The 141,009-nt window shown below is 42.9% G+C and overlaps 9 protein-coding genes across 20 annotated transcripts in view; 4 read left to right on the forward strand and 5 right to left on the reverse strand.

The window, feature by feature from the left end:
• Window positions 1–8,005: 8,005 nt before the first annotated feature.
• pfkfb3 (6-phosphofructo-2-kinase/fructose-2,6-biphosphatase 3) lies at window positions 8,006–16,206 on the reverse strand. 2 transcript variants are annotated; one of them, XM_070853635.1, is made up of 14 exons: window positions 16,023–16,206; window positions 14,151–14,282; window positions 13,923–14,019; window positions 13,754–13,820; window positions 13,591–13,665; window positions 13,427–13,483; window positions 13,196–13,320; window positions 12,830–13,037; window positions 11,960–12,106; window positions 11,771–11,875; window positions 11,401–11,658; window positions 11,092–11,280; window positions 10,772–10,794; window positions 8,006–9,373 (listed from the first exon to the last, which is right to left on the reverse strand). In XM_070853635.1, the coding sequence occupies exons 1-14, from the start codon at window positions 16,099–16,101 to the stop codon at window positions 9,367–9,369; spliced, it is 1,569 nt and encodes a 522-aa protein (XP_070709736.1). In that variant the 5' UTR covers window positions 16,102–16,206; the 3' UTR covers window positions 8,006–9,366. The 2 variants fall into 2 exon arrangements, with proteins under 2 accessions (XP_070709736.1, XP_070709735.1); XM_070853634.1 differs by lacking the exon at window positions 10,772–10,794.
• A 5,154-nt stretch (window positions 16,207–21,360) lies between these two features.
• On the reverse strand, window positions 21,361–30,416 carry rbm17 (RNA binding motif protein 17). Of its 6 annotated transcripts, none has more exons than XM_070854080.1 (14): window positions 30,303–30,416; window positions 29,839–29,988; window positions 29,528–29,644; window positions 29,167–29,333; window positions 28,969–29,081; window positions 28,046–28,096; window positions 27,522–27,660; window positions 27,102–27,253; window positions 26,696–26,746; window positions 25,091–25,167; window positions 24,831–24,929; window positions 24,673–24,745; window positions 21,596–21,693; window positions 21,361–21,507 (listed from the first exon to the last, which is right to left on the reverse strand). In XM_070854080.1, the coding sequence occupies exons 2-14, from the start codon at window positions 29,959–29,961 to the stop codon at window positions 21,463–21,465; spliced, it is 1,305 nt and encodes a 434-aa protein (XP_070710181.1). In that variant the 5' UTR covers window positions 29,962–29,988; window positions 30,303–30,416; the 3' UTR covers window positions 21,361–21,462. The 6 variants fall into 6 exon arrangements, with proteins under 6 accessions (XP_070710181.1, XP_070710180.1, XP_070710183.1 ...); XM_070854079.1 differs by having other exon boundaries at window positions 29,167–29,336; XM_070854082.1 differs by having other exon boundaries at window positions 21,361–21,693.
• A 439-nt stretch (window positions 30,417–30,855) lies between these two features.
• Window positions 30,856–39,203, forward strand: il15ra (interleukin 15 receptor subunit alpha). 2 transcript variants are annotated; one of them, XM_070854147.1, is made up of 8 exons: window positions 30,856–30,908; window positions 32,440–32,640; window positions 34,803–34,850; window positions 35,123–35,170; window positions 36,309–36,437; window positions 37,955–38,098; window positions 38,245–38,332; window positions 38,848–39,203. In XM_070854147.1, exons 1-8 carry the CDS (start codon window positions 30,863–30,865, stop codon window positions 38,930–38,932), a joined length of 789 nt encoding a protein of 262 aa, XP_070710248.1. In that variant the 5' UTR covers window positions 30,856–30,862; the 3' UTR covers window positions 38,933–39,203. The 2 variants fall into 2 exon arrangements, with proteins under 2 accessions (XP_070710248.1, XP_070710249.1); XM_070854148.1 differs by lacking the exon at window positions 36,309–36,437.
• Window positions 39,204–42,103: 2,900 nt separating this feature from the next.
• Window positions 42,104–52,012, reverse strand: fbxo18 (F-box DNA helicase 1). 3 transcript variants are annotated; one of them, XM_070853670.1, is made up of 22 exons: window positions 51,938–52,012; window positions 51,734–51,793; window positions 51,086–51,238; window positions 50,337–50,950; window positions 49,926–50,074; window positions 49,463–49,610; window positions 49,153–49,364; window positions 48,995–49,069; window positions 48,592–48,683; window positions 48,225–48,393; window positions 47,864–48,083; window positions 47,673–47,760; window positions 47,483–47,578; window positions 47,258–47,394; window positions 47,030–47,126; window positions 46,747–46,913; window positions 46,226–46,322; window positions 45,951–46,145; window positions 45,232–45,357; window positions 44,919–45,025; window positions 42,690–42,824; window positions 42,104–42,596 (listed from the first exon to the last, which is right to left on the reverse strand). In XM_070853670.1, the coding sequence occupies exons 2-22, from the start codon at window positions 51,750–51,752 to the stop codon at window positions 42,435–42,437; spliced, it is 3,258 nt and encodes a 1,085-aa protein (XP_070709771.1). In that variant the 5' UTR covers window positions 51,753–51,793; window positions 51,938–52,012; the 3' UTR covers window positions 42,104–42,434. The 3 variants fall into 3 exon arrangements, with proteins under 3 accessions (XP_070709771.1, XP_070709772.1, XP_070709770.1); XM_070853671.1 differs by lacking the exon at window positions 51,938–52,012 and having other exon boundaries at window positions 49,153–49,334; window positions 51,734–51,808; XM_070853669.1 differs by lacking the exon at window positions 51,938–52,012 and having other exon boundaries at window positions 51,734–51,808.
• Window positions 52,013–53,750: 1,738 nt separating this feature from the next.
• nudt5 (nudix (nucleoside diphosphate linked moiety X)-type motif 5) lies at window positions 53,751–58,961 on the reverse strand. The gene is made up of 9 exons (XM_070853766.1): window positions 58,877–58,961; window positions 57,841–57,908; window positions 57,175–57,227; window positions 56,990–57,097; window positions 56,770–56,865; window positions 56,136–56,237; window positions 55,060–55,068; window positions 54,926–54,979; window positions 53,751–54,487 (listed from the first exon to the last, which is right to left on the reverse strand). The coding sequence occupies exons 1-9, from the start codon at window positions 58,931–58,933 to the stop codon at window positions 54,378–54,380; spliced, it is 657 nt and encodes a 218-aa protein (XP_070709867.1). The 5' UTR covers window positions 58,934–58,961; the 3' UTR covers window positions 53,751–54,377.
• Window positions 58,962–59,983: 1,022 nt separating this feature from the next.
• cdc123 (cell division cycle 123 homolog (S. cerevisiae)) lies at window positions 59,984–66,003 on the forward strand. Its single transcript, XM_070853714.1, has 13 exons — window positions 59,984–60,066; window positions 60,321–60,392; window positions 60,691–60,754; window positions 61,461–61,493; window positions 61,719–61,814; window positions 62,054–62,160; window positions 62,585–62,636; window positions 62,893–62,968; window positions 63,242–63,364; window positions 63,661–63,689; window positions 63,786–63,890; window positions 63,984–64,121; window positions 65,065–66,003. The coding sequence occupies exons 1-13, from the start codon at window positions 59,993–59,995 to the stop codon at window positions 65,131–65,133; spliced, it is 1,038 nt and encodes a 345-aa protein (XP_070709815.1). The 5' UTR covers window positions 59,984–59,992; the 3' UTR covers window positions 65,134–66,003.
• Window positions 66,004–69,738: 3,735 nt separating this feature from the next.
• On the forward strand, window positions 69,739–120,971 carry camk1da (calcium/calmodulin-dependent protein kinase 1Da). The gene is made up of 11 exons (XM_070853758.1): window positions 69,739–69,839; window positions 95,016–95,147; window positions 98,729–98,803; window positions 109,602–109,740; window positions 110,079–110,205; window positions 115,155–115,230; window positions 118,399–118,511; window positions 119,249–119,327; window positions 119,420–119,507; window positions 119,979–120,246; window positions 120,810–120,971. The coding sequence occupies exons 1-11, from the start codon at window positions 69,742–69,744 to the stop codon at window positions 120,932–120,934; spliced, it is 1,320 nt and encodes a 439-aa protein (XP_070709859.1). The 5' UTR covers window positions 69,739–69,741; the 3' UTR covers window positions 120,935–120,971.
• A 10,112-nt stretch (window positions 120,972–131,083) lies between these two features.
• ccdc3a (coiled-coil domain containing 3a) lies at window positions 131,084–137,443 on the reverse strand. The gene is made up of 3 exons (XM_070854121.1): window positions 137,046–137,443; window positions 136,409–136,586; window positions 131,084–131,432 (listed from the first exon to the last, which is right to left on the reverse strand). Exons 1-3 carry the CDS (start codon window positions 137,441–137,443, stop codon window positions 131,127–131,129), a joined length of 882 nt encoding a protein of 293 aa, XP_070710222.1. The 3' UTR covers window positions 131,084–131,126.
• Window positions 137,444–139,472: 2,029 nt separating this feature from the next.
• Window positions 139,473–141,009, forward strand: part of optn (optineurin) — a 6,937-nt gene continuing 5,400 nt past the window's right edge. For all 3 annotated transcript variants that reach the window (XM_070854057.1, XM_070854058.1, XM_070854059.1), the window contains exons 1-2: window positions 139,473–139,574; window positions 141,001–141,009. The exon at window positions 141,001–141,009 is cut by the window's right edge and continues 116 nt beyond it. In XM_070854057.1, the coding sequence (XP_070710158.1) occupies window positions 141,005–141,009 (5 nt within the window). In that variant the 5' untranslated portion in view covers window positions 139,473–139,574; window positions 141,001–141,004. The remainder of the gene's footprint in view (window positions 139,575–141,000) is intronic.

A 141,009-nucleotide genomic window follows, 5' to 3' on the forward strand; every position in this document is an offset into this window, starting at 1 on the left:
CGTGTTGGGTGGGGGGTCGGACAGAGAGAGAGAGAGTACTGATAATAGGAATATGACTAATAATGAGCAATATGATAACAGTGAAAAACATGAATAATAATAACAGCAACTAATATTATGGCGACTGATGATCCGCCGCCATGACTCATGGAAGTCATATTGTTTTATTAGCATTTTTATGTAACTAAGTGTGTTGAATGTATTTCGACATGATGTAAGACAAAGACGGCTGTAGCTCTGCCCTGTAAACGCTCATGTCCTGCCAGTACCGTCAGAATGGAGTGACTCCTCCATTAAGACACTCACAGCTTGAACCTGCTGCCTCTCTGCTGTTGCATAAGGTCATTAACTTAAAGCTCGAGGAGTAAACAGCGAGCCGTTGTTGGTACACAGAACAACCGGGTGGCACGATTGGCTCCATGGGTACTTTTGGAGCTGTGACATAAGCCGGCTCAGCTCAGTGCCAATCAGCCGCACCTCAATGTGCTCCTCAACCTCAGCTATGCAGCTTTAGAGGTTGGACTGGTTGAAATATTTGGCAGCTCCTGGATCAGGAAATGTTAAATTCCTCTCTAACAATACAGTTTAAGTTCTTAATTTAACACGTGTACAATAAGGTGTTCAGTTACACAGATGGTGGGTGACCGTCAGCGCTGTAGAAGGTCCACTTTTACCAGTATTTTGTGTCTTGGTCAGCTTGTAGTTTAGAAAATATCAGTTTCTACAATATCAGTCCAGTCCTGTAGTGACGGTGGGTTTGAGGCCTGCTTGCTCGCTGCCTGTACTCCAGAAGTGCACGTTTGAATTACTAATTCAATGTGTTTAAGTGTCATTTAAACAAAACTAGAATTAATCTCATGTGAAACTTTGAGGAGAAAGTGATTAGAACATTTGTGTGTGTGTGTGTTGGTCTGGTTTGGTTCAGTCTCCAGCTGTTATTGATCCATGTGGGTGAAAAGGGACTAATGTCACCAGTAAAACATAACAAGTAAGTAAAACAGGAGCAACGTAGCAGAAAATGTAGCAGAAAAGAAAAGAAGGGGGAAATGTCTTGAACCTGCACGTCATGTTATCTATGGACTTGGCCTCGACCTGCACTTTGCTGCTGGACTACAGTACACACACACACACACACACACACACACATTCAGATACAAACACAATAGCTGGAGGCCACTCAGAATCAATGAACTCTTGGTGCACTGAGGAAACGTCACCTCGTCCGTCTGGGTCAACAATGGAGGCAAATTCAATTCATTCCAATGTTTCTCTTGTGTCTGGGCTGAGTACACGGTGACTCCTGACACAAGCATTTACACTACTCACAAAAAGTCAGGGATATTCGGCTTTCAGGTGAAATTTCAGGATGAACCACCACCAATACATTTCCTGCTTCAGTTAGAATTGGTATTTAAACAGTCCTCCTCATCCTGCTGTTCACATTCTGACATCATGAGACCAAAACGACACCTAACAGTTGATCAGCAGCACCTCAACACTGGAGGCTTCAAACAGGAAGTCCTCAGACGGAGGTGTTCACTGAGCTTAGAGGGTCACAGAGTGTCATCAGGAGGTTGGAACAGTGATACAGAGACTGGAAGAGTCACAGAAAGGAGAGGAGTGGACGTCCTTTGGCCACGTCCCAATTTTACGTTTACCCTCCACTGTTGTTAGATTTTCTTTCAATAAATTGTTTAAGATGAAGAAACTACCAGTGCATGCTTCTACTTAAATGTCCTACTTTTATGATATAATATCACTGTAGCATTAACTTTTTACATTTTCCATAAATTTCACCTGAAAGTCGAATATCCCTAACTTTTTGTGAACCCTGTAGTTTACACTCCATAGTACTTTTTTCACATGATAGTTTCACCCTGACACCCAAACGAAAGCCCGGACCGGAGACACTTTAGAGTCTGTATCTGTGCCTCGTGGGTTTGGCCCCTGCACCTTTCAAGCAGGAAGTGTGTACCATTTCATACCATCAACGCAGGTTGTAATGTCTCTGTCTTTTGTTTTTAGAGCATCTCTGTCCAGGCTTACCAAGAGTGAGAAGAGTGTGGTACCTGAACACACAGACAGTCCTGAGAAGAGTTAAAAACTAACAGAATTATTCAAAGTATTTGCAGGTGGGGCGCTTTGAGTCCTCACTGCAGCAGCCTGTGTTTGAGTCCGGCCCATCGCTGCATGTCTCTGCCCAGAAATCAGAAAAATGCCAACACACACTTTAGTGAGTTTTACTCAGAATAATAAATAGTGTGTGTGTGTGTGTGTGTGTGCATAAGGAAACCCTGCATGTTTTCATCATCTCTTCTCAGAATTGTGACTTCAGAGAAAAGGAAATAGATGCATCAACATGTGGGTGTCTAATAGTTCCATCTGCTCTTACTTCCCTCCTCACTGCTGGCATTACTCTGCCGTGGTCTTTGTCGTGCTGAGACTACGTGCGTCTCCACACATCACTCTCTGCATTATTCATGGAGAAGGGAAAAGAAAAAAGAGGAGGAGAAGGATGGAGAGAGGGCTAAAGGGAGGAGGGGCGTGTTCAGGTGGACGTGACTTTGGTCACACCGAACCAACGAGCCTCTTGACTCCTCGTCTTTTTTCTCACCTTTCCTCTCCTCCTCTTTTCCTGTCCTCCTATTCTCCTCTTCCTCTCCCCCTCCTTTTCTTGCCTTGCCATCTAACCTTACCCATCTTCATTCCCGTCTCACCACCTCCTCTTCCTCCTCTCCTCTCTGTTGTAATGTTGGCGTGCCTGCAGCCCAGGACTATCCTATTACCCTGCCATCTCTAACCCATTAACTTGGCATGGATTTAGAAAGAGTCAGGACACCGATATAACAGGAAGTAAGCCGCTGTTGTCTGATAACGTCAAGAGGCGCTCTAGTCACCTTGGTGGAGATTTAGCTCTTTTTCAATCCAGCGTCTAATCTGGTGTCTGTTTGAGCCCAAAGGGAACGATGGATGTGTGCACTGCCGAGGTGGTTGACACCTGAATCTGACCTGGTTTAGATGAGATTAAGTGATGATCACTGCAGAAACACTGGCACAATGCAAGCGATGGTTTTACAGTGTGCCTGAGCTCCACTGCAGCTGGACGATGAAGGCCAGGAGAGTACTGAAAGGTCTGCATATAAAGGGGGGGGCAGGTAATCAGTCTTTAACCCCTTGTTGCCTGTTGTCGCGAATTCGCCTCAAACCTCTTCCGGTCTCGATGCAGCTGAGGTGGCCTCTGTATCCCACTAATGCCGGTTGATGCATCTTCTATATATACATTATATATACATAGATGCATGGATACATAAATAAATATATATATATTCTATGCATAAGTACATAGATATTTTATTATACTATTATTTTATTGTACTATTCTATGCTATGCTATATTCAAATTAACAATCTCCACTTAATTTAGCATCTGCTTGAATGCAAAAACACAAATCATTTATTTTTCTATATAATTATAAATAAATTCAGGCAGTAAGGGGTTAACTACTCATCATTCTTCCTAAAAACTCAAAGTTCCTGTTTCTACCACTTTCCATTACACCCAGTCCTCAAGATTCCTTGTAACCACAGCTTCCTGTTGTTGGTCTCCACTGCACGCTTTTCAATAACCACATCAAATTCTTCTGCAGAGATAGAAATGTGTAGCACCCCAGTACTCATACAAGCCAATATCCAATACAGTTGTTAATATGTTTGAGCACAGACACTAAACTTTAAGCGTATTCAGATAGAGACAAACTGCATGTATTTATTATTTTTGTTCGTTTACAGATTGTTTTTCTGCTGATATTAAAAACACATTGATATAACGTTACATTTCCTTTTGATGGAGTTGTTTTTATGTTGTATATTCATGCTCACACTATTTGCTTCACTGTAACTCCAACAGAAATGATTGAAATCCATAATCTTCCATTGCAACGTGATGCAAAACAAAAGGATGGATAACGACAGCAAGACTGTAGTGCGACACTAAGATCGGAGTCCATGGAGCTGTGCAGAAGATCACGTAAAAGGGTTTTCATTTCAGCGGCAGAGTAATCAGGGGGTAACACATGGTCTGTTTAATCTGCTCTGCTCCATTCACGGCCCGCTGAATGACTTATCCCGTCCATTCAGTGCAAAATCTCCCCTTTTAACGGCCTCCGCACAAAGAGAGAGGGATGAGCTTTCACTCCGCCGCACGAATAAAGGAGGTGATGCATTCTTTACAACACAGACACAGAACAAGGCTGACTTGAGCAGTGCACGTGTTGCATCTCCTAGTAACACACTGCTCCATATTGACATACGTAATAGACTCTCACACCTCGGGGACAAGAGCAGGGGCTTTCCAGAGGTTTCTGGATTTTCCCCCTGCAGTATTTCTTCTCTTTAAATGATGAGATGGAGCTGAACAAACATTACAGGGTTCACAAAAAGTTAGGGATATTCGACTTTCAGGTGAAATTTATGGAAAATGTAAAAAGTGAATGCTACAGTGATATTATATCATGAAAGTAGGGCATTTAAGTAGAAGCATGCACTGGTGATTTTATTCATCTTAAACAATTTATTGAAAGAAAATCTACCAACAGTGGTAGGTAAACCACAACAAAACATGTTCAGTGTCTCAATAAATTGGGATGTGGCCAAAGGACGTCCACTCCTCTCCTTTCTGTGACTCTTCCAGTCTCTGTATCACTGTTCCAACCTCCTGATGACACTCTGTGACCCTCTAAGCTCAGTGAACACCTCCGTCTGAGGACTTCCTGTTTGAAGCCTCCAGTGTTGAGGTGCTGCTGATCAACTGTTAGGTGTCGTCTTGGTCTCATGATGTCAGAATGTGAACAGCAGGATGAGGAGGACTGTTTAAATACCAATTCTAACTGAAGCAGGAAATGTATTGGTGGTGGTTCATCCTGAAATTTCACCTGAAAGCCGAATATCCCAAACTTTTAGTGAGTAGTGTAAATCATATTAACTTTCAGCTGTAATTTCACTTCGGCAACAAAACAAGACTGAATGTTAACAAAAGCCATTTTTAAAGACTAACCTGACTGCTTTGTTAATGTGGAGATCAAGTTTAAGTTCTGACAGACTCTTGGGACATATTAGGTTACTGGAGACTCTATACAGTAGTTGTTGTTCATATTTCGGTCTATTAAACGGGTTTTTCCGAGGTTTGAACCAGTAAACTTCCAGTCACACGCCGGACAGGAACGTGTGGGAATCAGACACGTTCATCTGACCGAGTGCAGAAGGCCGACAGTCATAAAGACATAAATGTGTTTTTACTGGCAGTGATGCATTTTCCACTGATCATGTGAATATAATAAACCATTCAGGATTTACGGGTGGATATTTTTACAATATTTATCAATTGAACTGTCAGTTTAGTCACATTAAGCTGGATGTTTCAACCTCCTACTGATACTTTTAGAGATTCTCTTCTTGCTTTTTTAGTTTTCAAGCACGCTTCATGCCACTCTTGGTGTTACGGCAAGAGGCATCTGTGGATCTTTTTTTTTTTTAATCAATTAATTTCTTTTGTTTTTAATCAACTGAGCTACTCACAAATGTTTCCATGTATCTCTTGGCAACTGTAGAAAGAACCCACGGGGCACAAGTGCCCATGGTTGTACTCATGAATGAGACTATTGTCGTGTCTGTATGGGTCAGAGAGTTTATGTTTGAGTGTGTGTGTGTGTGTGTGTGTGTGTGTGTTTATACTCTGTGTGTGAAGGGAACAAGTAGCCAAGATCACTTTGAGCTCATGGGACGGGGACACATGACCGGCTAATAAGGAAGAGCTCAGAGGAAGAGGAGGATGAGGAGGACAGGCCGCTGAGTCATGCTAAAGGAATGACAAAGACACCTGCTGACGGTGACTCAGGCTGTGAAAGTGTGTGTAGATGTTGGTAAACTGTCACCTAAACTCCTGTTTGGAGCAGGTGCCCACGTTGAAGAAAGGCTCTGAGTTTTGACTCGACTCCATTGGCCTACTGGGCCGCGCTCCATTACTCTCTGCGTGGTGTACCTTTAACCTGAGCGATTGGGAACGCACACAATCCTTCGTCAGCGCAGAATTAAGCGGCTATTTGTGGAGCTGCTGGCTTAGCGCTGCCTGCTAACACCAAGCCCATGAACTATTCATACGCCTGACACAGCAGCTCCTCTCTCCCACAGGGATTACACACACACACACACACACACACACACACACACACCACCATAACAATAACTACCAACACCAGACTGACCATGGTGAAGTCTACTTCAGGCTCACAACACAGTTAGTGAAACAAGAGGAGGTTAAAGGCCAGTAGAACTTAAAGAGCCTAATACAAAGTGCAGACAGAGTGTGTGATGCAAACTTGCATCAGTAAAGTGGCTCATTATAAATGACAACAGCATGCAAAGTTTGGATGCAAAGTAGGTTTTAGAGTTTCAGTCATGCTGTGAGTCTGTGTATGTGTGTGTGTGTGTGTGTGTGTGTGTGTGTGTGTGTGTGTGTGTGTGTGTGTGTGTGTGGAGGCGGAGCAGTGAGTGGTGGACCTGACTGCAGTCACATAACCAATCTGGCCACAGGAGGACCACCCTGAGCCAAGACAATCAGTCTGCCTGTGATTCAGACATCAGGAAATACCACATTCAGCTGGCAGATCCAGAGCGTCTGCGTGTGTGTGTGTGTGTGTGTGTGTGGAGAGGAAATAGCACTACACTGCACAGTATCCTGAATGGCATCTGGAATTTGAGGGGCAGTTTATGTCACTTAGCAGCAGGATTAACCCTCTGCTGTACTTTATACCCATATCAGTATTTACTTACAGCATTTATTCAGTATTAGAGTTTTCAGTACATAAAATACTTCTTCTACAGTTGGTGCAAGTTATTCCACAACAAATCATTGTACTGTGTGCTGTGATCTCAGTGTTTTTGGCTGGGACATCACACACAAACTAATTCTTAATCACTGTATTCAATCATTTCTATAAATGAGCAAATAGTGTATATTGAACTTATATATATATTTTACAGTTTTTCAAACTTGGTAGCTGTTGAGCCAAATGTTCACCTTCTGGAAAAAGCATTCACTAAGCAGGGAGCAGTAAAATATATCAGATCGTTTACTTATGCAAAGTGGTGAAAACGTCACACTCAAACTTTGTATTTCAGCATCAGGGGTGAGTTCAAATCAGCTGCTTCGCCTTTTAACATAAGAGTGTCTCAAAATGATCAAAACAACTATTTCAGACTTCTGCTTTTAGCTTTGTGTTTGTTTTTGTTTGTACTTTCAGGGAATCACACCAGATCAAAGTAGGTCCACTAAAAGTGCTTGTTTTCAAAGGCACCAGACTCCATTGACAAAAACAGTAATTTAACTCTAACTTTACACAAAATACTCAACTGTCCATTTAGGTTATAAAACTCATTAGGACAGTGAAGTTAAAACATTAATTTTACATATCGGCCATGTTTATCACATGAAAGCTGACTTCCAAATCACGTGTCCATACTTTGTCATTTGAAGACAGCACTGATGTCTGTGATGTGTTAATACCTGCACTGCTTTTGTAACATCCACCTGTTGTCTATACTGTTTATCCTTAAGGGATAAAACCCACACAGAGAAAGGTTCAAGGTTCAAACTGCAAACCTGCCAGCCACACACGTCTCTGTATTTTAGTCTCTACCACAGAAATTGAACGTATCACCACTAGAGTTCAGGAACCTCATTCTGCTGGATAGAGAGAACTCTTATCATCCACGCTTGACGCAACTTCACAGCAACATCCTGCCAGCAGCAGCCAGTCACAGTTAGCTTGATAAACAGAATGTGACTCACACTGTGTGAGTCAGGCAGCTTGTGAATGGGTGAGATAGTGAGGGAAGGGGAGTGGGTGCACGCTGTGAGCACTGCAGATAAGCTCCATATATGGAAACACAAAGGCTGGGCAGAATAGTAATGTTGGACAATGAGAAAAAGGAAACAACACACACTGTATAGTTTCCTGAAGTTAATTTATTGGTCCAGCAGATGCAAAATCAACTGTACAACACACTGTCCTCTCATGCATAGTCCTCTGATTAAAACAAAGTGCCTCTTGCTCCAAGCAGTCATCCAAAACTACAGAAAAATAAATAAAGAATATAATAAAACTGTTTTTACAAAAAACAAATTTCAAGTATCTCAAGCAAACAAGTTTCACTGAGAGGTTCTTTCCCGACAGATCGTGCTCTGCATTCAGCCCCGACACATTAGTACAAAAACATCTTCATTAAAACACCCCCAGAGACTCTCCCATCCATCTCCAGTTATACTGTATGTACACTAACATTTACAAAGATATTATTAACAGCACGCGTTGTTATAACAAAAATATAGGTGCTTACATTTGTGCGTAGCAGACAACGACAGCAAAAAGGAGAATAAACTTAAAATTAAGTTTCTTGTCAGGAGAGGTGGGCGTGGGCTGGAGCGCTGGAACTAAACGCAATGAAAAACAAAATATTCAAACAACATTCAAAATATTCAAACGATATGTGGAGTTATTAGGTGAAATGCGGCGCCTCTCCTCCAGCGGTCGCTTCCAGAGACACGGCAAGAGGAGCGGCGTCAGGCTTGCAAAACAAGCACTACAGGCACTCTACGGCTTCATTACTGTGAAGTAACGTGACGACACCAACACATAGTGACAGAGAAACCCAGATTTTATCCCCACTGTGCAAAATAATCGCTAATTCTGTGGCGTGTCAGCATATAAAGGAGTCGATTCAATCATGACGCTCCTCTTTTGCACTCCCGTTGGAAAACATGACAAACACCAGTGCTTCCAGAGTTTACAGTGTAAATTAAATATTACATCCTTCTTCATGGACAGTGCAGCCAGAGGTTGGAAAAAAAAAAAACAGGTGAGCTGAAAGTTTTCTCCCAGCATGAAGGTCTTTGGTCTCTCCAAAATAACAAACCAGAAGAAGCTGGTTTCCCCCGAGAGACGTCTGAACTGTGAGACACAACAGGAATGGCGGTCGATTTAAATGAGTCACAGTCAGTCCCAGAAAAACGCAGGTTCATGGGTGTCAAAGAGAAAATAAAAATGTCCGACAACAGCAAGACAGGGAGGATTTAAGAGTCTGACAGGGCAGCAGTTAAACAATCACGGCCCTTTTCGGACAGTAAAAAGGTGCAGAAACTGGTGACAAAGTGATTCAACATTTACCGAATTAAATCTGACAAACTGATGTTTCACATTATCGTATTCAGCAAGTCTTTGTCAGCGATTCACTCTCCGGCCTCTTGAGCCACATCGGTGCAGTTTCACTGGCAGGGCTGCAGGACGTCATGGCGACCAGATGAGTTTCTCCTCAAGTCCTGTAAACACACACAGAAAAAGAAAACAGTGTTAAGACTTCAGACGCCTTCTACATTGCAGAAACTATACAGGAGCCGGCTGCTTCTCTCATGTAGTGTAATCCCTAAACCACAGGTTACATCACCTGTGTGTTCTCAGGCCCTGACTTCCTCTATGGTATTTTTAGAGGGCAAGAAAACTCGCAAGGAGTTCATGAGTGTGTGAACGGGCTGCTGTGGCCAACTCTGTGTGTGTGTGTGTGTGTGTGTGTGTGTGTGTGTGTGAAGGCTTAATCCTCAGGTGATTATAAATGAGGCAGATAAGACCCTCACACACGGCCATCCAAGCTTTTCCGCTGCGCCAGCAACAACTAGCACAGACACCGACGCACTCGCCCTCAAGTAGTCGGTGAAGTTTACGAACACCTGCACGTTCATTCAACTGCCTGCTGGAGAAATGTTTGGTTTTTCTGTGCTAGGGAGCCAAAATCTAACAAGTGTGAACCATCCTTCTTGTCTGATGTTATTTCTACAGAGGGATCTTCTAAATATTATCACATATCCAATAATATTGCTAACCACTGTTCCACTGATCAGCACTAAACAAGCATCTACTGGGAGCTATCTTTAGCATGTTAGATAAAAAAAAAGCTTGGTTAGCTCCTCAAAAAGCTGCTGCGACATCTAGATAGTTAACTGTGTCACAGTAATCTGGTTTAGTCTGTCTGGCAGACAGTTATCTGAAGTCACCGCTGTCTAATGTGGCTGCAGGCTGAACTACGGAGCAACTGCGAAAGCCTCTACAGCGTGTTTACCTTTGAAAGACTAAGAGAGAAACCACTCGCAGATACTGGAGGACGGTTCGTCTTTAAGCAGGACAAGACGGGCCACAAATAAACCCAAACACGGAGACAAGAACAGGACAGTCAGCACGAATCACAGCAGCACATTGTGATGACGACAGCAGGCAGGAATCACAGGAATTTAAAGCGCGGAGGGAGAATTCCCTCTGAACAAATACAGTATGAAAGCTGTGTTTTTCTTCTCCCACATTCCAGGAAGCAGAGCTGCTGTTCTGCAGAAGTGAGTAAAGTCTGGGAGAGCACAGATTTACTGGAACTTTACTGATTTACTGAAGTATGTTGGAGTTATCATTGTAAATAATGAGATTCAGAGAGCCAGTCTAAGGTAAATAGAGAATGTGACTGTAAAAGAAGGTATAATATGCACATTTTTGAATGTGGATTGATATTTCTTTATGCTTTACAAATGAGATTTAAGTGTTACGTTGCTGCTTTCAGTTAAATCGTCTGGAAGTGCGGGAGGAGAAACAGCAGTGAACACAGCCAGAGAGCAGAGCGGTGACATGAAGAGAGCGAGACAGCCAGAGAGAGTGAAGTGAAGTGAGCCCATACTTACAGGCAAACTTTGCCCAGCCAGTGCTGTGAGGTGCAGAGGAGGAGAGGGCGGCAGAGGGAAAGAGGACGGGAAACAAGTGAGCGAACATACATGCAGTCTGTACAGAGGCAGTCAGAGAGGAAACAGATGAGGGACATGGTTTAGTGTCTCATGTCGTCCTAAATGCTCTTCAGAGGCTTTTCCATCCAGATACAACTCTCAAACCTCCTGCTATAAAAACCGTTTAGCAGCCATGAGACGTCAGCAAAGCCGGATCAGTTGAATCATAGAAGCAATTAAATATAGAATTCTTGAAGCGTGTTTGTTTATGAGGAACCAACCTGTCCGGCGAGGGCCAGCGGGAGGTGTGAGGGGCTGCAGAGTGCCAGCGAGGCCACAGAGGGAGGCAGCTCCTGGATCGGGGCCTCGTCCAGGTCGTCGATGCGAGGCTTCTTGATGTTTGACTCGGGGCTGGTCAGAGGAGTCACGCTGTTCCTCCTGATCAAGGTGCCAGGACCCCTCTTCACCTCCTGCAGGGTGGGACATACCAAACACACCTGAGCTGGATTCACTGCTTTCCGTTTCCTGTTGTAGTGAACTGTGACCCACAGCGGTCGGCTACACAGGATGTGACTCAGCTCAAACGTTACCTCCGGTCTGTCTCTGTGGGTGTTCACGGCCTCCACATTCAGATAGATGGACTCCACTTTGCACCCATAGGCGACCGGGGTGAGCTTCAGCACTGTGTGGAGGGGACACTTCAGGTAGGGCATCTCGTCTGCGCTCTTATCCAGGAAGTAGGCCAGCAGGCAGCGCATGACGGCCTGGTGGCAGATGACCAGGACGTTCTCTTGCCTCTCCAGCTCCATGATGACCGGCTCCACCCGCTGGACCAGGTCCTGGTAGGACTGCAATCAGGAGAGGGGGGGGGCTATTTATTGCTGTATTATCATTTAATTGTAGATATTTATCAAATATTAAAGCTTAGGTTTGTTAAATGTGGTTGTAGAGTGTGTGTACCTCTCCAGCAGGGTAGCGATAGTAGAACTTGTCTTCATCCCTCAACGCAAACTCTTCGGGGAATTTCTCCTTCACCTCGTCGTACGTCATCTCTTCACACACTCCCTGAAAAGAGCACATCCAAAGTGTGATACTTCAGTCTGGGAACGACCGGTGTATCTGAGCAGTGTGTGCTGGAGCGTCACTCACGGCGTCTATCTCGTTGAGAGCCTTCCACTGTTCGTAGGGGACTCCCAGGTGCTCGGCCGTCTGGATGCTGCTGCACAGCTGGCTGGTCCAAACCTTCAGGTCCTTCAGCTGCTGCTCCTCCACAAACCGAGCCAGAGCGGCCGAAAACTGCAGCAGGAGGGGAGCAGTGTTCAACTCCTGGCATTCATCCATTATGATACTTAAAATGTTGTTATCTTGTTAAAGGATAACTCCGGTGTTTTTAAACGTGGGTTTGAAATGACTGGTACATTTTGTTCCACTAGATCGCTTTAGCCGGGCAGAGCTGCAGTGGCTGTAATATAATCCTTTGTGGCAAATGCTCCAGATCAAAGTGTATTAACTCAAAGTACTTGTTTTTACCACTAACAGGCTCAGATTGTTATTCTAAGTGTCTGACAACCTGTTAGATCTTTTTTGTTTAACCAGAAATAGCTGTTATATCGCTCTGTTAAATGTCACCAGACTTCATTGACAAAAACAATAATTTTACTTTGGAGTTGTAGGTCTACCACTGTCTGAATCAGTTTCTTTTTTTGTGTTACTGTGTGACTTAAGTGTTAGCTCAGACCCAACACACAGTAAAGGTAACACACAATAACACAAACAATCTAATTAACCTGCTAACCTACCCTAGCAGTGGACCAGCCACTCCCAAGTTCTGCTAGGTAAAATTACTGCCTTTGTCAATGGAGTTTGGTGTGTTTGAATAATGTTCATTGCCTGTTCTCAGTTTTTCTACCTACCAATCATTTCAAACCCAAGATCTTTAAAAACAGGGCCGCTGTTTTAAAATTCCAGTCTTCTCCTTTAACCTCGTACTTTGAAGGTTCTGTCTACGGCTGTTCATACCTGTCTGCCCCGTGGCGACAGGCCCGCGTCACCGCCCAGCCGCCCCACCAGGTTGTCGGTGTTCTCTCCGTGCCGACACAGGTAGATGGTCCGGGGCTGGACGTGGATGTTCATCAGGTAGTAGACGATCTTACTCTGGATGTGATCCTGAATCCGGTTGACCAGGAAACGCCGGCCCACGTCTATCACCTTGATGAAGGAGAGGTCCCTGGAGGAGGAGGAGGAGGAGGAGGAGGAGGAGGAGGAGGAGGAGGAGGAGGAGGAGGAGGAGGAGGAGGAGGGCACACAGGATTAGAGATGACAGATTCATGTGGGTTTGTATTGGAAACTGCAGTTTGTCTGACAAGATGGATGCTGATCGGTTACCTGTCGTGCTGATCGGGGTCCAGAGGCTGGTAGCTGGTTTTGTAGCACTCAATCCTCCTCTGGAAATCCAACATCGCGTCAGTCTTGTTGCAGTCCCGGTAGTCTGGGCACGACACCTTCACTTCCTGCACGAGGAGGGAATGTTGTCAGATGGCAAAAACCACGTCTGATGCTAGAGAGTTAGAAATATTTAGCGTCAGGACACATTGCTGTGTCGTGTTTGTGACTCACCATGATGTTCGACGCAATGACGCTGGGGTCGTCGCACACGGACTCGATGAAAAAGATCTACAAGCACAAAGACAAAGTTAAAAGTCGCTGCCTTGACGATGATGATGTTGATGATGATGATGATGATGCACGTTGACTCTTCTGGTCGCCACAGCAACACTCACCTTGAAGCCATTCTCAGTGCCAAACTTGAGGATCATCTCTCGCCTCTCTCTTGTCGTGTTTGTGGCGTCGAAGACCTGACGGAGACACGACGCGGCTTTGTAAGACGACGGCTTCTCATTTAAAGGGTTTGGAAAAGCGGGTGATGCATGATGGGAAACTCACCGCTACTTGGCCTCCCTCGTCCTGCAAATAGGACTTCACATCCCTCAAGGCTGCTAAGGCACATTGCCTGAAGAGCAAAGAGACAGCGGAGAAGTTCATATCACGTCACTGTGTGTGTGTGTGTGTGTGTGTGTGTGTGTGTGTGTGTGTGTGTGTGTGTGGGACTTACTGTCTGATTTTTACAGCACACTCATTATCAGGCTTAAAGAAGTCGTAGGAGCTGTAGTTCCTCACCGCCTCCCTGCGGTACTCCCCCACGTTGAAGACTACAACAGGCAAACAGAGGAAGAAGCACCGAGCATGAACAGCATGTCCCAGAGGTAGAAACCTGAGCGAACACTGTGTCGCTGATAAGCTACTGAACAAACTGTGTGTGTGTGTGTGTGTGTGTGTGTACCTTTGGTGGGCATGCCGATCCAGTTGAGGTAGCGGGTGAGTTTCTTGGACATGTACGTCTTTCCTCGAGCCGGGAGGCCAACCATCACGATGACGGTGGGCGGGTTGGCGAGATGGGGGGGGGCACCAGCCGCTGCAGAGAAGGATGGGGGGGGGGTAGGTAGGTCGTGAAAACAGTTCCTGTTTACAAGCATCTCTATCTTGACTGAGCAACTTGTGCTCTGCAACCTGAGAGGCTCATTAAGGGAAGAGCTTGCTAAAGAACTCACTGTAGAAAGCTGTTGTTACTGTGCTCTGATGATTAGCATTGATACACCACTTCATGTGCCATGAAACCCTGTCAAAAACAGCTTTTTAACAGTGAAATGAGCCTTTTTCTGCTGTTTTGTAAAGTTTTGTTTAGTTCAAAGTTTCTGGAAACAATCAGTGGTGTTTTTGGTTTGGATTTTTACAGCACACGAAGCTCTGTTTTAAAACTGAGGAAGGTTTTACAGCTTTTTGCAACGTACAAAGTGGCGTTTAATATTACTTGCTGTAATAAAAACAGCATCCTGACAGTTTGCTGCTATTTACAGTGGAGATATTTGTCATTCTCTGCTTACAAATAACGCCAAGAGCTGCAAACTGCCTGAACTTCTTCATGAAAGCAGCTATAGTCTCCGTTTCTCTCCATGCCGACCCACTCCCAGCCAGCACATGGCCGTCTGCTGCCGCCAGACTCGCCTTTTACTTCCACCTCACTGCACACTGACCCACTTCTGCACGCTCTGAACCGGCTTGCACGAGCCGGGGTGAGGTCGTTTTCAAACGGGAGATTTTATATCATGTGATGTGCTGCTGCAGGCTACTCTGGATCCACACAGTGGATCAAAGTGGGCAGATGATTCTGCATCAAGAAGATGTTCTGTCCCCCCAGTACAGCATCCCATCACATCCTACACCTGACAAATGTCTCAGCTCAGTCTCCTCACTGATCAGCAAACCACAACATCGCCATCATTACACAGTGAGCAGCAGCAGAGGCTGAAGTGACGAGCTGGTAGGATACTCTGTCTGAACGAAACACTTTCAGCTGTAGCATTAAACATTAAGCACTGAAAAAGATTATGAGGCAAAGTCTCATTCAAAAACACAGCAGAGAGCTTCATCAGTGATCTCTACTCTTGGCTCTTTAGGGGGTTGAAGGCAGAAATGAGACTATGGCAAGCTGAGAGTACCAAATCTCATCATTTACATACTTTTACATAAAAGCTGCTGATTGTTCACTGCGCTCTCCACAAGCCTGGTTTGGGCTCTTAAAAGCCTATTAAACACTTCTTTCCTCTATTGTAGCATCTACCTTCTTTCTTTTGTACAGCCACTACGTTTACAGTTTTTAGCATTTATCACTTTTTTATTTGAAAAACATCTATCTCTTTATTTTCCTGCATTCATTTTATCTATTTTAATCTCTTAAAATTGCCCTTTAATGTCTTTATATGCACCTGAGATGTATTTTGTCAGGCAAAGATGCTGAAGTCATGCTTCATTAATATCAATATTAATAATAATAATGTAATTGCATGAGGTTTATAATTACACACAGTATAAACCAGTTTGAACGCTGCTGCTTAAATCGTTTTATGTTTTGTTTTGATTTGCTTTTTTTTTTAACAAATAGTATAAATTGATATTTTGCCTCTTTCCGCTTGCCGTACAGTGGCGCCGCGCTCACGTTCCGATCGCGTCACCCACCTTGGTTACCCGGCACCCTGGTAACCATGGTGACAACAGCGGGCTCCGATGAGCAGAAGCGAAAAGAGCCGCCGGACAAAATGGAGGCTAAAAGTGTCGCACCGACACCGTCAGGTAACAAAGCTCACAGGGGGGTTACCTCTGCGGGGCGCCGGCTTGTCATCCTTGGTGGGAATCCAGATCTTTTGGATCCTGTTCTGGGTCAGCTCCCTGGGCATTCCTCCGGGGACAACCGAGCTGCTTAGATCCCGGTGGAAAGAAGACGACAACGGGCACAAAAAAACACCAAAGGAGCCGGTGGCTGTCTGAGCAGGAGCCTCGTCCGAGCCGAGCTGAACTGAGCTGAACTGAGCTGTTCTGAGCTGTTCTGAGCGTCTACAGAGCGCGAAGAGCCGGAGCTGAAGTGCCGGTCTGCGGCACACATCCGCTATTTAACCCCGCCCGGCTGACCGGGAGGCAACGTGACTGCAGTGACGAAACACACACACACACACACACACACACACACACACACAGCAGCGCCTCACTGTGGTAGTCAAACCCCGGTAATAATAATAATAATAGTAATAGTAGTAATAATAATAATAATAATAGTAATAGTAATAATAATAATAATAATAATAATAATACCTCCTATAGTCTACAACACAGTGAGCTCTATTAGAGTTCAATGCAGTAGTTCGTTCCTATTTAAATGAGTCATTCTTTTTAAATTCTCATTTATTACACACGTATTTTATTAGTAGTAAGAGCAGCAGTGATTTATATTCAGTTTATATCATGTTTTCATTCATTAGTGCGCTGATTGAGGCTATTCTAATGTGATTTGAGGCTACTTGTTGTTTGCTTTTAATACGGTATGAATACGGTCAGAAGTGGCCGCAGCTGTGTTTTTATTTCTAATGCGAACAAACAAAAAAAAAAACAGTTCAGCTAATAATGATGCTTGAAACCAGAGTGATTTTGTGAGTTTTGTCCTGCTTCAGGCTCGTGCCGCCTGCCAGCTGCTTCAACATGAGCTGATGCAACCTGCAGGAGACGTGCAGGGCTTCACATCACCTCCCTCCGCTTCCTCACACTGGGCTGTCCCCTTTGAGTCACAACGGCGAAGATTTATATATAAAGTGATGTGGTATAAACATTAAAAAGCCCGCATTGACCCAACATGTGTCATTTGTACTGAAAATAATTTGAAATTCAGGAGAACCAGACTCCCTTGATAAATTCTATTAAAATAAGATCAGGATTAGACACTGAATATACAGTCCAGAGTGTTTGATTGACGAAGGAGGGACCTGGAGAGCTTTTATAAACTGAAATTAAATACACTCCAACTTCCCAGTAATGCTTATAGAGAGTGGATCTTACAAATAATGATAATAGATTAATGCTAAAATGTCATTATTTCATCACACATCTAAACCAACTTAATTCTGATGTTTTTCATTTGCAGTGTTGTGTGTGGTTTTCTACAGCGTCTGGGCAGAGACTAAATATAACGACTTACTCAGTTTGTGCTGGTTTACAGTTTCAGTCTGACTCCTGTGACAGCGGGCAGCAAATGGAGAGTTCAGATAAGCAGATACACACACACACACACACACACACACACACACACACACACACACACCATCTCACCACACTATATTCTTGCAGTATTTTCCAAATGCAACACAAGATATCAAACCTTAAAAGCTTTTTGACATTCAGTGATTTGCTAATGACTTAAAGTGCATCTGTGGTGCTCATTACTGACTTCACCATAACCTCATTCTGTGTACAATTGCAGTTTTTTTCTTTTTATTATTTGTAACCTCTTTTCATAAAGTGCTATCCTCATTAAATTCACAGTGACTTGCATACTTTTTTTTGCCTACAGCAGCGGTACAGTGTTTCCTACAGTTCACTGTAACCTGAATCGAGGCTGCACTGTGAAAAATATGTAATTCAAAACACATTCGCAACTACTGTTAACTTTTTTACAGTGTACAGAACTTCCTTAATTGCCCCACTTTGTACTTTCAAAACCCTCTGAACTCTCTCCAGCCTCCAAAAAAAATAAATCTTCATGGCATGTCTTCTATAAGGGGAGCTGCTCCACGACAGGAAGTCAAAATTTACAGAGTATATAACAACTGTAGCACAGTCAGCATGACTAGGCTGATTTCCAATAATGAATTAGCTGCAATGATTCTGATAAAAAAAAAAGTATACTAATAATTTTATTTATAGAGTACATTTCAAAACATAGTGTCAAAGTGCTTCACAAATAATACAATAAACCCCCATAACAAAAGGAACTCAAACTGCAAAAAAGAATAGAACATTAAAATACAATAGCAAAGTAAACTACAGAAGTTACTGCAGAAAAGCAAATCTACAAAAATGAATCAAAACAGGGTTATGTGATCTGCCTTTTTTGATCCAGTTAACAGTCTGGCTGCAGCATTTAGCATAATTTGAAGATGTACGTATGCCTGTACTGTTTAGGCAGGCAAAAAGCAAATTACAGTAATAAATTCTTAAGAAAATTAATGCATGTGTAACTTTGTCCAAGGCAGAGAAATTATCTGATTTTGAAAGTTGATAAAAACAGGAATGAGCTACCCTGCTGACGTGCTGATCGAAAGCTCGGTTGGTCTCTTTTTTTTTTAATCAGACATCCACATTTAACATCCTTTAGACAGAAGTTAATGTTTTTTTACAGACATATAAAGTGGTGTGTCATCGGCATAGTGATAAATAGAAATAATATGATTGTGCATTAATCTGCCAAGTGGAAGAATGTAAACACAAAACAGAAGAGGTCCTAGGACAGAGCCTTGAGGTACTCCACAGCTCATAGGGGCAGTAAATGTGAAATTACCAAAATTATAAATTATTACAGTGACTATAAACTGTCTGTTTGATGATGGTAAGAGGTGACCCACTCGAGAGCGGAGTCTGCAACTCTCACAGTGTTTTACAAATATAATAAAAGTTCAAATTTATAAACTCAGACATCAACAAAAACAAAAACACAACTAATTAAACGACTAATTATCTACAAGATGGACTACCTACAGACTCTTCACTGCTGTTAAGGGAACATAAAAAAGGTTTATTATGTCAGTGGCCAGGCTTGTACTTTGAATACCCTCTGAACTCTCTCCAACCTTTCCCCAAAAACCTCATTCTGTCTGGCACTTAAACTGATATCCTGTTTATTTAGCAGCGTTTATTAATCAGAAGAGACAAACTCCTTCCTGCAGACCACCAGAACAAAGAGACAAAAAGGAGCTGCAGCAAAGTTGTGGTATTTATGTGCTGAACATCCTCCTCAAACATAAACTGATGAAGTAGGGTTAGAAAAAGAAAAGTAGTGTCGTAGAAGGTCGGGCTAGGATCTTTCTTTACGACCTGAAGGATTCAGACGTGGCACAGGCTGGACTGAAAGTGGACAAACTGTTGTGAAATCAAACTTGGTTTCTGTTCTGTTGTTTGTCCTGATAGTGAAACACTTTTTAAACTTTGCCTTAGAAAAAAAAAAAAAAAGAGTGCAAGAAAGATAAAGTTTATAGGAACACGGATCCAGTTTGTGGGTTTTTAGGGGATAAGATTACGACCTTCCTTTAACTTACTGTAACACTCTTATTTTTACTGGAGAGACTGACGGAAGACAAACATGCCTGCTGAATGAAAGCTGCTGAAGGCCTTTGCGAGTCTGTCATGAGATTGCCGTGGCTTTTATTTTTCACATATGATGCAAATTCATCGAATAACAAAGAGGTAAAAGGATCAATTATTGCATGATTAAAACAAATAGAGAAAAGTGCAAAAAAGATTTTTAAAAATCTGTGTAGCAGTACCCCATTTATCATCTGTTATAAATATATAAATAAACATAATTATTCAGTCCTGATCCCAAACCTCTATCCTCTAAACCACCAAGAAAATAAGATCGTTTCATCTCAATTACTAAAAGATTTTCTCTTTACATGACAGATTATGCGGATCAAACACCAGATTTTGTTGAAAATAAGGCATTTATTCAAAGCAGTATGTTTTAGTCCAGGCGGTTTCCTTACCTTGAAAACACAACAGTTGAAATTAACATTTTCCAAACTTTCAAGGCTTATAAACCCTGTGTGACCCTTTGGAAGATCACTGAACATGAAAGTTAAAATGCTACTAATGCACCGAAGCATCAGCGATAATCTAATCTAATCTATAAGGATGTATCAGTCATGGGGGCCATTTTGTTTGCAAAACTGAGTATGAACATTTTGCTGCTTTTATTCAGGTGGAATTATGAATGCAGAACTTTTCCTTGGTTCTGGTTTCCAATACATCTTCGGCTGGATGTTGGCAGGAAAAACTAGACGCAGCATATCCAGGTCAACCTTCGTGTCCATACACAAACACAGTGACCCCCCTCAGCCACTTTAAGCCACACGTATCGTGATCTCTCGACCTCGTCTCAGGTCACACCCACTGGTATTTAGGTCGGAGTTTAATAGGCCTCTGACGGCCAAACGGCATCACCCCGCTCCGCTGTGCACGCTCAGGACACGCTCGCATCATCAGTTTCACGCCTGGCCTCTGCAAATACAACCACAAGCCTGAGAGGAGCCATAACAAACCTGCTGCTGACCCTGAAAGTCTGCGTGCACGTGTTCGTTTGTCTGACACTCATTTAGCCTTTTTCTTTTGTTACTTCATTCAAAATCACATTAAGGACTTCAGCGTTTTTAGCTGTCTGTATTGTAGCCTGGCTGCAGCTTTTCAAACTAAAGGAATGCACCTTTAGCTGCACTCTTTCCCTTTTAAAATAGATGCATTTAAATTAGTACTAATAGATGAGAGATGTTTAACGACAATTCTACTACAAATCTTCTATGTGAGCTGGTCGTCCATATTCCCTCGTCCTTTATATCCTGCACCATGAATGAAGGAACAAAATCCTTCAGATGTCTCTCTTCTCGTTTCTGATTTTCTATCCAACCTGCTTCCCTGATCTGAATTAAAGCTGCTCCAGTGGGATCCTTCCTTCTGACGTATTTCACCGGACCCTCAGGGGCCCTTTTGGCGCACTTACATAAGTTCTGAATGAGGCTGGGGCTGCGTTAACCGTCCCAGTCCCCTTCCCATAATCCATCAGGGCTAAATTAAGACAAAGGGGCTCTGGGGATGCGTTAACACCACTGTGGAACCTGCGTTATGTCAGACACACTTCAGAGAGAAACTAGGCTTCTTGGATATTTGGAGCTGCTCTGTGATGAGGCGAGGGCAAGTTTTGTAGTCGGTTCATGATTTTGCTGGAAAGTGTTTATATCAGGAAGTAATATTTCACATTCTGGAGCGGAAAAACAAATGTAGGAAAGTCACCATGACTAGGCTGGTTTCTAATACTGAATAATTAGATTTACTGACTCCTGGAAAGAGCAAAAACACTTAATTTTGCATTGAATAATAACAAATGAATGAAGAAAACAGTGTAAGTGGACGTAGTTATACCCTTTATTTTGTCTTGACATAAAAGGTAGTCTTCATCACAGGAAAAAGAAACGAACAAAAAAAAAATAAAAATAACCAGTGAGCTACAAGATGGACTCATCACTACATACAGACTCTTCACCGTTGTTCTGGAAATATAAAAAAAGGTTTATTATGTACAAGTGGGGAGGTGATGTGTGTTCATTGTGTCTGCCGGTGCACAGGGGGACGTCAGACCTGCTCGCCGAGGTCCAAAACCCGAAACTTGTCCAGATTGTAGAAGCAGGCCTTGACGACTCGCCCGCCGAAATACCGTCCGTTCAGATCCACCACGGCTGCAGAGGAGAGGGAGACGGCTGAGGTCAGACTGTAACCGGCTGCACAGATAAACCTTTCAACAACAAGGTTGGTGCTGCCATATGAAAGGTACTTTGACAGTTGTTTACATCTTTTGGGTATGAAATAACTGGTAGGTACAAAAACTTGTGGAAATAGTCCAGTGGATCGTCTCTGCAGGCCGTGAACATGCTAGAACAGGTGTAATGTCATTTTTCAGGGCAGTTGCACCCAATCATAGGACACCCACATGCTTGTTTTAGCCACTGACGGGCTCAGATTGTTATTGGAAGTGTCTGAACAGAAAGGATCCCTACAGAGAGAGACCTGTAAGATCCTTTCTGATTAATCAAAAACAGCCGTTGTACTGTGCTATGTCAAACCCACCAGACTCCACTGACAAAAACAGTCATTTAACCTTGCTGAACACAGGAGTGACTGGTCTACTGCTGCCTCGATCAGTTAGTTTGTTCGGTGTTTTTAAGTGTTAGTTTGGATCCAGCACAATATTTGTGTAACACACAATAACACAAAGTCACACAGTAACACAAACAAACCAACTGCAGTCCAGCAATCACTGTGTAAAATTACTCTCTTTGTCAATGGAGTCTGGTGGCTGTGAACTGAGCGATACAATGGGTGTTTGTGGTCAAACAAAAAGGATCTTCCAGGTCTGTCTCTGTAGGGATCCTTGCTGTAATGTTGTCTGACACTTACAATAACAATCTCAGCCTGTCAGTGGCAACAACAAGCACTTTTAGTGGACATGTTTTGATCTGGTGCAACAGCCCCAAAGGATTACATTACAGCCATTACAGCTCGTTGCTGCTGGCTGAGATGATCTACTGGACCAACTCCAAAAGTTTTTCTACCTACCAGTCATTTTGAAAGATAAATAAAAATAGGACCCCAGTGACCGTGTCTCTCCTTCTAAGAAGAAATGATTTGATCTAAGTGGAACAAATTGTTGTGGGGAAACAGCTGAGTGATGCTAACAGTGATAGAAGCCCTACCAAGAAAAACAACTTTGCTCTGACTCTCACACTTCTGGGAGAAACACAAGATCAGTGTTGTTTGCCTGTGTGCGCCTACAGAGGCAACATACAGTAAATACTGTCCTAAAACACACACACACAGCGACACGCAGCATTCATTCTGTCCTGTCTGGCAGTGTTAACCTTATCAATGAAAGCAACCTCCTCTTGTTGCTGTGTTTGTGTGTCCCCATGCGTTTCCCCTGTAGGACACCTCTGATGGCCTCTGATGGCACATTTCCTGCCGTACAGCCTGTCGACATTGGCTGTACAAAACAAAGTGTGTTATGTCGCAGTGATTAGACTATCTCATCACACCCTGAATAACGTGTGTGTGTGTGTGTGTGTGTGTGTGTGTGTGTGGAGACAGCTCAGTGTACTCTTTGGGGGATATGCTTATTCGGGTCAGCTGAGGCCATCGATACCACTCTCAGAAATGTGAGCTAAATATGAAGCTGCAGCCTGGAGCTGGTGTACCAGTGTAAGTCAATGCATGTGGACAAGAAATAGAAGAAATTACATTGAACAAGCAAGAGCGTGCTAAGCTAAGCTAAGCTAGCTGGCTTGTGGCTGTAGCTCCATATTGAAGACATGAGCCGTGGTACCAATCTTCTCCTCTGACTGTCAACAGGAAAGCGAATAAGGCTATTTCCTCCCTCAACAGTTTGTAAGCAATCTCTGATCTGATGAAGGCAATTTGGAACAAAGTGCTTTTTGCAAACACGTCCAGAGAATTTTAAATGCTTCCAAGAGCAAAATCAGCCTCACTCACCACCAAATGTTACCCTGAGACCCAGACTGAACTTAAAGAGCTACTGTCAGTCCCTTGTTTGCCTGATTTGGATGCACTTGCAGCTTTTGGTCTTAATTGTTGTTTTACTTGTTGTTGTTTAATTTAATTCTTACTTTTTAATGGTTTAGTCATGTTTACTGACTGTTTTTATTAATGTGTCTATTTTAATGGTGTTTGTTGAGGTCTAATGTTTGCGGCACGTCTTCTGCGGTCACTCATGCGTTGTGCAGCACATTGTGTATGAATAAAGTTTTGCTTGCTCGCATTTGAAAGGTGTGTGTGTGTGTGTGGTTGCGGGCTGTGGCGCTGTCCGTAGTGCTGAACGGAGGTCACTTGTGTCCAGCAAAGCATTTTTCCCCGCTGGAAACACCCGTCGCTCGGTTTGTTTGATACAGAATATCTGTGCTAGTAAAAATGTGGGCACAAGGTAGAGCGCTGGCTCAGCGTTACTTTTCATGTTGATAATTTGGTCGTCATCTGTTACAGACATGGATACTCAGAGACCAGCAGTATTCATTTCTAAAGCTGTTCTACGTCCAGTCAGACATTCAGAAACCCCACAGAGGCCGAACGGATCGATCCTTTGTTTCATAAGAACATTTTCACGGCACTGCGAAGACGCTGCTGTGAGAACTTTCAACCTGAGACTTGGTACATTTCATGCAGGAAATCAGGTGTAACTGGGCTAAAGGTCGTGTGTGTGAGCAGCTGCCCTGTTGAGGTCACCTCTAACCTGTTGGGTGTGTGAACTCCGACCTAACTGCACTGGAAACACAAGAGAGCAATAAAGCGTTTCATCATCATGTGTAGAAACAGATCACACTGAGTGTTAAAACAAATCCTCACGACTGCAGCCCTCCGCATCGTTCTTTGAGAGTCTGTCCCGCTTTCCGGGAGCTGTGATGCAAGCGCCGCCCCGGCCGGTGCCGCAGGGAGACGGCGAGGTTGCTGGGCCACATATGATGTAACACCACAGGGAGTCTCACCTTGTTTCTGATCTGGGCCAACTCATTTAGATTGGGACACACTTTCACCCACATTATTAGAGCAGTTATACAATGGAAGGAAGAAAGTGATGCGATTACATAAAGTTGATCGCCCACCGGAAACGCTGCCGGTTTGTGTGGGTGAGACAACAAGGAGACACCGACCTTTGATGGCCGACTCCACCCTCTCAAACTCCAGAAATATTCGGACAGCTTCGTCGTCCATCACGTCCGCAATCTGAGAAGGAAAGCACAAAGTTTCAGTGATTTCCCCGTTTGATCAAGCTATGCTCTTTGACCTTCGTGACCCTCCTCTCTCTCACCTCAAAAATGACACATTTAACCACTTTGCCGTATTTCTCGCACTCTTCTTTGGTCTCTCCCTCCAGGTCTTCATCCACCTCTCCTGGGCCCACCATGTTCTACAAGGAAGCACAGACGTGAGGTCTACTTGTACGGGAAACCAGAAGATAATTATGTTTAATGCAACCACCGGCACCTCAAGTGGTTCACATACAAAGTTGAGGTTTTATAATTTTCTGTGTTTTTCTATCACATCGATCCACCAGCATTAAGAACGCACCCTCAGCAGGACCACTTTGGTCGGGTTTTTGAGGATCTCCGTGAGCGGGTTGGCCTCCGACTTCTTGGAAGAGTCCGCTGGTTGGACGGAAACAGAGACAGAGGTCACATCTGGTTTCTCCTCACGAGGACATTCACGGGCTGCTGGTGAGTTGGATGGAGCAACTGAAGCTGTGTAACAATGTGCTTTATTGGACTGAGCTTGACTCCGTATGCAAGATAAATGAAACAATTCAGAAAATCTCTTAGCTGATATAAAAAACACTGTTCTGTGTTTGCTAAGCTGGTGCGATAGCCACCTTTCCTCACTGTCTTCTGTCACATTTTAAAGCAGTGCTTCTATTGTGTTATACATGCTGCTGAGGATCTAAATGGGTCAACTCAAGTGCAGAAGCATTGTTGGTGTTCTTGGAGAACTGACTAAGCAGCAGAGGGATAAATATGTTGCACAAAGGAACACTGTGCATATTACATCTAAACTTTTCAGACAGTCCCAAATTAAACATCAACACTAGTGGTCGGGGGACAGTGGTCCCCAAAATGGGACTCAGGGGCCACAAAGGTGTCCTGGTTTCTTCTCCCATTTAATAGCGGGGAGAGAATTTAAACCTGAAGCCCTTTACAGTCTATACAGCTGTGATAACACAACTGGTACAAATGGAGCAGTGATGAGCTTAACTTCCACACATGATAACTAGTGGCTGAAACAAACACTGCAACCAGGAAGAAGCACAGGATCAAGTTTACTGTTTTCACTTCAAAGCCCACAAAGAAACCCACTCATCTTATTGACCCATTTCATCACTGGTTTGTGTTTGCTTCAGCGTTTTACCTCTGAGGTCGCAGTCAGTGCCGCTGATAAACAGCCTTTTGTCTAGTGAACACTAGTGAAAATAACTTCTGAAAGTGTAGATTCAAAGGTTTGACATTTAAGGAAATACGATTATTCAGTTTCCTACAGAGAGTTAGTATCAGTGTGACGCTTCAGCTAGCAGCCGGTTAGCTTAGCATGAAGACTGGAAACAGAGAAACTGATAGCCCTCTAATTATGGTACACTTTGGTTTTTGTCCAGATTAAACCAGAAAGATCCAACATGTTAATTAGTGAGCTTTGTGTGTGTTGGCAGGCAGACTTTGGGGTAGCTTTAGGCCTGATCCCTGTTTTCAGTCTTTCTGCTAAATTAAGCTAACAGGCCGCTTTATATCTAACAATCAGGTGTAAAAGTGGTGTCAATCTTCTCATTACCTCTCCGGCAGAAAGCCAATAATCATATTTCCACAAATGTTGAACTATTACTGCTCAACGAAATGAGCAAAGATCGCAGTGCTAGTCCACATTAAGTGTGGCATTCATCCAGCAGAAAACCATGCACAACTATTCTACTCATTGCCACGTCGTATCTTAATACAGAACTCTTTTGGATTTCCAGGTTTGGAACCCACTCAGATTAATGAGAAGCATCGCTGCCTTCAGTTCGGTAACGGTGAGTGCTAGTAGATAAACACGTGCATGGATGAAACACATGCAGGCACAAAATAAAATGTGATACAAGCAGGACGGTACACTGTGTGTAATGGGAGAGAGAAGATGGGAGTGGAGGCCAACCTGCAGAGCCTCCGCCTGAAGTCTCAGCAGCACCTGACTGGCTGGACCCTGCTGCTCAGTCACACACAAACACACACATCCACACACACACGCACAGTCACACGCAAAATGAAAAGGTACAAAGACGTGCACACAAAGTCACTGTAAAACATCTAACTTCACCTGGAGTCTCACCATGAAAAGTGTGGAGCAAAGATACACATGTTGAAAAGGCAAAAGTGAAACCAAACACAACAAACATGGAGCAGCAGCCTGTTCATGCAGCTGACGGGTAAAGATGACACGAAGGAGAGCAAAGCGAGAACTCACAAACATAGACAAAGAAGAACAATGTGTGGAATACATCATGACGGGAGAGCGTCTGCAGTAAAAAATGTCAAACCCCCCCTACAAAAGTAGGACTTACGTTTTTCTGCAGCGTCGCCGATGATGATCTTTCCTCCTCTCTTGCTGGTCTTCTCCACGGACAGCGCCGTGCTGAGGCCCTGCTCGTGCTTCCCCAGGCCCTGGCCTTCCTTAAAGCCGTACTTCTGCATGATCTTATGGGCCACCGTACCTCTATGGGAGTGCATGAGGTATAAAAAAAAAAAACCAAAGCACTGCACCACACTGTAACCTACCATCTCAGTTTTACACATTAGAACCATCACAATGCTGCCACAAAGAGACTGTAGAGCCTTTCAAGAAAAACTTATCAACTAATATTAATTTGGTTTTACCTAAACATAGAACTTCATTTATTAATTCCAGTGGAGGTAAATTTAAGCTAATGTACAAACTGCATTCATTTCTTGCTTGTGTGTGTGTGTGTGTGTGTCCCACCCACCCCATGTTGGCCAGGAAGGAGCTGGTTGGTCCAGGCGGTGAACGTGGCCTCTCTGCGTCTTCGTACATTGGTGGAGGGATGGCGGCCTTTGAGCCTCTGGCGGGACGAACTTCGTCCTCGTAGGAGAAGGACGCCGAGCCTAAAAAACACAGAAAAGCACGACCTCTGTTGACGTGTGCTTAGAGAGGCCAGACTGATGATGTGGACAACACTGCCCTCTGCTGGAGACACTGATGGTCATCAGCGTTTCACTCAGGACTGCAGATTACAGGCTCATTCTACAGTGTTCAACTCTTCCATGTTACTGAAAATACAAAAGCCTCATTTTTCTCCAACTAGTTAAACCCCGAGGATCATTTATCTGCCTGTTGTTTCATACAGGACTGCCATGACACTGCTTCTGTTCCTGTTTTGTATTAATGAAATAAGTCAGGGATTCACAACAGATGCTGTTGTTTTTCTGCTGCTGTATTCATTCTGTCAATGTTTAAATCCAGCACCACCTGACGTAGCACAGGACTTACCATCCCTGTCCACAAGCGAAGAAGGAGGGGCGATGGCTGCTCCACCCATACCTGGGAGAGAGAGAGAGAGACAGAGGTGAAGGTTAGTTTTTGATTTGGCTCAAACATGATGAACATGATGCAAAGCTGTTAAATTCAATGCATCAAATGAGTGGAGATCAGCAGTCCTGTGAAAAGCACCGTTTCTTTACATTGTGTTGACGTTCAAATTACAAAAAGAAAACAGACCTCCAGCGACGGCAGACCTCCAGATCCACAATGAAATATTGATTTAATTTGTTTTTTATAGTATATAAATGTATAGATATTAAAGAATAAACCGGACATTTGAGGTTGACATAATATCCCATAATTGTTGTGTGGTCGTTAAAAAGTAAAAGAAGGTTTAAAGAGGTGAGTCTGAATACCTGAATAGTAGAATTTCAGTCGCCTCACAAAACCTCTGTGATGTAACATAGAAGTTAATACAACATGTTGTAGAGTTTAGTGTAATTCACTGTTTAAGAGGTTAAGAGACTGTTTGTAACTCAGAGAGTCAAGATCAAGATGACAGCAACACGTGAAGCAGACAAGAAATCTGCCAAGTTTCCAATTTCTCTCAACTCGTAAACATTTCCACACAGCAGATTTATTACCAACATGGGGAGTACATGTCCTCATCATGTCCTGATGCACTTTGCTTTAATGCTACCAAAGTGTGGCTGACTGAATCCATACATCAGATCCAGATTGATGGATCGTCACACCCCGAATATCAGTGCTAGAAGTTCTACAAACCACCAGGTGTGACTGTGTTTAGTGAGTTCGAAGCCCAGAGGTTTCAAATCTTTTATGGCACAAAAAGAGAGAAAGACCTCATTTCGTCAGACTTCATCTTCCCATCACCACTAATCAGACACATCACTGTGGGGTGAAATACTCACTGCGTTTCCTCCGCTCTTTCTCGTACTCCTCGTCCTCATCTGAATCGCCCTCTGCTGCAGGGAAACGGGAGAAACCACTGGGAGCTCCACCGTCGTGCCGGTCTTTCCTCTTCCTGCAACACACCAAGTTCAGGATTTAAACTTCTTCTAGATTATTTTTTATCTCTTAGTGAGCGAAGTAAACAAGCACGGCAGTACTTTTCTCTTTCCTCGATCTCCTTCTGCCGCTCCTGCTCTCTCTGCCGCTGTCGCTCTTCTCTGTGTCGCTTCACCACCTTTTCGTAGTCGTTGGGGAACATCGGGTCGTACTCGTCTGCCAGCGGGATCAGCACGTCGCCGGACGAGAAGCCACTGGGCACGTTGTCCTGCTGAAGACACAAACACAGGGAAAGTTAACAACCTGAGTGAGATAGCTGCGTCTGTGGATGCCATCTGTTGAGCCACATTGGTGAGGGTATTTAAATTTATTTTTCTTTGCTGCAGCTGGAAACATTTTTGACATTTTGCTATCTTAAGACTTCATAGTCACTGATGACCATTTCCACAGGATAAGACAGACCTTGAGTCCAGCGGCAGCATGTGGAGGAGTGTCTATGATCTGTCTCTCATCACTGGAGCCTCCTCTCTTCAGATCAATGACCGGAGCCAAGACAGTGGTCTGCTTCATCCGCTGGGTCTACACACACACACAAACACAACAAAACCCCTGCATATGTGCACATGTGGTATAATGTTTCCTCACTGTACCTGTCTGGCATTCTGAATACATATTCATGTTAGCGTATTCACTGTATTTGCACCAGTATCTTCTCTGTGGCAGATCTGTTTCTCTCTCACAGTCTGCCACACATGCGTGTTGCATGTGCCTACCTTGGCCTGGGTCAGAGCCGCCTTCTTCACCTTCAGCTGGGACTGCAGCAGCTTGAAGTTCTTGGACCAGCCCTCGGTCTTGGTGTCACTGGCAGCCACACCGAGGTCATCGTACAGCGACATTGCTGCCTGTCAGCGCGCTTCTGTCTCCTGACACACAGAGACACATTACTTTAGATGTCAGCTTAACTGGAGCTCCACTTCGTAATGCAAACACCTGACTGGAAATTGGGGTTGTAACTGGGTGATTACACGCAACGACGTTGCTATAAATAAGTAGTATAACTTAAGGAAATGAAAAAAAGCTATTTTAAACCAGGAGAAACAGGCAAAGTAATTGATTTAGCTAACGTTAGCTAATGCTAACATGGCTACTTAGCTAGCTCAACTGCTGTTTCTAAGTGAAATTTTCTAGAAAAACTAAAAAAAAAAACACACATTACAGTAGCTTATTTTCAACTTACCCCTTTTAAAAATCCCTGCACATTAACTAAACGTATGTCCCTGTTTGATTAAGAAGCTGAGAGGCACATTTGATGTAGCATTAGCTTCTAGCTTTGCGAGGCGGAAGGCAGCAGCACAACAACACAAGTTAGCGCGACAGTCGACGACACTTTACGCTCTTGCGCCACCTGGCGGCGGGAGGACCGCGCCGTGACCCCAACAGGACGCCCCACAGCTCCGTGTTGCTGTATAATTAACCATGTGGGAATATTATGAGTATCTGCTCCACTTGAAGAAGAAACTACACGATGTGTAGCCCAGTGCGAGCCACGGGGAGCGTGTAGTCAAGCGTGTAGAACTACAAATATGGCGTGTGCAGACCACGTGATCCACAATCCAATCGCCTTTGCCAAGACGCTGGGCGGTGACAGCGGACTCTCAAAGTGAAAGTGAGGCTGGAGTGGAGCGGCAGAGGGACTCGGTGCGCGGAGGATGGTGGTGGTTTACCTGGAGAACGTGTTTTGAGCCTCCACAGAGCCGACAGATGGATCTGAGGTCGCTCGTGGTCTCAGTCTGCGTGATGACGTCCTGCCTGCTCGGACCTGTGCGCTGCAGCAGCAGCAGCGGTGAGTGCAACAGAGTCATGTGTTCCCATTAGGGACTGTTACTGCGCTCTGGCTACACACCTAACTAAGAGCAGACAGACAGACAGGTAGAGAAGGGGTGAGCATATAAATCCAGTGTCTTCAGGTGTGTGTCACTCATTATTTGATTTCTCTGACAGTCTCTAACCACTGTTGTACAGCGGAGCTTATTTCCTTCTTAGATGGTATCTTGTTACAAATAGAAGTTGTAGAAGTACAATAGTCAAATATTTGTCACACGATCATTTCTATTCTCCACGTGCATCGTTTTGCATTCATGAAGTATCCCAAAATGGTTTTAATTTAACATTTTCTCCAGAATGATGTGTGAAAGATGTGCGTGTAATTTGCCTCTTTAATCCCACAGTTTCACCTGCGTGTTTGCTCAATGCCACTTTGTTTACTCTTTATTTTATTTCAAACTGACCGATGTGAAGGACTTTAGACCAACTGGTGTATCTGAGGAGGCTTCTTTCATCCACAGTAGATGTTTTATGTTGAAATGAAGTTCTGCGCAATGAAGCTTTACTGTGAAATCTAAACCTGCAGATGCTAAAACATGTAGTTTTTTGGAAATAGAGTGAGAAAAGTTTCTTTTGTATGGCCAAAGTGATTCACAAGAGTAAAAATGAGACAATAAAAACAGTAATAAGAAGAAACAATAATCAAATATAAATAACAACGTAGCTATAATCTTGACTTTAATCCCCAGGATGAGTTACCTGTCCTTTCAATCATTACGTACTCACCCCTCAGGGCTAAAGGCCCGGGAGGGCAGGGCTTTTATTCTGAAATATTTTTATTACATGCTTCAACATAAAATACAGACTTTTTACATTCATATAAAAATGTCATGAAATTGCAGCACTGATGCAAAACAAAGAAAAAAGAGCTCTTCCTGTTTTAACCGATGGTGGTTCAGAGAAAATGGAGAATATTAATTGCAATAAATGTAAAATATAAGAAGTATTTAGAAGGAAAATAAAAAGCTTTGTTTGTCACTTGACCGTTTGTTAAATCTGAATCCTTTCACATGATTAATAAACGGCAGCTGTAATATTTGCTGCTTTGCCCTTAAAATCTAATTATTCTTCCTGATGGAGATCTATTTAATTAATAATTGTGTTTCTCTTTTTGGATAGAAGCCCAACAGAATTTATTTTGAAATAATCTCCCTGATTATAGCTTGTGTTTCCCCCACTCTGCCCTCAGGACCCAGACCTGAAAACTCACCGGCTTCTTTTAAAACGTCTCTCTAAACGTTCTTTAACCACGCGGCCTTTTCTGAAGCTCCTTATCGTCTTTACCTCATTTAATTTTATCCTTAATTTTCCCTAAAGCCACTGTGATGCTCTGACTGTGTTTCATGTGACGTTTGATCTCCCTTCTGTTTTATTTTGACCTTGTTTGTGAAGAACTCTGTAACTTTGGATTTGAAAGATGCTCTGAAAATAAAGCTCTTCTTCTTTTTCTTCTTTCTGCCATTTTGACACATGGATGTTTTCCCTTCCAGACAAAACCATTTGTCCGTGCCCAGAAATTCCTCCAAAGAACCTCACTTTACCTCCATCGCAGATCTGCTCCCAGACTGGTGCCACTTTCCGCTACACGTGTACAGCTGGCTATTTGAGGAAGGCGGGAACCTCAAACCTCATCACATGCAAGCAGACGGGCAGCGGCGTGCAGTGGACAGGGTGTTCGCTCCAGTGCATACGTAAGCTCTGTTTGTTCTCCCGTCACTCAGAGGCAGAGACCGACCCCAGTCCTGTTGTACCGTAGAGCAGCCGTCCTGCAAGACTCAGTCCTGTTTTCCTTGCAAACACTGAAGTCCGTCTTCCTGTGTTTGGGTTGCGTTACGGTGCAGACAGATGTTCAGTGCTTTCATAGACATCTGAAGGGACGTGCACATACATCTGTGTTTGTAGAACCGCTCCCTCTCCAAAGTCTCCCACCACGGGCCAGATTTTAGTCTGAAAACAGAGCCCAGAGGAGGTGCAGACGTCTAGTTTCTCTCAGACCAAATGAATTACAATATGCTGAAAGGTTATTATGGATTTTTTTGCCCAATAACACCAAAAGTAAACTGCCTCCTCCAGCTTTAACTCAAAGTGTGCATGCCAGCAGGGCTGCAGCACACGTGGTTTTATACTGTACGTGAGTGTGGCCCTGTTTAGTCCAAGCATGTAGTTGAGTTGTGCTTCAACAAAACTCTGGCACCGCAGAGCCACAAGTTTATTAGTAGAGCACATTTCAGTAAACCAAACAGTAGAAGCAGTGTGACCACACGCAGGAGAAAGGCTTTAAAAAAAAAAAAAAAGAAGATAGAAAATAGAAACAAGCTAAACTAGAAAATGTAAAAAAAATTAAGTGCTTTGAAATAGACAGTAGCTCATGTTACTCCACTTCTTGGCTTCCTGTGTGACAAAGAATCTAAGTGGTCTTAACCAAGCACACCCAGTGTTTCTCCTGTATAAGTGGCTCTGACACTGAATACACACTCTGCCGTGTAACGAAATGCAAAATGGACGCAGCTGTTATGAAACTCAACCAAACATCAGACAGGAGCGCTGAATCAGATCACTGTTGGCAGCTCCAGCAGGAAGGAGATCTCTGGGAAGCAGCTGTAAATACGTGGGTGGGAAACCTACTGCATGCTGCATAGCATCATAGTTTCTTCAGTGACACAGAATGAGGAAATGAGTTTCATTTTGAAGGGTTATAAATAGCTGGTAGGCACAAAGCGAGAGTAGGTGGCGAACATGCCACAGTGGCTGCAATGTAATCCTTTGGTGCATTTGCGCCCACTAAAAGTGCTTGTTTTTACCACTGACAGGCTCAGATTGAGCATCTGTACAGAGAGAGACCTGTGAGATACTTTTGGTTTAACCACAAACCACCAGTCTCTATTGAAAAAAACAGTAATTTTACATGAGAGTTGCTGGACTCTTGTTGTCTTGATCACTTACTTTATTTGTTTTATTATGTGACTTTGACCTTTTGAAGTGTTCATTCGGATCCAACGCAATATTTGTGTAAGACAATAACACACACAACCTAACCAGTTCAGGCAGTTGTAGACCAGCAACTCCTCTATAAAATCATTGCTTTTGTCTATGGAGTCTGGTATTGAAGAGGACGAAACAGTGGTTGTATCCAGTTAAACAAAAAGGATCTTCCAGGTCTCTCTCTGTAGGGATCCTTTCTGTAATGTTGTCAGACACTTAGAATAACAATCTGAGCCTGTCAGTGGTACTTTGATAAGAGAGGATTACATTGTTGTTCGCCTCCTGTTACCAGCTGCTACCAGAGACGATCTACTGGACCAATTCTAAAAGTCATTTAATCCTTTCATGCATAGAGGTCACTACAGTGTGCAGCTGTTTTCTTGTATATGCATGAGTTTTGATGGCATAGTTGCACATCAGCCGCTACAGTGAAGCTACTGCATCATCTCATACACTGAAACCAAGATGGCCGACAGACAGCCAGAAACACCAAGTTGCTCATTTTTTTTTCCTGTTCAAACCTTCTGTAAAAAGAGACCATGCATTTAAGAAAAATACGGGGACATCAAGTAACATCTAAGGAGTCATGCAATTGCTAAATCAGGAAATTATGATTAATCAACTGGACATGTAAATATATCTTTACAAAATTTGGGTTGAAAAAGTTCAAATCTTGTTTTTCAGCCTAAAGATGAATAAAAACACTCCTGACTGAGGTTTTCATAGTTCATGCATGAAAGGGTTAAAACACAAAATATGTCAAAATAAAACCCTGTTTTGAAAACACAGGAGTTTTTGGCATTCAAACAAAGTGCATGTGTAGCTCAGTCATGATGAACAAGCTGCTCAACCTGTTCTCTGTGTGTTCCAGCTGACCCACGGAGAACCCCAACACAGCCTCCGAGGAGAGCAACAGAGAGTAAGTGTATGTGTGTGTGTGCATGAGTCAGGGGGAGAAACGCTGTTGTCTTTAAACGATGTGTTTTAATTAGGTCATTCGTGACAAATCAGCGTGTGTGTGCAGAGAATATAAAAAGTGTTCAACGCACTACTGCACACACTCTACAGTTAAAACTTAATGCAAGAAGAACCTAAATGAAGAGGATGTGGTTGTCACACACTGGCAAACTGCAGGGAAACAGAGAGGTGTGTTTGTTCACGTCAATGACTGATAATGGTCTGATCTTGCAGAGGATCACACTGATGATCCCGTCGACTCCTTCGTTACCACCACAGTCAGTGAGTTCTGTGTTTGCATGACTTTTGAAAACAGGAATAAATACTGAAATCTGCGGAGCCCTGAAGTGACCACAGAGAGAAACATGTCTGAAGGCCTGATTTTACTATGTATATGTGTGTATGTATACACACACACACACTTTTCTTTATTTCACTCTATGGCCTCTCCAGTGCTCCCTGTAAACTAATACTAATGCACTAACACTGAATGAGTACTAATGATGAAGCTAACTACAGGTGTCCTGATCACCTCGTCAGTCAGACTAAGGCAAAGAGCTTTACATAAAAGGTTTAAAGCACTGGGACAAAATGCTTTAAGAAGAAACGTACTGTAAAAAGGACATTAAAATACAATAAATATACAATATATAAATGTTTAATATATTGTATAGAATTACAAGACTAGAGGCTACAGTGCAGGAGATGGAGGAAGTGTTTGACTTAATGAATGCTGATGATCCTCACTGGATTTAAAAGAGCTGAGAGCTGAAGAAGCGAACGCTCCAGGTTTAGTTTGGAGGCCTGGATGGTTCCCAGCAAAGCAGCAGGTCAGACATGTGTTCTGGCCCTAAACCACTCGGTGCTTCCTTAAACCAACAGTCTGTTGTTTTGAAGTCAGATCTGAGTGATTTGAGCTGAAGATAAACACATGGACACATTTTTCCAAGCCCTTTAATCCTCGGTTTATTCTTTAGGTGATCATAGTAACTGTCTTAACCCATAAGAACCATCTTCTCCTTTAAGTTAAAGTATGGGGGGGGGGTTATAAAACAGACTAAACACATTTCTGAACTTATTTTCTTGATACCACTCTGCCATCCTGTCGATCTACTGGACCAGTTCAATCGTTTTTATACCTTCTGATCATTTTGACCATGTAAAAACAGAGCCCAGGGTTAAGGATCCTTTAATGGGAGCAGATTTAGGAGCAGATTTAGTATCGTTAGCACGGTCAGGAGAAGCAGGAACAGCAGTTGTAACCGTCGTACTAATGTTAAACTAACTAACAAAACCTTGCATGTTTTTTTTTTTTTCCTCCATCTTTTATTAATTACGTGACATATTATGAGATTTTGTTGCACATTTGTGATAAATTGCTCTGTAGGAGTAAAAACATCCAAACATCTGGACTCTGCAGACTCTCTCTTATCAGCAGCAGCGTCCACCGGCCCTCAGACGACCCAGAGTTTAAGCCCCTCGGCCTCAGCCACCGCAGAAACGGAGCCGACCTCACCTGGTCTGCTGCTCCAGTCAGATAGCTCTCCGGGTAAACGGCTCACCGTCACACATGCATCAGGCGATGATTCAGGCGATTTCTGACTCTGTTTCATCTTCCTTCACTAGAGGACGGTTTGGTCGGTGCTTGTGTTGGACTATAGTCACACGGTGATGGCGCGTTAAAAGCTTTCCTTTAATTTTCTTTGTGATGACAGACTGACTGATGATATGAAATAAGATAAATCTGCATTTAAAAATCTGTGTTTTTAAACATGGGCCCTGTTTTTACATATTTTGGGTGACTGGTAGGTATAAAAACTTTTGGAACTGGTCCAGCAGATCGCCTCAGCTCATCAAAAACATCCTTTAAAAGTGCTTGTTTTTGCCACTGACAAACTCAGATTGTTATTCAAAGTATCTGATAGAACTAACCAGCAACAACTGTGGTGTTGTGTTACAGAAGCCCACCAGACTCCATTCACAAAAACACTAATTTTAGCTCACTCCTCACACACTGACTGTAACAGAAGTAGACTACCAGCAACTACCATGTAAAATTAGTGTTTTTGTGAATGGAGTCTGGTGGGCTTCTGTAACACAACACCACACCACAGTTGTTGCTGGTTAGTTCTATCAGATACTTTGAATAGCAATCTGAGTTTGTTAGTGGCAAAAACAAGCAAAGTATCTGATAGAACTAACCAGCAACAACTGTGGTGTTGTGTTACAGAAGCCCACCAGACTCCATTCATAAAAACACTAATTTTACATGGTAGTTGCTGGTCTACTTCTGTCACGGTCAGTTAGAGTGTGAGGAGTGAGCTTAAATTAGTGTTTTTGTGAATGGAGTCTGGTGTGTTTGTGGTTAAAATCCTTTCCATAATGCACTTAGAATAACAATCTGAGCCTGTCAGTGGCTAAAACAAGCACTTTTAGCGGACGTACTTTGATATTTATTTAAGGCTTGAAGGTTGTTTTACTTTACTTCAGGCCTGTGTAATGTGTAAACAATGTTAGAGGTATTTATACAGTAGAAACACAAGTGTAAATAATTTAGATTTTGCTGTATTTGGTTTAAAGATACCAGAGATGTGCTGGAGTTTAAAGCGAGAAGAGTGTCTGCACTGCAGCAAACCAGGAAGCTGAATCCAACATTAAGCTTTAATATACAAGATGGTTTCTGTACAGTTGAGGGCGTAAATATACCTGAATGGGATATTAGAAATAAAAAAAAAAAACTTAATTGAGTTAAGAAGGAAATAAAAATCATCCTTACATGATAACCTCTTAAAATATTTGCATTTTAATCAATAGAAATAAATGTGGCACATAATTAGAGTTATTTACTGTCTCTGAAACTCAGCAGAAATATTATTATTATTATTATTATTAGCGATAAAAGGCACTCTTGCTAAATGAAAGAAAAGGAACCTGGACGTAAAAAGATCTGATCACATGATCAATCAGCCTTTACTGTTTGTACGCCAGTTACTGCCAATGCCAAGCTGTTAGTCAGACTTTCTTGTTGGTCAATTATCCATTAACGCTCTGTCTTTGCTGGAGAAGTAAGACATGTGTGGGCAACCAAAAGACCAGAGGCAACAACTTCTACATCAACATCAACATCATCATCATCATCAACATCATCATCATCATCATCGTCTAAATCAGCCCCAGAGGCCCATGGGCCCTCACACAGCGGGAATGTTGGTAAGCTCTGGTCCCTCAGATACTTTCCTCATCTTCCCATATTGTGACTGTAATGATCGTGACAGTAAAATAGGTCCTCGTCCTGCTGCTGAATCTCTTTAGAGAAACATTTTATCCTGAGTATTTCTCTCTCTCTCTGTCATCAGGAGAACACGACCACACCAGAACAGCGCTGGCTGTGTTTTTTCCTTCGCTGGTGATCATCTGCGTTTTGATCGCCTCCTGCTACTGGTGGTGAGCAAGAAACAAGCATGGTAGCATGACAGAGATGTAAAGAGAGTCCAGTTTTATGGACTTTGAGCGAGGGATGGTTAAAAAGTTGACACACTTTCTAGTTTACAAGCCAACATTAGCTCAAGCTCATCACTTCTGCACTAGCTCCTGAAGATATAACCCTTCTGCGGTCCTTATTTGGGAAAGAATATGTACGCTAGACAACAGCAAGAGATAAAAAGCTTCTTGATTCTGTTTGAATTGGGCCATAAATCACATTTACAAGATCATTTTTTCATGCAGTTAGTGACAGTGTTGGCTCCATGCTGACTCTGACAGTTAGCTCTGACCCAGCTGGTCACTCCTCCTCTGGCTGACTCTGGTAAAGACGGAGCTAAAGTGAACAGTTAAAATGATCTCTGGTTAGAAAGACAAGAGGTTAGACTTCATGTTTACACCCACAAAATCAACATCTGAGTTTTGATGGACTCAGCAGCAGCATGAGACTAATTTCAGTGGTTATAATCTCACCACAGTTCCCGTCGCTCCCTCAAGAGAACAGAAACCAACACGGCAGAGCTGGCACCCATGAACCCTCCGCCACCGGGTCAGGCCCTCTAGAGGTTCGACCCTATGACCTGCAGCCGTCCCAGGGATCAATGGATCAGTGGATCGATGGATCGCCTCCATGCTGTGAAGAGCAGGCTGAGTGTGTGCCGCCCATCTGATGTGACGTGATTATTTCTTGTTTGCACATTCCCAAGAATTTGAATTTTTAATTTCCCTGAAGACCATGTGAGCATTTTCACCTGTTGCTACAACAGATGGTGCAATTTTAAAGGATGAATCCCTCCGACAAGTATTCTAAGTTAAAATCACAACCACTCCCATGTTCTGCAAGGTAAAATTACTGTTAGTGGTGATTAAACGGCCGTTTCTGGTTAAACAAAAAGGATCTTCCAGATCTATTTCTGTAGGGATCCTTTCTGTATTACTTTGATCTGGTTCAATTAATCATTTAGCCATAGTAGCTCAAATATACCGTCCACTCTCTACTCGATCAATTCCCAACGTTATTTGAGTTTTTGGAACATTTTGGACTGAGGTTTCAAAAAATACCAGTTTTATAGAGATTATAGAGCACTTTTTTTGTATCTTTGTGAGTTAATACACAGGAATATTATATATTATTATATTATTAGAAACACTGACACTGTAGATCAAAAGACAGAACTGTGGCATTCATAATTTTTGGAAGGTCAGCAGGCTAGCTAAGGGCTAATATGGTCAGTTTGTGTTTCTTCACTTCGTAATAGAGCTTCATAAAATCATCCCTTATCTTTTTTTACTGAGCTTGTGTGGCCTTACTGTCTAGCTGATGTTTGTTCAGCTGCTGTGCCTTAAAGAAATGTTCTCATCAGCTGTTGTAAAGTCAGTCGTGATGAGGAGTTTACAGCTGATTGGCAAGAGATACCTGGATCTTCCTAGTGGCAGAGAAAGGATCCCTGCAGAGACAACTGTTAAATGGTTCGGTTCAAAACAACCAGACTCCATTGACAAAAATAGTAATTTTACATGGAAAGTTGCTGGTCCACCGCTGTCTCGATCAGTTAGTTTGTTTGTGGTATTATGGTACTTTTACTTTATTGAGGCTGATAGATATTAATGATTACAAGAGTAATTAGTCATTTTTGCTCTTTTTATTTTAAAATGGGCAAAATCATGACCTTCTTTGTGAATGTAATTATATAAAATTAGTGAAAAATGAAGCATTAGATGGCAACTGAGGTACCAATACCACGAGGAAGATCCAGGTCCTGGCATATGTGTAAAAAAATATATATATATATATTAATGGTGTTAATTACAGAGTAAAAACTGTCTCTTGGTTGTTAAAACCAGGAAAATAAAAGAAGAAATGTCAAGAAATGGCGTTTTTCTGACACTCCCTGCGTTTAATGAAGTGTCCGTCAGTCTCCAGATCAAGTTGTTTGCTGATGATTAATTGTTTTATGACTGTCGTGCCTCAGCCCGTGCCTCACTTTCTTTGTTTTGGATGTTGCCTCACAGGAATATAAAAGCTGCCAATATATAACCTGGTAGCAACTCGTGGCTCAGAACAATCAGTATATAGTAGATATACTGTAGGTGCTGTATATCAAAGTATGTATTGTTGATCACTGTATCAAGATTCTTGAAATATGTATAATTTCCTGAGACATTTACGAGCTGATCAGTAGCTTTTAAAACGATCAACTGTGTTCATCAGTGTTGTTTTGTGTGCCGCTGTATGAACTTTACTTTCCATTTTCATGCAAATACCTCAGTGATGTATGGAGAGGCCCATTTCTGCCACTGTGATGCAGACAAAATACCATCCTGTAAATCATAATAATGTGAAACTTTCTGAAATTATGAGTTAGTATTTCAAAATAATTAGAAACTTTTTCAAAATAGTGACTTAGTATCTGTAAATATGAATATTGTTTCTCAAAAGTGACATTTAGAAACTCTTAAAATTACTTTGCATCTAAAAATAATGACTTTGATCATATTTTTTCTCCAAAATAGTGATTGATAGTATGTTGAAATTAGAAAATTGGAAACTCATCATAGTAAGAAACCTTAAAATGATGACTTAGTATCTTGATTAGAAATCTCAAAATAGATCTTAAAACATTGAAAAACTTTTAATAATCATTATTCGATAATGATGATCTCAAATGTTTCTCATTGTTTTGAGAGAACTTCTAATTACTTCTTAAATGATCTTTTTGCCCGTAACAGTGGTGGAAATTGGCTCCCATAGTTATAACAGAATGAAATATGCAGCCTTTTAAAGCACCCCTCTTGTTTTTATTTGTTAATCTCTACTGTCAATCCCTGTTTTTCTTTTTTAAATGAATGTTTTTTATCAATGAGGGACTTTTACAGCTGCTGGTAGTCAGCTTTTAAGTCAGAACTGTGTAGACTCATTATACAACACTGACATGTTTCCTCCTGTCCAGTTCAGTTGTTTTTCTTTGAAGTTGTCAGTCTTGCATAGCCTCTTGGACGTGTTTTTGTTTGCTCTCATTTTTGCACTGAAAGCTTTTGTGGTGTTTTGCCAACAAAGGAGACGCCGTTTGTCTCAAGAGGACGGAGCCGGCTGGAGGCAGCTGTTTGGCAAAACGCACAGAGCTCAGCGAGTCCAAGCATTGTTATCACTATGAAATCAACCGTTTGAGGAGGCCCCAACACGGCATGTCCACTGCCACAAAGCCAGAGCATTATTACCCTCATGAAAATCAGTTATTTCCCACACACACACACGCAAGTAACCAAAAGCATATTGGGTCGTTTAGACTATCAATAAACCAGTGTTATAAATGTGAGCGAGTCGGTGTCGGTCTGTGATGAATTTCCTCCCTTATTGCTGCACCAGCATGTGTTTTATCTTGTGGTTTTGGTTCCTGTGCAGCTTCTCTCATGTTCAGTACGTCGGTGTGATGCCTGCTTCATCTAAATGATAATTTTCTAACGCTGCTTCATGTGTTTTGTGCTTCATCTGCGACTGTTTGCCTGCTTCGATGCCCTCATGTCACATTTAGCTGCGTCATTAACGTCACGTCATTTCCTGCGTGGACATTTTAATCGTTTTATTTTTACCTTTTTGTTCTTTTATTTTAAGGGGACGTCTGATCAGGGACTAGCAATGTTCATTGATATTAACTCAGCCTGTTAAATTAATAATAGGTTTGATTTTAAAAAAAGACACTCAAATGTTTTGTTTTTCTGAGTAAAAGTCGACAAGTTGGTCAGTTTTTCTTTTTAATGCTCCTTTTCTGTCACACACACCAAACTGTGCTCTCCAGTTAAACCTCAGTTCTCTGCTGAAGGCCACTGGGAGCTAAAGGCTTCCTAAAGCTAAACGTTAATTGCCTCTCTAAAAGGGAATCCAATTCCCACGATCCTTCTCAGAAAAACGTCACTTATAAAAACAATACAAAAACACTCACATTGAAAAGTAGTTTTGTCTGATAATTAAACACACTTTCAGTCGTGTTCAGTCTCTTTCGGTGTCTCTGAGTGGCCGGCTTGAAGGTTGCTTTTCAAACACCGAGGGATTTAGGTCCAAGAAGGGTTAGAAAAGAGCCAGGAGCATCCCGTGGGGGACCGCCGGACGGAATCCCCGTGGGATTTCGGCCATCGAGAGCACGTCGTCCGTCATGAGGAAGACGGTCGGCCCGATGCGGGTCCACACACACCTCTCACACAGCGGGCCTTCAGCAGTCACACCGTCCGTCTGGACAGAGACACAAAACAAGACTTTAAAAAGTAACCGTGGCCTTTTTCTCCCAATAAAATCTTCACATAACGACGTGTTACATGTTCTTACACATCTCATCTTTTGTTTGCACATGATGAATGCAGAGCCGGGGGTGATGCAGTTGGGACAGTCCGTGACGCAGCACGGCAGGGGCTCGCCCTCCTTCACTAAGGCGCCGGGCATCTCCGATTTCAGGAAGTACTCCTGGGGAAGTGTGGTTATGTAGAGAGAGGACGATGTAGTTTATTGTACAAACCAGGAAATAAGATTTAGTTTAAAGAGATTTTAAACTGATCACAAGTGAGCAAGTATTCTGCTGCCCAACCTGAGGGGGAACATTTTGAATTCACGGTGCTCGACCCTGTGAATGTTAAAGAAAATGATGTAGCAGACGGGTGCTGCTGTTGATGAAGCAAATGTAACTCTGAACACTGAAAATCACTGCTTACACCTGCAACTTCAGCTGCACTCTGTTCGAGCAGTCCCGTCCTATCATGTGTATTAATAAATAGTTTTATTGTGTTTGGGAAAAGACGTTTTAAGGCTGAACGTGCTTCAGGACTACACGAGCCACAAGCAGATAAACTCCACAGTGTCTCTTCTGTTGTTTTCACGGCGGACGCTGGGTCACATCTCTGAACCCTTTGCTCTATGTAACACCTACATTTCTCGGAGCAAAGTGGGGATTATAGTGCCAACTTGGTTTAAGAGCCACAAAGGATGCGCAGGTTCTTCCCACACATCTGATTGGTTAGATTTAGAGTCAGTACGTAGTCCCGCCCTAAAACATACTCTGCTTTATCGTCTACTGTCCTCTAAATGGGACCACAGTTCACTAAGTGAACATCCTGCTGTGCTGAAGAAGACTGTAAACTAGCGACAGAGAGCAGAAACTCAGCAGGAAAATGTTCACTGAGGTAATTAAGTGAGAAGTTTTTGAATGCATCACTTTGGGCACCTGGAGATCATTTCCTGACATTTCACAGACAACTTCTTCTTCTTTCGTGTATCGTCATATGTCCAGCTCTGTCGTGCAGCCACGCCCTCGTCTCAGGTCCCTCCTCCGATGGTGGTCTATACAGGGGACAGGTGGTGGTGATGTGCTCCCCGCACTCGCACACTGCACCGTCTATCAGACCCTGGTGCGTAGGCGATTCAGCGGTGTCCATTGCCGGCGAGGTAGATCTTCAACTCCCTGTTGGCTTCCCTGTTGTTGAGGTGGTATGCTGCCACCACCGTTTTATCAGTGCTGAGCTGCAGGCGCCACCTACGAAAGTAGGCGGCCAAGATAACCATGTCCAGGTTGAGGCCCTCTTCCATCGCCTCCCACGTTTGTTGTCGCAGCATAATGGCCAGGTCGTCCACGTACCCGTATCTTCTGGATGTTAAACAGTATTACAGACAACAAGCTGCTATGACTGATCCAGAATGAACACGACATCAGTCACAGCGTCACGACTGACGGGGGCCCTTTAATAAGTCAGAGACATTGTTAATATCAATAGCACCACCTGTGCTTTTCCTACTGAGGAGCTATAAACCAGGACTAAAGTTCATTAGTCGCTGGGGCAGCGCCAACAAGTCGGTCTGTGTTCGAAGCCCGTGGTCCAGAGTGAAATGAAGAGGAAGTGAGGAGCTTAATAATTAATGCAGCGCTGCCTGGTGGTTTTACTTCCCTGCACTCTTCGGGTGCAGACAGCAGCCAGTCAGTCATTCATTTAATTTAATTTGTATGACAGCAACAGAAACAACAAAAGAGAAGCTCAGTCAGATTTGGCTCCAGTTTGGTTCATAACATCTGGCAGAGCACTTGGTCTGATCCAGGTTTAAGAATGCCATCTTGAAGACTAAACAGCGACTTAATGCTTCTGCTGTGGGAACAGCATTTTCCTAATTCATAGATATTTTTGAAGAAAATAACATTTCCCAAGGAATTCAAACAACAATTTGTTCTCAAGGAATTTGCACAATAAAACACATCTGGCTTTTAGTTCAGGCCCCTGTGAGGATGTGAAGCTGCTCCGCAAGGCCGGCGGTGATGAGACAACGTTTGTCTAGATCATGTCTGACGTCAATGTGTGATCTCACTTCTCTTTAACAAAACCAGAACGGCTCAGCAGGTCTGGACTCATCTTTATAACAACAGCTTTATTTAAAGGAGACGCTACTCATAGTCGCTGCGCTTGTCATTGTTTTCTAGCAACATCAGATATGACTGTGGCTGTGATTTGAATATGCAAACACGCATGAGGCTGCAGAAGCATGTATAAGGAGTGAGGGCACACGGTTAGATCTTACCCCGGCCATTGTGAGGATGTGGCGGATGTTCTTAGTGATGATCAGCGAGGTCTTGGCACGAGTCGCGGCCACATAGAGCAGGTTCCACTCATCGTCGGGGATATCATCTGAGCGGGGAAGACAAATATTCAAATATTAATCACATTTTATGCTGCCTTCAAAGACCACTGTGGATCAGACTCAGGTAGATGTCCTGGCCCGGTCGAACTGTCAAACAGACAGGCAACCCCAAACACAAGACTTAATAATTAGGCAGCAAATACAGTCTGGCAAAAACCTGCAATCTACGGAGGGTTTGTCCAAAGAAACGTACCGAACGAGAAGTTGGGACTGAAAAGCTGGTTGTGTCTCGAACAGGGAACCTTGGTGAAGTCATCGGAGACCACCACCGTGTCGAACTCCAGACCTTTGGCCTTGTGGACCGTCCCGACAATGAAGTCTGGAACAAAAGAGCGGACATCAGGATCACATTTTAACTGCCTGGAAAAAGGTTTATATCATATATATATATATCTTTTATATATATATATCAAACCTCAGAGTTAAGAGTTTTTCTTTTTTAAAATTAGATTTGAACTGTTCCTAAATGAACGTATGCGTCCAAACGTTCATTATATCCAAATTAAACTATAAAACAGCGGAACCAGAGAAAAGAGAGCTGTTAATATCGTCATTAAATACCATGAAAAGATCAAAACCCACAAATGAATTGATCATTTAGTCAAACCTGGTGTATCTCAATGTTCCTCCACAAGTAAAAAGCACATCAATGAGCCTTTAAGTAAATCACCTGTGGGAGTCGGCAGGTTTGGGGCTGAGAACAGGCACTTTTTCAACCCCCCCCCCGTGAGATTTGCCGACGGTAACAGAGGTGCAGAATGTCTGATGCTGCAGATTCGTGGTCATGGACGTCAAATTTAACGGCATATTTTGGGATTCGACATTGTACATTTACCTCCTTTCTTGATATTTAACATTTTATTTTGTGTCTGTCACGTGTTAAAGCACTAAAAAGTGCTTTTATTTACACACCTGCACTGTGATAGTCATCTTCATTGCACCTTTCCAGGCGCATCACCAGCTCGGGGATGCGACTCGTGTATTTCTCCACGATGTTGAGTTTGGCCTCCAGCTCCTTGTCCTCCGTCTGCTCCACGTACTTCTTCAGGGCCCAGAAGCCATTTGTGTTTTTCTTGGCGAAGCAGCGAATAAGAGTGTCCCTGATGACTGAAGGCAGAGCAAGTTCAACAAAATGTCAGAATTTAACTAACTCACAGGGTAAATGTGCGTTTTTGGATGAATCTCACATTTTGGTTGTCCGCCGGGCCTTTGGACTTCCTGTCCTGCCCCTTGCATCAGGTGCCAGAGGTCCAGGATCCTATTCAGGCCGATACTTTTGACGCCCTGAATGAAAAGGCAGATGTAAGGCCCTGGATTAACTAGTTAGCTTTGCATCAAGCTTTCCAATAGATAGAATACTGGTAACTCAAATCTTTATGCTAAAAGTTACAGATGTTGGACAAAAGCAGCAGCTCTTGAAGGAAAAAGTAACCAACTAACGGTAAAGAAACCCTGATATACACATTTTGAGAGTTAGATGAGAAGATGGGTGCCAATCTCATGTGTGTGTATTTCCCAATGTCAAACTATTCCTTTAAATAAGGTTTACAGGTCTGACAAGGAGGTATGTTTCCTCCACAGTGTCTCATTTATTGTTTCGTTTTTTGTGTTGTGCATAAAAATACAAAATATATTAAAATACAAATATAAAAATGTATTTACTGACTGACAAACATACACACACATAAACAATCACACACACACTCACTCCTACGAAGTGGATCCGGCAGAGTGGGTTGACGTCGGTGAGCCGTACTGCTTCGGTGAACACGCTGACGTTGCACCTCGACAAGATGGCCGTCGTCCCCTGGCAAGGACGGACACCCGTCCTGATGGCGGCTTCAACCTTCACAGCGGTCTCGTCACACACGCCGCCTACAGCGTGAACACAGACGAGCCAAGAAGCAGGAAAATATTCGATTATCATTCTTACATTTTAATAGAATCTCATTTTGTAGAAAGTCTTTCTAGGTAGGTGACACCGTACTTACCTTTTTGCTTTCCTCCCACCAGAATCTTCTGCACTCCTTTGCACACTTTAAGGATGGTGGCACCCACATAGGCGATTTCAGCACCAAACCGAAAACTCTGGACAAAAAAAAATCATTTTGTCATTCAAACAAAGAGCCTCCAAACAGGCACTGCACCGCTGTTTTATAATGAGAGTCATCAGGTGGAAGTAATCCCTCCGTTTACTGTGTGTGTGTGTGTGTGCGTACCTGTGTCAGGTAGTAGATGTGTGTGTGGTCGACTATTTGCAGGGCGTTGACGGCGCCTTTGAAGGTGTAGATCTGCTGATGAGGATCTCCAACCAGGATTTTCCCACAGCGCTGAGACAGCAGCACGTCCATGATGGCTGGGGGAGAGGAAAGTTACGCATAAAAGATTGAAATCATGCTTTTGCGCTATCGAGCAGGACTGAGCGACAGTTTAGGCGTCACTACCTGGAGTGCAGTCCTGCGCCTCATCGATGAAAATGGCGTCGTATTGGTCGGACAGCTGGGGCTTGGGGATTTGGAGCTGCCACAACTTGAGGTAACCTGAAAAGAAAAGGTTCTGTTGACCACTTTGTCCCTCCAACATTAAAGCAGGAACAATTTCATTCATTTCAACCATTAAAACAAAATGGCGTACCATCATGCGTCATGTGGTAAGCGTCTTTTTTTGTCTCACTGAGATCCTTCATCTTGTCCCAGATCATCCGTGCGTCACGGGCAAACAACTAGGATTTCACAATAAAAGAAACCGTTTAAATGTGACTTTGCAGTGCTCGTGCTCTTATTCTTTATTCACACTAAAAATAAAAAGGTCTGCAGTGTTCGTACCGGTCGTTCATATGGATCTATCGCCGTCTTCTCGCCATGCCTGTTCATGGTGGTGATGGGGACGTGTCTGAGGTCGATGACCGGATCCGCTGAACCCATGAACGTGTTGAGAGTCGTGGCCACCACTTTGGCTTTGACATAGCCGCCGCGGCCTTCGGGCAGAACACAGTTGATGGTGAATGGATTGAGGTTACAGGTCAGCTTCCGACGACTGTGGTACCTGAACAGTACGACATAGTTTTAAAATGGACCATATAAACATCAGGACACGAAGACAACATGAACCAAAGTTGAGGTTAATTCTACGGTTGCATTCAACACCCAAATCTTAATGCAAATGAAGGGAGGCTTTGGTTCTCACCTCCTCCCGACATCTTTGAAGGCCAATGAGTGGACAGTCTTGCAGTCCACGTTTCTGGGAAAGCGGCGCTGCGCCTCAGTGGCCACCGACTTGTTGAAGGCCACATACAGGAGGCGGAGGTGCGGCCGCTGCTCGGCGTACTTCACCAGCGTGGTCGTCTTCCCTGTACCTGTGGCAGAAAGACCGGGCCACTCAGTCTTATCATTATTATTCTTCATATTATTACTATTTTGCCACCCTAGGAAACCCATAATTTTCTGGTAACACACAACATATAAACTCTTTGGATCCCTCAGAAAGTCAAGAGGAGACTTGTCTAGAGAAAGTGCGCCCCCTTGGTGGTGTTTCTGCCATGGCGCCACTGTACCTGCAAAAGCTATGATCTTGACCACATGGTCTTCCTGGATGTCGTGGCTGAGGATGTGCTGCTGCTCACATGTGAGCTGAATCTGAGGCTGCCTATCAGAAACACACACACACACACACACACACACACACACACATATAGGGACAACAGTTAAATATCCAAAAGTCCAATTCCTGTTGGCTTAGTGTCACATGACCAGCATGAAGTGAGGGAGCTGTGTAAATACACTTGCCTGACCACAGAAACAAACAACTGTTTAACTGTTTACAGAAAGATTGGAGTTAGAATAAATGTTGTCTGGACCTCCTCCACCCTGCAGAGCCTTAAGTGGAGGCATCGTTATGAAGAATTAAGACAGGCTGCACTTATTTCTCATGCACATCAGTGACATCCATGTACTCACCCGCTCTGACCAGAGCTGACAGAAAAGGGACCGTTCTCCATCAGGTGAAGCACGTAGTAGATGTTGTAATGCAACCTGAAGAGGCCAAAAACAAAACAATCGTAAAGGCTGACTAGAATAATGTGGGAATTTAAAGCTCCAACGCTTGCAGCTCTTACCTGTTGCTGATCTGGATGTTGCTCCTCTTTATGGCGAGTAGCATCATGGCCATGTGGCAGAGGAACTCTGAGATGGCGATGTGCGACATGCAGCCGGTGAGCAGCGACACCAAGGCCTGCACGTCCCTGACACTCTCACTGAGGATCAGTATGACCGCCATGGCTGCGAACGGGTTGGGACCCTGCAGGTTGGACACGAGTGACGTGCAGATCTTCAGGTAAGTTCCACAGTGGTCACGTGCACAGTGTGAGCTCCATTTTCTCCACATTATTAGCAGAGGACCTGTGTATTTATGTGTGAAAGTCGTACCTCGATGCCGAGGTTAAAGTGCTTCTGAATATCAGGAATACGTAATCTGATGGAGGCCTTGGCCTGAGGAAAAAGACGATGTTTCTTCACACACTCCAGAACGTCCTCTGGCCTCACCCGCTCTCCGACGTTATGCTGGGCCATTAAACTGACCAAAACACACACACACAAACAATAATTAGCACAGGGAACAGTTACACATCTATGCATGCCACACTTTTGTCATCAGTAGTGTCATATAATCATATGTAGCCACTTTAAACTTCATCCTAAGCAGCTTTGTGTTGCTATAATTGTTTACCTCAGTCTGAACTTTTGCTTTGGAGGTTAATGATTAATGTTATCGGTTATCGGGTCAGTCAGAACAAAGAGATCCACATCAGAGCATGTCTGACACAAACAGACTCTTCTTCATGTATGTATTGTCACAGACATGTGCCTTACTGAGGAGATGCAGACTTACACAACAAGGTATCGTATGCTGTGCTGTGATGGCGGTTGTTTGTTGTTTGTTTGTATGATGCCGCTGGTCTTCAGGAGGGAGAGGATCTCCAGCACTGTAGCCCTCTCCTTCATCATGTAGCGGAAGTATTGTTTCTTGAAGGGGACAAACTGCACAACAGAAAACACTTAACATCCACAACAACTGCATTAGTTTGGTGAACTTCAATTTACATTACATTGAAAAGAACTGATATAACTAGACCGGTAACGTGCAACCTGGAGATAAACAACAATGTCCTTTTTTCATTTAAAAACCTGCTGAAGATCATTTACACAGCAAGTGCACACTGGTCCTGCTTTTGTTACGTCACTCCTAAGGTAATGGACCTTAACTACTGATAACTTAACACAACTCTGTGGTTTGTCTAACCTTGTTGTCCTGGATGATGTTTCTCCAGCGATGGCAGACGAGGCTCCCACTGCGGTAGAGGTCCTGGGCGGGGAGGAGGCACAGCACTTGCCTCAGCACCTCCTCTGGAAGGTCGTCTATGCAGCCCTGCGGCTGCAGCAGGTCCTTGCCGCTGCCCAGGAGCCCATAGTGGGCGTCAGGGAGGGGCTCCACCTCCTCTTCCTCGTTGTCTCTGTCAAGTTGGTCAAATTCATCATCGTCCCCAAACATCTCTGCTGTCATTCCCTCCAGATAATCCACAGTCCCCTGCAGCTGCTGCTTTGTCTCAGGTTCTGGCACCATTGTAGCAGCCAACCAAGTTACATTATCAACCACCTCCTCCTCCTCCTCCATTTCAGGTCCTGGTGCCACTGCAGCAGCTAACAAGCTGACATCATCATCCTCATCCTCCTCGTCGTCCACTTCATTCACAACCTTTGGCTCTTCTTTGGGACAAGGCTCTACATTGAGACCGTTTGTGTGTGCGGAGGAGCAGGGCTGGGAGGATTTGTGCGGACTGGAGCTGATGACTTTTGTCACAGAGAAGAAGTCGTGAATGTCCTTCTGTTTCCCAGCAGGACTTCCTGAGGCAGATGCTGATGGTATAAGGAGTAAGAAAGAAGTCTGACATTAATTTCTACGCCTTCCTACCAAAGAATTGTGTGCAATAGATACCAGACTGCTATGAATGTTCTTCCAAATCTGAAAACAGACAGTTTACAGCAAATTACCACATTTCCGTCGCTTGGTGGGTGTCCTAGGGTAAAGGCCCTGGTTGGGGTTGCGGTTGACATTTTGGGGCTGGGTGAGGGCACTGGTTCCATCTGCACTGCGACCCAGTTCACGACACTCCGTTGCACTCAGGTGCCTCCTTTTAACCTTCCCTGGGAAACCACACAACAGTCAGTCAGCACAACACAACCCAATGCATCAGATTGGTCCTCACGCAGTGTCAGCCACTCTGTAGCTTTCATATCCATCTGTTCAGTCTCTAAAGTGCTATTCACTACCATCATATCCTTTGATAAGATGCTGGTTCCTCTCTCTTTACTCAACATGTGTGAAATTTTACTCAACTGCAAGCCTGTAAATATCTCACATATGGATATTAGTGGAGTTTAGAGTCATGTAATGGTCCAAATGTAAAACCAGAGGCATTCACACTCTGACAAGAACAGTGTTCTGGAGAAAAGCCTGTGAAACTGGGTGAAACTTCTGTGTCTGACCCAGTCTAAACGCATGACTCATAAATGACTACATACATAACGTTACGTTAGCTAGCTAGTAAAAGTATGTGCTAGTTAGTTGCTCTCATCTTCACCTGTTTGACTCCTGCGCCATCTTTAGCTACTCGCCTTACCTGGTTATGTTTAACTCACCTTTCACAGCCTCCTCCATCTTCGTGTCCAGCGCATCCGTCTTCTGGTAGGTTAACAAAGCTACAAAAGGTAACACCAAGGATTCAGAACTTAGTTAAATACTAACATGGAGTCAGAAAACTAAGTATTGATGCTGTTAGCTTGTGCAAAAACGCAGACTCGAACCGTCAACGCTTGGGCTAAACAGGAGTAGTGTTAGCTAACCAACGGCTGTTGCTAGCTTATTTATACTCGTTTTAACGCTATTTTCCGCTCGTGTTTGCAGCCTTCATTCTGCCCTAAAACTCAAGTGAGCTGTCGCCGCTAATGTCAACAAACTAACCGACTCAAACATCGACTTCTTTCTCTGTTTTTGCCGTCGTGAAAACTCTTCACCACTTCTTCGGCTCTAATAGTTTGTGTTGGTGAAGGAGCCACCTGATTGGTCGGCTCTGCTTCTTCTTCTTCTTCTGTGGCTTCAATTGGCGGTTGGGGAAACTCGCTTAAGAGCGCATTAGCGCCGCCAGCGGGACTGTAGTGTAGCACACAGGCGGAAAACAACAGTAAGAAGTTGTTTAGTATTAAAGTTTCTTTCATGAGTAAAGTGGCATTTAAATTTATTACAGCCAACAATAATTATGAAGCTTAAAAATAAAGGAAATTTAAGGACACTCTCCCACTTTGCTAATTTTTTATCTTTTTTTGTTGCATGGTTATAGACCTAGGAGTTTATCTTTTCTCCATGGAGTAAAATCACATATCAAATCAAAGCTTTGACACTTAAAAAGCTATTTGTCGCAGCCCTTGACACAGAAACACAGATTCAGGTGAGGCAGGCAAAGGTAGCATCACATTTATTCATTGGTCAGTAATTTCTAGTTGTTATAAGCACGTCATCAATGTCCAGTTAATTGCACCATAACGAGGTTGGAGGCACAGCATGGAATATTTCCTATTCATCAGTTAGTTTCTCTATCACTACAGTACCTCTGTTGTTCATTACATTGGAAATATGAGAGAAATACACCCCCCCCCCCTTCTTCTTATTGTGTTAACGCTGTTGTTAATAAACCAATTAAATACTCCATTATCACAGTACATGTGTTATTTTGTGATTAATGGCATGTCTATGTCCTCTAAAGCGAGTGACTGTCTTTCCAAAAAAAACAACAACACAAAAAAAAACTAAATCAAGCATCCTTGATCAGTAACAGTCAGTTTTGAACAGAAAGGGTGATTTTTTTTTATCCACATTAAAAGATAATTCCTGTATATTTAAACCTGGGCCCTATTTTTACATGTTTTGGGTTTGAAATGACTGGAAGGTACAAAAACTTTTGTTCCAGTAAAGTAGAGCAGATCACCTCCACTGGCAGCTGAGAACGGGCAGTGAACAGGCTGTAATGTAGTGCTTAAGGAACAATTGTGCCCAATGAAAGTACGTCCACTAAAAAGTACTTGTTTTGCCACTGACAGGCTCAGATTGTAATTCGAAGTGTCTGACAACATTACAGAAAGAATCCCTACAGAAACAGACCTGTAAGCTCCTTTTTATTTGACAATAACAGCCGCTTTATCGTGCAATTCAAACTCACCAGACTCCATTGACAAAAACAGCAATTTTACTTTGCAAAATACAGTAGTGGCCGGCCACATCAGTTAGCTTGTTTGTGTTACTCTGTTGCAGGAATACTGTGTTGGACTCAATCTAACCTTATAAAACACCAAAATCACACAATAACACAAACAAACTAAATGTTCAAGACAGTGGTAGACCAGCAACTCCTCCTGTTAAATTACCATTTTTGTCAATGAAGTCTGGTGGCTTTGAACCAAATACTATAAAGGCTGTTTCTGGTTTAACGAAAAGGATCTTACAGGTCTTTCTCTGTAGGGATCCTTTCTGTAACATTGTCAGACACTGATTAATAATCTGAGCCAAAAATGAGCACTTTTAGTGGATGTACTTCGATCCAGTACAAGACTATATTGCAGCCATTACGTTCGTACTGGACCAATACCAACAGTTTGTGTACCTAGCAGCCATTTCTCCCAAAATGTGTAAAAAAAAAAAAAAAAAGAAAATACTGGAATTATCCTTTAAGCAGGCAGAACAGTATGTTAGCACATGTAAAGGAATGTTTTACAATCACTAAATTACAACAAATTCATCTCGTCAAACTACACGTAATCTCATAAAATCCTGGAAATGACTTTTTGTCACTTAAGGCACACCAGACTAAAGCCTGAAACACAGTCTGCAATAAGAGCGCCAACATTGGCCACCAGAGTATGTTTGAGGTCTTGAAGTGTTCGGTAGCACCTCGACACCGAGCACAAAACACGGTCTGCTACAAAATAGGGCTCCTTCATAGGTTCAGTTCCTAAATCCAACACTTTGATTCCAAGATTTCTGTGTCTGGTGTGATTTAAACACTCGGCTGTGTTGCATCTTCTAACTGCTGCGTTGCTCTATGGATGGTCACTGCACTTCATAGAAACAAATGTTAAAACATGAAGTTAAATGGGGTCTAGAACCACAAAGCAACAACAACTTTTCATACAGTTTCTTAATACAATTTGACAATCCTTTCCAAAATGAATTTTTCCAGCCCTGCGTAGGAGCCCTTGGTAACAGCAAAGACTCGTCCTGAACCTTTAGTCTTCACTGCTTCAGGACGGGGAGCTCCCTCGGCTTGAAGAAGGCCTGCACCATCCCCATGGCAAAGATGTACACTTTGGCGTCCACCACGATTTTTTCTTTCTTCAGCAGCTCTAAGCGAGATAAAACAAGCCAAGACGGTCAAAATAAAGGCTGTTGACCTAGAGGACACTCAGCTTGATGTATCCTTTAAGTCTGAAGAGCTTAAAAATCTGAATACTTTACACTGTTGCCTGCCTGCTATTACATGTTGGATGCCACTTCATTTCTTACAGTTAAATAAGGACACAGGAATCTTCAGTTTCTAAGACTATTAGCTAAAAATCTGGATGTTGTCTTCGACCATAATCTGAATTTTGATGCAGAAGATGTAACCAAAATCAGTTCTGCGTTGTTTAAGAGCATATGATTCATGTGTTTTCCAATGTTTCTGTTTCATATGTTGTATTTTAATTGCTGTTGTTGCTGCTTGTTTAAGTATTTTTTGCCGTTTTGAAAAACTATTCTTCTATCATTATTAACATTACAAAGTGGAAAAGTCGAAGCCTCACCATCTATTTTCATCTGGAATTCATCAAGAGGCAAAAGAATGACTTCAACAAATTCTGGGAAGAGAGGATAAAGGCGTGATGTCGATTTGCTTCATGACAGAACAGGATTATTTCTGATATAATGAGGAACTCACCTCCATCACCTGTGGAAGAGCAAAAGAGAAGGAGATTATCCAACATGTTTTTTTTTTTAATGGTGCAGACAAATGATTGCTTAAAATACAGCACAGAGGGAATGAGCCTTCTTCCTCCAGTCAGAGCTTAACCTGTTCAACTCGCTGAAGGTGTGGGATTTCATTATGAGCCCGAAGCCCATCGTGCGTCAACACCACAAAGGTGAGAAACAAAGAAAATGTCTCAAGCTGCTCTGGACTTGAGGCTTCCTGCTGCTCTGCTCGGGTTTGTGGAAATAAATGAACTACTTTGCGTCAGAGATGCTAAAAATTAACTGTTAATACAATAAGAACTTAAAAGAATATTAATGTTGCTTATTCTTGCATGTAAATCCAGATGAGTTAAATGAATCCATTAGATAGAGGCCATGATGTGTCCACGCTGCAGCACTGATGAGCAGGTCTAGGTCAGGTTTAGCTGGGTGAGGAGCTCCTACTTTAAATAAAACAACTGTATTGTACAAAATAAACCCCTTCGTCAAAACGTTGACGACTCTGCGGTGGCACATTTGGATCTTGTCGGTTATCAGTTAAAGATCATGTGATCACATGAGTTAACTACATTTACAGACAAATTAATGTAACTCTCTGTTGGTCTTACGCAGGATTTCAACCACGTTCTTCATCATGTGAGCCTGTAGCCTGTACATGTGGATCTTCTCAGTTATCGGTTAAAGATCATGTGAGGTAATTTTCTCTTTACCCACCCTGCCAAACACCCTGCTCTATTGTCCCCTAAATGGGACCATAATTTAATAAATTAACATCCTGCTGTGTTGAAGAAGACTGTAAACTAGCGACTGAGACCAGAAACACATCAGGAAAATGTTCACTGAGGTAATAAATCAAGTAAGAAGTCATTTTCTCATAGACTTCCATCCAATCAGAGTTCTGCTTGGAGCCCCCTGCTCACTTTTCAAACCTGGGACCTCCGTCTACTTCTTTTATACACCCTGTTTTACGATAATCAGCTTTTCTTCACAGTCAGAACTAACAAACAGGGTCGGGGATTGGTCAGAATTAGTCCGTGTGCTCACCAAGCTGCTGGGTCGGGTTGATATTCTCCATCTCGTCTCCGTTGATGTTGACCATGATGATCTGGGTGGTGCAGTTGGACAGACCGGGGTCCAGACAGGTCACTGCGCTCAAGACAAAAACATCGAGACACGATCATTTGGCGATGACACATTCGATTTAAACGGTTTAAACAAAGTGCTCTCTTGATTTGATTTTGTCATTAATTGAAGAAGCTAAGTGACACAGAAAACTCCTCTTTTGAGTTTGTTCTGTCCCATTCAGCCTTTATGAGGACAACAATACCACCAAGATTGATTTTTCTTGGAATGGAAAAGATTAGTCCGATATTGCGCTGATTAAATATGCAAAGCTTTGTAAAATAAAGGCATTTTCTTCATCTTGCACAAACCCTGCAGTGCCTCGGATCATTTCTGAAGCATTATTCCACCACACATGCAATGAGCCCCTCACAAGAGGGAACAATCACAGCATCACTACCGGCACTGTGTGCTCCAAAGATAACGAGAACCGAACGTCTTTTTTCGCTCTGCTGAACCCTGAACGCTTCCAACACCCGCAGGAGATAAGATACAGCCACAGGAGGCAGCTAATGCAATCAAGAGTGCAGCTTGTCTCTGTGTGGTGCGATGGTACCTGGAGTGACTCCCACCACTTCCCCTTTGTAGCCGGTTTCTTCTTTTAGCTCCCTCAGAGCAGCGACCTCAGCACTTTCCCCCTCGTCAATCAACCCTGAGCGCAGCAGAGGTAAAATGCATCATTCAAAGTGTTTCAGAGTACGAAACAAAACTCGGGACCAAAGTAGTTTAGTGTGTGAATAAGTCTGCAGGAGTGTTTGAGGAGAAAACCTCCAGACCTGCAGGAAACTCCAGAGTCCAGCATCCCATGGGGGGACGAAACTGCTTCACCATCACTACGCAGTCCTTGTGGAGCGTCCGCTTCAGCAGGGCGATGATTCCCACACCTACGGGAGAAGAGTGTCACCGTCTGTACATGAGCGGCTCGACTGACCAGCTAACGGGGAGAAACGGAGGCGCTCACCGTCTGCCTCTGTGTTGGTTCGCCTCGTTGTCCTTTTCGCCGTCTCCCAGGTTCTAATGGATGAAAACAGGGAGTGTAACTCTGCGCAGGAAGTGATGCTCGACTGCAAAGTCACGTCAGCCAAAGTTCAGTCACAAAACAATTAAAATACAAATAAAATGGAAATATGTGAAATGGGGACACCCTAATAAACTGGGTGGAGCTCAAGGAGATAATAATATGCATATATTCACTAAGGTGTTATCAAGATTTAAACTATCAATACATTTTAAAGTAACAATTACTGCTCGCTGTACGTCATCCTGCTTATTACACGGCTTTGTGCTAAAGAAATCCATAATTTGACATTAAATAATGATTTAAAAATGATCTTATTGGTTTAAAAATGACTTTATTGTTGCCGTTATCCATTTATTCATCACACCCACAATAAACCAAACAGCCATTTTTCATTCTTTATACTGAGCGACCAAACCGAGTGTAAATATCCGAATACCAGCCGGCATGTGGGTGCATAAAAGGTACTCTATAACACTATATACAATGCAAGTTAATGGATTTCATCGAAGAGCAGCTAGTTTAGAGGTTCTCAGCCGTTTAGGTTATTTACATTACAACATATTTTAGGTTTTAATGTATTTATTTGTCATAAAGACGGAACAGTACCTGGTGTTTCCAGCAGGGTCCACGTACGTCGTCTTCTCCAGCTTCACCCATTTTCCTGTTGCAATGAGCTGCGACACAGACAGTGAACACACCGAGCTCAAATGATCTGACCGGTCCTGAATGCAACACACTTCTCTGTAATCGAAACACTTTAAAAGCTAAACGGCTCAGTGAAGAAACAAAGACTTGGAAATGACTACGTGAGCTGCAGTAACTCTACTAGTATATACTCTAGTATAGTAAATATTCATCTAAAATATTAAAATACTTTTGCTTTACATGATGAAACACCAGATTATGTTGAAAATGAAGCACTTTTCAATGAGCATATTCAAAATCAGATATTGTCCAAGACTTTGTCCGATCAATGAAACAACAAGTCCATAGTGGACTGAAATATGAAGATATGCAAGTAAGATATGGACAAAATGCAACAAACAACAATCTTGTGTAATAGTCTGAAAAACAAGAAACATAACCAAAAGAAACCCAAGTTTAACTTTACAACTTTACATCACAAAGATTATCCATAAACATTAAGAAATGCAACACCTTTGAGTATCTTATCTTTTGAAAAAACAAGTTTAAACAGCAGGGAAATGGCTGAATTTAACCTTATTCACTCGTTGACTGTATTCAATAAAGAATATTTTACCAGTTGACTGAAATATATAAAGTTTTGTATCTACACGGATCAAATATTTCAGTTTAGAAAATCTTCTAATGTATAAAAAGATGATGGGAAACATAGTTTTTGTCATCAGTAAGCGTTCAGCTGTGTATGATTTTGCATCATTGTGCACAGACACACCAGACTCCATTGACATTACAGCAGTTTTTATCAGCGCTATAAAGTAACATCCAACTATGACTATAAACCAAGTAATTAGGTGGTTAGACAGACCTGTACAGCCTAATGCAAAAGCCCTGGAGTAAGACATATCTGAATATAGGAATAGATTATATAATATTTATATTTCAAGGCAGGTGTCAGACTTTTATCAGACAAATAAAAGCATTACAACCACACACATACCTCCTCTTTCACTATGTGTGGAGTGGTGCACACTTCAGGGTCCTTGGAGTTGTTCATTTTGTGTATCTGGACGGCTGAAGATGCAGAAAAGTCGCGTCAGAAAGCTTTAAATCGAATTTTAAGTGGGTTTACCAAGAGCTCAGCTGAAATTTAAGACAAAATACAGAGAAATTAGCATTTTTTTTAACGCCGACGGGGCTGAACGTGAGTTGCTCAATTAGCTGCTACAGAAGGCAAAGCTAGCCAACTCCCACTAACTCCCCCTGTTAGCCTTTCCACGCTGTTATTTCACGATCGCTAGCTGGGCTACACATAACAACGCTACCAGAAATCATAGTTCGTTGTATGTTGAACTTTAAAAATCGATTAAATTAATTAAAAAATGGGGAAAACAACTAAACTTGACTCACGTGAAGTCCCAACCGTTTGCAAGTAGCAGCAGAGATGGTGTAAAAGTAGTGAGGAGTCACTCTGACACTTCTTCCGGGTAACGCAAACGTCACCGGAGTTTAGTTTTACTCTTCAGTGTGTTGTGAGAATATATTTAATGATTAATGTTTTTTTTAACATTTGTTTAAAGGATTAATTAAATAACTTTATTTTATTTTATTATTATTTTCAGATTCTGTAATTATCTACAATATATAAGTGACTCTGGTTTGTTGACAGGAAGAAAAAAAAAAAGTTGACCAGTATCCAAACAAAAATACTCCTGTCTTGTTGATCAAGTGTATTGATTATGTTCACTAAATTCATTGCATAATATTTCAGTTCTCTTAATGAATTGTGAGAATGAGGATTGTAGTTTTTTTAAGGTATTGAGTGATTGCTCATTTTAATTAACGATCTATGTTGCGAGACAGCGGGTCTCACGTCAAACACGCCTACGTGTGCATCACAAAAATACTTCCCCCATCTGTAAACACACATTTAACACGCAAATCTTGCAGTAAAACCAAAATACATTAAATTAATTTATAAAAGTGCAAATGTGGCGCAATAATATCTTAAAATATGAAGACTTTGACTGAGAATGAGGCCCCGAGTGGCTCCAAATCATCAGAGCTCCGGAAGATATTTACCGATGGACCGTTTTCCGGTACAGGATATTGCAGCATGAAGAAGGAGCAAGTTGTCAACTGTCAGTTTTCGGTTTGGTATCCGATATTCAAGAAACATACGATTAAAAGGTAGACAGCTGACATTTGTGGAGAAATCCCAGCTTGTATTTTCATGGTTGCTGCTGTGAAATGTCGTCCGTTAAGCTAACAGCTAACGTTAGCTACCAGAGGCAGAAAGTTAGCTGCCTTCACTGTCTTATTAATCATCTTTACTTCTAAGTTATTACTGAGTACGTGAGAGCAGCTTCTTTCCACCTCTGTCTGCGTGTTATCTGTTATTTCTATGTATTTATATGTGGTATTATTATGCTTCTTTATTTCAGTGCGATTCTTCCACTGCCTCAGAATGTAATAGACTATTTACTGGACGATGGGACACTGGTAGTCTCTGGGAGGTATGAGGCCACTGCCACACCCACACAAAATGCTAAATTAGCTAAACATAGCTGACATGTTATCATATGTCTCCTGCTGTAATACAAAGTAGACTTAATTGATTTCTTCTGCGTGAAGAAATGCAGTCATTTAACCTTTTGTTAGTGATCCACACAAGTAGTGGAGAAACTATGGCAGCAAGGTATCTCGCTGTGTTTGCGAAGCATCGATGTTACAGGTTGGCCTAAATGCTGTGGTCACATCCTCATCATCATCATCATCATCCTCATCATCATCTGTTGTTTCTCCTCCCTGCAGTGACCACAACACACAGCAGACCCACACGAACAACAGCGACTCGAATGCAGAGGAAGACATTCAGGTACGGAGGCAGAAACTAAGACCATGTTGATCCTGGCTCAGATAGATAGATCGATAGATAGATAGATAGATAGATCGAGATAGAGAAGAATTTACAAAAGTACCAGGATTGTACTCCAGTTATTGCACACTGTACACCATATACATAGCACCTTATAGTTTAGTAGTATCTTATACCTGATTCTGCTCATGTGGGGACTCTTGAATCCTTCATTTTGAATTCCTGAATCGTTGAGTCTCTCTTAACTCCAGAGTTTGGTCTAGACCTGCTGTTTATGGAAAGCGTCTTGAGATAACGCTGTTATGAATTGGCGCTATATAAATAAAGATTGATTGATTGATAGCTCCACAGCCCTGGAGAAGAAGCTGCTCCTCTTCCTGGAAGTCCAAGCTGCCAAACCTTTGTGTCTCCTTCCATGTTTCACTAATTCACCATCACAGAATAGTTCACATTTTTCACAAGAAAGCATCAGACCTGTACTTTAATTTAAGAAGTCACTTAGTCACAAACAACACATACTTTCAAAACATTAGTGAGTAAATACACACGTAACTAAAATGTTTTGTCAGAGGCTTTTATCACAGAGTAAAGGCATCATATCATATCATCAAGTATCTGTCTTGTTATATATTTTGTACCACGGCATCAGTCTGTTCAGGTAAAAGGTATTTAATGATCCAGTTTCTTCTTCTCTGCTCCCCTCTAGTGGTCAGATGATGAGACAACCACCACTGTCACTGTAAGTACGTTCAGTGTTCCTCATCAAAATCCAGTGTGTGAATTCTTAAAGTCCAACAGACGTGTTGATAAAACTTTAATATTGTCTGAAACCTGCATTTACATGAGCCTGAAGTGTTCACGGTGCGTTGCTGCTCTGTGCACCCGACAGAAGTGTGTGTCACGCTTGTCGCATGCATATCATTTAATACTGCAATATGTCTGACTGTGGCCTTGTGTCTGCCAGGCTCCTGAGTTCCCAGAATTCACCTCTAAAGTGCTGGAGGCCATAAACGCCTTGGGTGGGCGTGTCTTTCCTAAACTCAACTGGAGCGCTCCGCGGGTAAAACACTGCACTAAAAAAATGGCACCGAAAAATGAAAAACTGTATTTTCCTACTTTATTTGAATGCAGCAGAAGGATGAATTCATTAGAAAAGTGTGCTGACATGATTTATTTTTTTAGGAGCGCATAAGCAAATTACTTTTTGGCTAAAAGTCCCGTTCTTGTTTGCTTCCTGTACCACTGCCAGCATTAAGGATTAAGCCGTAACCTAAAATATGTGTGCGTGTCCCTTTTTAGGATGCTAACTGGATTGCTCTGAACAGCTCCCTGCAGTGCAACAGCCTCAGTGATATATTTCTGCTCTTCAAAAGTTCAGACTTCATCACCCACGACCTCACGCAGCCGTAAGCCATCGACACACACACATACACACACACACACACTTTGCATTTAGATGACAACTGATAAATAAAAAAATAAGCAGGTTGCTTTTCCATCTGCTGTAAAATACAAGTGGCAGCTGGAGAAATTACTGTGATGTAGATTTATGCCTCACGCTTCCCCGCTCTGCATGACAAACATTTAATGTAGCAAGTGATTTACTGCAGGGCACAGAAATCTGTGTGTGTGTGTGTGTGTGTGTGTGTGTGTGTGAGAGAGTAGGGAAAGCCCTGTGATATATGTTTGTTTGTTACTGACTCTTTTAAAACTTCTCTCTCAAACTTCCTGAGAGCAGCACAGGAGCCGAGCATGTGATGCTGCAGGACACGTGTTTGGTTGGTTTGCATTTGTTTAACAGTTTTAACCGTCTTTCATCTCTTTGAGCAGATTCCTTCTATGTAGTGACCAGGACTCCCCAGATCCAGTCATAAACTATGAGGTATTTAACTGTCAGCAGACACATCACTGGGTGTTCAGTATTGATTTTTACATTTTAAAGTCACGTCTGTAATATGAGTGTTTGTAGTTAGAAAAGTCTGCCATTACACATTCAGTCAGACTTGACCTCCTCCTCTGTGTTACAAGTGCTCTAATGCTCCCTGTGTATTTACGTCTTTGTCCACACACACACACACACACACACACACACTCCCACCTCCGCGGGCTTCATCTGTCCTGTCGTCTTCCGTCCTCAGCTGGTCCTGAGGAAGTGGAGCGAGCTGATTCCTGGAGGAGAGTTTCGCTGCTTCGTTAAAGAAAACAAACTGATCGGTAAAAAAACCTCTCCCTCAGAATACTTCATCATCAACATGATCATTTGAAGACTCGTCACGTTACACGTTGCTCTGCAGCACAAACAGCAGGAGGGCGCTGTTTCTGCAGAGCAAACTGGGCTGAACATGTCTGATGTGGGAATTCTTCTGAATTAACAGTGATTTAATGGTGTTTGAGCTGTGCTTTCCTTCAGTAGGCTAATTTAGAAACAATTATAAAATGTAATTTGAGCTCCTCTGATGGTGAATGTGTGTGTGTGTGTGTTCCCAGCGATCTCCCAGAGAGACTACACTCAGTATTACCATCACGTCTTGAAGCAGGAGGAGCAGATCTGTCAGGCCATACAGGAGTTCTTCAGCCAGCACATCCAGTACAACTTCCCGGACGAAGACTGTGAGCCTCAGCATCCTTTTTCTTACTCTTACTCTGCTTGTGTGAAGTTTTACACCTCCTTCAGCCCTCCTCAGACACAAACAGTCATTAAATATTTACTCCTGAAAACACAGTAATGGGACAGGAAAGTGCAGGGAGGCGTCGACTGTGATTTTAAAATGTATTTTCAGGTACAATTACATCTCAGGTAGCATAAAAGTTTCTTTAAGATTATTTGTGCAACTAGCAGATGCATAATGTAAATGTTGAATGGCTGCTTATGTTGTTTATACAGCTGTTTTGTTTCTGTTTCACAGTTGTGTTTGATGTCTACAGAGACAGTCAGGTAAGCACACTGATCAGTCAGTTAGCATATATGACACTACACAAGCCGAGTTTCACTTATGGTGTGTGTGTGTGTGTGTGTGTGTGTGTGTCACAGGGGAGGGTGTGGCTGATAGACCTAAACCCATTCGGGGAGGTGACAGACTCGCTGTTGTTCACCTGGGAGGAGCTGACGTCTGGTGGAGAAGTCGCTCAGCAGCAGGTCGGCCATCTTGACACATGTTCTGGTGCAGATGTTTCATAGTTTGGACCTCAGTCCATCAGTCTCTCTCTCTCTCTCTCTGTCTTTGTGCAGGAAGGCCCGGCTTTTCGCTACACCACCAGCGAGGTGACGGTGCAGCCTAGTCCATGTCTGAGCTACAGAATCCCACGGGACTTTGTTGACCTCTCCACTGGAGAAGACGCCTACAAACTCATCGACTTCCTCAAACTGGTGAGATGATGCTGCGTGCGTTTGACTGCTATGTTCACAATATAGTGTTGGTTTGTTGGTGGTTGTTTGTAAATGAAGATAAAATGGAGGGAGAAGCTGCGTCCTGACAATTTAGGTGAAGGACAAACATATACGGCCGAACTAAACCGAACTAAAGCATGAGTAGCGTTTGATTAATATTCAGCTGTTAGCTAGCTTAGCACAATGCTAACGGCAACTGCACACACTTGTCAGCAGTGTTGGTAATGCTAACAGCTGTGTGAGCAGCTCGCTATCATAAACCAGCAGCGCTCAGTGTTTACAGTGAGGAGGCAGTTAGCACGCGGCTAAATCACCAGTGATGACATCCTTTTACCAACTTTGGTGAAGAAGTAAATAGTTAAAATAATATTTAGTTAGAAAGGTAAGATGTTAGACTGAACTGTGACACCTTTAAACCTATTGAAAACATTACAGTTATTTATATTATTAGTTGGAGCAAACTAAAGTGATTTTGATGATTTGGTTGATTCCCACACTATTTATTCCATATGTGACTTACATGCTGTTTCTGTTTTTGGCTGCAGAAAAGCAAAAAAACAAAACCTTCCTCTAATTTAAGCATCAGTCCTGTCTGCTGTTGGACTTGGAGGTTTTATATTCACACAGTTTCTGTATTTTTCCTGCTCTGTGGCCTCAGAGCGACTACTGAAAGCTTAGCAGGCCTCCCACGCGTGGTTATGGTCGCTAACGTGGGATTGGACGGTGGTCGCGTTAGGACGGCGCTTAGCAAAGAGTCAGCCGTCCGATACTGACCTTCTTTTCCAGTGACGGGGATGGTTGTGTGACACCATCACCAATGTCTTGTGTTAATCTACTGCGTACTGAAGCGCCCTGACAAGTAGAGGTGGAGTAGAGCATCTTGACTTTGAGTCACCTCTCCTACTTGTCCTCCTCTCTACAGAAGAAGAGCCAACAGGAGGAGTCTGAGGAGGAGGACGAGGAGGAAGAGGAGGAGAGCACTCCACAGTGACACGGCTCCCCTGACGCCTGAAGAAGAGCTTCCAGTGTCAACAGCTCTGCATATGACGTTTTCTGCATGAAGTGACTCTTAACCCTCTGTCCTGTGTGAGCGCTTTTCCCTCTCTCGCTCCGCCGTGAGCGGTACGCGGCGTTCCCGGGGTTCCTTAAACAGCTCTCTCGTGTTAGTCAGTGCAACGTGTTAAACTAGCAGCTCGTCTTAGCGGCTCCTTGAGGATTCATTTTCTGTTGAGTTGTTCTTTGCCTCGGCGCTGCTGAGAGCCGTCTTGTTGCTCGTAATGGCTCGGTGAGACGGAGGAGGGAGGCCTCTGCAGCGCCGACTGGCTGGTTATTACAGTTGTGGAGGAAAGGTTGTTGTTTTCTTCTTTTTTATTCTCTAACACTGTAAAACTGCTTTTATACTTTAAAATGTTTGATAGATTGTGTATCTTTATTCCAGCGCAAATAGTGTCTCCGGCTTTAACTTCTCAGTGTACGTCTGTGTTTGTGTGTAACGAGGCTGTGACAGACTTCTTTATTCAACACTAAAGCCGTTCATCACTGAGTCGCCTTTAATTTTCCTTCCCGGCCTTCCCCTGCTCCATCCTCCATCTCCCCCTGCCAATTTCCTCTGAGCAGTTTTGACACACTCATCGCTCCGAGTCGCCCAGGGCGCTCTTTCTGAGCCCTGTTTCACCATCACACATCGCTGTAGACTGTTGCTCTAAAAAAAACACCATTAAACTTCTTGTCGTGTATCGGCTCGGCTGTCAGCCTGGTGGGTGCTGTAGACTAGCACATTAGAAATTGATTGTGCTTTTACGCAACAGCTCTCATTACGCCGGGAGCTAAATGAGCTGTGCATGCAGGGCTGGGCACTTCATTTTGAGGGTTTTTTTTTTTTCCTTTTCCTTCGCTGGATTGATGGAGCTATTACAGGGTGATGGAAAGAGCTGGTGTGATGAGAGTTACTGCTCCCCGGATGAAATGCTGCAGACGGGAAACATTATACAATGAACATATTGGTGCGAATGTTGAAAAGTGTAACGCGGCTGTTTAGACACATCCAGACGAGGAGGAGGTGTCCTGCATTGGCCTGTGGTGGAGTGTACTTAACTTAAAGCTGCACTAATCCAATTTTTTATTATAACAATGGCTCAAATGACCATGTGTGTGTATAAAAGAGCTCACTTATAGTGAAAAAGCCTCAGTTTCCTGCTCTTCAGAGCCGTCAGAGTGCATTTAAGTCTCACCCACATCAGAAAGGAAGACTATATTTTGTGAAGGTGCCTCCTTTACTCTTTCTTCTGCTAGCAGACAACCGCCTACAAGGCTGCTTCATGTTGAAATGCACTATTAACAGGGTAAAGAAGCCAGACCAACATTTTTATGAGCTGCCAAACCACAAAAAAATGAGCCTTTAACATGACAAAATACAATACAGGCAATAAGTGAAGAGACAGATCATCATTAAGAACACATTAAAAAGTAAAAGTAAATATGAAGTGCTGCGTCTTGTGTCACTATAACTTTAAAGTCCATATATTAAAGGTCCCATCTTATGAAAATTGACCTTTTTAATGTCTTTTCAACATAAATGTGTGTTCACAGTGTGCAGAGAGACGCCGAACTACGAGGAAAGACCGTCCTCTCTCTTTCTCCTGCTACATTTACCTGAAAACACCTCATTTAGATTTTGCTCCCTTTATGATGTCATAAGCTGATCTATTGATCATGTGACCTCCTCCAACCCTTGATTCCCCGCCCACTGAAAACCCCCCTGAGCCCATCTCGCTGTCCGCCATTGTTTTTATTTTTCTCATTAAGCTCAAGACGACACAAAGACATCGAACTGCTGCAGCAGCCGTGAAAAATAATGTGTTTTTTGAACATTTAACCGTAAAAACATGCTCTAACAGGACCTCCAAACACAAAATGAGCAGAATATGGGACCTTTAATAGAAATGTTGGGTGTCTTTACTGATTATTTACACCTGAGCATTTCAAAATATCTTAAATATGTGACTGTGGCTACTGTGAGTACATAAGATAAGAGAAATTCAAGAGACATATAACGAATATAAGAAAAATCTGAAATATATGCTTGTGTGTGTTGCACAGGAGAAAAATGAGTAACGACAAGGTGCAGGTGGAGATTTATGTAACGCTGCAGTTAAACAGTCTGACAGCAGTGGAGATGGATGATGGTAAGAATGACAAAGGTTCATGTAGAAAAACTGCTGCAATGGTTGTGAAAAGAAACACAGATTTTATTTGGAAGCAGAATCTGCACCTTCATCTTCCTCGACCTTCATCCTCGTCTTAACCATCTCTCCCTGCCCTGCTCTCCTCCTCATCCTCATCCTCCTCCTCCTCCTTCCTTTGCAGCTCGGTAATCATCTTTCATCAGGAGGAGGTCACATTTGCTGACTCAGAGTCAAGGATGAGGAGAAGGGAGGAGAGAGGAGGGGGGGAGGGAGAGGAGTTTTCCTTGCTGCTGCTGCTGAGGAAGAGCTGCAGTAGTTTGCAGCCTGAATACTCATGAGCAGCTGAGGCTGCAACACATTGTCCCTCCCTCTCTCCCTGTCTGTGTCTCCCTACAGTATCACACACACACACACACACACACCAGTATCATGGCTTGTGTGTGTGTGTTTGCAGTATCCCGGCCTGTGCTGACCCGCAGCTGTCAGACTCCGGTGGATCATCGCTCTGCTGCAAACCTCAAACTTTGTAATCCGGGTTTTAAGCCCAGGTGACCCGTGCAGCTGCAGCCGGGGCCGCTGCTGATCCCCGCTGAGCCGCGCCGGCGCTTTTTGGGGATCCCAAATGGTGACGGACGGACAGACGGACGCGTGATGGCTGCTGTCAGCAGGTTGGCGCATTGCGAATTTACTGCTGCCACGTCCTGACCACACACACACACACACACACACACTTCTCTCTCTCTCTGTAGGACGGGATGCATGAGCAGCATCCCATCAGCTCCCCTTTACTGCCACAACAACATGCCCTGCCACAATAAAAGCTCGGTTTCGGGGTAAATATGCAGCGCACAGGGGCAGCTGGGGGAGTCAACAAGAGCAAACCAGGATTTTTTAATTCCCAGTGGACTGGAAACCACCTGAGAGGTTCCGACGGTGCAGCAATTAACGTCATTTAGACAATTGCAGGTGGCAGCAGGTCCGCGGTCAAGTTACACACACGTAACCCACGTCATGCAGGAAGTAGGTGGATGTTGCCTTCAAAGTAAAAGCGCACCAGAAAATGAGTAGTTTCTAAAAATTGAAGTGAAATTGATACTAGCATGTGCTTTAATGGTGAAATAGTTGGATTGAATGATAAATACAGAGGATTAGAGGAGGATAAATTGTTCAGTTTGGTTAAAGTGAGGTATGATTTTTCCATTTGAGTTTAGTTTGACTGCCCCTGAAAACAAGTCTGTCTTAAAAGCAATGAAACCTTTAATATCAGTGCAGTAGAACAATTAGAAAGAGCTTATTAAACTAACACTTATGTCTGTGTGCCTCTAAATCCTCAAAACTAATCTGGCTCTATTGTATTAAGAATATTCGTTATTATGTTTTGTTGATTCAGATTCAGAATACTTTATGAACCCCAAAATATCCCAAATATAACAGAGAAATAAATAGAATAGAATAAATAAATTAATAAAAAATAGTCAGAGCACATTACAATGATGCAAATGAAACCACAGCAAATTATTATTATTATTATTTTGTTTGTCTGTTCTTTTGCTTGTTATATTTACTTTTCATTCGTGTCACTATTTAGTTCAGATTTCTTGCTTTAATTTTACAGTTTCTGCTGTTTATGTTTTTATAGAGCAGAGAAATTATATAAAATTCATCGGATTGTGTTGATTTGATATATAATTAGTCCCAGTAGTTGTTGTAGTGGTATAATATACAATTTATCAATATTATCTGATCATAATAACCAATCGTCATGCTGCTTCATTATTTTCTTTAAATCACATTCATATTGACTGGGTGTCATCATATAATTTAGCCTTCTTTGAGGTTTCTTGCTTTGATTTTGTGGTTTCTGAGCAGAAAAAGAATATAAAATTCATAGGACGATACACAATGATGATGTTGATTTTATATATAATTAGTAGTATATAAGTAGTAGTAGTAACAGTATATATATATAATTTATCATCATTATTGGCTCATAGTTCTTTATGCTGTTGCATCATGTAAATCTGCAGGCTTTTATTTTGAAATCCCAGACGAGAAGTGCTGACATCTTCTCGCGAGATTGACAGGTGCTGTGCAGACGGTCTGGAGGAGAGAGAGAGCGAGAGAGAGAGAGAGAGAGAGAGAGGAAGAGGAGGAGGAGGAGAAGAGGAGGAGGAGGAGGCAGCAGCAGGGACTCGGTAACCTGCAGGAGGACTTACATGGTCCTGCAGCAGCGGAGCGCAGACCACCGGGACTCTCCTGAACCTCCGACCCCACTCCGGCTCCACACCTCCATCCCTCCACCGGTGAACACCCCTCCGGGGCTTGTTCGTGTTGTTTCTCCGCTCCGCATCCCTCCTCCCTCCAGCCCCGGTCGGTCGGTCCCTCGGTCGGACTCGGGCCGGTGAAGCAGCGCCATGGCTCGGGAGAACGGAGACACCGGCAGGGGGGAGACGTGGAAAAAACAAGTCGACGACATAAAGAAGATTTTTGATTTTAAAGAAGTCCTCGGCACGTGAGTACCAGCGACTAAGTTCACCTCAGATCACCTCCATCATTCATCCCGAACACCCCCTGGACATGTGGGGTGACTCCAAACACACTTACCGGCAATATTACACAACTCTAATGATATTATTTCACTAAATTAAACTTTATTTTAACTTTTAACTTTAAATTTAACACTTTTAGCGATTTTAAGTGTATTTTTATTACTTTTATCCGCCTGTTTAGTGCTACTTTTAGCTGTTAAGCTAGCAGAACTCTAACCGTTACTTTTAGTGGACCAGGCTAATTAAAGCTAGCTAGCTAGCTAGCACTCAAACGCAGCATAAATGTGTGTTTTTTACCTAATTCTTTCAGATTATTTGAGCTAAAACACCATATTTCCTCACTTTAGAAGTTTACATGTGGGTTTAAGTAACGTTACACCTATTTAGGCATCTTTTTAATGCTCCTAGAGTTTGTGTTTGCTGCTTTTTATTGACACACATTGAAATTTATATCATATTAATGCTAAAAAAAACAACATGCAGTAGTGTTCATTTATGTTGGCTGTGAATATTTTCAGGCAAGATAAGTTTTCATTACATGCTGTGCTTTACATTTAAAGGATAAACACTGAAAAGACTTAAAAACTTAAAGCATTTTAAGGACAAAAAGACAATAAATGGGATAAAATCACACACACGCTAACGCTGTTCACAGGCCAGAGAGAACAGGAAGGTTTTCAGTGTAGTTTTAAGTGTTTTTTATTGATCACAGCTCACCAGGCAGACTGTCTCACCTTTATGAGCTCCTGCTTTGACTCCAGGTGTGCACAGGTGGGATATAGTGGGAAGCTGAGCCATGTAGGTCAGATTCCCTTTAATGATGTGCAGGAGGGTTTCCTTTGATTTCTATATTGTGCCTTGTCTGATATTCCTATATTGTTCCTGTGATTTTAATGTAGTCTGCTGTATTGTTTGTGGTGTTTACACGGGGTTAGTTATCCCACATGGGTTTGCAACACACAAAAAAAGGTTAAAGTACGTCCATATTCTTTCAAATAGCATGAAAAGAGCTGCATCACACCTACAGCTTATTATAAAGAGCTTCTTTCTCTCATCTGGCTATAAAATATAAATGTTCCCCTAATGTTCATCTACTTGCATCACACATAGTTACAAAATCAATATCTGTTTTTATCCTGCTAAAGGAAATATGGCGCAGATCCCAGTAAGAAAGGCACTTAAAGAAATATTAATTTTCTATCCATTTCAGTCATCACGTCCGTTCATACAGTGATTTTTAGGATGATGCTGTTGCTCTAAAGTGAGTTTATAGTGATGATGTATGTTTTGGCACGTTCAGTAAGATTCCTGGAGAGTTTCAGAGGAATTTCGGCCACTTTTACACTCACAAACTGTTTCTCTTTCATGCGGGTCATGAGGGAGATTTTAGGAAATCTCCTCCTTCCCTCCTTTCCCTCGCTCCTCTGTCCCTCTTCTCTCTCTTCCTCCTCATTCGAACAGCGGCAGACTGCCGGTCGACGCCCCCTAAATCTCCGACAGCCAGTCCTCTGTAAGCGCCTGTCTGCCGCCCGCTCCCTGTTTTTTTTTTCCCGGCTGTGAGGAATGAGCTGCATCTGCTTGGACACACGGGGCGGATGCAGATTGGGATTAACAACATGGGGATTAGAAAAACTTCCCCATGAGTAGAGGGAAGTTCAGTCACGTTGTATAATAGCTGGGATTTGTTACTCCAAAACACACACACTAACACACACACACACACACACACACTTAGGATGCAGACTGGTACAGAACTCAGTGATCCGAGTCGGCCATGTTGTAGCCACATATTAACCAGAGCTGCTGTCGGATCTTTGAACCCGATGCATCAGCAGAAAAGAGGAAGGGAAGAGTGTGTGTGTGTGTGTGTGTGAGAGATGGGGAAGTGATTTGCGATTAGCATGGACGAGCAGGATGAAGAGGAAGAGGAGACAGGGTAGCGGTGACTCAGTCAGCCTCAGTCTGGATCCCATAAAAAATGTGTTGTTGTCCAAAATGTGTGAGCTGATTGGATGATCAGCCAAAAGGCGTCGTCAGTGATAGCAGAAGTGCAGATCTTTAGTATTTGCAGGGACAAGTCAAGCCATCATCATCATCATCATCATCATCCTCATCAGCAGCACCAGCAGTGTTGTGTTCAGGTGCAGCAGCACGTGTGGGGAAAACTGCAGTGTTGGATGTTTCTGTGTCTGAGCCGCATCTGTGCTGACAGGATGTGATGTCACAGGTCTGACACCGACCCATCGCATTTTGTCTCCTCACACAGGGTCACCCTTGTTTGTGTGTGTGTGTGTGTGTGTGTGTGTGTGCACCTAAACGCCTCATCTGCCCTTCCTCAGTGTGTGACATACCTTTTTCTGTCCTCTAATACTGGATTAATCTGGCTAGTTTTAGCTGATGTTGGCAGGTGTGTGTTTCTGTGTGTGTGTGTGTGTGTGTTTGCAGGCATGTACATGAGGCTCTCCTCGGTGTCTCGTTACCCTCCCCTGGTGTGTATGCTGTGTGTGTCTCTGTCGCTCACCATTCAATAATTCAACACCAACAGGAGTTTGTTCTTTGTGTGTGTGTGTGTGTGTGTGTGTGTGTGTGTGTGTGTCGATAGGCCACAGCTCTCAGCAGGAGGGACCACAGCAAGAACAAGGCGCAAAAGATAAGACGACAAAAAAAAAAAGAAATACAGAAATGGAGGAGGAAGAGAGGAGGCTGAGGAGAAGCAGTGTGTGTGTGTGTGTGTGTGTGTGTGTGTGTGTGTGTTTGTCAAAGTTGGGATTAGCCACATGCTTTAGCCTCTGCTTTAACTGACAACAGAGCATCTTTCCAAGCAGCTCCACAGAAACACAGAGTGTGTGGGTGAGTGTGTGGGTGAGTGTGTGAACGAGATAGAGACGGAAAGTAAAGCGGTGGCCGTGGTGGTGATGCATTGTGGGAATGCCACCGTGCCATCTAGGGCACGCTGCCCTTAATTGATGCTCCACTTCCCTGCTGCTGGCACTGTTCTCTCCACTGTTTCTGGGACTGCAGACCCCCCCTTCGTGCCTCTCTGTATCTTCCTCTTTACGTCTGCAGCTCTGTCATGCCTCTCCCAGCGTGTCCCAGCGTTCAGCTCAAACACGCTGTACTTTTTTTGCACGACGTCGAGAGGACAGACTTTGAAGTTTCTATTCTTTAATGCCTGTTATAAATAGCACTGTATAAATAGAATAAAAGATGATTGTTTGCAATGTGGCAGAAACTTGAAAAAAGCCCACGTTTTTTGTGTGTGAGCTTGCCTAGAAGTGTAGTAGTGCTCAGTGTGTGTGTGTGTGTGTGTTTCTAAATGTGTGCATGCGTGTACGCGTTCGCTAACACAGATTTGACCACATTGGAGTGAAATCTGAATACTCACAGTATGTCGGCAGCTTGTCCTCTGTTCATCTATCCATCTGTTCTGTCCTCCTTTCTTTTTCTGCCAGTTTTTCCAGTGTTGAGGCCTCCTCTCAGGCTGGTGAACCGGGACCGGTTGTTGTTTTTTTTGCTTGTTGTCGCTGTTGTAAACCACGCCGGCTGAGTGATGAACCAGTTGTCGCTCGTGTCGTTGAATCCGTTTTGTCGCTGACGTAGCTGAAATTATCTGCACTGTTGGTCACTGTTATTATTTGCTGATGATGTTGTCTGCATTGTTGCTGCTGCAGACGTGATGTTTATATCTGTCGACGATGACCTTGTGGAAAAGTGTGCCAGGCAAAATGGCGTGCCTGTGGAGCGGGGCTGCGTGCTCAACTGGGCGATCAAACATGATTAACGGGGGAAAAATTGATTCGGTCAGATTCCCTCATATGGTCCTTGTGGTTTCCTACATGAAACTATCACGACATGAGTTATGAATTCCCAGAATTCCCTCTCACGTACTCCTTAGCTCCAACAGCTAGCTAGCTAGCCTATTCATCGGTATAGTAACAGCATTTTACTCACCAGAGAGATTCACATGGCAACTTCCTGCATCCATTCACTGACTGCTATTTGAGTAATGGTTTGACCTTTTAACCTTTCATCTGCATGTGCCATCTCCCCACTGTCCCTCTTTCATTCCCGTCTAAAAACAAGCTCCGGTGCATCGTACCTTAGGAAGGCGATCGTTTAGCTGGCGGGGCTTTTCTAGCTACGTGTCTCTGTCTGATCAGCCACTTATGGCAGAAATACAGTGGGCGGGGGGGTGGATTTTACCTGCTACACCGACTCTTTGCAGTGTGTGGTTGGCCATGTTTCTATGTAGGTTTAAAGTAGGCCATAGTAACTGAATTACTGAATGAAAACTGGTGCTGCACTGATTAACTAGACCGTTTTAACTACAAGGTCACAGATAGACATTAATTTGATTTACTCACAAGGTTTTTCTGCTGCTCTGATACACTGAGGTATTTAATGTAAATCATTTTTAAACACATTATAGTTCTATGTAGACAAAATAATCTAAACTCATCTCACAGTCTTCATCAGATGTTACTCAGAACTCGAGTTTAGATCACTATCTATTTTCAAGGTCGAGAACTTTTACACCCAACTTGGGCCTTATTTTCATAGTTTTAGCCGTCATTTCTATTCACTGTCACCAAGTTATCCGTGAGAAACGAAGTAGGAAATGTCAGCAGGAGGAGGATCAGACGTTTTCTCTTTTTTAAACACTCTCTGATCGTCTCACCGCTCATGTTTCTTTTGCAAACTCTCCCAGAACTTTAAATTGGTGAGTCAAATGTTGACACTACTAATATGAACTACAGGAACGAGAACAAGTTGAATGAGTTTCGAATGGTCTTTAACGGTTCTGTCCTTGTCACTGATGACTCGGCTGGTGATGCTCTTATTGACATCATTGTTGACGGTGATACTTTTATCCGTCTTCTAGTTTTAGATGAGCTGAGGATTTCAGCACCAAATATGCTGATCTCACTTTGGCATCTCTGTGCTACTAAATTTGAGCTACAGTCTTGTCACACCCACCCACCCACACACTCACTCACACACTCACTCACACACGCAGGACATTTAAAAGGGTAGGGGGGAAGTCATTTTTTCCTCTTTATACACGCAGCAAATAAAATGCTAGCACTTGCCAGCTGTCTGGAGGGATACCATCCATCTCTCTGCACAGATTGACACGTGTGTCCAGACCTCTGAGTATTAATGATCATAAACTTTAGTCCATTATCGGATCAACGCTCTATTTTAAGCCTCTCAGCGACCACATCCAGCTTATAATGGCCCCGTGCTGGAGGCCTGTTGTCTCCGCGCTGTTGTGTGACACATGGCTCTGTCCGACAGCTGCGTGCACGCTGGTGTGTCACTGTTCATGTATGTAAACACAGCCACGTGTTCAATAATCATTCATAACCGAGGGAGTGAAGGCGTCACTGTCAGTGCAAAGAAAACAGCTGACTGACCGCAAGTTCGGCCTTTTTCTGCCAAAAATTTGACTGTCAAACCTTTTTTTTTTTCTTCTTGTAACCTTTCACTTTATTACAACAGCATTTACCTCACGCTGAACACAGGATATTTTGAAGCTTGGCATTACGCATCACAAACACTTCACACTTGCCATTTATGTCTGGGGCCTGATATCCCACTGTGCCTCCATCTTTCTCAGTTATGAAAGCAAGACAAAATGCTGCTTCCTCTTGATCTATCAAATGACGCCTCTTTCAAGAAACACAGTTTGAAAATGAGAATTTCACCAAGTGCGCACACACACACACTCACACACACCTTGTAGACATGATGACCCTGCATGATCTGCAGACACAGATGAGGTCCAAAGTGAGTGCAGGTGCTGCGGACCAGCTGAGGAAACAGGACACTCAGTGGTAATGCTCCTGAGGGGAGGATTTGGTTTCAGGCCTGTTGTGCAATCCTAAAGGGTCTCGACAACAACATCTGCTGTTCGAGAGGGAAATCAGGGCCGCAGCCCGCTGGGAGACAAATGTTGCTTGTTACGATGAAGTCAGCAGTCGGGAGGGTGACCATATTTTGGTGATCAAGGACGACAGGGTGCTTGGGGGTCAGTAGAGTTGCAGCGACGTGAGCGGTGTTGTTTACTGGCTTCCTGCAGGTTATTGGCCTCTCCAAACATCATTATAAGTCAGCAGAAGACATTATGTGGTAATTTGTGCCTAAATACATTTGTTACAGCTCAGCTCACAGCAGAGGGAACGTCACACTGTGTGTGGGAAGTGCTTTGGTCGCCTAACATGTTTGCATTGGACAGGAAAGGGGCATAAATGTTGGTGTCTGTCTGTCGATTTGTTGCAAAATGCTTTAGTTGTAAAAACTTAAAGCTGCTCTTATATAATAGAGTGATATCTCATCTTTCAGCGCATTGTTTTGGTTTTACAGCCAGTAACTCTGCTGTTGTGCTTCGGTGTCACCATCCTCATGTAATGAAACGCACGCTACCTGCTTAGCACAACATTACAGACAGCTAGCAACTGGCAGGTGAACACTGGGGCACATTTAGCAGCTGAAGAACCAGACATTTTTCTCAGCAGTCGGTGGAGACCAAAACAGAGCTCAGCAGTCAGTATTATACTCCATAATGCTCCATAATTGATGAATGAATGAGCAGGTGAGCAATTGTTGACTAATATGTTGATGAAATGTTGTGTTTGCAGGTCGTGCCGCCTCTACGTGACCAATAAGATAAATTAATGCTGTTTTAGATATTGTTAATCTTGGTTAGAAAACATGACTAGTTTCTTGTTAGTATGGTGTAAATTAACACGTAGACCAGCATGTAGGGAGATTTATACGTGAAATGTAAATGAATAAAACAGCCAGCCAGACAAAGCGGAAAGTGAAATAGAGAAGATCCTCTCTGAAACCAGGACCGCTCAGCTTGTGGTCAGATGTGCTTGAATGGGAAACAGTCACTGAGACAAAGCAGACCTGGAGCCTCATTTGTAAAACAGTGCAGAGGATCAACAATAAAAGAAGACAAATGCACAGAAGCTGAAAATAGCATGCACCAAGAGTTGGCTCATATCTTTGACAGCTGAAAGGTGTTTATGGAATAGTTATGGCTCACTTAGCACAAGCAAAACTAACACTGCTGGTTTAAACTTTTACTATAACGTGGATCTATAAGTAACATGTGATATGAAGTGAAATTAAATGCCTCTCTCATTTAATTTCTACAATCTGGCTTCAGCTCAGCACCATGTGTGTATTTTTCCCTCCTCCAAAATGCTCCCACGCACAGGTTTCCATAAAGGTGTGCCGTCAAGTCTTTATAGATCCCAAGGGGGAGAGGCGTAACAGTTATAAATGAGGCCCCTGTTCCCTGGATATACTAAGATAAAATGTCTGTCAGCAGGTTACCCTCAGGGAAATGCTCTCAGACTGCACCGTGTGTTGCAATGATGTTAGTTTTCTCTCTAGCTTCCACACATTACCTGTATATCCCGTTAGAGCCGCTCAAACATAGCCAGCACTCCCACAGAGCAGCCAAACGGCCTCAGCTGTCAAACCGCAGCAGTGATTTCGCATAAGTGTCACAGTATATATCCACATCCACACATGGTTAAATGCGTAATTCACTCTCAGATATCCCATAATTCATTTAATTTCATCACAGCTGACGCACATGGAGGCTGAACACACTGAGATGCAGTAACTTCTTGGACAGGATATCTAACATATCGCTCAGACAGAAGATAGAAAGATATTTATTTATATTAGATATTATGTTTTAGGTTATCATTGTAACTGTTAACAGTAAACCTCGATGGCTATGTGACTAGCTGACAGGTTTTTGTGCAGCCTCTACCTGAACAGAAAGACAAGTCAGAAAGCAGCTTAGCATATTTTCCCTTGAGGCTCCGCTGCTTCTGACAGTGGCAGTGCAGAATATAAAAAAATACTAGAGCAGGAGGAGGAGGAGGAGGAGGAAGAAGAAGAAGAAGCGGCGATAACAGAGTGGGAAATGAGGAATTGTAATGAAAACCAATGAGGGTGGGGAATGGCAGCACATATACGCCTAAGGGGGTCGCCTCGGGGGCCCCCAGCGGTGTCCTGTTCCACTGCTAAAGGATGAATATGTTGGAAATGATTTTTCAATCAGTCTTTCTTTTCCTTCCACCATCTGCCGTCACCAGAAACTCTGAAAGACCAGCACTCTCTTTCCGTTTTGTGCCTTCAAGTTTCCCTCCAAATACAACCTGGTGGCTCAACATGTCATCGTCTATAATGAGAGCAGAAGCTGATGGATGCTTACGGGCTGCTCCATATTGATTTGGATCATAGTACTAATGAATTAATGCCAAACCGCAGCAGTTTCAGGCTCACCTGAGAAACTAACACCCAGTTGGGGGAGGATGTGGAGCACTGCTCAGAATCCAGGATGAATCATCAATCAGACTGTCTCAGTCTGGGTCTGTCTCCACTCTCTCTCTCTCTCTCTCTCTCTCTCTCTGTAAGGCTTTGTCCGCTGCGGGAACACCAAGATCTGAGCTCTCCTTTCTTTGTGCCCGTCTCCCGTTGAGACGGCAGTGAGCGAGAGAACAGGTTGCACGGCTGCGATTGATTTTCAGAGCGAGACGAGCAAATCTTGTAAAAAGAGATGTACTCAGTCCAGTCCAGTGATGCAGTGGATGCAGAAAAAAGAAACTGTGGGTTTGCCCTTTTTTAGACGTATTAACAGAACTCAATTATATTTCCAGGAAGCTTTTGTCGGTTTGATTCTGTTGCACGTGATGTTCATGAGGGTAGGCCCCGGCAGAAACGACCCCAGTAACTGAATTTAATCCCAACAAGCAGCCAGTATCATGTTCAATTTCTCATGTTCATAAAAAAAAACAAGTTTCAAGTAAGTTAATTTAGAATTAACAAAGTTACAGTCGATTTTTGTAGTGAAGTCTGCATCTCTCAGTACACATTGTATTTGTTTACCATCGGATCTGCTCTAAAAATCAGCTCTGACTGATTCTGAAAATTGGTGTTTGACCTATAAACTAATCTGATCAATCAAATCTAATCTAATCAAATTTATCAGTCAGCCTGCGACTGGTAAATTTGGATCGGTCACATGAAAGTAGCCTGTGCCGATGCCAGTCAGCCTTAAAACTAAAACTACTTAGAAATGACATACAGCTTTTGTCAGACCTCCACAGGATGGGTTCTGTAGTTAGGCTTCAGCTAGCAAAACGATAATGATTAGAAATCAATAAAACGTATAATCAATGATGTTATACGCTGTTGTCAGATGATCATTTAGTAATGAGAAAAGTCTGAAACATCTAATCGCATCAAATTACAGATTTGAAATTGTTGCGTGCTGCTTCAGACAGAATGGACTGAATTACAGGATTAGCATTCAAAATCCCCGTATTTTAGCATGTAGCCATTTTTAAAGGACTTTCTGGACACAAAGGTGTTTTAAAATGGGAATTTGGTATTGAAAGGATGTATAAGGAAGATGCTACTGCAGCCTGGATTTGTCTTTGGGTGAAGCAACAACAGCACGACTAACTAACAGCAAACCTACAGCGGTCCTGACGCTCACACGCTGAAATAAATAAATAAAATCCAGCCTTAACTTGTGGTCTGTCTGAGCTCGTTGGCACTCGTCACCAACATTTTATCTTCTCGTTTTTATAACTCACCTGCTTCTCGTCGTCATGTAACATTTTGTCCACCGTAAACCTTTCTGCGGCTGTATCTTATGGGAATCACATTCCTGAGATTAGTTATAGTGTAACGACGTGTACCCAAATAACATTTGGCATAATATTTGGCAGGCGCGCAGCAGGTTGCCGTAGTAACAGCTAGCCGTTGCCCATCAGATTATGAATGATCGCTGCCGTTAATGGAAGCAGCGCCGCAGCAGCTCCACTGCTAGCCGGCACACACTCAGTCTTCTGGACAGGTAATTTGTGCTCACACACAAACACACACACACGCTCAAAGAAACCCAGAAGGAGACACACACACACACACACACACACACACATATATACATACATACATACATGAGCCAAGTCACAAAACAAAACCCACAGACAAAAACATACACACACATGTAATGGTACTGTAAAATGACACAAACACTTTCTGCTCTGGTAGGCATTACACTTGAAAAGAGTGACACACACACACACACACACATTCCTCTGCACCTTGGAGGCTTTTTCTGTATTATAGCAGACCTACTTTCACTGAGTCCCGCTACTGTACTTAGATCAGTGTGTGTGTGTGTGTGTGTGTGTGGCTGTTTATCTGGCGCAGCTTGGCCCAGTTACACTCAAGTCGTCCTTGAGCAGAACACAATGATACACACACATGTATGCAAACACAAATCTTGAAGTGCCAAAGTTTTAAAGGAGAGAGAGTTGTGTTACAGTTAGATGTCAATTGAATGCAAAAACTGTGTTACCATTTGGTCCCACCCGTCTGTGTGAGTGTGTGTGTGTGTGTATGTGGGGAGTAAATGTTGCATGCGTCATGAGTCTAGTCAGAGCAACACTGTTATCTGGAAGTACTGTCTAGCTTTCACTCACTTTTGTCTGAATGCCATAAGCTCTGCTCACACACACACACACACACACACGTAGCCAAAGCTCCTCAGCCGCCATCATTTAATTTGTACGTTGTTGTCGTGACATCATTGTGACGTAATCGCCGATCATCCACCTTTTGCCCTTAAGGCGTCTGTCATCCGTGTGATGGATGATTTCCAAACACATGATTTCAGAAATGACGCTGGCTGATTTAAAAGGGTTTTAATTGTCTCACAGCAGGAAGTCCAGATCAGAGCTTCATATCAATGTTCTCAGCAGCTCAGGCTGAATATCTCAGATGCCGCTGGGTGTATTTTGATGAAACTCTCAACACTGCTTAAGCCTTTTTCATCGTCCAGCCTCGCTTTGTCGCCAATATTACATTCGCTTTTGAGTCATGCAGCCGGCACTCCTATCCATAAAAAGCTTGGCTGTCGATGGGCACCTTTCACGCTCTGTAGTCTCGGGGCCGGCCGCACCCTGAGCCACCTTCTGCTCCTGTTTACACACCTCCCCTGTTATGTTTGTGTGTGTTTAACTTCCGCTGTTGTGACGTTAGCGGTGATTAAATGAATTTGTAATCTATTGAACGGAGCAGAGATAAAGCCGACGGTTATGCTGTACAACAGCTCTGTTAACACCTGTTCTCTTTTGTGTGACTGTGTTTGGGTGTGACCGCAGTACATTTCTTTAGGTTCATGTGTGTGTGTGTGTGAAAGAAATATAGCGGAGCTGCTGGTAAGGTGAACACATAGTTTCATCAGAAGGAGAAACAAGCAGGAGCATGTGTGTGTGTGTGTAGCAGTAATAGAAATTATAGTGTCGCCAACACTTGGCTACAAAAAAAACAACCACGACACACCAGCGTTATCTTTAAATATTTGCGAAAGGCCCGTTTATACTAAAACAACCAATACAACAGAGGGAGCTTTATCACGAACCTCCAAAGCAAACATGTAGGTTTCCATCATGGAGAAAAGATCTGCTTGCTAATTACAAATTTCCATGTGTAACAACCAGACGGGGAACAAAGGGCTGCAGCTAACAGCTTGTCGTAGTGAAGCTGTAGAGCCCTTCACACACACTCATGTTCCCATTGAACGGCCTATGAAGGCTTTGTTAGGTGATATTATACTATAATTCTTTAAACAGATGCCGGCTCTTCAGTTAGACTGATTGTTCAGTGCGACAGCTTGTTTCTGAGAGCCGTCTTCTCTCCAGTTCAATCAGAGACACTTAGACCTACGTACAGAGCTGGGCATCAGACTGGAGCCTGACTTTTCCACTCTTCTACAACCTGTATATCATGTCTATATTCATTAATTCATCCATATAACCATATATTATGTCTACTAGCACACATGTTCACAGCACTAATCTGTGTATAGCATGTGTAAACATCCTTACTCTGTATATTCTGTACATTACTACTAATTGCACTTCTGGTTAGATGCCAAACTGCATTTCATTGCCTTGTACTGTACAAGGGTAATGACAATAAAGTTGAATTTAATCTAATCTAAACTTTTATGGCACAGACTGAATTGTTTCAATATTTTAGGATATTGAAAAATATTAAATACCTGATGATAGTAAAGAGTAAATCTCATCAGCGTCAATAAGCCAGTAAAGATGCAGCATACTTGTACTAAGATCTAATAATGCTGGAGACTTTCTGTCTGCAGTCGCTGCGTCCTGTGCAGCTCATTCACAGGCTACTTCTGGTAAAGCCATTGCATTAAAAGACATTTTTATTTATTGATATTATAACAGACAACTTAAAGCTGTGGTATATTTTTTATTATGTGGTAAAACTGCTTTGAGTGTGTAAAAATGCCCCAAACTAAAGACTTATACCATAATTTGTGATGCAATTCTGTTAAAATTGATTCTAAACAACTGGTATTGAAAAAAGTATTGTTCAGTAACCAGTATGACAGTCAAGCTATCGATACCAGTATCGAAAAAATGTTTGAACAGCACCCAGCCTTCTTATATAAAGGAGCTGAGCGTCTCTGACAAATATTACACGGTTTTGTTGGAAAAGACTTTTTAAAGGATCAGAGCAGCAACAATGAGCTTGCTGGGAGAAGTAATCCGTCCATTATAAACACATAGGAGAAAGATAAAGTACAGCTATAACGGCTGCGCTGTTCACCTGCACGAATGTGTGGCCAACAGAGGAGTCAGAGGAAGTCAATACGACCCCACTCTGTTAATGTAACATTCATGGAAGCATAATGAAAACGCTGCATCTCAGGCAAATACAGTAATGTTTACCCACAGTGTGTGATCCACTCAGACTAAATCCCCTGTGGAAAAACAGGTAATAATAGAGGCTATAAAGTGGTTTTCCCTTCTTCTGTGACGCTCAAAATGTAAAGGTTTACATAAATACAATACAGAATATATAAGTGTTGATTTACCTTACAGGTAAATATCAGCATGTAGGACTGAAAACAAGCCCAGATTCCAAAATCTTGGAGGAAGTAAGTAACGGTAACGTACTGTATGCTGGATTTCAGATAGTAAAACCCTGTATACTCTCCAGAGAGGAGTGTGTGACCTCTCCTCTCAGGCTGAATATCATCTCCTGACAAATCCATTTTACTATTCTCATCTCTATTTCCACGGCAGGTATCAGAGCCGAGGACCTCCAACATGGCCTCCGACATGTTAGGTCATGGTTTTTTATCTCCGGGCTTGAGGGGAGAGAAAAAAAGAGCGTAGTGAAGAAATGGTATTTCACTGCATCTCTCTGTCTCTCCCCTCCCCCCTAGCTCTCTCTCCCTCCTCCCCCCCGATTGCCTCCCTCGCTCAGCATGCTTCTTGTTAGACTGACTGGGAGTCTGCGGCGCTGTGCTGGCAGTGTTTGTGCTGCTGTCACTGCAGTCAGCCTTGTACCTTTTTGCCACATTTCATGCTATTGTGGACCATGCATCGTGTGTGTGTGTGATGGGGGGGAATCTCTAAGGTCACAGGAGACAAACTGCTGAGTCACCTACTGCTCGGTCATCAAAACAGCCGTCTCACTGTGGCGCCTTATGAACGCTCTGCTGGTTTCACTGTAGATTTGAGGTCATTCTTACAAGTTACATGTTGAATATTTATGCATTGAAAGTTACTAAGGTGTCAAATTCAATCCAAGCCCAAAATGCCTGTACATTTAATCTCTGGAGCTTCTGTTATCCTGTCACGTCTTTTAGGTTTTAGGTTGGCGCTCACAGACTTTGTCCCTCGGTGACCACCGTAGCGTCTGCCTGGATAGCACGGAGCAGCTAGCTAGTTAGCTAACCTGCAAACACAGAATATCGAATATTTCACTTCATGTCTTTATGAATGTCTCTAAACAGATAATAACGTTTAATGAAGGGATTCTGTTCATAGAAACCCTCCAGGGCTTTTAATTTGAAAGGGAATCAGGAAGCATTCATATAAAAAATATATTCATTTATTTTTTTCCCATTTTTGTGACATATTCTATAGATACGGACCGTGAAACTATTAAAAAGTTGTAATCTTGCTGGTTTGAGGTCATAACATATTGGTTTCACAGAAACAAATTGGTGAGGCTCTGAATCAGCTGAGCCGACGTGCTCACACAGGCTGTAACCTGTTTGCATGGACGCTGGAAAGTTGCTGAGGCAGACATTGTGTGCCCGGTGTAATTCTTTACTGTCCCTGTGAGCAGAGATGTTGATTTTGTCCTAACTCCCAAATTTTGACACACACACACTCACACAGTCATTCACATCAGCATCCATTATACACACATGACCATGATCACACACACACACACACACGGTCCACGCTCATCCCCACACACAGGCTGAAGCTGTTGCCGTGGTGATTAATGTAAACAGAGGGGAAGTCTCCCGACATCCCAGCAGTGGTCAGGGCTGTTGCCATGGCAAACTCCATTGTGTGTGCCTGTGCATGTGTGTCCGGTGTGATGTGAACGCACGAGAGGAGACAGGAAGCATCATCTTTCCTGTGCAGTCACTCCCTTTTTCCACCGAATTACACACACACACACACACACACACACACACACTACATGATATTTTTATATTTATGTATCTGGACGTGCTGTATTTTCTGTGTTTTGTTTACTTCTACTTCCTTATTTTACTCTGCACGAAAGCAAAGTCCCTGTAATGCTGAAATGATCTGACTCTGCTCTTGGTTTGGTTTATGGACGCAGGCCATGGCAGATACATTTAAAGCACCTCTCTGATTAAATGGAGTCAAGCGTGGCTGTAGACTCTAGTTCAATAGACCCCCAGCTTTGGTGCTTCTTCTGTGGAAAAGTGCCCTTCCTTCTGTGAATCTGATACCTCCAGATATCAGTTGTTTTGTCTACAGGTTGAAGACGTTCAGTGTCCAGATAAGCATCTGCTTTTTCCTGATTCTCTTTTTTTGGCTTCCTCTGAATTACGGTTTCGAATGTCGGTCTGTATCTCAGTTCCTGGGTATACACACCTGTGTGAACATGAGCACGTCTACCACCAGTGGATGCATGTGGATCCTGAAGTAATCTCGGCCCGCTTGCATTTGTTTACGTTTTTCTGTGAATATTTAATTTGCTCCTACAGAGCTCTGCATGCATATCCCATCTGTTGCGGCGTTGCTGGTGGAGCGGAGCCCATTCCACACACCCGTGCGGACAATGGGTTGGATTACACCGTCTCAGGCTTTTACACCAAATTCTGCTTGACGTGACTGTTTTGTGGATTTTTGTCTTAATTGCAGGCTGTGCAGGCATTTTCTTTCAGTGCTCTCTCTCATCCTCATCCTCAGCTGTCAGGGGCACAGTGAGAATACGGACTATAATTGGCACTTAATTGCTGCCGTGGCAACAGTGCTATTTAAGCCTACACACTCTGCAACAAAGGCATATAGTGCACGCACGCACACACTCACATAAGAAGGAGAAAAGGAAGACACACAAGGAAAGGAGGCTCTTAGCTCTCTTTCCCTCATTTCACTCCCAGTGTTTATGTTTCTGTGCACACCGTATGGACACTAGTTATGGTAGTGAGGTTATGCTGTGTTTGTGTAAAAATCCTTACCCATCACATTTTGCCGCCTGTTGCCATAGTGATTCAGATCATCAGTTTTCCTCCTGTGGGTCGAAAGCCTACATTAAGTCCCGGGATAAGTTTCAAGTGGTTGTGAGATGGTGAAACTTTTTTTTTTTTATTCTGTAAAGTTAAAGTTAAATCTGCTGGCATCTCAGCTTCGTTTGAATTTTGATCAAATTCAATAAACGTGAAAAAAATGTAATTACAGGAGGCCGGTGTTCGTTTCCAGTGTGAAGTTATTTGAACTGACCTAACTTCTCTTTTCTAATTTTTTAAGAAAAACTACACAAGAAAGATAAACCCTTTCCTAAACTTAACCAAATTGTCAGCTTAATTCAGCAAGCTTCACTGGACATTGTTTTCTCAGCAAGATTTATTTTGAAAGTAGAACCAGGACCCAGACAAAGACTTGTGGGTACTGGTTCGGGCAGCTCTAACACGGCTGAAGTCACTAATTAGACTCCCAGTGCGCCGAAAACGCTCGGCCTGCTGGGTGTTGGAAGATGCATCAGCTGAAATGTTTCTGGCCTTTGGTCAGAACTGACACGAGCAGGAGCCAGGGCTTTTTCCACCGAACCACACGAGCTACCTGCCAGCTACACTTCACCTCTTAGTCTCTCTCTCTCTCTCTCTTTGTCAGTGTCGCTCTCTCCTCCACTCATTTCACTACTATTCTGTCTTTCCAGTTTATGTCTGCTTTGGGTTTCCTTTGTATCTTATTCTCATTTATATCCCATCATCTACCAGAGTCAATGTGTGTGTGTGTTTCAGGATCTTTTCAGCCATGTCGAGACAATGACACACAGTTCAAGCAGATTAATCTGTATTCAAAGCTCATGAAAATGATGGTGTGTGTGTGTGTGTGTGTGTGATCTGCTCAGTGATGATGGTAGTGTGGCCGCTGTGTAATTGTCCTTGCTCTGTCATTATCAGGCCTTCTGCTGTGTGTGTGTGTGTGTGTGTGTGTGTGTGTGTATGTGTGTGTCCATCCATTCAGAGGCAACCACTTCTGCTTTGATTAAACTGCTAATTATTGATTGGGCAAGAACAGACCTACAGAGCTGACATTATCCCTCTCTGCATGCATGCAAGTAAGTGTGTGTGTGTGTGTGTCCTATGTATCCAGAAAGTTAAACAGTTCTTCCTCAGCTGCTCTTTTTGTAGCACCGTTTATCATTTATCTCCTACTCTCATCCCTTAAATCAAAGTTTTTTGAGGCTTTACTTGACTTTATCTTAATAAACAACACCTGCTCACATTTAGACTTTAGATTCACATTATTTCAGCCAAAATAAAACTGGTACCAGAGGAGAAAACCCTTGGTAAGATTAGGACTTTGTTAAGAAGCTGATAAAATCGCAGCAGGAAGTGGATGCAGCAGGCAGGTTCTCCAAACAGTGGAAAACGGGGAGCTAACAAAGGCCCGCAGATTAGATTGTGCAGGGAGGGTGTTTGTGGTCGAGCCTGATCTTTTGCAATTACTGTGCGCCATTAATGCCATTTCACAGCCTCACTTTATGTCAACTCCGCCGTACCCGACCTCTTTCTGAGCCAACAGCAGGGCATTAATGGACTTTCTGTTGTCGTCTAGGCGACGTGTCTGCATCACTGACTCCTGGTTAACGACCCTGTTTATGGAGGTTTGTTAACACAGGTGTGAAATCATGCCAATTGGACAAAAGCTTTTCACTCCTTTAGGTTACTTTATGTTTCAATCAGAGGATTTAAGGCACTAAAGGCTAAAACATTGTTTTTTCATATACTGGTTAACTTTGACATTTTAGGCTATTGTCATGTTGTTCAAAATGTTCAAAATACACATTTAGGTGATAATTTTGCAACACTTTGTCTGTAGTTTTCTCCTAAATTTGTATCTTTAAAGGCTGTTTTCTCAAAATGAGTTATTTCTTGCAGTCTGGGCCACAAATTTTCACTTCAGCAGCACTTACAGTTTGCAGTTTACACTACAGGTTTTTCCAATTGTTTTTTATTACGTTCGTTGCCAGTGTTTTCTGATTTATGGAGTGATAAAAAAGTAATTTAAAATTCCCTCTATAAAAACAATTGGCTGTAACGTGTCACCAGAATGAAACTTCTGTTCTGTAGTGTCTCCCATTAATTTTTGACACTGTCAGTAAATCAGCTTCAGCCACAGCTCCTCCAAATTTGCTTTTTCATGCAAAATGCAAAAATATCAGCTTTTCCATTGAGTGGATCTGCTGCTTTATCATCATTAACCTGAATAACTTTGATTTTATGACTTTAACTTTGTTTTTATGACTATTGGTTGTACAAAAACAAGATAATTGATCATTATCCGGGGGCTTTAGGAGGTACAAAGTGTATTAAGACACACATTTTGGAAAAAATGAAATGAGGAAGTTGCAATAAAAAACTAAATATGAAATTGGCACTAGAATGGAGCTGGCCGCCAGGTAAACTGTCTCTGATAAGAAGTGTTTGCATCATGAAATTCACTTATTGCCCTCGCACCAGAAACCTCAGTAATCCAATCGACTTACACTCCTGTGGTTCATTCGGTCCATTGAGAGCGGTGGTGATCGAGCAGTCTGACAGCAGCAGGCACAAAAGACCTGCGGTAGCTTTCCTTCGCTCACTGCAGATGGAGCAGCCAGTCACTGAAGGAGCTGCCCACAGCACTCTGGGCTTCATGGAGCGACTGGAAAGTGTTGCCCAGGACTGCCAGGAGTTTGGCCGTCAGGTTTTTTTCTGCCCCGTCGCCTTTGTGGAGGCCTGAGAGCATCACATCTCAGAACATTTATCATATCCTGTCATATTATCCTCCCTTCCCGTGTTTCCCTCTCAGTGCCAGTTTGTCTGTTTGTGTCAAACGCTTAATCGATTCCTACTTCGGGTTAGTGTCCTGGGTTTTTGATAGTGTTCCTGACTAAACCTTTTTGTCTTCTTGTCAGATTTGTTCACTTGTCTCCTGACTGATCACTTGTTTACCCGACCTTTTTTCAAAAAAAGAAAACGTTTTCGAGTCGTGCTATTGAGTCCTTTGCCTTTGCAAACACCTTTTTATACAGATTCTTGTTTCATCTTTGAAGGTAGACTCTCAAAAAATGTGCCTACTTTGTCCAATATGGTGGACAACACCCTGGTCTACTGAATTTTTCCAATATTTTTTGTTTCCCTGCTAAACTGGTATTCCCGTCGATGTCCACGGTGGAACATTGTGATGGCCGATGGTGGGACATCAGTGACGTCACCGGTAAACACAAAGTGCTCGGGAAAAGGTAGCGGTAACTAACAGTGGGACAAGGTGGGAATATAGACTCGTCCTGAAGTCACTCAGTGGGCGCTACGTTCCAGCGATAGCTCCGCCCTGCTGGGGCAGAGTGATGTCCCCGCTGGTGTGTTGCTCAGTTAATGCACTCAAAGCAGGGCAGCATCCACCCGAGTGCAGCGGCAGCTTTTAAACCACCACGCTGAGCTGCTAGCGTGGCTGTAACCTTTGTTTGAGTGTCCCAGCTTTTAGTCTCATTGTCGGTAGTAGCTCATTAGCTAATAAGCCAATTAGCCAATTAGGGACAGGAACATGTTTTCTTGTTGTTCAAACAAAGTTGGACATATACAGTTGGTGTTAAAGCATAATTGCCCAGCAGTCTTTGTTTTAATCACCTCCGAACTCTTTTTCCTGATATGTCTCCTTCTATAATGTGTTTCTCTGGGTGTGTTTGCTCCATGGTGGCCCTCAGAAAGATGCTCTTTGACACCAAAGCCTAATGTTTGCCACTGCTGTGTGAGATTGCTAAAACATTTTCCACTACCACACTTCACTGCAGCAGCTGTCACCTACAACAAAACATACACCGAATGAAGTCTGCGATCTGTTCACAGCAGGTTTACCTTTGTTCCAGGTGGATTTTTGCTTTCGGTGAAACACAAAAGAATCTGATGAGTGAACAACTTTTTAAACTGAATGTATTTTCAGCTTGACATTGATACACACTGATGGCTGCTGTCAGTCTCCATGTTAAATGTGTCACTGTCACCTTGTCAGCCTATTCTAGTCTCTCCATTTCTATCTCTGTCTTACAATGTGTGTGTGTGTGTGTGTGTGTGTGTGTGTGTGTGTAACAGAGACAGCCTGTTCCGCTGTCGGGTGTGTGCTCAATGGAGAAGCACACACATGCACACACATGCACACACACACACACCGTTGCTGCCAATACATTTCCTGCTCGGCGCACTGACAGAGGCAGTGGAGCTCGACTGACACAATTACACAGGTTCATACAGGAGGAAATGCAATCACTGTTGCCGCGGGTAACGGCAAGCGGGGACTGCCAGCTAGTCAACCCTCGACGAGCGCACAAACACAGCCCAGTTTGTGAACTCAGCTGCCAGATGTTATACAAGCTCCCTCCCTTCAATCAAATGAACCCCACAGGTCCTTTAGTGAGTGTGTGTGTGTGTGGGGGGGCAAGCTAATAAATTTAGAGTTGACGAAATGTGAAGTGGACCGTGCTGTGTTCCTGCTGTTGTGGTGTTGGTGGTGATGCGTGTGTGTGTGTGTGTGTTTATGAACCTGAGAGTAGCTTATTTATCAGACCATCAGTGTTGATCGTCTGTGCATTAACTCTCTATAGCTGCTCTATCTGTTGATTGGTAGGTTGGTCCGCAAAAATCTACCCAACCTTTGTTTTTTCTTGCTAAGAGGCTGAAATTTGCCATAGAGGACGAGTTTGTGTCTTATTCAAGATGTGTGTTTGTGTTAAAGGGTGCTAAAGTGGTCTATCACACACAAAAAATATATATATGTATATAATGTCCAAATGGAAATTCCAAATGTGGAAACCTAAGAGTAGCCAACCTATTCACACATCAAGCAGATTTAGAGCCATGTTAGCGTTACACTTCTTACACTTACACAACTTCGAGTTGTGCTTCTGGCCACCTGGTGAATGTGAATCACTTTCCTTTTCGCTCTGTTTTGGTCTCCACCAACTCCTGAGGAAACATCTGGCTCTTTAGCTGCTAAATACTAACACTATGATCACCAGCTATGCAATAATGTTTTTCTTTTTGTCGTTGACAAGAGCTTTCAAACTAAACCAAAATTGTGAGTTACAAAACCAAAACAATGAGCTTCAAGCTGCTTAAATGATCATTCTGCTCGGCTCAATCACTATAAGCATCTTCTATGACATAACACAAACTAATTTGATCCAGTGTCATTATAAAAACATCCATTATAGCAGCTTTTAACAGTTGTTGCTCTGTTTCATAATGTTTTACCGCTGAATTATTTTACACCTACAATTAAAATCCAGGATTTTCTTTCAAAATCACAACAAAAGCAACTGCAGCTGCAGTCTGCCCACCGGTGATGATTAATAAGAGCTGCAGCAGAGCAAATTTAAGAGTCGCTTTTTACCATTAGTGTGAGATAGCGTTAAAGCTAAAGCTTTGCCTTCTAATGCAGTGGGAATGTTTGCTGACAGTATTTACGCTGATGTAGCCGTGTAATCATTTTGTTTTGACTGAGGAAGCAGACATTTTGAAAAGATTCTTTTTTTCCCAGACATAATGTGTTTGTTCTCTATTGTCATAATTGTGGGATTATTGGGATTATGGAGAGGGGACTTTAGTGCAGATTAAGGCTGAGTTCACGTACAGTTGGTTGGGTAGAAGACACACACACACACACAGGCCCACAGTGTGAAAGAGAGATTGAGAGCTTATATGCATACAGTATGTATCTTCCCATTTGCTTTTTTTCTCAGCAGATGCTCATTCATGCATCTCAGTCTCTTTCTGAGGGTAATGAATGAAAAGTTCCAAGTGTGTGTGTGTGTGTGTTTATGTGAAGCAGCAATGCAAACAGCACGGCCCACTCGTTTTGTCTGGCTTTGACGTCACCGAAACCCACAACAGCCATTATCAGTGCGAGCAGGTGTCTGCCGTGTGTGCAATTGAGGCACTTGAAGTGATCTGATCGGCTGGCGGACGGTGCACTTTGATCACCAGGGGAAACCGCCAGCGCGATCGCTTGTCACTGTAAAAGATGTGTGCAGCATTAGGCAAGGAGGAGGAGGAGGAGGGAGCGAAGGTGGAGAGAAAACGGGATTCTTGCTGAGAGGCGTGAGAAAAACACCGAGAGCAGGAACTGTAGGAAAGGCTGCTGCACCCGGGCGTGTTTACCGCTGTGACGCTACGGTGGTCGGCCTTGTGGCAGATGGGGGAGCTTGTCAAATGTGCTTCGCTCTAAGGGGCGTGGGGGCTTTCTGCACAGGGGCACTCACATATCGATTTGATAGAGCTCATTCACAACGGCCCCTTTTTCCCCTGAATGAAACACTTGCAGCAAAAATGTACACAACAAAATACACACAGTAAAACAATGAATGAAATCCTCAAAGACGCGATGAAGCTCTTTACTCAGGTGGTCGACACATTCTCCATGTGTGTACAGTGGAGAGAGTAATTCATTAATTGGGTCTTGACTGATTTAAATATGACAGATGAAATGTTCATTAGAACAAGGTTAGTAGACCAATCTTAAAATGTAGCTGGACTGTACATCAGCACTTTCTTTTATTTGCATCACTTCCATTTTTGCAGTGTGGTTTCAGATTTTTCCCTGTGAACCTGACTGTTAATTCTTGTAATCTTATTTCCAGCTGGTGCAGTTGTCATTTTAAAGCCCCATTGATCAACAAAAACCTTGTTTAAAGTCAACGGTGCTGTATTTTGCTGCTATTTATATATATATATAAGGGATTGGGCCTTACTTTGCACCCAGATTATACACGGCTGGACACGTCCTACATGTGTTTTAGTCCTCATGCTGTAGATCGTTTAAACAGGGCCCCAAGAGTCTGTCACCATGACAGCAGCTCTGAGAGGTGGTACTTTGAGCTAACATCAGCACGCTAATATGTTCCCAATGCTAACATGCTGATGTTTACCAGGTGAAATGTCTACTGTGGTCACTGTTTTGGTTTGACTAATTAGCATGCTAACAGAAGTCCTATCATTCTGAGAGGGACATGAATGTTTGCTGCTAGCATGGCTGTTACATTAGCAATAGCTCATAGTGACCCACTCTTTTGCTTCTTTCCAGCACTTGAGTTGGTTTTGTCCCACAACAGCAGACATAAGATAAAGTTAGCAGCTAACAGGTGAGCACAGTCGAGCATTTAGCAGCTTAAAGAGCCAGAAGAAGAGTTGGTGGAGACCTAAACAAAGCTAAAAGGAGAGTCACCCTAAAAGAGCCTTATTGTGCTCTTAAATCCAATATCATTGTGTATTTAGCGGCTCTTATAACATTGTAAATTAGGATTTGTGTCAGCTGCAGGCAGCCCGAACGTTGTGCAGCAGGAGATGACAGAAGGAGGGGAGAGAGAGAAGAGAAGAGATAAGGATAGAGAGATGTTTACTCTAATGCGACATCGGTGAAGCTGAAGGCAGATCGACACAGGAGTCAGCACACGGTTCAGGCAGATTAACTCGCAATGGGCTCATCTTCATTCATCACCCTGCTCGTCTTCCTGACGCACACACACACACACACACACACACACACACATTTCCAGGTATTGTACCTAACACCGGGGCTGTGATTATTATTGAGGATCATCCCTTTATTATGATGCGAGAAACAAAGATTGGAAATCGTTTCCAAACCTTAGCAGTCGTTCTAAGTGAATAAATAAAAGGAGTTGCTAATGTTCTAATGTTACACATGGCAGATTCAATCATTTTACTACTGCAGTGTAATTTTCTGCATATTAAGATGATCAGACACCTGCATCTGTCGTAAATGGGATCTCCAAGGCAAAATAACTGGATTCATATAGTGTTAAATCTGGAGTCACTCAGTTTGCATAAAACATTTTTTGTCCTTTCGGTTGCTGTGTGTAATCTGGCTACAGCAGTGACACTGAACATATTCTCTTTGTTAGAGGCAGAACATAATCAATCAAGTAAAGGTAAAACTAAAAAATGCAAACGTTTTAAAGGGCACTCCACTAATTTGACACAAACTTCAGTGTAGTCACCATGAGGAGTGCTACTAAGCCTCTGCCTTCATGTTTATCCTCTGTAAAGCCTGAGAAAATAACTCCAGGCTATTCATTTATGACAGAAAGCTTACCTTAACGCAAGGTTTTAGGTATGAAGGTAGACTGCCTTCATGGTGTTTGTCCATTATGACTGTATATTGATTAATTGTGCAGTCCTGTTATCTGGCTGAATCATGGGAAATGTAGGATCCAGTGATTTTGGAGCTTGACCCATATTAGTAAGGTCACCTCGAGCTCTGATACTCAGAGTTTGGCCATTCTTTTTGTAATATATCACATGTAAAAATGTTAAATCATTGTAGTTCTGTCATTAAAACTGCTTAATGTATGAAAAATTTAATTTAAGATCGATGCTTGCAGGTTTTTCATTCCTAGCAGATAGTGATAAACATTAAGTCAAGACAGGACGGCCAACAGCGACAGCTAACTAGCAGTGTTGTGCACACAGTCCCAAAAAAATGAACCAGTTCATGCTCATTTTTGAATTGGACTGATCAAATGCAGCCAATCTTGTAAATGCGTGAGATATTTCCATTGGAATCTGTACGTATAAATCCTTAAAATGTTCATATGGACTTTCTATCATCATTATTATTATTATTATCATTATTATTATAATTTATATAATGCATCTCCTCACTCTGAGTGTACATGTTGTTATGTGTTATTGCTGGTGGTAGTAGTATTATTGGTGTTATATAGTACAGCGCCTTACTATGATTGTGCATGTTGTTATATATTTTTATTAGTAGTATTATTATTAGTATTATTAGTAGTGGTATTATTGTTATTATTATTATTATTATTATAAGACTCTGGACTCACCTGGTGCAGTAATTTACCTCTGTGTAATAATTTGTAATAATAATTTTTAATACATCATTTTTTTTTATTATTCATACTTTTATATATTTATATTTTACTTTGTGTTTGAAGTGTATTCTTATTCTTTTGGAGCTGTGTGTAACAAAAAGCGATTATTAAAGTAATTCTGATTCTGATTCTTCATCAGTACCTCTAGTTGCCTCTGAATTGTCAGGTGTACTAGTGATGCCAGCTGATGCTGGCGAACACAGTGTGTGAGCTGTTTTTAACTGTAGTGGGAGTCGACAACGTTCATGACGCCGTTCATGGGGTCCAAAACTGTTCACCAAAAACATGAGGTTTTGTCAGCACTGCTAACGACACTTGCCTTTGTCTTCAAATAGCCTGTGTGCTACTGCTGGTATGTCCTTTAAATAAACACTTGTTCTTATCATGCTGGTTTATGTGAGAGTGTAGATTTAAGGATGTTTTTCTCCATTTCAGATGAATTTCTTGTAGACAAACCCAGCAGGGTGGACAGAATGCAATTTGTTTTCTCAGAAAACGCACTTGATGTGAAAACCTGTGGGACACCAGAGAAAGGGAGGGTCACATTATCCACTGACTGGTCTGCTGGTGACTCACGTGACTTTTTTTTGTTTATGTGTTCGCAGAGGGGCGTTTTCCGAAGTGGTCCTGGCTCAGGAGAGGCTGACCGGCCGGATGTTTGCGGTGAAGTGCATTCCTAAAAAGGCTCTGAAGGGGAAGGAGAGCAGCATCGAGAACGAGATCACCGTGCTGAGGAAGTGAGTGCTGTTAGACGAACACACACACACGCACATAAGCCTCCTAATTCCTGGTTACCGGGGCAACTGTACATCTCCTCTCATTTCCACACATCACAACCCTCCCGCCCCCCCTCACCCCCAAACCCCCGCCCCCAGGTCACGATCCACAGCCCACCTACCACACACTCACACACACTCTCACACACACACACACACACACACACACACATCACGACTGTAACTTCTGTCTGAGCACAAAACAGCTGCACAATATTAACCACAAGACGCTTGTTGTGAATTCAATGTGGATACTTGGCTCTGCTGGAGTTTGGAGAGGAGAACTATGGACTTCTAAAGGCTGAATTCAAACAAGAAGAGGTCTGTAAGGTTGGCGGATTTAGTTGATTTTTAAAGAAGTGACACCAAAAGACACAGATGAGAAGAAAACCTGATTCTTTTATAATTAATTTAAGAGCATTTAGACTACAGGAGATGTTAGTTAATGCCTATGATTCCACCAGAAGCATCACAGCATGTTTCAGGAGCGTCCCCGACACTTAATTTTCAAAATAAAACACCCCTTGCAGACTCCTGATTGTAAACTACATCAGCAGAACTGGTGTCACCAGCCAGACGTCAACCAGTCAGAGTGGTTTTTAAGACCAAGGATGACGAGAGGTTCATCTTGGAGGTGGATAAACACTTTTACTTTCCTTTTAAAGAAGGAAATACCCACAATAGACACAGTTAAAACAGACAAAATAAGAAAACACAGCCTGCTTTCACATTTTAGAAGCACAGAAATCAAGGAAAAATTACCAAAGTAAAATATCAGTCTAGCAAAACACTCCACTTCTGAAACGGGCATGCAGCCATGCAGAGGACAGAACAACACCGGACCGCAGCCAAATCACGACACAGACGCTCTCAGAGGAATTTCCCAACAGAAGCTGAAGTCATACACTACGATATACATTTCTGCTTTAGCTCCCAGAAAGAGCACTTCTTCCCATTTAGAAATTCATGGTTCCACCCATCAGGCACAATGTCGGTATGTTTAATAGTCATATCACCGTATTATTTTTATGGCATGAATGTGTGCCAGCAGTCCACCAGACAGCCAGAAAAAGACACCAGTGCTCATGTTTTTGTTGTGCTAACTGTGCCACAGCTGAGCAGATCTTAATAGGAATGAATGAGCTGCCGTGTAGGAAACTTTCAAGATAAAACAACAACAAGGACTCTCTTGCACACAATCATCCAACAGCACAATTACACATAAATATCAAAATGCTTGGCTGCTCTACGCTGTGGCAATACAGATGTCTTGTGCTATTAGATACAATAAAATTGTTCATTTGGCTCTTCTGTGCAACATTAGAGAAAATGAGAATTGCCTCCAGTAATGAGCGAGAGGTGCAGACATTCATTTAGACAAACGAGTGTCATTAGTGTAAACAACTGAGAGCATAAGTGCTGCGAGACAACAGGTCGGCTTGGGAGGGACATCTGATGGATTACTTTACGGCACAGATCAGAGGGAGGATGATGATATAGAGCCAAAGCTGTCACAGATTCTGGTTTTGGTCTCAGTTTAGAGGAGCACAAACACTAACAGTGTGCAGCAGCAGCATCTCGACAGTCCTGTTTATGCCGTGTAGATCCCATGGTACATCATTTCCAGGGAGTGTTCCAGCTTGAAAGCTAAAAATAGCTGGTGTGCAAACCAGTGGTCTCGTCAGTGTTCAGAATTTGTACAAAGATGTTACTTAAAGGCAAAAACAAGTCTTCTTGCATCCCCACATGTTGTCAGACAGTTGGTTGAACACATTCAAGACCATTAATTGTCTCCAAATAGAAACACTTTTGCTCATTTATAGATTTAGATTAGATGTCATCAAAGTTAATACAACTAATACAAATGGGTTTTCTTACCTGTAGAAACAGGAAGTGGGTAATGAATGTAAGTTTGGGGGATTTTTAAAGATGTCATTGGAGGGCAGTTAAGCAATAGGAAAATATTTGGTTCTTTGATAAAAAAGCTGAGGGTTAAAAGGAAAAAAAGGAAAGTTGCAAGACGATAGTTGCATAAACTATTCGATTTTGTCGTATTCAAATATTAGAAAGTCACGGCTCATCTCTAATATCAGTATTTGACTAGTTTTTACCAGGATGGAATTTTCTTTTATGACACAATACTGTAATTCCCCACTAGTGGAGGGCTGCACCAGTGTATCAATAACTTAACAATAGTTATGTAGCACACAGAAAAGCGGCAAATATTTACAATTGCGAAGCTGAAATTAGAGAATCTTCTGCAATTTGACTTAATAACTCACTTAATGATTAATCAGTTACCAAAATTGTTTTAATCTCACATCTCTCAATCATTGCAGCACAAGCCAGTTTATTTTGTATGAAGATCATCTGAAAAGATAGGAAGTAGATGCAGCGTTGTTACATCTGTCAGTGCAGCTGTGTGGAGCAGTAACAGAGGACACATGCAGGAGGAATCCATGAATGACTGAGTGCAGCATAAAGCCTGTAATCTGTGAGAGGGTTTTCCTGAATGCAGCCTGCTTCTCCTCCACCATTACACCCAGGCTGCTCGCTGCAGCTCTTCATTATCCCAGGCAGGGCCGGGGCTCACATTATCCCTTTTCAGCCTTCCTGTGTGTGTCTGTGTGTGTGTGTGTGTGTGTATGAGTGTGTGGGTGTGAGAGTCACGCCTCAGCTCTGCCGTTAAAGAGGTCACATGCTCTATAATAAGTGTTAGATGCTCACCTGCACACCTGCTGTGCATTCATGTATGTGTGTGTGTGTGTGAGAGAGATACAGCGCAGGGGGAATTGCCTCTATTCATAATGCAAAAAAAAAGAAAGATGATTAAGCCACACACTAAATCAATTGTGTTTCTACAAGGTACGAGGTAGTAGGATAACTAGCGCTGTAACCATGGAGAAATCAGGAGGGAATCAGGAGGAAAATCAGCAGAAATGTGAAACGAAGATGAAAATGGGTTTCGGGCTAAATGGCTCCTCACAACTGGAGGGTTGTTGGTTCGAGTCCCAGAAAGAAATTGTGCTGGGAGGACGCCACAAATGAGACACATGCTTTCTCATGTGGGGATTCTTCAGTCCTTTATTCTGAAGTCTCTGAATCATTGGGTTCCATTTAGTAGCTGTTCTGGAGCTTTCAATCATATCACAACAGCTTCATCAGCAGATGGTGTTTGCTGGCACTTGGGCAAAAATAAATAAAATGGCAATTTTCGTCTACGTTTCCATGAGAACTGTGTCTGCAAATGAAGACTTTGTAATATCACAGAAAGCCCCAGAAAAGCTACTAAATGGATCGATCACGTGAGAGACCGACGGTAAAAAAAGTTCAATATTGGATATTTAAATCTGGATTATAAGGCCACTTTAGGTAAAACACTGTCCGAGTATTCAGCTGGATTATCATGTTATTAATGGGGCAGAAACTTAATGGGGAAGCATAATTTTCACAGTTCAGCTGCAATCATTAGGATTAAAAGTCATTTAGGTCTGTTAATGGGAAATGAAAAGCTTTAGTAATGGTTTGTCTTTGCTTTGCAGGATCAAGCACGAGAACATTGTGGCACTGGAGGACATCTACGAGAGTCCAGACCACCTGTACCTGATCATGCAGCTGTGAGTTGGTGCTTCTGTGTTCTTTTCTTGGCACTCACTGATTTTAAACAGAAAATTTGCTTCTCAGATTGTCATTCAAAGTAATGAAATAGCCTTTTTTATCGCACTATTCAAACCCACCAGACACCACTGACAAAAACAGTAATTTTACATAGCAGAGCAGGAGTGGCTGGTCTACTGTTTCCTCGATTGGTTGGTTTGTTAGTGGTATTGTGTATTAGATAAATACTGTGTTGGACCTGAAGTAAACCTTTAAATCAACAAAGTCACACAAGAACACAAACAAACTGACCGACTGAGGCAGTGGTAGGCCAGCAGCTACTGTGTAAAATCACTGCTTTTATTAATGGAGTCTGGTGGCTGGTGGCTAACGGCTGTTTCTAATTAAACAAAACGGATCTTCCAGGTCTCTCTCTCTGTAGGGATCCTTTCTATTATGTTGTCAGACACTTCGAATAACAATCTGAGCCTGTCAGTGGCAAAAACAAGCACTTATTAGTGGACGTGCTTTGCTCGGGCACAATTACAAAGGATTACATTACATTACGCTGTTTTCAATCTCAGCTGCTGGCGGAGGTGATCTTCTGGATCACTTCCAAAAGTTTTTGTACCTAACAATAATTTAAAACCCAAAATATATAAAAAGTAGGGCCCAGTTAAACTTCTAGGCCACTGGGAAGCCCTACACCTGATATTTTAACAGAATGTCTGAGTTACAAACTGGAGGTCTGAGGTTTGGTAGAAGTGGGCATTAAGGAGGAAGGGATGATCAAATCTTTTCCTGGACCTCTTAAAGTGCCTGAACACTACATTCACATCCACTATCACACACTGATGGGGGGTTTCCAAGCCTGCCATCAGGAGGAAGCTAATCATTCACCCACACACTCGCACAGTGACTCACACACATTTCTACGTGTGCAACGTTTGGACATATACACTTAAACTATGATCAGCAGAATTAAAAAGCAGTTTGAACTGGAAAATGAAGGTTTTTGTGGAGTTAAATGTCTTTTCTTTTTCTACCAAGTGGTGAAAACAACCAGGCTTGTGGCCTCCAGGTAATTTGATTTAGAGACACCTGGTCTGATGAAAGTATGCTCTCCAATGGCATCATGGGAAATATACAATACAGGTATTGAAACTTAATGGTGCTAGGCTCTAAAACTGGGGTTATTTTGGCCTCAGCTGCTACTATTGCTCTTTAATGTAAGTGCTGAACACCTTTTATATAAATAAATACATTATGATAAGTGACAGGCTGTCAGGAAGGGCAGATTACTCTGTTTGGAGTATTCGATTTTTAGCTTTAATGTTGAATATAGAAGAAAATCTCTGTCTTTCACACACTTTTAATCTTCTGCCCACCCACCCAACACCACACACACACACACACACTTTTCTCTTCGATGACAGCTCTACTGAGATGACAACATCGCACACACAAAAAGCCCACCCGTCCTCCCACACAAACGCACCACGCAGCTATGAGGCCTCTATTACATCAGTAGCATCTCTGCTTTGATGGTCAGCTGTAGACGGTTCACCCATGGGTGCCCTGCTAACCTCCTCTTCAAGGTTGCTGTCGGTTACATAAGAGGAGAAGTTGGTCTGGAAGTTTGGCGCTAATGCTGGAAACATTTCAGTGAGAGTGGAAGGTGGAAGTCATGGCTGTAGATTACACAACAGCGGCTATGTTTACAACCTGATGTCAGCGGATTACCTTTTCATCTACCTTCGATTTCCAAAATATCTCATGTGATACTGTAAAACCACAACTTGTTTTTGATTCAGGGAATAAGCTCCTAAGTAAAAGCTATTTAAATGCCGTTAAACAGCTAATCCATTAGATTGTTTACTGTCTCCTCAAATAAGAAACCCACTTAATAGAAATTAATGTACCATATTTTCTCAAATTCAAACTGGTGGTTAAAATAAAAGCCAATTATAAATACAAATATATAATGTGCAAGTCAACTAAACATAATATTTTTTTTTTTTGTCTGTGGCAAGTGACCATGACGTCATCCAATAATCAAATTATCCCTAAAATAACATACGTTTTCATTACTTAGATTTTATAAATCCAATAATAGTCATGCTGTTTTCAACACCTTGTTGTTGTGTATTACTCTTTTTCTATATCCAACAAGTTCTCATCCCAGGGCGTCAAACACCACAGCTTCCTTCAGCGGCTCATGCCGACGCACAAGACACCTTTCTGCAGTAATATTAGACTCTAAGAGCAGCTGCACCGGTTGTCCCTGTACTCCGAGCGTCTGTAAGAGACGCACCGTCCCCTGACTGCAGCAGGTAAACTGGACCTTGATCGTCAGGTTAACAACAATAAACACGAGGTTCTGATACAGGTGCAGTTTGTTTAGGCAGCGAATCTGCATGGTTAGAGTTAAAATAAGAGTTTTAAGTCATGCTAAGTTGAGTTCAGTCTTGTTTTCACACAGGACACAGTCTTTTAAGAAAGCTTCAAGCTTCAGATACACTCCTAGCTCTCTGTACGTTGAGGTAAATAAAAGCAGACAGAGCATGATAACAGGCAGACCGTCCAACCAAAGGAACTTAAAACAATAGCTGAACAGACAATTCAGTCACCGGCTATAAAGCCTTCCAGCATTTCACAAATGTAATAGTAACAACTGTGGAGGAAAACTGGCACAGTGTTAGTGTTAGTGGCAAAGTGTGAGACACAGATCTCCTGTAGCTTAAACAGGTTGTTTCTGAGTGGCCGCTCCGTAGTGACATTCTCAGTAATAGGTTAAAAGAGGTAGATTTGTCTCCTAAATAGGTTACTGTGACATAGTTAAGTCAGACCTCATCTGATTAACTGACACCACTGATATTTAATGGTATTTATATTCAGCAGCAGGCAGGAGTGGTGCTTTGGGACATTTTCAATGCAGGCTGAAGACGACCATCTGAAGAAGACTGCATTGTGTCTGCCAATGTATACTTCAGAGGTAACAGTATTTTTAGCTCAGGTGAACTAAAAGCCCAGAAGGCACATTAGATTCATATTTAAAGCGACTTTTGGTAACAGTAGTGGTCACCCAGAGGTAATGCTTCATGCTAAAACATACTGTAACAGTGGCACAACTGTAGACATCTATAGAAAAATCAATCATATTGATCTCTAACGTTGTTTACAGTGTGTTTTGTCACTTTTTTGGCAAATTACAGTCAAAATTCAAGTGCAGAGACAGTCTGTAGACATTAACTGTGCAAATGTGTACAAACATAGCAACTACACTTAGTGGATAGTGAAAAGGCTGATAAAAGATCCACAGGGGCAAATATCAGTACAATATCTACTGAAACATATGCACAAGCCACCAACCAAACACTCATACTCAATACTTCATTTTTAAATATCATGGCTATCATCAATACTTGTGTCAGCCCTAGTAACTAAGCCAGGGAAGTGATTAATCAGTAATGTCAGTTATACAAGCGTGAAAAAGTGAAATCAGACCAAATAGCAGCATAACCAGGTGTGTTTAATTGAGTAAAAGTGCAGCACAACTTGTCTGCTGAGAAGTGTTACATCACCTGAAAACCCTCTGTTGGCCAGACATCAGTCTCCCATAGGTCTTACCCCGATTAATCTGTTTACCAACAACGTTCACCTCCCGATTGAGCTTCCTGTAGTCAAAAATAAACCAGACAACAGTGCTACTGTGTCCTGGACGGCTGCCGCCACTTAGCTGCCACCCACGATCTCCCCATTTTAGTCACCAGCTTCTCAGAAAGTAGTCGATTAATTGCGGGAAATCTTAATTTTTCTGTCAATAACAGCGATCAGTTCTCCTCAAATACCAGTAAAGGCTTATCTAATGTAGGCTGGACCAACCTGTGGGTAGATGAACGGGCAAATAGTAAACTGTAACTAAAAAAAGTACTGACCGTAGCTATTTTCTTCTTACTACTAAATCAAACTCTCTGGTGAGGACAGTATTAGTGAACTCATCAGCTTAAGTATGAGTGTGACTGTTTCTACCATGTTTAGTTTGCTTTCTCTCTAGTGTGGCTGCCAGGGGCCATTTTGCATGATAATGATGGCTCATCAAGCTGTTTCTGGTGAAATCATCATTCTGCTTTAAGTTTTCGTCGCTGCCAGATATGAGCTTAAAAGATGTCGCTCCCAGGCCTCTGATTGAGGTCCAGGGTCTAGGGACTTTTTTTTTTTTTTAATCCCGCTCCTGCTGGATGTCAACTTCTAATAACCATCTCTGATTTTTGAAGTTCATTTGGATAAACGATTGTCTTGTTTGGACATTACGAGCCACCATAGCTTGCACATGTATCCATGGCAACCCCAGTGAAGGTGCTTGGGCTCAGTCGTGTCAGAGGATTTAAGGTCCTGTTGGTGTTTATTCTTAATAAACCAGTGCTTATTTCAACACAGTCACTCATAAAGGAACTCATTTGCACCATTTTCATCCAGCTTGTTTATTCCCGCTCCCAAAGCAGCCCTCTACCAGAGCTTAGTGAGGATAACTTTATTTCATGCTTGGTACTTAATTAGGACATGTTTTTTTATGAGTACTGCTTACTTAACATGACTCATATTTTATAGTCAGGCTAATTTTGAGTTGAGTATACTTCAGTTTATTGCCTGAACACAGTTCCTTTCAGCTTTAACAGTTTAAGATTAAATGAGAATCAGATTTACTAGTATGTGAACACATTCAAGGAGCTGCTCTCGTGTACTGATGATCAAAATACATGTTTAACTTTAGCCTCTATGTACATTGTGAATATATAAAAGTATATATATGTAGAAACTATGACAGAAGATGTGAAGAAGACAGAAGTGAATATAAATAAACATGTTCCATTATATACATAGGTGGATATGACAGGATATGGATGTATACAGTATATACAGCGTGTTTAGATTTGAATTTGTTAATTATCTACTTATCTACTACTGGAAATTAGTACATAAAGTCAACTTATTACAGTTTATAGTGCCGATTTAAGAGGTTGTTTTCAAATCCATCAGAAGGAAGTGATAATCCCTCCTCATGCTGAACTTTCCTGTTAATCATTTATTAAACATTTCAGTGTGATTAATTACGCTCTGGACTTAAAAGCCTCTAAATGCAGCTAGAAATGGCCTCACTAGATGTTAATAACAGGAGGTAACATGACAGAGGAGTAAAGGTGATGAGCACCAGCGTCACAAGGTCAGATTTTCCCACTTTATCTTCATTTTAGAAACAGGATCTCATCACTTTGAGAGGAAGTTTTGCTGAAATGCTGCTTGCTGTTGAGTATTAAGTTCGTTACAAATGCTGCTGGTTCTGTGCTTATCTCTGATAAAGCTAAAGCGCAGGAATTATCAAGTCCTCATCCCGAGAGGCTTTGACCGCACGACCTGCTGTTTCGTTTGACTGCTTTCACATTTTATTTTTTTCAGAGCGACACAGACATGAAGAAGAAAGACCTCTGCTCCTTCGCCGTCCTCTACATCTCTCTCTTCTCTCTCTCACACCTCATTTCCACCGCCGTCGCCTTTCGCCTGCTCTCACATTTTCCCTCTCTACTGTCTGTTCACGGTATATGGCCCAGTTGCCATAGTTACAGGGTCAAAGGTGACACCTGAGTTATAACATTTAAGGGTGACGTTGAGGGCTGCAGCTGGCAGATTTAGCAGCGTGAGAGATTTGTTTTTTGACGCTTTGAAATGTTGCAGAACATAAAATGTGAAGTGGCTGCATTCTTATCTGCTGAGTTTCATTTAATGAATTTGTCACCAGCTTAACAACGACTTAAAAGAAAAGCTGCTTGTCTTCATTATCTGTTAATGTTAGTCTCAAAAATTCAAGAAATTCACCAGTAAGTAGGTTACTTACATGCTGTAAACACTTCATTACTATGTAGACACAGCTGCTGTTCAACACCATGACATCAGTAGTATATATCACTGTATATATTATTATTCATTATATCTTATTATTGTAAATAGTACCTGAATTTATTAATATGCGTTAATGTGTCTTAATGTGCCCAAAAACCACCAAAGAGACTGTTTGAACATCTTGTTAATTTATTTCTACACAGTATAACACTGGATTTACCCTCTCCAAATGATTCCTAAATTTTCTAATCTAACAACCTGAGAGATCAGCCGTTTAAACGCTAAATGTCTGTCTGTGACTGACTGCCGCCACTTCCTGTGGCCGTCAAATTAAAAGCCCACAAGTGTGTCATACGCCGTTCTTAGACATAAAGCTTTTAGTCTAAAGAGGCGCAGCTCTCAAATGGAGTTTTGATTTTTATATAACAAATGATTTGCTTGCTGTTGTTGATATTTTGTGTAGACAAGCTTTCGATAGTCCATCACCATCATCCAGACCCTTCTACCTGTTATGATTGTTATAGTTCATATTTTTGCTTTGCCACTTCTGGTTTTTGCAGTGCTGTTTTAAGATTCAGCTCGTCTCATGTTGAGACAGAGAATCAGAAAGAGACACGCTTCACTGTGAAAAGCGTGTTAAAATATGGACGAGAGAGGAGTTCAGTTTCTCTTTTCATCTGGCCTCTGTGCTGCAGGCTGTTCTTCCTTAAGCTGTACACAGTAGCTTCATCACTGTACAGCTGATCTGCTGAAACAAAGACTTTGTGTCCATCGTTCACTGGAACTGGGGACGGCAAACTGTTTTATGCAGGCGCAGGCTTCAGCAGAGCTTCTGCAACATGAGTTTGTACCAATCACCACTGTAATAACTAACCTCGTTTGCTATAATTATGTGCATTTATTGAGATGTCAGGTTTTTTTTCTCCAACAGACAGAAATCTCATTTAGGAAAAGGGGTTTTTGAATATTCTCTGTGTAATTGCAGTGCGGCAGATCGATGCAGTCTGACAGCGTTCCTCTCATTCCCGTTCATCACAGCCTGTCTTACGTAACCTCGGCCGCAGGGAAGCAATCAGTCCGCCCTGCTATGAAAATCGATGCAACCAAGTGCAACTTGGGCTTTATATTGATGTTGTTTGTATTGTGAATTGAAATATTAGTAAAAGATATTAATGCATGTAGTGCAAAACTCTGACGATGTTTCATCAAACCTCAGACAGCATGTGTTGACAATAAATAGACCTGAGGTTGAACTGTTCAACTATATTTACAGGAAAGTCTTGATCATCACCAGCAATGTATCTGAAATCAGCAGTCTGTTATTTAAAGGGCTCACTTAGTTCCATCATGTTAATGACGGCTTTAAAATCAGCGTCCAAGTTTACGTGTAGAAAAATGTAATCATATTGGCGGTACTGGTGTTTTAGGAAAACAATTAGAGAAATGTCTGTTATGTGTTTTAATCATGCGTCTGGTTTGTTGTCCTGGTGTTTTAGTGTATTTTTCTATTCATGGGAACTTAAATAAAAGTTATTATGATGTTGACATGTCAACAAAGTTAATCTCTGTGGACATAAAATAAAAGGAAAACAGGAAGGAGGCAGATAAGGGAAGGGAAATAAAAGAATTAAAAGCTGTAATTGTGTGTGGGTGTGAGGTAGTTTACTGGTAATTCTTTTTAATTCTACAAAAGTGCCTAATAAGGTGCAATTATTGATCTATTGCTTAATGACTTTCTAGCTGTGTTAATGAGGTTGTGTTTGCACAGATTAGGAGTTTGATACAATTAGTGTAATTATAGTGTTTACATGACAATCTCCGCAGAATTGCCTTAATCAGATTTAAGCGTTCACGTGAACAAACATCGGCCGGATCAAAGAAAGCAAGCTGGAGGTGCAAGTGCAGCCGTAGAGCAGCGGGGAAACGAACTGTAGCTGCGAATAGCAGGGTTGCTGTCAGCCTTGATGCTCAGCCGTCGTCTGGAGAGAGCGATACGACTGCCTGTTGGAGAGGTGGATGTAGGGATGGAGCGGAGGACTGTAAATCCTCCATGAAGGGCGTAAAGGTGGTGTTGGAATGATAAGATCATGTTTTCTGGCCCCTGGCTGCAGTTTCTCCTTTGATTGTATGTAGACGGGAGCTGCTGTTCATTCGTTATTTACTCCCTCTATAAACAGTAAATCAAGATTTCAAACACTTCTATCATCATTTTGCATCAAATAATTGTGGCACATTGCATTGTGGGATTGTTATGAGGAAATCAGAATATACATGCAGTTGGACACAACTGTACTTTTTTCACTGTGGGAATTTTTGAGGGCACAATCAGTACATACATTTCACACTCAAATAAAGATAAGATTAATTTATTAGTCCCTCGACGGGGACATTTACAGTAAAATGGCGGACAGTAAATAAAGCACATGTCAGTGAATGGGAAGTAATTCTGGACTCAGCCGGGGGCATAAATAGATGCCAGGGTGCCGTGACCTTTGACCACCTCGACAGCGGCTCTCCTTGGGAGATCTTTTTTTAATGTGTAAAAGCCGAGCGGAGAAAATTTGACAATCCTTCAGCCTTGGTTTCCTGGCTGTGTGTGTGTGTGTGTGTGTGTGTGAGTGTGTGTGTGTGTGTGTGTGTTAATCATGTGCGTACTGTGTGCATTTGCCTTTGATGTGTGTGAGCGTATGTGTGTGTGTGTGTGTGTGACCTTGTGTGTGTTTCTTTGTGCTTTTCATGCTTGTCCTTGTGTGTTTGTCTATGTGTGTATGTGGTCCTGCCCTCGCATCTGTATATCTGTGTGTGTGTGTGTGTGTGTGTGTGTGTGTGTGTGTGTGTGTGTGTGTGTGTGTGTGTGTGTGTGTGTGTGTGTGTGTGTGTGTGTGTGTGTGTGTGTGTGTGTGTGTGTGTGTGTGTGTGTGTGTGTGTGTGTGTGTGTTCTTGTGTGGGAGCTCCTGTCTGATTGCCATGGTCTCCTTACGCAAACTCTTATGCAACCATGCAGCCTGGTGGCTGATCTCCCTTTTGCCGTGTGTGTGTACGTGTGTGTGTGTGTGTGTGTGTGTGTTTGTGCTCTTGTCATTCCCAGACATGACTGCCTCAACGAGTCGCTGCCCCCTTTGAAGAGAGAGAGAGGATTAGCAATTAATTCTGATCTCTTTTTTTGGGGGGGGGGGGGTTGGAGAGACTTCATTAGAGTTTTAACTTCCTCGGGCTCTAATCTGATCTGTCGCCGTGACGACGCCCCACAGATTCGCCATGCAACTGTGTGTGTATGTGTGCGTGCACGTGTTTGCCTTTGTGCTTTGGTGTTTCATGTGCACATTTGTGGCCACAATATATTAATGTTTGTGTGCAGATGCCTGTGTGTGTCCATCTTTATACTTCAAAGCACAAAGTACAAACATGCAGTGTTTAGAGAACACTACAGCAATGGTTGGTTACTAGTACTACTAGTACTACTGCTATTATTATTATTACTAATAATAGTTTCTACTTACATGCTTCTGACTTAACACAGTTTGTACAGCTTTGTAAACAGGCCACATGAACACACTCACATGTAGAGTCGATGGTACTGAGAGGTGCAGGACGGGGTTGTGCTCCAGCAGGGGGAGCTGTGTGTCTGCACAGTGGACGATGAGCGCGGTCCCACCTGAACATCATGTATCAGTGTACCTGAACAAGTCATTTCATGTGGTCTGGAGTCTTAAAACATCAAACTAAACATTGAAAGAATCTGCCAGAGGGGAAAAATTGCACATGAACTTCCTTTAAGTGTTGGTGGGGGTGAGGGTGGGTGGGTGGGGGGGCTGTACTGCAAATGTGTCATAATATTTTATCACCTTTGCCGGAGCTTTGAAGGAATTCACACGGAAAAAAACGGATCAAAATGTTTTGCAGTTTTCCACAAAATTGTTCCGCTGTGATGATGATGATGATCATGACTGAAGAATCAGTGAGAATCAGTAGCTAGTTTGTGTTGGTCAGTGAAACAACAGAACATCTTACTACTAGTGTTTGACGTGGCCACGGCCCACAGTAGCCTGAATCTTCTATTCTTAATAAATCTTTGATTCGAGAACCTTAAACTCTGTCTCAGTGTCGACTGAGTGGAAACGCTGCAGTAACATTGCAGAACGTTGCTTCTATGTTATTTTCAGGAGTAAAGAAGGTGATGTGCTGCTTTTTTCATGCCTGCTGTGCCTGAATACTTATTACAAAACCTCAAAATGCAGTGGAAGACTGTGAGAGTAATGGGAGATAATAAATAAACTATTAGTACATTCTTCTTGCTTTTTTCTCTTGTACAGGCTTTAGGGATTAAATGGTTCTCTATGCCTATTGTATTGAAGCTGCTGATCCAATGCATTTTTAAGTTAAACAAAACTTTCAATTTTCTTTTCAGAGTAAAGCAGATTGATGCGTTTAATTGTCGAACATTTTCTTCCTTCAGCAGGAGCGAAGCCTCAGACCTCTCTATCCACACAGTGTTGTCACCTCTTTATCCCTAATCTGTGTGTGTCTCTGGGGAATATCCTGTACTTTTGGGAGCTGAATATGAAACACAGTTGGGAATCAATTTAAAGAAAAGAAGGAAGGGAAACACTTTCCAACTTTGGCACCTTTAAAAATAGCATGAACACGTTAGAAGGTATGGTAGAGGATGCAGGGCAGAGTGCATTAGCGTGTGGTAGAGTGTTTGGTGTTTAAGTGTGTGTGTGTGTGTGTGAGGTAGCACATGGCTCACAGCTTCCTCACACACTCTGCTGGAAACATCCACAGCTCATAAATTACCAGAAATCTCGCTGCAGCTACCCCCCCTCAGCCTGTTACCGGTTACCACCAGCCATGTGTTCGTGCATGCTAATGTTTTTGACAAACACACACTGACACACACACTACTTCCTTTTTCTGCAGGGTGTCTGGCGGGGAGCTGTTCGACCGAATCGTGGAGAAAGGTTTCTACACGGAGAAGGATGCGAGCACGCTGATCCGACAAGTCCTGGACGCTGTGAACTACCTGCACAGGATGGGCATCGTACACCGAGACCTGAAGGTATTGCAACAGAGAAAGACTCCCCTCCTACATGAGCTGTTCATTTTCACTTGACAGCCGGTGATTTACTGCTGCAATAAGGGCAGTGGCTCAACACAAGCAGTGCATTGTGGGTCAGCGTGGCGCGTGCCGGCTGTTGGAAGAGAGGGGATTGGTCGGCGCGACCTCCATAAACCAGCACGGTGGTAAACTGGGAGGAAAAGAGGGTCGTGTCCTTTCATTTTATTCTCTTACAAGACACGAGCTGATTTAAAACCCACAAAGATGAAATAAAAACACACGATTCTCTCTCTCTCTCTCTCTGTGTCTCTGTGTCTCTCTCCCTCTCCGTCCTCCAGCCAGAAAACTTGCTGTACTTTAATCCCCAAGACGAGTCAAAGATCATGATCAGCGACTTCGGTCTCTCCAAGATGGAGGGCAGTGGTGACGTCATGTCCACTGCCTGCGGCACGCCGGGATATGTGGGTGAGTTACCTTCCCAGGCCTCCGACAGTCAGCATTCCTCTGCGTCTTTGTCTCGGCCCACGAAAAACAGACCATTTACCACAACGCCGTGTCCTGGAAATGCTTTAAGAAAAACAAACTTTTCTGCAGAGATAATTAGCCGTTCATTAAACTCTGCTCCCCTTAGTTACCGCCGCCAGCTTTATAGCGCTGATAATGGTGGTTTGGTGATTTTCCATTTGAAACTCTTCTCATTTTAAAAGCAGAACCATGTGAAAGGGTCTTAAATATGCACCTGATGGCTACATACATTATATCGTGCTAAAAGACGAAAGCTTCCCCCACTGCTCTTGTATTGCACTGCAGTTTGTCCTACTATTTAAACAAAGTAGTTTCAAAGATAAAGATGATAAAGAGTTTAGCTGGCAGAGTGTAAACTTCTCCAAAACTAATTCACTCTTCATCCAACTGACCTGCGGCGTCTGGCGGACGTTTACTGGCTCTAAGGACGTTGTTCAATTGGAGAACTTTCACCATAGTGTCAGATATTCAGTGGAACAACAGCCTTAGACCCTGTAAATGTCTGCTTGCTTCAGTCCAGATGACCAGCAGCGAGCGTTGGCTGCAGGTAGCACGGACACATTGTTCATTTGTATAAACCACAAACATTGTAATGTAGTGTTCCTGTCTTCACGCACTGTTACAAACATTCAACATAAACAGCAGCATGTGTTTACATTCAGTCTGAAAATGAAGAATGTCTGTAGATTGCATGAGAGGAGGAGCATGAGGAGCTCGGCTGTATGTTGGCGGGGCAGGACTTCGATAGCATCTATGACTGGCCTCCACCACAAACAGTTTGGTAGTACGAAATGCCCCGCGGCCTTGTAGTCGGCTAGTTAGCTAAACGTGGCTAGTTCTGGTTGCTGTGATTGGACGGTCGCTGTTTGACGGAGCGGTCTAGCGAGCAGGTGGTTGGTTTTGTGTTCATATCCGTGTCACAGTCTGTGATGAAGGTCACAGCTCACATATGTTCCCATTATGTCTCTACATGAGCCGCGGAGAACTGAGAACTGAGCCATCTTGTTTCTGCAGGCGTCACTCCGTGTGTGTGTGTGTGTGTGTGTGTGTGTGTGTGTGTGTGTGTGGTTCAAATAGTCGATCTATGGGCACCTCATTAGCACACACACACACTTAGTCGTGCTTATCACTCCCTGACAGGACCCCCCCCCATTAGAGTCAACATGGAGCAGAACAACTGGTGTGTGAGCATGTGTGTGTATACATGTGTTTGTATGTTTATATATTTATTTTGTGTGTGTGCAGTTGAGTGCATCAGCCTGTGTGTGTGTGTGTGTGTGTGTGTGTGTGTGTTGTTATAAGAGACAGATGTTGAGTGTTGACAGCACACACACACACACACACACACACATCAGCGTTGGAGCTCAGACAGATTGGTTGTTCCGACAAACTCTCACATAAACAAACGTGTCATGGAAATACAGGCAGACATATAATACATTTTAATTTGTTGAACTTTTCAAATTGATTTTTAATCGTAGCGCCGCCATCAGGCCAACTTTTCTAAACCCAGCTGGAGTCCATGTTGTGTGATCATACAGTATTTATAGACGTTTTAGAAGCTATATCAGCTGCTCTTAAACTGTCATCTTGTCTTTATTTTTCATTTTAAAACCCCTGAAATTTGAAACAGATACTAACGTCTCAGATGTGCGCACACGGAGGCACAAAAAAAAAAATCCAGCCTGGAATTGACTTTAAATGGTCAAATCTTTGTATCGTTCTCTCTCGTTTCCCCCCCTCACTCTTTCGTCGTACGTCTCCCTGTGCCTCTCTCATCCATCTATCCCTTCCAGCTCATTTTGGGGCTTCATCCCCGACCCCGAGCCTCCTCGGCCTCCTGCAGAGGTTTACTCGGCCACGAGGCATTTCCACTCCAGACAATGTGTCTAAATATAACTCAGAAGGCACCAAATGAAAACCAGACCTGAGCTTTGTGTGCAGTCACATGCTGTGTGTCCCTGCACTTCCATTGACAAAGTTTCCTCCCTGGGCCCATCAAGCTTGTGCACAAAGGCTGTCAAACTATGACGATAAGGTTTTATGGCGGTCATGTGACCCCAAAATATAGTTCATGTAACTATAATGATAATATTATTAATGTATATGCTCCCTTTTTATGTTGCACCATGAAAAAGCCAAATCAGGCTAAAATTTCTATATTTTTATAGCTGTAACTTTGCCTGAAGCACATAATTTTCTGTTTGAGACTGTTTTGTTACTCATCCAGGTTCACTTGCAAGCTGCACGAGTTCTAGATAAACAGCTTTGGTCAATGTTGTTTGTACATTATTAGTATTATTAGCTTAGCGGCCCGTGTCCACGTGTCAGTTTTCAGTTGTTTCCAGTGAGGACAATCGCTGCTCCCTGCATCTTTATTCAGAGCATTCACCTTTTCTGTGCAGCTCCTTGTTGAACATCTCTGAACTTCTCAGAAAGACGCTGGTGTCGCTCCTCTTTGTTCACAATACAGTTGTCTGTGCTCCGGACGGTAGCTCCGACCCTCTGGAGGCATCAGTCAAGGTTAGCCTGAAATACGACGATGATACCGCCGCTACGCTAATTCACTCACTGCATCGTCGACATGCACGTCTTCTTGTCGTATCCATCACCCCCTTCAGTCCAGCGCCAGTCCTCCACCAGATAAATACATGACAGTAGGAAGCTGTGATTAAGACCACTAGGCCGAAACACCAGCATGTTTGTAGGCCTGGAAAGAATAAACTTTGCCCTGAAGATCTGTGGGCGTGGTAAGAAAAGCCCGGTGGAAGTGGAATGATGGATCCTTGTAAGCAAATATAACATCTCATAACAAGGCAACTACAATGTGAGCAGTATATCCAGGCAGTATGGAGAAAATATGTAACATGATATATTTGTTTAATAGTATCAACATCATATGAAATGCAGTAAAATAAAGTTGTGAAGTGACCGGAATCCTGAAAAAACATATTCATTGGTGACCCCGTGCTGCAAGTCCAACCAACCGTGCTGTTTTATCATCCTGACGAACCACAGTGCCTCTCTCTCTCTTTAACACATTCATCTGATGGTTTACACGTGAGGGATAATGTACAGCCAGCGGCAAAACGAACCCCGGCAGGAAGATGCAGGACAATCATCATGAAGCGGTTCGTTTTGCAGCAATGGCCGCCGCTGGCTGTCCATTATCCCGCTTGTTCCACGGCTCCGTACCAAAGAAATCAACAGTTTTACACAAAATACTGACTTGAAGATGATTTATTTGCTTCCGCTATCATAACGACGTCCACAGCCACAGTTATACAGCAATAACAGATTTTTAATACTGTAATAGACCAATCAGATTCAAGTATTTAATCAAGCTGTGGGATAAATTACATTAAGGATGTCATGACACCATTGTACAGCCAAAATAAAAATCAGTGCGGCAAATATTTATAAAACTAGACTAACCATTATTACTGTTGTTATTATAACTATAACTGGCACCGCCTTCATTTTATTTGAATTAATTATTTTAAATTACAAGGAAAACGTATTTCATATCCATTGTCCTCAGCCAGATGTTAAATGGGCGCCTTACAAATATCAAATATTAAAACATATCTTGTAAAGGATTTATTAAACATGTGGCTGTTGGCTTTTGCTCTTTACTCAAATTCCTGGTGGCTTAATGGGTTTTACTGTGAAGCAGCTGCAGGCACAAAATCTACCGAGGAATCAAAGTAAAACCTCCCAAAGCGAAACCTCTGACATTTGTTTTCATCTCAGCAAAATTCCAAACAGTAATCTGAAATTTAAAAAACAAATGGACAAACCTTTGACCTGAGTTAGTTGTTTTCTCACACGAAAAGGTGAGACAAACCGTCTAAAATCTGCCACAAGCTTTGGCACAACACCGTTAACAGCAACAACGGTGTGTTTGGAGACAGGAGAAGCGAAACCGACATTAACCTCACAACGATTTATAGAAATATCACATCAGTTACATCAAGTAAGAAAACACAGCAGCTTACCACCATGTTTTAAAACCCTCTATCAGCATATTTGACCCAAAACGCACCAAAGTCGTGATCACCACGGTGACCTCAGTGTGTAAAAATGTCCTGTTCCTGAGTAACAAGAACACACACACACACACACACACACACAGTGAGTCAGGGTAGTCCTGTAAACAAAGCTGAGCACTCTGATTCAGCACACATGTGCAAAGTTTATATTTTGCCCCAGATATGAGTAGTATTTCTGCATGTGTGCCTGTGTTTGTGTGCCAAATCTACTTCGATCCAGCAATGTGTGTGTGCGGTGTGTGAGGTTATGTTACGGTGAGCTCACTGTTCTCGGTAATTTGCTGCGTCCGAGGCTCGGTAATGAGCTGCAGAGGAAGGTGAGGCCAGGAGAGTGTGATGATGATGACGGCAGAACAGAGACCGCGACAGAAATGAGCCTGATTTTTACAAAATAACACTTAGCTTTATGTTGAAATGCAGAACAACTGAAAGTATTTCAAGAAAAAAAGAGTAAACGGCTAAATCTTGACGCCACTGGCTTGTTATTAATGTTTTTTGTCTTTGGTCCGTCCTGGCTTTGGGTCAAACAGTTTCAGGTACAAAGTCCTCGTACCCGTGGGAACCGGTACCTCCTGCAGACATTTCCCACCATTAACCGAAACTGGCATGTGATTTTAATTTGAAAATACGTGGAGAGTCTGCATATTTTCTCTGCATTCAGGCTCATAAAACAGCTACGTCTTCATATAAAAAAAGAAAATCACACAGTGGCTTTAACTGGACCTCATGCTGACAAGAAAGTAAACGCTACTAAACACACAATCCAGATTTAAGCTTAGTTAAACAGCAGGCTGCTGCATGAAACCAAGGCTAACTAATGTTTTCTTTGACTTTCAGCTCCAGAGGTTCTCGCCCAGAAGCCGTACAGTAAGGCAGTGGACTGCTGGTCCATCGGCGTCATCGCCTACATCCTGTAAGTAACTCGTCTTCTTTCGCTTTAAATCAGCAAGTGGTTCCATCCGAGCAGCCTGACTGACGCCGACGCACTTTCACTCGGTGTCACATTCACAGTTTACACTTGTCTCTCACCAGGAATCACATTAACACCTTATGTCAGATAATCAAGTTGGGGAATCTCGGTGTCGTCTGTGCCGCATAAGCTGTGACACCATAGTCGCCGTGGCTGAGCACAGTTGGGCTCAGAGCTGCGATAAGTGTGTGCTGCAGCCTCTTCAGCCTCAGTCTAATTAGCCAGAACAAGTGGAAACATCTGGAAACATCCTTTTAAAGACTACAGTCCTGAGAGCAAACTTCCAACACTTGAATGCAAAGACAGTGATCAGTTCCCTACTTCACTTATTTACTACCTGCTTTGTCAGATGGAGCCTTCAAATGTGGTCACACTTACACAATAAGAGTCCATATGAAGGCCCGGGGATTTTCTGAAAGCTCAGAGTTCACACGTTGTGGCATTTAGATGACGTTTTCAGAGTTTTTGAGCCCCGTGTTTATTATTATTATATTATTATTATATTATTATTATTTATTAGTTTTGATAAGTATACGTGCAGAATACAACCTTTGGTTACACTAACGGGTTCTTTTCATTCATTTAGTTATTAGCATTGGTTTAGCTCTAGCTACCGCAACAACAGCTAGCAGTGTTTTTGCTAATGTGTGAAACACTTGTGTTGGTCCTGTGTGTGTGTGTTTGTTGTTTTTTCTGTGTGTGTGTGTGTGTGTGTGTGTGTGTGTGTGTGTGTGTGTGTGTGTGTGTGTGTGTGTGTGTGTGTGTGTGTGTGTGTGTGTGTGTGTGTGTGTGTGTGTGTGTGTGATCCTTGTGTGCCGTCATCAGAGCCAGATGGAGCTCAGCTGAATGGCCTTGTATGGACATGGAGCTGCAGGCTAGACTTCTTCTTTTTCCTCGCTTTTTATTTTTCTTCTCCCGCGTCACCCCCACCGTGGACCACCGCACACACACTTTCACTTCACTGTGTGTGTGTGTGTGTGTGTGTGTGTGTGTGTGTGTGTGTGTGTGTGTGTGTGTGTGTGTGTGTGTGTGTGTGTGTGTGTGTGTGTGTGTGTTTGTGTGCATTAACAGTAAAAACCCAGCGTGCTTAGCTTACTGCTATGTGCATAAGGTAGTTTTAGTGTGTGTGTGTGTGTGTGTGTGTGTGTGTGTGTGTGTGTGTGTGTGTGTGTGTGTGTGTGTGTGTGTGTGTGTGTGTGTGTGTGTGTGTGTGTGTGTGTGTGTGTGTGTGTGTCCTCATGACCACTAACATGTGCACAAAGCTGTTGATGCCTGAAACCACCACTTTAATTGTTTCAAGGTGTGTTTTCCTCTGTTTGTGAGAGTGTGTGTGTGTGTTGGTGTTTGTGCTCCACCTGACATAGACATTATTATCTTGAGCGTGAGGTCAGGGGTCAGAGGTCAGGGGTCAGCAGCAAGTTAATGGGATGCAGAGTGTGTGAGGTGGCAGAGGACGACACAAACCTATGTGTGTCTAATGGGTCTGTGATGTGTAAAGTGAAGGTCTCTCGCCCTCTCTGCCCCCTCTCTCTCTCTTTTTCTTCCATATATATTGGTGTGTGTGTGTGTGTGTTTCTGTGTCTTTGTGTATGTTACATGTTACATTAAGCTTTTTCTATCTAAGTGCAGCTGACATCTCAAATAAAAAAGTGTGTGTTCATGTGCGTGTGTGTGTGTGTGTGAGACATGAAAGAGCAGGTCCCTGCTGGCAATTAGCACAATTAGCGTTGGGATTCAGACCTTGTTAGATTTTAGCTGCTGCTCAGGTGGAAAGATCACATCAGGTAATCAGCCATGATAATCACCTGGGACCCTGTGTGTGTGTGTGTGTGTCTGTGTGTGTGTGTGTGTGTGTGTGTGTTCAGTGGGATGGATGGTGAGTGATGGCAAAGTCTCCAATCAAATGTGAAGGCAGAAAAACAAAAGGAAAAGCATCTCTTCACACCAGGCGGAACCTAAGTTTCTTCCTGATGTGTGTTTTTGAGTGTGTGTGTGTGTGTGTGTGTGTGTGTGTGTGTTTGATGGAGTGGAGGGTTAGCTGAGTGACAGGTGAGTCTTTAAGTAAATGAGGAACCACAAAAACAAACGGAAAGCCTATCTGTCCTCGCGGCAGGCAGAATCTTTCTTCCTTTCTTCCCGGTGTGTTTTCCTTTGCTTCCTTTTGTGTGTAGTGTGTGTTTGCGTGTGTGTGTGTGTGTGTGTGTGTGTGTGTGTGTGTGTGTGTGTATCGATGGAGAACGGCATTTTAATGAGTTTTTATGAAAATCTCTTGGTGCATCCAGAACTTTAGTAATGAGGCTCAGATGATGTTTTTGGTTGAGCAGCAGCTCTGCTGTTGGTTCGTTATGGAGAATCAGCCTGGAGCGTCACTTAATTTTGTGTTCACCAACACTGGGAACTGATTCAGCCAACTACTGACTACAAGACTACGAGTTGAGGATTGTCCCACTCACCACTGCTGTGACCAAAATGTCTCATAAATACAGACACCATTAACAATTTAATTCTGTCTAATGAGAATTATCATATTTTCACGTTAAAGGATAATTCTGGTAATTTTAAGTTATTTAAAGGGCTTGTTTTTGTCACTGACAGGCTCAGATTGTTATTCAAAGTGTCTGACAACATTACAGAAAGGATTCCTGCAGAGATAAACCTGTAAGATCCTTTTGGTTTAACCAGAAACACCTGTTTTATCCCACTATTCAAACCCACCAGACTCCACTGACAAAAACAGTGATTTTACCTCGCAGTGCTTTAGCTGCTGCCTTGATCATTTAGTTTGTTTGTGTTTTTGTGTGATCCACAGGTATTGTGTTGGACCCGAACTAACCCTTTAAAACTCCAAAGTCACACACTAACACAAATAAATTAACTGATAGAGACAGCGATAGACCAGCAACTCCTGGGTAAAATGACTGTTTTCATCAATGGGATCTGGTGGCTTTGAAAATTTGCAATATGATAAGAGAAATATGTCTGATTCTGGTTAAACAAAATGTATCTTACGGGCATATCTCTGTAGGGATCTTTGACTGACTGAGAAACTAAATAAACTAAATGAATAAATCAGTGAATCACATAATGACTGAGTAAACCTCTCGCCTGCAGGCTGTGTGGTTACCCTCCATTCTACGATGAAAATGACTCCAAGCTGTTTGAGCAGATCCTGAAAGCCGACTACGAGTTTGACGCGCCGTATTGGGACGACATATCAGACTCAGGTGAGCCTTCGTCTCTGTCCGACTTGCCTCCTCTTCCCTTCCTCATCCTCGGGTCCACCATGTGGCACATATGGACCACACACCAGCTTCTCCGTCACGGCCTCTGACGTCATCTGCCTGGAATGAGTGTGTGTGTGTGTGTGTGTGTGTGACTGGTCATCAGTCACCAGCACAGCTATGTGCAAAGCCTGGCAGTAAAACCAGGATTGGGTCTGCTGGAAAGTGAGTCTAGGCCTGTGTGTGTGTGTGTGTGGGGATGAAATAGCATTTATATGCTGTCAGGTAAAGCCTTGTGTCAGGTTTCCTCTTGAAACAAAAATAGCAGGCGATGCTCAGAACGAATGGAAATCACCCGAACCAGAGTTACAAGGGTTTTGCAAGGTTCTGCTGTTTTGAAAGCTTCTAAATCAAATTTTTAGGTGTTTCAACCTTTGTAATCTTTTGAAACTCAGGTTGTTTGATAGTTTTTCTGCTAGATGAACGACTCTGGGGATGAAAATGTCAGCTGGTCCATCAGTTCTATGTCTGAAACGTGCCGCAGAGCTTCTGGTTTCATTTAAAGGGTTAACTAGAGAGGGCGCGACGCAGACGCCCCCGGTGGGTGTTAGCCATTAGCATTATTAGTGTCACAAATCTGAAACACCCAGAATTGTTTCAAAATGCTGTTTAAAGTTGGCATGGTGTTTGTGTGTCTTAAGTTATTGACGTTTTATGGCTTTATTTTTTTCTCCTTGCAGCCAAGGATTTCATCGGCAATCTCATGGAAAAAGATCCAGCCAAGCGTTTCACCTGCGACCAGGCACTCAGACACCCCTGGTGAGTGCCATACACAGGCTAACAAAAAGGCATTAAATCAATACAGGTTTGGACGTACAGACGTGTTAACAGCAAATGTGTGTGTGCATCAGGATCGCCGGGGACACAGCACTCTGCAAGAACATCCACGAGTCCGTCAGCCGGCAAATCAGGAAGAATTTCGCAAAGAGCAAATGGAGGGTAAATGTTGTTTACTGCAGTTTATTCTTTGTGGGTTTGGCTCTAACGCAGCAGACTTTTGTGTTGCTCCAGTACGACTCCTCAAACGTTTGACTGTCTTTGTACAAGATGAATCACTCGACAGTATAAACTTGGCCCGCCATGTAGTCAGGAGTTAGCCTCCATCATTTACGTCTCTCCTGAAGCTCTTAGGAGAGGAGACAGTCCTCCACAGTCATCCTTCCACATCGTGGTATGGTTCATTGAAAGCGGATTCTGGTGTCCAACTTCAAAAGCATACGTCAATTAATTTACTCAACTCCTGCTCGTCAAACAGTGCGTTGATATTTCTTCCCACCTTCCAATAAGTGATGACCGTAGTTCTGTCATGTAATATAAAGGCTGTAATCCCAATGGCTTGTATAAGGCACAGAAATTGAGGCAAAGTGAGAGCTCTCTGATTTTTCTCCTCATTTCATTTCTCCCCTCCAGCAAGCGTTCAATGCCACCGCCGTGGTTCGGCACATGAGACGGCTGCAGCTTGGCAGCAGCATGGGGAGCAGCATGGACGCCTCCAACCCGCCGACCAGGCCGAGCCAGACGCAGAAGCCTGCCCAGAGCCAGAGCCAGAGCCAGGCGGGCCAGAACCAGCCAGCTCAGAGCCAAAACAGCGGCCAGGCGGCGCAGAGCCAGAGCGCCAACATGGCCGCCAGCAAAACCTCCTCCATAGACAACAACATAGCAGCTCCTCGTAAGGAATGTGAGTATGAGTCAGTTGTGTCTGTAGCATCAGAAAGATAAAGGAACATATGTGCAAAAATGAGTACACTTAAAATTTAAAAGTCAGCCTTTTAAACCTAACTTGCTAAGCTAACATTAGCTTAATTAGCTAGCAGGAACATGAGGCTCTGAGGCTAACGCAGCAGTGCTAAGGTCAGCATCTACGGTCTGGTTGGGAAACTAAGGAGGAATTTACCAGATAAAACCTCCTACGGAGCTCCATCCCTCCCGTTCGCCTGCTTGTGTGTTCGTTTTCTGGTTTTATCCTGTGAAATCCTTATTTGCCCGGATGTCGGACGCTATGCACACACAACAGATGTTAGCCCTGTTGCGTTAGCCTCTGAGGCTAAAAACAAAGTTGAGGACTAAACAAACATAATATCATGTGAATAATTGTGTTATTACTTATTACTAATGTAGCACACGTTAGATGTAGCACCGTACGCACAGTTTGCTGATGTAGGCGACTTTTTAATTTGATGACGTTAGCAAAGGAGTTATAAGAAGGACATGCTGATCCATCTCCTGGTTCCTTCCTCTCAGGTGTAACTGCCCCGGTCACGCCCTGCAGTCTGGCGTCCGCAGCCTCCTCTCCGGCCGCGGGGGCGGAGCTGACCCGGCCACACCCCTCAGCGGTTCCCGCCCCGGTGCTCACTGAGACCAAGTGACGCCAGGTCCCGCGGGGAACCAGCTGGGAGGCCACGGCGCTGTGAGGCAGAGAGAGGACGACGGGAGAGGAAGAGGATCCCCCCCTCTTCCTCTTTGTCCCTCCCTCTCCTCACTGCATTTCCACTTGGATACGCCCCCTCCTCCCCCCCTTCCAGCCAGTTCCCTGCCCTGCTCCAGGGAGAGCAGAGGACTTTACCTCCACCCCACACGGCGCCGCACCGTACGCCCACCTACCCCACCCAGCAGGACGCCGTGTCGGATCCCTCCTGCCACAGCAACAGCGCGGCCACTGACTCTGGACGTTCATACGTCCGGCTGTGATTGGTTGCTGTTGAATGATTAATGGGTGTGGTGATTGGCGGTTCACGGTGAGGCCGGCGGTGGTATATCCGTCAATGTCAGTCAACATCAACTTCCCTCTTGAATCTAGTCTCTCCTGCGCCACTTTATTTAGCTTTTTCCCACGTTAGGTTTAACTGTTGGCAACTGGATCGTTTTATTTTTAATTATTACGGTTAATTTTAAAGGTGGTATGTGTAACTCCTAAAGAGCATCATTGTCACACTGATTGTGCTGCTTTGGTATAATTACCGTAAATGAATAAGACCACGGCCAAGACGATGCAGAGCGGAGGATTAATGGTTTACACTACTTTTACTGATGAAGCAAACTGATACGACGTCGATGATTCGCGTTAGGATGCTACATATAGCACCTTTGACACTTTATATGTCCTTACGGGCTTGTTTGTTTGTTTGTTTGTGCTAAGAAGTGCTTTAAAAGTACCATACAACTGTTGAGATATGGAAACATGAATTTATGTATTTTGCACAGAGAGGGTCAGATATGTTCTCAGACACAGATTAGCCTCCATCCACTTATGTTTATCAGAGAGTAGAGACCTTTATAAAACAAAACAAAAAAATAACCCAGAGTGGATGTTAGAGCATTGTACAGCTTGTTTATTGTCTGAAAGATTCTGGTTTGTTTATTATTTTCTTACTTTATAAGACTTTTATAACAATCACCCTTTAAGGGACACACATACAGGTTACTATAAAACAGGCAGCAAGTGTAGGATAGGATAGAAAGAGGTATTTACTGGAAAACTGCCTCCAGTTGAGAATGTTAGCGACTACAAGACAGCTTGCCATTTGATTTCCCAAAGTAGGGAGCCACAAGCAGCGCAGTGCGGGTCCAGTGGGTCCTATGAGAGTGTTATGCCTGCCGCTGTTCCTTCCCCCTCTTATGAAGCCATGATCTCACCTTCTTTCGCATCGTCAAGCTGCACCCAGTTCAGAAGTGCTCAGGGAAAACTGCAGCTGCACTGTGAGCTGGCGAATACCGATCTCCTGGTTGAGGTTTTCCTGTCAGTGTTTTTGGTTCAGGTGTTGTGGCATCACAGTTAATGATCCAGGGCTTAAGACGTTAGCTGTGTCCTTATTACCGTGACTTGAATATTAAAGACTCAGACCTGCGCTCAGATTATTCCACAAGGACTCCAAGGTGTTTTGGACTCGGTCGGCTATTACGCACCCCAACTCTGCAACAGCTACTCTTTGCTTGACGGGATTGGACGTCTCCAACAAAACAGGGAAAAGGAGGGAAAAGGAGTTATACCTTGATTCATGCGCTGCAAAATGCAAAAAAATATAAATGAATGGTCTTAATTCCTGATTGTGGACAACTCAAAGGGGATTATCCCTTACATGGAGGATAGGTTAGTCCTTTAACCAACAGCAGACGGTTATTATGAGCAGCAAAGATTAAATATTTAGTTTATACCAAGGCTCCCGTCGTCCATCACCTACATCAAGTATTAAGAGTTCTGTTTTAACGTCAAGTTGAGTTAAAATCCACCAAAACGACAGAAATCCACCACTTGGAGTTCCTTTGTAATCTGATAATCTGAGTGGAAGAGTCAAACGTCACTTTCTCCTGACTCTGACAGGACTACAGTAGTTTAGATTGTCTCACTGGCCTTTTAGATTTAGCTCAGAGAGCAGAGCTGTGTTGTGTTGTTGAGTGCTCACTCACACATATCAGATTGTCACGTCTTTATCAGATGCAATTCTATTGATCCCTTTATTGTGAATTGTAGCCAAAGACTAGTGCTAGGTAAGACAATTTGGTTCATTCTACTCGGTGAATTTGTCAGAACTAGTCGGATACGAAGCTGTTCGAGACACAAGTCGACTAAAACTAAGGGCTGAACTCCAGCTGCAAACTAATCTGGAGAGAAATTTAATGACCTTTGATCCCGTCTTAATCTGTCGCCATTCACCTTTTTTTATTATCTACCGTACACGGAGTGGTGCTGAAAAGAAATCTGCAAATTATTCACAGCACTTGTTTTAATCTGTAGCAGAGTGCGAAGCCACAGCTGGATGAAAGTCAAAGAACGGTAAAAAAAAAAAAAAAGACAGTAAATCATCTCTCGCCCAAGCTTTCTGGAATTCACTCTTGGCTCTCAGCGCCGTCGTGCGCACCAAGCTCTACCTGTTTGGCACTGAAGTCGACTAAAACTAGCCATGGCACGACATTTGTGAACGCTGCCCAGTCTACATCTCTGCACTCACATCTTCATCTACTTCGCTCAGTCAGCTCTCCAAGGACAATTCCAGCGTGTTTGGATCCTCTGGTTCTGCTCTGTCGTCAGCTCTTAGTCGGGCTGCTGCTGAATCTAGAGGAACTAGTCACAAATATATTAGTTTTATTTCATTTCCCTTTTTAGTAGATGTTACCCTGAGAGGAATAAAAAGCACATTTGTTGGGGACTATTTTCAGCAGCGGATTAATACATTATCTGTGATATTTGTTGTGAAAAAGCCAGTGGTGTTTTTCCTTTGGCTTTTGGATTATGGCAGAAAACAACATAAAGTTTATGATACATAAGCACTTCTTAAGTTTACTGAATGCAATTGCTAGAAATAACAAGCTAACGTTAGGCTGTAAATTAACTACACAGCAGTCACATGACTTCCCCGACACTAAGCTACACCACAATCTGAAAAAAAAAAACTACTGTTGTGAAATAATATAAACTGATAAATCTACAAGCTGTTTGAGTCTTTATATATATTAAGAGTTGGAGTATAAACACAGCTAGAGGCTGTGGAGGTGACAATTCAGCCGCTAAAAGCTTCAAGATTTAAGAGTGCCGTATTTGTTGATGTGTTCAATAACCACTGACTCTGAACTCATTTCCAGGTTTTAGGACTCATTCCTGCAGCGTGCTATGAAAGAAAACGTCACATGATGTGTCTTAAACAAACAATCTGTGGCACTGAGGAATAAGATAACTCTTGAAACAGGGCTTAACTGCTCAGAAGGTTGATGTCTTTGCTCACATTTTGTGCTTATTGTCTCTGAAATTGCACATCAACACAAAACCTGTAGTAATTTCTAACTTATTTCTGTGTTGTATGAATATAAAAACACATCCACCTAAAGGGAAAGTGTCTCTAACCACGCGGGAATTGTCCTTTAACAGAACAACTCATTCACACACACACACACACCAGATCTGCAGCTTTGTTCAAGCACTTAAGTGTAAATTGTGAATCTTGTGTCTGCGGTAACACGGCACTGACGAGGTCGATGATTTGGAGACTCACTGACTGAAAACGTTGCAGTTACTTTATGCACGTCGTCCTCACAACTAAATCCAGTTGTACTAGAGTTTTAGTTTCATTATTTTGGAAGAGTTACCGTCGGCGTGTAGAAGCAAATGCCAGCTAGCCTGATTTATTTAGTCACTTCAAATGTGCAGTCATAGAGAAAGCTAACGTTTTAGTGTCTCCTCCTGCACGACTACACGGTTCTCCTTCCGGAAATATGTATTCATTCAGACTTTTTTACAGCAGGGGTGTTGTGTCACACTTTTCTTCTACTAACCAACTCTAAAGTCAATCCATGTAATTTTCCATGTGTTACTGAGGGGAATTTTCATCCATGTAAGGGCTTTATTCCTACGATCACCTTAATCTGATTACTCACCGTAACGTGGACACATAACCATTGATTGCTATGCATTTTTTAAAAACATTTTTAAGTGTCGTCAATGCTTTTTCTTGGAAGTGGGATCAGGAAACAAAGGAAGCAGCACCTATAGTTTAAAAAAAAAACTGAATCTTTGCCAGATTTTGAGATAATTTCTCTTAAATATTAATCATTATTATTATTATTATTATTATTATTATTGAATGAGCTACATTGTAAATGTGTCGTACCAGGTTTTTTCCTCTGGCACACCAGGTGTAAATGACTCGTCAAGCCAACAACGTAAGAATACGCTTCATTAAATGTGACGTCGTCCGCTTTTACGTGGACGTTTGGGTTTACGAATGTATCACGAGGCAGGCAGAGGGTCCAGGTTCATGCTGCTCTGTGGTTTTATGTCTGCTGTTTAAAAAAAAAAAAAAAAAAACAAAGAGGAAAAAAAAAAGTTTTCTGAATGAATCTTTCCATGTTAAATATGCTACTGTAAATAGATTGTGAATATGAATGATCATTTTCAAGATAATATTTACAAATGTTTCGCTGTTCAGGCATGTGAGAGTGAATGAGGGACTGAGTGCGTGTCGAGGGAAGTTGATTGTATCTCTATGGAATGTTTAATGTAAAAACAAAAACTAAAAAAAAAAAAAGCTGAAACCCCCTTTATTCCCCACTGCGGTTTGCTTTCATATACTGTCCAGCGCTGCGTGACTGCCGCCCACAGAGCTGTTCAACGCCGTCAGTGTTCCACCGCCACTCCAGTGTCAGTCCAACGAACAGTGAAAGCATCGTTTACTGAACTCAGGCTTACGTTATTGCCATTCTAAAGGAAGAAATCCAAAGCTGTGACCGACTCAGAAACACACTGTTAAGGACGAGGCTCTCGTCCGCTCTTTCCCCTCACACCTCCTCGGACCCTTCTTTTTTTTTTTTGTTTGGTTTTTTTAAACGAAGACGCCGCCGAAGTGCATCGTCACAAAAAGATGAAAACACAAAGCATGTCGAAAAAAGTGCTTCAAGGATTCAACTTTCACCATAAGTGTTTGCATAATCTTATATGCCCTTGTATGATGTTAGTATCTCTGTACTATGTAAAGACGGACACAGGTCGACATCAGAGTCCACAAAAAGCTGAGTTTACTCACAAGCAGAGCAGAGTTTCGGTTCTATTAACTCGAGAGGCAGAAATATAATCTTGCAACCAAGCTAAGTGACATCAATAAATGATCAATAAAGAAAGTTGCTCCAGTGCAAAAATCTGGTAGAAACAAATCAAAACTATAAATACCAAGGACTTTTCCTTTTTTAGTTCATTTGTGACCTTGACATTTATTACATTAGCTTACCTAGTTAGCAACAGCCTTGCATTGCTAGTTGGAAGTTATGCTAGGCTAAGTAGCTAATTTAGATAGCTTTGTATAGCTACATTTTTTGGTATTTTCCCATTTTTTTATCCCAAAAAAGGCAAAAAGCCACTAACTCTGCTTCCAAGGAATCGAGTGCATGTAACTATTGGCTGTGTATTTTATTTAGTTTAGTCAGTTAGCGGTGGCCGTCGTGCTTTTTCTACGTTAGCTAACATCTATAATCGACTTTCTGTGATCGTCAGACTTCTTTGAACTAGACGAGGAAGTGCGTTTATTTATTTGCGAGTGTTTCAGCGTGAATTGTTGCCAAATGCTTTTTCGAGTCACAATATTAGGCCGACAAAGACTCGAGATCGTCGTTAGCACGATAACATGATAAGCTAATGTTACAAGCTGCCCTTTATTTGTGTCCTTTGGCTCTAACCCAGCTAACGAGAGCAGCGCTGCCTCTTGAGAATTGTTTGTCGGACTCGAACTTTACACAAGCTGCTTTTTGGGACCCGATGTCTCCCTGTGGGTGTCCTCGTCCAGAGCCCGCTGAGTTAGCCGGCTGTATTTACTCTCTGCATGTGACCACAACAAACTCCCATCCTGTGCACCGTCGCTACGCCGACGACACCCTCATGTCTCCGAGCGCAGCACTTCTTGTGCTGTGGTGATGATGATGACGACGATGACGACGATGATGACTTTCTGTTAATGGGGCTTGTATATCAGATGCCTTCGACAATCATGTGCACATATCAGAGTTACCATGACGACACAGGCCAGAGCGACTGATTGTGTTTCGTTTGTCTTTCTCCTGGAATAAATCCTGAATGATCGTAATAAGACTCTTTACATGGCTTTTTTTGGGGGGTGTGTGTGTGTTGCAACTATTTCCACACGTTCATGCATGCAGATAAAAAGCAGACACCAGACATTCTTCACCACTTTGACCGACATTCATCCTGTAAATATGCCGCGATGCAGATGTTTAGCAGACAGAAGACAGATGCTGCCGACACACGAGGCGCTTTACTTTACTAGCACACGTTGGGATCCTTTATTAGAGGTAAAGCATTAAAAACATGTTACAATTAAATGATTGTGTGATTGCAACAAAGGGTTCAGAGGGAGTTCAGATAAAAAGCACTAGAGACCTCTCAGCATTTTTGCAGTATCACTGTTTTTCTCCGATAGCCGCTTCCAAACTTCTTTGAGTCGTCACAGCTGCCCAAGAACCAGCAAGTGTTTTAAAAGGTATTGGCTGAAATTAGCCAATAATGGGTGATGGTGCTTTTATTTTGAAGATCAACGTATGTGAATGTGTAATAATTTCCTGTAAACTGAGATAACTGCAGTTAATTAGCGACGGTTAGCATGCTAACACATTTAACTAAGATGGTGAATATGAACATTATAGAAAGGTGACGTGAGCATGCTGCTATTAGCATCTTGCCCCTGAATGTCCCTTGTAATAGCTAATAAGCTAATTGTTTATGTTTGAACACAATCTAATTTTTAAGTTGGCTTTAAGGAAGCTAGTGCTTGTGCTAATATAAGCTAATATTGATCCCTTATTAGCAGTGTTTGGCGCACTGGAGCTTCCTGTGGTCCAAGTCATCGCACTTCCTCTGCTTTTCCCTCCGTCTCAGTCGGAGATTTTCCTTCCAACTGTCTATATGTCTCAGCACAGCTCAGAGGAACACACACACACACACACACACACACACACACACACACACACACACACACTGAATGTGTCAGCTCATTCAAAGTTATTCATCCCTCTGAAACACAAACACCAAAGCACTGAAATGAAAAATGGGAAATCAAAATATTTTACATCCCTTTGACACTCGTGCCCAATAACACAGTCACACACACACACACACATGCACACACACACACATGCACACAGCAAAGCAGCAGAATTGAATTTATGCTAAATCTAAATTACTCAGCCATCACACACAGACCCACAGATACAAACAGTGCTTGTTAACTTTGGCTGTCAGGCTCTAAGTGTGCTGGCACTCGGAGTCACTGATCTCTCTGCTTTTTAAACTGATTTCTCCTCATCTTTAATTCAGGGCTTCACCCTCCCGTCTCCTCCCGTCCTGCCTCTCTCTCTCTGCAGGGTTTCTTCTCCGCCTCTCCTCTCTCTCCCCTGCAGAGACGTGTTGTTTTGTTCTTTACTGCACAGCATATATATACATATACATATATATATATATATATATATATATATTCTACTAATTACAAAGGTGAGATAACAGACTGTCAGAGGAAACAGAGGTGGGATGGTGGCGTGCTGTGGGATTTAAAGTGAGCACAGACCAGCTGTGTCATTTGGACAGACAGTTCTGAATGCAAGCAGCAGGCAGTGACATGATGTTTCCCTCTTCTGTCCCACTTGACTGCATGCTAGCAGTTAAAAAGCTAAAAACAAAACTAAACTATAAATCATCCTGCAGTAGCACAAGTACACCTGCAATGACCTGAGGGGACATTTTACTTTGAAGGGAAAGACTTTGAAACATGTAACAATGCAAAGAGCTCTAAAACCGCCATAAAATTGAATGGAGTTTGGTTGGACAAGGTTACAAAACAAGCACAGGTGCATAGTTCAGGCAGAGCACTGAAGCCACGCTTGCATTAGCTGATCAGCATCAGATGTCTCGTTCATACATGCATCAGCTAATTGGCTACCAATCATAACCATGCAGGTGTACTTTTCCACCATCTTAACCTGAAACTTCTTACTTCTTACTGCTAATATTCTCATGGGCCTTTATTCTTAGAATGATGTTTGGCTGCTGCAGGGTTTGCAGTGGTGTAAAGCTCTTCCTGTTCCTAAGTAAGCTGCACGCTAACTAAGCTAAGACCCAGAAGATGAAGGCCTGCTTCACCTTTTTGCAGGTGTTGGTGCACCTTCATCACCAACGCTGTACTCCTCCCCCTCACCATCACCGAGCCCTCTATCATAACTTCTACTTATTCCCCCCACGTCCCGCTCTCCTCCCACACTGCTTCTAGTTTTTTTGTCGTCTTTTGGTGATGTGTTTTCCTTGCATCCGCTGTGGCCTCGTGATGTGACGGCGTGCTCGCCTCCCTCCAGAGCTTTTGGTTTTCCAGACCGAATTAGACGAATATTTGAGCGGCGTCCTGCTGTGCAGAACATTGCTGCCCACACAAACACATTCCACTCACTTGATGGACCAAACACACACACACACACACACACACGCGTCTTTCTCCCCAAAACGCTGCTCATGTCCACATACGATGTCTGCCGTGACCTTCTGATCTCTTTACACTCTCTGCGTGATGCTGTAGGGTTTAACCCAGATGTTAATATCCTGCTTCAAAACACTGTCACGTTCACACTGATGTTCATCCAAATTAGATTTTATATGCAGGGAAACATTCATACAAAAATATCCATGTACAAGCTGATAAGAAAAAAATTGAATTAATAATAAAAGAACCTCTTCAAACATCCCAGGATTCTCAGCTCTCTGCTCACAGTTTCAGTAAAAGAAAGAGCTGATAAATCCCAACATCATTAAAATGAAACGTAAAGTCTCTTATAATTGCTTCTCGAGGCATTTTTTAAAAAATGTTTTTTGCTTCAGTTGTTTTGGTTGTTGTAGATTCTCATATGTGTCAAACTAGAAGCTGCTCTAATCTGTGTTTGTACATCAGCAGTTTGTTTTTCAGCTCATTGTTTTTGGTTTTGGTTGATTGAGTTAAAGATAAAGAGGAAACTCCGACCTGACCGAACAGCAGACAGACACAGTTAGCAGATATTTAGATCCACAATCTAGCTGCTAGAGATCCGGATAGATTCAGATTCCCTCTCTGAGATCCACTAAATGTCCAGAAACACGACTCTACGTGAACGCTAATGTTGCTGCGTGTGTAAATGTGCTCCAGTGATGCGTTGGAAATGTAAAAACAAAATAATTATGATGATGTAAAGGAGGATTTCACATGATTTAGTGTCGTATAAAGTCGGACCACCTGCTGGGGCCATTGATCGTAACATTTAAACACTAAAATACAGAGGTGAAGTGACACTAAAGCCACTGTGTGTGTGTGTGTGTGTGTGTGTGTGTGTGTGTGTGTGTGTGTTTACGTGTTTCCACTGACTGTCACTCACATTTCATCCTTTTGAATCGAGTTTCATGCCTCGTATTACTGACCTGGTAGTTTGAGTTGACGCTTTATTGTATTTTACCTTCGATTGCTTTTAGTTTTGAGTCCGTTTTACTCTGAACATATTAAAGGGCTCTTATTTGGAAGCGTTGTCGGACGTTATTAGCATCTTCTGTCCGAACTTCACGTCCCCCATGTGTAACTTAAAGAGTTAAGTGTTTAAATATGTCCAAACCCAAGCCAGGATAGCATCACATAGGTTATTTTAAATCTTCTCCAGAGCAACACAAGGTTTTATTCTACTGTTTTTGTGATGGCGTTTAGTTCTCAGTGTCTTCCTCAAGCAATAAATGACTTTATTAGGGTTCGATTTTTGTTTTACAGCTTGAACCTTTTAAGATTAATTTACATTTAACTCAGGTTGGGGATACCAGACAGCTAGATCAGGCTCAGAATAATGCAGCAATGATCACCAGGAATCACTTTTCTGTTCCACCAATCAGGGATTTAAAAAAAAAAAAGAGAGAAGAGTGTTTTATTTACAAGAAAACTGTGTAGATTCTAACTTTAAAGGTGTGTTTACTGAGTGTTTCCTCCCTCACACAGAGAGACCGCCCAGCAGTCTCTCCACAGCCAGTTTTCAGTCCAGGTGGTTGCTAGTTTTGGGGGCAGGTGGGAGCAGTTAAAGCTGCATCCTCTGGCGTAGCGCCGTGCTCGTATAACGCGCGGGTGGAGGCTCCTCCTGCGTTATGGCGTTTAGATGATGCCCCGCCCTCCGCTCCGCAGCCTTCAGCCTCTCCTGCAGCCCCTGCGCCTCCTGCTCGGCCTTGCGCGCCGCCTTGCGGGCGTTCCTCAGGGAGCGCTTCACCTTACGAACGCGCTCCTTCAGCTGCCGGTTCCTCCTCTCCGCCGCGGCCAGGCGCCCCTGCAGCTTGCGGCCTCGCTCCTCCTCCTCGAACAGCGCGGCCTGCACCGAGGAGCACAGCAGCTGGGGAGCGAAGAAGAGGCGCAGTGAGTTAACACACAGGAAGGGTTGTTTTCTCAACAGGCAAACCAGACTGTTGTAAACCAGCAGCTGCCATCTTGTCAGCTGGTTGTGTAGTATAGGAGCTCTGCTGATGTGATTTTCCCAGCAGCCTCTCTGAGAAAATACAAAAAAACAAACCCCATCTTTTCTTTGATCTCCACAGAGGGTGTTATTCCTCCCTTGCTTGTGCTTTTTCTCCTCTGGAAGGCCCGACACACTCGGGCGCAGGGAGGATGGGGAGATAAAGTGGAGGTCGTGACCCTTGTCATCTACATTTATCCACCACCAGCAGCGCAGGAACACAAGCACACGCTGCACGCTGCGTTTGTGTGTCTGTGTAACATAAATGTGTCGCCCCGTGGACCTCCCACGCCTCCCTGACGAAGTGAGAGTCACGTACTCTGATGTTTCAGGGGCCTTCATTTTCCAGCTCATTGGTGGAGCAGAGCTGACCTCAGCAGGCAGGGTTAACGGGGTGAGGAGGAGGAGGAGGAAGAGGAGGAGGAGGAGGAACGCATGTGTGTGCTCACGTCTGACTGCACTTCGTTAAAGGGACTTAAAAACCTGGAAATATCTATAATCTCACTCCATGTTTTAAGCAGGCTAATTAATGCTAACAGACATAGCATGTTATGGGATACTGGTTCTGGAGAGAGAGGTTGCATTTGTTTGAAGCTGTAACAAAAGTCTCAATGCCAGATGGATTTCTACAGAGATACAGGGGAGATCTTTTTGTAATTTGGGTGAACTGACCCTTTAAAGGAAGTCCTTTTATTATTTATCCAAACAAAAAGTCAAATCTAGCTTACATAACACTGGTACTCTTCTTCTTTTTTGTTTTTTAACAGTTTGAACCCTTTCTCATGCTCATAGGAAGGCTCTCAGTGGGACGCACACACACACACACACACACACACACACACACACACACACACACACACACACATGCACACCACCTGTCAAAACATCCGGGTGTTACCTGCCTGCTGTTAGGCATCATCTGTACAAACAGTATTTAGAGGACATATAAAGACACACACATGTACAAAATGTCCTCAAATTCAAGAGTACTAATATTTGAACACAGGAAGATTAAAGCTGCACTATATAAATGTCAAAGGGGTCGCTTGTTATCATCTGTGGTGCGTTTAAGTTCAGGGTTAGAGGTCAAGGTTTCTTTGGTTTCCCGCGTTCTGGCAAATATCTGGAAAAATGTCCCAATTTTCACCACATTTAAAAGAATAAATATAAAATATTTTATCATATTTTTTTCTTTTCAGCTTATAAACAATGAGCTAGTGGCTCTTCCTGACAGTATGCTAACATTTAGCTAACCCCAATGGTCCGCGCAGAAGCATTTACATCTGCATGAAGGAACAGGACACTTAATATATATGAAAATATGGCCACCCTAAATTTAAATGCATTAAAAAGTTCTGATAAACCTGCTGTAGCTGCACCAAACAGCTGACGGACACAGTTAGCGACTAGCGGGCAAACAATTAGCATTTAGCCGCTAAAGAGGCAGAGAAAAATGTGACCAAGAACATTTATTATTGAAGCTTTCAGCGACTGCATGTATGTTTAAAAGTGTTTAAACAGCCAATAAGTGGAAATTACATTCAATTTGAACAAACACGTTCAGTTCTGCTCAAATATGAACTAAACGTCAGTCAGTCGTCGTCTCACACACATTAGTGTCTTTGTAGATTCACTGTTGATGCCTCTACTGACAGCTTCTTTTTCTTTGTGTGTGTGTTTGTACAGCTTTCTCTGTCTGAACCTGTTTGAGTTTCAGACATTTCACTTTCTGAAAGACCTTCAAAGGCCCGTTTGAGGGTTCAGAACTGGTTCTAGGGTTCAGGTAAGGTTGGGGAGGGTCCTCACAAGTGCAAGAGTACAAGTGTGTGTCTGTGTGTGTGTGTGTATGAGTGTGAGTGTGTGTGTGTGTGTGTGTGCATAGGGATGGTCGGTTAGGAAACAGAGACAATAACAAAGAAAGAGAGCGAGAGATGAGGAGATAGAAAGGACAAAAGGGAGGTAGAGAGACAAAGACAAACAAAGACGAGACGGAGAAAGTTAGAGACACACACACACACACACACACACACACACACAGTATTTCATCCTGAGCTTTAACTACCACGTTTCCTCCTTTTATGCCTCTGAGCGTCCACATAAAATGTTAATGAGAGCCAGAAAACTTGTTAAAGGTGTTTACATGACAGTTACAACTGGCGTGTTCCCTCGCTGGGGTTGTAACCAAATCATTAGAGTGCATGTAAACATAGAAATGTGCTGATTAAGAAGTATTTGGGGAATGTGGCTCTCTATCTCACTGAGGCCTGTGAAGAGAAAACCTGGAAAAAAAAGTCATAGGATATCTTTCAGGGGAAAAAAAGTAATTAAAATATGTATTGAGTAGATGATAAGTGGGCTTACAGCGGTCTCTACCTCCTGCTCCGCCGATAAGAGGAGCCTCAAACAAAAGCTAATTGAAGGTTCTGGCAGGAAAATGGAGGAAGTCTCTTGTCTGTCCTTCTGGAGGGGCGTCTGGTTCCCACGAGGCTGAAACCAGAAACAAACCTCCTCCCGACTCCAGTTTTAGGGATGTTTTGTGTTTAAACTGAAGGATGTGTGGGAAGCTCAAAGCACGGAGAGAGAGAAACACTTTCCTGACAGTGAAATCAGAAATGGGATCATCTTTTTCGTTTACAGCCCAAGAAAAGCAGAGAGTTTGTTTTTCTTCTGTTGCTTCAAAACTTCCAGAAGATAAAAAGCAGGGAACATGAAGAGATTAGGAGGAAGAAGGAAGGTCCTCCTCCATAAATTCCCGCAGCAAAACACCTGTTTTGTCCCGCCTTGCCTGAAGCGTGCAGCCCCGACATGCGAGTGCTCGTCCTGTAAATGAGCGGTGTCTTTAACCCCTCCCTCGCTGACCTTTGACCGCGAGGCCGGACCCTGCAGGTCGAACCCGAAGAGAAACGAGAGCAGGAGACACCACACCACTGCACCTCCAATGATTTAGCTCTGCAGCTCTGACTGCAACGACAATACAAAACCCCCAAAAACCCATAAATCAGTCTCTCCTGCAGACGGTCAGTCAGGATCAAGGTGCAACATCCTGACTGTCGATGCAAATGTGGTGATAAATTTAGTGATAAATTGACTCTAATAAGTGTCACTGTATTGATTTTTCATTTATTGTACTAATGTCAACGATGCAGCTGCTGTGTGTCGTTAGATCGATGCTACTTTTTAAAATTTTTAGATACAAACCTGAGTTGTTTTCACATCTTTTGGGTCAAGTCTGAGTGAAGTTAATGGATTGAGTCGATGAAGTTGCTCGGGACAAACCGAATTCAGGTCTCAAGTCCTTTAAGATAAGTGAAGTCAAAATTAATTTGACACAAGTTCAAGACGCCGAGTTTCAAGTCAGTGGAGACGAATGGAGCTCGAGAAATTCCAGTTATATTCAAGGAGGAGGAGTGAAGTCAAAATTCATCCATAACGATTAAAGTCTCAAGTCAACGGAAGTCCAGCAGGGAATAACAAGTCAGCTGTACGTCTTTCAGGTCTCTAAATACTGACCACTGTATTAAAGGTGCCATATTATATTATTTGTAAAGTTCCTACTAGAGCAGATGTACATGGTTTAATGTTCAAAAACAGATTATTTTGTCTTTTCTGATAGTTTGGCAGTCTATAGACACACTGGGACACATATTTATGTTGGAAAGACTTTAAAAAGTGCATTGGCCCTTTAAGAAACATTTTCCTGTGTTGTTTGACAAAAGGTGCCTTTAAAGTACAGACCTGTTTGTCTGCCTGTTTTTGTGACTTACTTCAGTCTCAGTTCTGCAACAACTGAAGCAGATGCTGTAAATCTGAAGTTACCATGGTGACACTTCCATGGTGGCATCCAATCAGCCGCTCGCGTATCCTTTCAAGACTCGTGCGGCTCCACCTTCTTGTCCCGTCTTGTCTGAAGTGTGACCTGCTCCGCTCACTCGGAGGAGGTGTGATTAGAAAAGCCTCTCTCTCTCTCTCTGCCTCTGCTGACAGGGCTCGGCTTATCTCTGGTCCGGGGTCAGCGGGCTAAGTTGCTTCATACTGATGTGAATCGAAGCTGCAGACAGACACGCTTTCAGACTGCTGCCTGCCAAAGTCGTGCAGCTCTGCTATTTGACCTCTGACCTCTGGACGGCCGGTGTGAGGAGCCGGGCGCACGGACCTCGACCAATCAGCGAGCGCTTTGATCTTCTACTGGCTGATCTGATAACATGTGACCAATCACATGCTGGGAATCTATTAGGAGTTTAACAACGTGTGTGAGTGCTCTTCTATTCTTTTATCCCTGTGTGTGTGTGTGTGTGTGTGGCTCTGCACTGTGCCAGAGGGCAGTTAAACTGTGTTTCTACTGATCCTCAACACATTCCTGTCAGCAGCTCGGCTCAAGATTGGGTGTCCACACACACACACTTCCCACAGACACAATGTAAACTGTAACTAAAAAACATTAACCTGTCCCTGACCCCGACCTTTAACCTTCACCAAACTAATATTTGGACTCTTTAGTTTTGTCAGTAACAACAACATAGTTCAGAGAAACGTTGTTCTCCCAGTGGGGTCCATCAAAACTGTGCACACACACACACTGTTAGCACCCTGCTATTCATCTGGACTGTTAATCTGTTGTCTCCATGGTAACGAGGTGGCGCCAGAGTTTGTTTACATCCTCTGCAGCTCCTCTCCCAAAAAAATCTAGAAGATGGAGACATTTTTTTAACCTCGTTCCTCTCGAGAGGCTCTGTGGTGAGGCTGTGCCAAGAGGTTACCACGGCAACCAACTATCCCATCATGCCACACGGCAGCCCCCAGGGTTTAAGATTCTTGGTTTTAGTGTCTGACATTGAAAGGGAGACCGGACGCCCTACCCTGCTGTCCTCCTGGGTGTCCCACTCGGGGCTGAAGGTGTGGAAAGGCTGGCTCCCCTGGGTGCAGTTGGAGAACTGGAAGAGGCTGGAGAACGTGCGCCTGTTCTCGGACGTGTCGGGGAAGATGGCGTCCTGGAAGTTGACGCCGTGGGGCAGGATGTTGTAGTTCTCATCCATCCTGCAGGGGAGATAAACAGGAAAAGCTGACGTTCTGAGTTCACATCAACAAAATCAAATAGAGTTTTGCACGTTTTACAGCATTTCATAGGTGCAACAAGTGTAGTTCAACTCTGCAGGTAAACCCTTCCTTTGCAAAATAACTACTAGCAACAGCTTTCAGATCCATGCAATGAATAAAAAGAACTACATTTCCAGTCTCACTTAATGGAATTAGCTCAAACTTATTTAAGTTCTGTTCAAACATCAGACTGTAGATCACAGTTTGCTCCACAAACAACCTGACAAAGGACAACAGAGCTGAGGAGTTATTAGGGTATTTAAAGTTGTTTTTTTTGCTAAATGCATGCTTCTGTCTGGCAGCACGTTTTATGGGAGGCTGTCTGGCTGTAATGGCAACAATAAATCGTACTTCTAGAGTCCAAATGTCTGCTGGAAGCGTCCAGGCCCCGCAGCTCACCTGAGGAAGAAGAAGTAGGAGTAGTTCTCCATCACGGTGTGGGACTGGCAGGACAGGTAGCCCAGTCCGGTCAGGTTGAGCCTGGATCCGGAGGGCACCTCCAGCATGCTGCCCCAGGCCTGGTCGCACAGCAGCTCCACCTCCGCAGAGTACAGCAGCCCTTCCTCCGCGCCCTCGTACCCGTACCCGAACCCGAAGGACAGCGAGTTGTACAGGCTGCCCGTCCCGCCGCCCGCTGGCTCCCGGTGGATCGCCAGGACCCGAGCATACACGATTATCTCCGCCAACTCCGCCCGGCAGCCCTCACTCAGCGGCCGCCACTCGGAGGGGAGCTGGCACCCGTGCGTAAAAGTGTCCAAATGCGCAAAAACGGCGAGGAGCAGAGCGGCTGAAAACATCCTGGGGGATAAAAGGATCACAAACTTTCTGCAAGCCTGTAAAACCCCGTGATGAAGAAAAAATGTTTGTTTTATCTATTTAATAAAAAAATAACTTTTTGGAGGTCAAACACCAAAGTTGCTCACAAGTTAAATGAAAATGCGAACAAAAAAAAGAAGTTTAAAAGTTGAAAGGAGCTGTGATGGTTACCTGGACGCCACAGGATGCTCTGACCACAGTACTTTAGTCCATGCAGCTCACACTCAGGTCTCTTAACACTCCTAAAGTAAAGTAACCTGTTGCTGTGGCCCAGAGTCACCACCTCATCTGTCTGCTGGGGGAGCGACAAGCCTCACCAGAGCGCACTGGTGCTGCGTTCACGGACTTGATGTGACGCTCCGACATTTGACATTTCCCTGTGAGCTGGTTGGTGCTCGTGTTGGATCATTTCAGACACATTGTAAAACAGATAGTACATCCATGGATTGTGACATTCCTGCAAACTACATCAGTTAGATGTAGTATCCTTGTAGGCAGAGTCCAGGTCATTTAACTGCTTTGCATGCAGCACTAAAGGAATTTCCTTTTCTCCAATAGCGCATTTGAAAGCACCCCAAGAGGTCCAGCAAAGATAAAAACCAATCAGACCTGCAATTTTGCATTAAAGTGGTTTCTAATGTTGTAAAGCCTGTCCAGCAGAAGCCCTTCAGGAGGATCCTTGAGGAGGATCCATGTGAATAATGTGGATCAATTTCACAATTATACGTCCCTGATTGATGACAGCAGTATAAGATACGTTTAAGGATTATTAGATTTATTCTCCATCAGTTTCAGGAGCTGGATCTGATCTATGAGCTGCTTTTCCAGCTCGTGTGGATCTCTGCTTTGACAACACTGCCACCTAAAGGACCCAGCATGTATCAATTATTCTTTTTATATAATAGATTATGTGAATTAATCCAATAAATGCCATAATAGTGTATATTTGCCTGAATGGGGCCACGCTGGTAGACTTATTATAGCTTATTAATATTCCGTAATGGCCTTGGTGTGTTTTTATGAAGTAATAAATCCAAATATTACATCATTAATTATATTTTATTCATATTTTCCAGGAGCTGTGGCTGTAACATGACTCTGTGGGTGTGTTAGGGAATCTCCCAGTTTTCCCCTTTCCCCGTTTTCAGACAGCAAGGTGACTCCTGGAGGGAATTCCCGCTGACTCCGCCCCTCCCTCCCTCACACTTCCGCCTCCCGCCGATGCGTAAAACATGCGGATGGAGCCAACGTGGCTCCGCGGCTCTGCACATGCGCAACTGCGGGGCATTCGCAGATCTGCGCCCTGCTCTGTGACGTCACTTCAAGGAAACGAAAACCTCCCGTAAAAATCAGAGCTGCGTCGACCGGAAGTTGGACAAGCGAGCCTTCAAAATTAAAGCTTTTATACTAAATAAACTGGTCTTAATGGAATTGCAATATAATATCAGAATATACAAGAATATTAAAGGTAATTTCAGGCTCAGATTGTAATTCCCTACAGAGATAGACCTGTAAAATCCTGTTTTTTTTTAACCAGATGCAGCTGCTATATTGCTCTCTTCATAGTCACCAGACTCCATTGACAAAAATAATGATTTTACATACAGGAGTTGCTGATCTACTGTGCTTTACTTTACTAATTTGTTTACATTATTGCATGTTACACAAATACTGTGTTGGATCAGAACTAACCCTTTAAAACACCAAAGTCACACAATAACATAAACTAACTAATCGAGACCAGCAACTCCTGTGTAAAATTAGTGTTTTTGTCAATGGAGTCTGGTGCCTTTGCCCTTAAAAAGTGTCCCTTGACTGCATAGTTTTTTTTTTTTTTTATCATAGGTTGGTATCTTTACAGGACGCTTTTCTTCTAGAAAGACTTTCTAATTATAAAAATATTATTAGGTTAAAAAATCCACAGATATTATATGTGGTTTTATTTTGAAAATCCCCACCGGAAGCCCCCTGCTCCTTTACGTTAATTGACGTAGATACAAACCAGAAGCAGCATAATATCGCTGACCGTCGCTCTCCAACGTCTCTCCGAGTGTTTCTATGCATTTTTAGAGCGAACATCCGGATTATTTTTACCTCTGGAGTCGACAGCAGGTGAGTTAAACCCTTTAAACCGGTTTAACTTCGGATGTGACGCAGTTTGGCTCGGGTTGAACCACATCCGTGCGGGTTGAGTTACTGCTAACTTTTCAAGAGAGTCGCACATCGGGCAGGACGGGCCCACCTGAGGAAAGTGAAACTAAAATCAAAGACTTTGTGATGTTTATCCACAGCTGTGTTGTTGAAGGTTTGGCCCTAAAGTAGGATTTATCCCTCCTGAGTTAACCCGAGTTAACCCGAGTCACAGTTTAAAGCTGCTGAGTGAGTGCAGCCCTCTGCTCTGTGTTATTGTCATGTAATTTAATTATCATGTGACCTGCTGATGGGATAGTTCCGCTGCTGCATGCTTCATCACTGAGTCACTCAGTGATGTCAATACGGGGCTTTTTCTTTATTTTACAGGCAACAAAACACACAAGGAAAGACAATAGAGATTTAATTCAGGGTATTAATGTTGTGTGGTGATGTTAGAATTACCCATAACATGAGAAAACAGGCAATATGATTCATCCCTAAAGTCTGGAGCAGCTTTTTATTATTAGTCTAAAATATTCTTATCAATCGAATAAGAAAAAGTGAAGTGGGGGTGTCACACTGCTCAGAAAGCTGGAAAAGAGGCTTCAGTTCAAGAGGATCAATCTGGTCGTGGAGCTGCTCTTTACCCTTGCAGGGTTGTTGGAGGGGTCATGGGAGTTCAATAATCCAGTCTACATATGTGTAGTGGACTGGGCGCCTCCCTTTGGAGGTTTTTCCAGACACATCCCACCAGGAGGAGACCGCCAGGGGCAGACCCAGACCTCACTGGAGGGATTATATATCTCATCTGGCCTGGGAACGCCTCAGATCCCCCAGGAGGAGGACGTCTGTTACCACCGTGACCCGACCCCAGATTATGGATGAATGAAGTGAAGCATTCATGGTGCAGAAAAGACGCTGTGGTGGATGTATGTCGTTGCACTGTGTTGCACAGGAGAAAAACAAATGAGTAATGACAAAGTGCAGCTAGCGGCTGTGATACTGTCATAGTTTGAGTTGTTAAACAGTCAGTGAAAGGCACCAAACTCCATTGACAAAAGTAGTAATTTTGGACATGAGTTGCTGGTCTCCTGTTGTCTCAGTCAGACAGTTTGTTTGTTTTATTGTGTGACTTAAGTTAGATTGTTATTCAAAGTGCAGGAAAGGATCCCTACAGAGGTAGACCTGTAAGAGTGAAAGATCCTTTTGGTGTAAAAAGAAATAACGGTTATGTAAAACACCTTTTTTAAAGCCACCAGACTCCATTGACAAAAACAGTAATTTTACCAAGCAGAAAACTGGCTCTAATAGTCCAGCGCTGCTTCAATTAGTCGGCTTGTTTGTCTTAGCCAGACTCGTACCTCCGTGTCTACAGCTGTGTGTCTTCCTGTCTCTTCCCTCTCAGCGTCATGGC

This window comes from Pempheris klunzingeri, chromosome 22 (assembly GCF_042242105.1).
Source record: "Pempheris klunzingeri isolate RE-2024b chromosome 22, fPemKlu1.hap1, whole genome shotgun sequence".
In the NCBI taxonomy this organism is placed as follows: domain Eukaryota; kingdom Metazoa; phylum Chordata; class Actinopteri; order Acropomatiformes; family Pempheridae; genus Pempheris; species Pempheris klunzingeri.

Bases quoted from the DNA above. Each gene is read 5' to 3' on its own strand.
- ccdc3a (XM_070854121.1), bottom strand. From the start codon at position 137,443: ATGTTTTCAGCCGCTCTGCTCCTCGCCGTTTTTGCGCATTTGGACACT. The intron at 136,587-137,045 runs GTGAGCTGCGGG...TCTCCCCTGCAG, and splicing joins TCCTACTTCTTCTTCCTCAG to GATGGATGAGAACTACAACA. The intron at 131,433-136,408 runs GTAGGGCGTCCG...TTCGCTCCCCAG, and splicing joins ACACCCAGGAGGACAGCAGG to CTGCTGTGCTCCTCGGTGCA.
- pfkfb3 (XM_070853634.1), bottom strand. From the start codon at position 16,101: ATGCCCAGGGAGCTGACCCAGAACAGGATCCAAAAGATCTGGATTCCC. The intron at 11,659-11,770 runs GTACACACACTC...TCCTGATTGCAG, and splicing joins ATCGCTACCCTGCTGGAGAG to TCCTACCAGGACCTGGTCCA. The intron at 9,374-11,091 runs GTTGGTTCCTCA...GTGTGTTTACAG, and splicing joins CGCTGGCCCTCGCCGGACAG to GACTTGAGGAGAAACTCATC.
- cdc123 (XM_070853714.1), top strand. From the start codon at position 59,993: ATGAAGAAGGAGCAAGTTGTCAACTGTCAGTTTTCGGTTTGGTATCCG. The intron at 62,637-62,892 runs GTATTTAACTGT...TTCCGTCCTCAG, and splicing joins ATCCAGTCATAAACTATGAG to CTGGTCCTGAGGAAGTGGAG. The intron at 63,891-63,983 runs GTCGGCCATCTT...GTCTTTGTGCAG, and splicing joins GAGAAGTCGCTCAGCAGCAG to GAAGGCCCGGCTTTTCGCTA.
- camk1da (XM_070853758.1), top strand. From the start codon at position 69,742: ATGGCTCGGGAGAACGGAGACACCGGCAGGGGGGAGACGTGGAAAAAA. The intron at 109,741-110,078 runs GTATTGCAACAG...TCCGTCCTCCAG, and splicing joins TCGTACACCGAGACCTGAAG to CCAGAAAACTTGCTGTACTT. The intron at 120,247-120,809 runs GTGAGTATGAGT...CCTTCCTCTCAG, and splicing joins AGCAGCTCCTCGTAAGGAAT to GTGTAACTGCCCCGGTCACG.
- fbxo18 (XM_070853670.1), bottom strand. The intron at 49,365-49,462 runs GTACGACTTTCA...ACTTACCTGAAG, and splicing joins ACTTTAACCTCGGCATCGAG to ATCTGCACGTCACTCGTGTC. The intron at 46,146-46,225 runs GTGAGATTCATC...CTCTGCCTTCAG, and splicing joins GCCCGGCGGACAACCAAAAT to TCATCAGGGACACTCTTATT.
- rbm17 (XM_070854079.1), bottom strand. From the start codon at position 29,961: ATGTCGCTGTACGATGACCTCGGTGTGGCTGCCAGTGACACCAAGACC. The intron at 29,337-29,527 runs GTCTGTCTTATC...TTGTGTCTTCAG, and splicing joins ATGCTGCCGCTGGACTCAAG to CAGGACAACGTGCCCAGTGG. The intron at 21,508-21,595 runs GTCTGACGTCCC...TTATATTTCCAG, and splicing joins TTTTGGACCTCGGCGAGCAG to AACAACGGTGAAGAGTCTGT.
- il15ra (XM_070854147.1), top strand. From the start codon at position 30,863: ATGACGTCCTGCCTGCTCGGACCTGTGCGCTGCAGCAGCAGCAGCG. The intron at 30,909-32,439 runs GTGAGTGCAACA...TTTCCCTTCCAG, and splicing joins GCGCTGCAGCAGCAGCAGCG to ACAAAACCATTTGTCCGTGC. The intron at 35,171-36,308 runs GTGAGTTCTGTG...TGGACTCTGCAG, and splicing joins CTTCGTTACCACCACAGTCA to ACTCTCTCTTATCAGCAGCA.
- nudt5 (XM_070853766.1), bottom strand. From the start codon at position 58,933: ATGAACAACTCCAAGGACCCTGAAGTGTGCACCACTCCACACATAGTG. The intron at 56,238-56,769 runs GTACCATCGCAC...TCTTGAGCGCAG, and splicing joins AGTGGTGGGAGTCACTCCAG to TGACCTGTCTGGACCCCGGT. The intron at 54,488-54,925 runs GTGAGGCTTCGA...TATCTCGCTTAG, and splicing joins ATTCCAGATGAAAATAGATG to AGCTGCTGAAGAAAGAAAAA.